At 39.8% G+C, this 144,179-nt stretch overlaps 4 protein-coding genes across 4 annotated transcripts; 1 reads left to right on the top strand and 3 right to left on the bottom strand.

Annotated features, from left to right (window-relative positions):
• The first annotated feature begins 11,682 nt into the window (after nucleotides 1–11,682).
• On the top strand, nucleotides 11,683–15,334 carry gja4 (gap junction protein alpha 4). Its single transcript, XM_028819478.2, has 2 exons — nucleotides 11,683–11,851; nucleotides 13,099–15,334. The coding sequence occupies exon 2, from the start codon at nucleotides 13,108–13,110 to the stop codon at nucleotides 14,131–14,133; it is 1,026 nt and encodes a 341-aa protein (XP_028675311.1). The 5' UTR covers nucleotides 11,683–11,851; nucleotides 13,099–13,107; the 3' UTR covers nucleotides 14,134–15,334.
• Nucleotides 15,335–66,862: 51,528 nt separating this feature from the next.
• On the bottom strand, nucleotides 66,863–77,701 carry smim12 (small integral membrane protein 12). Its single transcript, XM_028819347.2, has 2 exons — nucleotides 77,616–77,701; nucleotides 66,863–67,897 (listed from the first exon to the last, which is right to left on the bottom strand). The coding sequence occupies exon 2, from the start codon at nucleotides 67,831–67,833 to the stop codon at nucleotides 67,558–67,560; it is 276 nt and encodes a 91-aa protein (XP_028675180.1). The 5' UTR covers nucleotides 67,834–67,897; nucleotides 77,616–77,701; the 3' UTR covers nucleotides 66,863–67,557.
• A 12,656-nt stretch (nucleotides 77,702–90,357) lies between these two features.
• Nucleotides 90,358–106,405, bottom strand: pef1 (penta-EF-hand domain containing 1). The gene is made up of 5 exons (XM_028818665.2): nucleotides 106,334–106,405; nucleotides 97,687–98,023; nucleotides 97,155–97,310; nucleotides 96,907–97,050; nucleotides 90,358–93,413 (listed from the first exon to the last, which is right to left on the bottom strand). The coding sequence occupies exons 1-5, from the start codon at nucleotides 106,355–106,357 to the stop codon at nucleotides 93,184–93,186; spliced, it is 891 nt and encodes a 296-aa protein (XP_028674498.1). The 5' UTR covers nucleotides 106,358–106,405; the 3' UTR covers nucleotides 90,358–93,183.
• A 12,503-nt stretch (nucleotides 106,406–118,908) lies between these two features.
• Nucleotides 118,909–122,582, bottom strand: gjb9b (gap junction protein beta 9b). The gene is made up of 2 exons (XM_028819741.2): nucleotides 122,449–122,582; nucleotides 118,909–119,882 (listed from the first exon to the last, which is right to left on the bottom strand). The coding sequence occupies exon 2, from the start codon at nucleotides 119,847–119,849 to the stop codon at nucleotides 119,046–119,048; it is 804 nt and encodes a 267-aa protein (XP_028675574.1). The 5' UTR covers nucleotides 119,850–119,882; nucleotides 122,449–122,582; the 3' UTR covers nucleotides 118,909–119,045.
• Between the last annotated feature and the right edge of the window lie 21,597 nt (nucleotides 122,583–144,179).

Raw genomic sequence — 144,179 nt, 5'->3', positions numbered from 1 at the left:
ATTGAATATGCATGTGCATAGTCCTAAGCATTGAAAGTTAAACACAGTATGTGTTAACAGAAATGGAAAATGTGTGAGCACATCCAAAGTGCCTGGAACAATAGGTTGGATGTGCAAAGCGTTAACTCATTTATTGTTTAATACTGCCAATGATAAGCATCTCCTCTGAAGAGATCCCTCGAGGAATCTTCCCTGTTAGACTGGAATTCGGTCCATGAATATTGTAATTCAGTAAGATACAATCTGCTATTAGCATTGAAGCTACCAGCAACTCTCAGCCTGGGAGGAAAAGCACTGACTTGCTGGGCTCTACCTGAACGATATGAATTTTACAAAGTGAAAAAGTAGTATAAAATGCAAAAGTCGCTTTTTTTTTTCTCTCTCTTTTTAAATTAACCAATCCATTAATCAAGAGCAGCCAGTCACAGCAGTGTATTGCACTTAAATGTGATTAATCTCAAAGCTAAAATCCGAATTTAGAGCCTTTCACCAATTTCACCATCTCGTCCACTTTCATGTTAAAAATAGAAATGTATTCTTTATCTTTGTCAGTGTAATAGACTTCAATAGCACTACATTTATTATAAACATGCGGGAAATGCTTTGGTTCTATTAAAGGAATACCTGCTGTTCGCCGAGTCTGATGGAAAGGAAAAAGAAATCTGCTGAGAGCTGCCTACCATTGAGGTATTAATAACGGGTGGCTGTCTGAATATTTGCAAGCATTTTGCTCACATCTCCAACCATTATAGCGCTAGGAAAAAAAAAAGAAAACAACGTGTTTGTCAACAGAATAGCACAGGCCTCTATTAGTATATGTGGCAGAGTCTCCTCAGATAGTCTGCATTTTTAAAAGCAAAGCGATGTATGATAAATTCATGCTGTTAAGGCATTCATTAACCTGAATATTTCATATGCTCCTAGGAAATATCTTAAGAGAAAAGCAAAGGCCTCCCATCCCCCAGCTGACTGCTTGTGCACACACAGCACAACTCCAATTGACTCCATTACAGAGCACACGGTAGCACAAATTAAGACCTGCAGTGAGTCTTTTCTGTTCATGTCATTACCCCATAAATATTACAGCTCAGTAAGTTGTTTTATGCCCTTCCCAACATTCCCTTCTAAATCTGTATTACTCCTAGGCGACGCTTTTCTGCAAATTGCAGTTTTGTGGGCTTATAGTGTAACCACTGTAGGCAGCACATCTTTAATAATGAGCGGCATTCTCTCAAGTCTCGTGGTTACTGTTTACTGTGCATTTCAGCCAGTAAGCACCACGATTAAAGGCAAAAAGAGTAAATTAGCTTTACTGTATGTAGCGTATGTAGAAATGTAGTAACATTTCTCGATCATGGAGAGACAGGTTCTATTGTCTGCAGCGATACTCATATTGAGATAATTTAAAAAACATAAATATTCAATTTTTAATTTTGCCATTTTTGCCCATTAATCTGCACTCTCCCTTAATGACAAAGCGAAAACTTGTTTTCAGAAAGAAATGAATGAATTAAAAGTCAAAAAATGAAATCTTTTGTTAAAATAAGTATTCAGACCCTTAATTCAGTACTTTGTAGAAGCCCCTCTGGTAGCAATTGCAGGTTTGAATTTCTTGGGAAAGACTCTACATCAGGGGTGGCAAACTCCAGTCCTGGAGTGCCGTAGTGGCTACAGGTTTTCATTCTAACTATCTTCTTCATTAGTTTTTGCTGCTAATGAACTTCTTTCGCCTTAGTTTTAATTAACTTGATTCAGGCCCCTTAGTTGTTTCGTTTTCTTTAATTATCTGCCAAACAATAATGAGACACAAAACAAGGTGCCACATGACCAGCCCACCCGTGCCCATCACACAATATCTGGAAATTAAGAAAGGTGAAGGTCTCAGTAAGGTTGATCTCTCAGGTCCCCAAAACATTTTAACAGTGTTCTTAGAAAAAACCAGAAAATCAACAGCTATGGAAATGTCTGCTGTGTCAGAATGAGAGCAGCAACAAGCCATACAATTAAATAACGAGTTTAATTAACAGCAAGAATTGGCTTCTCATTAAGAAACTGGTTGGAGTGAAATAAGTTGGAGTTTGAAGCCCCAGTTTAGCTGGTCAACTGTTGACTTGTTTCACATTTGATTTCTGTTTGGCTGTCATTTAATGAAGAAAATAATTAATTCAGAGCACTGAATCCTTCAAAACAGGGCTATTAAAATGAAGAGAAAAAGAAGTTAATTAGCAGTGAAAACTGGTCACTGATTAGGAAAAGGGTTAGAATGAAAACCTGCAGCCACTGCAGCACTCCAGGACTGGAGTTTGCCATCCCTCCTGTACACGCTTTCCAGACTTTGGTCAGTTTATCCCATTCTTTCTGGCAGATCCTCTCAAGCTCCATTAGATTGTATGGGAAGCATCTGTAAACCGCCATCCTTATGTCCTTCCGCAGATGTTCTTTAGAGGAAGTTTAAGTCTGAGCTTTGACAGGCCCACTCAGAGACTTGTCCCAAAGTCACTCCATGTTTGTCTTAACTGTTTGCTTCGGGTCATTATCATGATGAAGACTGAAGTTGTGTGCACTCTAAAGCAGTTTTTCTTAAAGGACCCCTCTGTATTTGGTTTCATTCATCCTTCCCTCAGTTCTGACCAATACCCTTGTCCCTACCACTGAGAATACCCCCATTGCATTATGCTGTCACCATCATGCTTAACTGTAAGGATGGTATTAAACTGTGCCTGGTCTTCAACAGACATAGTGTTTGGAGTTCTGCTCAAAGAGTTCAATTTTTATTTCTTCAGACACAAAATCATTTTTCTCATGCTCTCAAAGTCCTATAAATTGCATTATACAGTATTCCTTTTACTGAAGAGTTGCATTTGTCCAGCCACTCTACCATAAATGCCTGATTGATGGAGTGTTGCTGAGGTTGTCATCTTCCTGACAGGCACTCCCATCTCAGATGAGGACTTCTGAACTTCTGTAAGAGTGACCATTCAGTTCATGGTCACGTCCTTGACCAAGGCCCTTCTTGCCCAGTTACTCGGTTTGGCTGCATGGCCAACTCTAGGAAGAGTCCTGGTTGTTTCTTAACATTCACATTTATTAAGGCCACTGTGATTCCACAAGTGGCCCAAGTGTTAGAAATAGTTTTATACCGTTTCCCGGATCTGTGCCTCTCACCAATTTTATTACAGAGGTTTGCAGAGAGTTCCTTGAATATCATGTCCTGGCTTTTGTTCTGACATGCAGTGTGAATTGTGGGACCTCACATACACAGTTGTGTGCCTTTCTAAACATCATCCAATCTATTCAGTTTTCCACAGGTGGACTCCAATCAATTTCTAGATATGCCTCAAGGATAATTAAAGCAAACAGGACACATCTGTCCACAATTTGGAGTGCTACAGCAAAGAGTCCACACTCTTATAAAAAAGAGATTTCAGTTTTTGATTTATAATAAATTTATAAACCTTTTTGAAAAAATATTTCCACTTTGTCATTATGGGCAATTTAATGTACCGTATATACTTGCGTTTAAGTTCTCCAGTGTATACGTCATGGTTTGATTTTACCGTATAATTTCCGGTATTTTATAATGTTGGTCGTATAAGTCGAATGCGGAAAACTCACGCTATTGGTCCAGGAGATTATGATATGCTAACGCCCACCTGAGAGAGAAACCACCAAGCACACTGCCTTTTTTTTCTATGTATTGTGCCTACATGACTACACAGTAATACCGAACTATTCCAAAGTGACGTTTGCACTGTTTTATGTTTTTTTATATCTCACACCCTCATACACCTTTATCGTAAGAGCATCCCTTATCTACGATGGAGCATTCGATCAGATGGAAATATGAAGCTGTTTTTAATTTAAAAGTTATTTAAGTGGCAAAAGAAATTGTTAACTGTGCTGCTGCAACAAAGTTCGATGTGTCTGAGAAACTGATGCGAGATTGGAGGAAGTGAGAAGATGTAAAAAAAAAACTGACGTGTCATATTTTTGAACAGGCATACAAATCGGGGTCTGATTTTATGATCGATTTTTAGGGTTTCAAGACCCGACGTGTACACAAGTATACACAGTAAACTGATAGGCAAAAATACCAAATATATCAATTTAAAATGAAGTCTTCAACACAATTATGTGTGCAGAAAGTGTGGGGGTCTGAATACTTTCTGAATCCACTGTATTAACTTAATTGGCAAATTTTTGGGATAAGAAGAAGAAGCTAAAAGGAAAAGAAGCACATGTACACAGTGGAAAGGCAAAACTCCCCAGTTTCCAGCAATTAAACCAATGACCCTTGAGCTCTGGGGCAGTTGTGCTGCCCTCTGTGCCTCAGTGCTGCCCTAATCTCAACTTTGATTAGCAAAGGGTGACTTTATAATAAGGAAAACATCAGTAGATAGATAGATAGATAGATAGATAGATAGATAGATAGATAGATAGATAGATAGATAGATAGATAGATAGATAGATAGATAGATAGATAGATAGATAGATAGATAGATAGATAGATAGATAGATAGATAGATTGTAGACTGTACATTACAGGCTTTTGTCAAGAAGATACGTTACTTTGTGTAGCTAGTCCATGAAGGGATGAAATATTAAATTTATTGATTAATGAATTTAGGTTATGACAAGAGGGAGCACTCTTTTAGAGTTATGCCTACATTCTTCAATGATTCAAAGGATGCATTAATAATATTACAAAATAACAGACAAGAGAGGGACTAACTCTTAGGGGAAAAAAATGCAAATGCTGTAGCCTCCTGAAGCATACCTCCATGGTTATTGATCTCCAGTTAGGGTGGCTGGTGTTATTGCCTGTACAAGGGCAATCAAGAAAAGTTTGTGCAACCGAAAGATGAAATGTTATCAAAAGGCAAACTCTATAACAAAACTGCACAAAATGGCATAGTATACGTTTTTAGATGCTTAAAATAAAAGAAACACAAATAAACTAACAGCAGAAATAAACAAAAAGTCTTAGCAGAAAAAAGAAAGGTAAAAAAAGTGAAAATTAAGCCAGAAACCAGATTGTGACAGCTTGTTTGCTTAACCGCCATGTAAAACACACAATGCTCTCCCTTTCCTCCCCATGTACTGTAACTCTCTTGGTGTCTCTCTAGCTCTCTCACACTCTGTCTCACACTCTCACACAAACCCTGTCTCTCATTCTCTCTTTCTGTTTTTGTCTTGTTGTCTTTTAAGGTTCTTATATTGTAGATTTTTTTCCTTTCCAAGGATGTCATTCAAATGATTTGAAGCCTAAAACGTATCATTTTCAGTCTGTCACATTTTTCTATTAAGTTTTTTATTAAATTAAAACAGTGCATGATGAACACACACATATGTAAATGGAAACAAGCAAGATGGAGAACTGCTGGTTGCTTTGTCATTTACATCTTATTGCTAATAAGAAGCCATTTAAACAGTGAAAGCAGCTGTTTAAGATTGAAATAAGCAATTAAGGATGGGGAACCTTAACAAGCGAGACAACTAAAATGAAGGATCAAAATGTCATTTAAGCAATATGTGCTTCATCAGCAATAACTGACTTCTCATTAAGAAACTGGGTTGGAACAAAAACCTGCAGCCACAGCGGCTCTCCAGGACCGACATTGCCCACCCCTGATCTAGACTGTCTGAAAGATTGCCTAACAGCATTATGCAATGAGAAAGTTTATTTTTTTCTTAAATTAAATAAGGGGAAAACTGAAATACTTGTTGTTGGCCACAACTAAAAGGTGTAGTAATTAAAAAAAAAAGAAAAACTAGAAATAAGTAGAACATTTAGGTAAAAAAAAAATCTTGGAGTATTTTAAAGTCAGATCTTAATTTTAAATCTCATATTAAATATATGACCAGAACTTCATTTTTTTTATTTAGAAATATAGCATGTGTTCAGGCCTTTATGTCCTTAGAGGATGCAAAAAAGCTGAAGCAAGCTTTTGTGTTTAACATTTTAGATTACCGCAAAGAACTCCTGACAGGTCTACCAAAAAAGATTAAAATCGATTACAGTTGGTTCAGAATGCCCCTGCATGAATCCTAACTCCAAAGAAGAAATCTGACCACATTACTCCAGTATTAGCGTCTTTACATTGGCTACCTGTGTCTTTCAGAAACAATTTTAAAGTACTGCTAATTGTTTATACGTAAAGCTTTGAATAATCTTGCATCTTCATATATCTTGGAGTGTTAATCCTCTTACATTCCAAGTTGTATCCTTAGAACCTCAAATTCTGCTTTGTTTGCTGTTCTGAGAGTAAAACATAAAAGAAGTGGTGAGACAGCTTTTAGTTTCCATGCCCCAAAAATGCTCCAAAAACATGGAATAACCTAACTATAGAGATACATCAGGCCACATGGTATAGTTGTTTATTAAAACTTACATTTTTAATCTGACGTTTTGTTCGATTTGTGACTAACATTGTCTTTTTTTCTCTTCTCGGCATCCAATGGAGGCTGTGGGCCAGAACCTTTGTGGACAAATTATTCTGAGGGTGATGTAAGGTAGAACAACACTGAGATTCCGTCCCTGATGACGTCTGCACAGGCTGCCTCTTTTTTATTCTTTTTTTTTTTGTATCTTAGATATATACGAAGGAATACCCAGAGAGACCCAGGCACGCTTTTGGTCATGGAACCCCAGACATTTGTCTCCATTGGAGTTTTTTCCTCTCACCACTAACTGTCCTAGTCACTCAGTCAGTCATTATTCAACCCGCTGTATACTAACACAGGGCCACGGGGGTCTGCTGGAGCCATTCCCAGCCAGCAAAGGGCACAAGGCAGGAACAAATCCCGGGCAGGGTGCCAGCCCACTGCAGGGCACACACACCCACACACCAAGCACACACTAGGGACAATTTAGGATCACCAATGCACCTAACCTAACTGTCCCTTAGTATAATTAGTTTGATTATTGTTTTTCTTTGTTTCTACTTACTACCATTTGTAAAGCATCTTGAATTGTAATTTGTGATCAAAGTTGCTATTTAAATAAATATTGCTGCTGTTATTTCCATCAGACTAGTTTTATTATTTATTATTTGTAGTATGTCTTTTAAATGAATTTATATGAAGTTATCCCATTTGCACTACCTGTCAAACCCCAAATTGCAGGTCCACCATGACATCACCACACCTGAGACCTCCCTTTGGCTACTTAACACCCAGAATAGAGGGTCTCAGGTTGTGGTAAGGACTTGTGGCATATATTGTCTCTCAAACCAGAGTTTTCACAGTTTCTCTCCTTTGAGAGGCATCCTAAAGCCTACGACACATCATTCAACTTTTCCAGCAATTTTCAGTCATAGCCCTCATTTAACCCTTAAACTGCCAAATACTTTTTTGATGCACCTTTTAAGGAAACATCACAATTCACCAAGAAAAAGTGAAATTTTAATGGAACACATATTTTTTCATGCAAAGAGCATCACAATTACTGTAACGCTGATCATTTTACACACTGCTAATGAACTGTAAAAACTATAAAAAAAAACTACTGCAACAGTCTATTATTATACAGTATGTATAAGGTGCAACTGAAGTCATTGATGAAATTCACTAAATCACCGAGCCAACTGCACTTGAACTGGCTCTGGCTGCACCCAAGCACATAGAGGCCAACGCTGATGCTTGCAGGCTAGTCTAGTGCAGCGGCTGAATCCCAGGGACAGTGATGCTGATTCGCTGGGGAGCGGCAGTGTCATGAGCTGGCTACTCAATGAATGTATGGCAGTGACTGATCAGCTCCGGCTTGCTTGCAAATTGCTCTGGGAGCCGACTATAGCCAGTTGTGGCATTCAATGAATGTACGTCGGCGAATATACTCGGCTCTGTCGTGCTGGAAAATTGCACTGGGTACCGACTATAACTGGTTGCAGCATTCAATGAATGTACGTTGCCGAATATACTCGGTTCCTGCGTGCTGGCAAATTACACTAGCCAGTTGTGGTGCTCAATATATTTGCGTTGCTGAATATACTTGGCTCCGGTGTGCTGGCAAATTGCATTGGGAACCGATTATAGCTGGTTCAGGCAGCTTAAGGGTTAAGTAATCTTAGTGAGTTGGTGGTATTTTCCCATAACATCAGTCACCTAATCTGACATGCCCAACAACTGAAACATACTAGTTCACAACTTCCTATGATAAAATCAAATGTGGTAGTTTGTCTTTAGTCAGAAGGGTCAGGCTCATGGGAACAGACTACTAATGAATACTCATTGGAAAGTAAAATGCACAGAATGTAGCAACAAGAAATAAGGAATATGGGTGTTTTAAACCTTACAAGCAGAAGGGAGACCTGTCTTTCTGATGTCTCATGTTTTAATTTTCATAGCAAAATGGAATAAAGAAAAAGAAGAGAGCAGAGATTGCTGCTAATCTCGCTGCAGCTGTTATCCTTTCGTACAGCTCTGGCTCTATCAGTTAGCATGTTATCTGTGTCAGAAAAAGGGACGAGCAGGGCTGTGTCGGATGGTCAGCAAGCGATCACGAAATTTGACATAGCCAGTGATTTTCAGTTGTTTAAACTGACATGTTCTGACAACAAGATCAGAATTTGTGATCGGCAAATCTGACACACCGCACGACTAAAAGTCACCTAATGGGACATCGGCTTAAGATAATTTGAAGCTTTAAGGGCATTTTAAAAGCCTGTTCCACCATGTTTTGGGGCCTACTTAGGCCTAAAAGTCTGCTGCTTGAGTTTGAAGTCAGGCTGTCTGAATTGAAACCTGTTTTTTGATTCCAGACTAAGGGGAGAACTGGTCTGGATTTTGGATATTTTGAGACCTGAATCACATTTTTTGCAATTTGGTGTGCAGTAAATCATTAACATTCCTCTATAGATAAGCGTTTGCCCCAACTCACCTTGTAACTCTAAAATTAGGACTTTTGACTTGAGGGAGACTAAAACACAGACTCTGCTCTGCCTAAATGTCATTATGCAACAAGCTATGCATAATAGCCATCCGCCATTCAGTCCTTCCAGATTTGATTGTTTGAAGACCAACCTGATCCTACTTCTGGATTGGGACCACGTGTTTCCTCATCTCTGACAGGAGGCATTCGACCTTCTGTGATCATCTCCTACCACTACAGGGTCAGGCTTTTGTGTCACCACTTGGGTAGTCTTCTCTTTAGAGATCTGTAAGGAAATATTATGATCATCAGGGGTCCTTGCTCATTTCCCCTCCAGGATATCTAGCACACTCATTTGCTTCCTGACAGAGTTAACCATGTGCCAAATCTTAGCTATATGCCCCTAAACTGCAATTCAATCATGTTATTACAAGCTCTTATTGAAAGCTCATGGATGACATGAAGGCAAGTCTTGCTAACTCTGTTCTATGAAATTCACCTCTGAAAGGAACTAAAACAGGGTCCTTTGACCTCTAAGCAAGCAACAAAGATATTGCTGTGGTCCTTATCGACACTTTCCTTTGGTACAATGAGACCTCTGCATAGGGTTTTAATTAGAAGTACTGTTTATGCCTCAGGAGTACCAGCTCCTTTTCTCAGACCCTGACAGACTCTTTTCCTGCGGTGATCTAATCACAGAAATATCTTGCACTGCAGGTGGATTCAAGAAGTGGTATGACTGCCGTCTCACATGTACAGAATAGGCCAATATGCCCACTTTATTCTGCAGTACTACAATATTTCAATTTTAAACTCACAACATATGTGTTTTACTGGGAAGCAGTACAAAGAAATCAGAGGTATGAACAAGTGCCAATATTTAATAATTTGAGCAAGAATTGAAAGCATACACCTCAGTGTAAATACAAATCAGTACGTCCACATGCTGATCTCAGTTCAGTCCTGGTTGACCCCTGGGGCACTGCAACTATCATACTCCTTTCAGTGGTGGTCCTAATCCTACAAAAGAAAAGCATGCTGACTTCACAACAGGCAGTTAATCGATAACACATGAGAATAATAAAATTAAAACCTTCTGAGTGATTTCAAAAAAGTGGAACTAAAAAGCTCCTGACTGTTCAATGGAGACCCTGGGGTCTTTTTCCATAATCCTGATTCAACATGCTGTTTAGAACGTTGGCCAAGAGCAACAGCCCAATTTTCCAGTGTTTTTTCATATGGTGCAGTCGAATGCCAAGATGTCCAACCAGACTCTGCCCAGTTAGAAAACAACTGGACTGTGCAACCGGCTTCAGAATCATTACATGCACCTAGTGAAGGAAGGAGGAACATTCGCTTGACATGAAATTCTTACTTTGGCCATATTAATGATGCTTTTTTGTGTATATGTGAATATATTGTGTATTTTGTAGCTGTGAATGCTGAACAACCTTGCAAGAAATTAACCAGCCTGACAGTCTGCTTACGAATTGCTGGGTGTCCTGCTGCCAAATAAAAATGTGTGGTGATTTCCCTTTTTACATCAAATATAAAAGCAACATCAATGACTGTCATATCCTCTTAGAGGCAAATTTTGTTTCTGTTTATTGTGAGTCTTTCATTCACCTCCCGTGTCACAGTTACCATATTGTCACAATCATGCTTGTGACCTTCAATGACTCTTGGCTTCTAAAGCGGTGGAAAAAGAAAGCTGCTTGGTATTAGACCCTTAGCAGTGGGCTGATTAAAAAGTGGGAAAAGGCATATAGAGGGTGGCAGCAGTTCTGCTATGCCACTACTGCTGTTAACACTTTACTACCCATAAAGCCTTATTGCTGCTCGAAAGGGATTACTGAGGTAATTTTTGCTTAATTACTCCAAGTTAAATTTGGATTGAATGACTGGGGTAGTTAAACTAATATGAAGAAAATAACAAAATATAAGATGGTCAACATGAAGTTGCCTCCCAGTAAATATGTGTGTCGGCAGTGAACAATTTTTTTAATCAGCATTAGAAATGCTTGTCTATGAAAACTGCACTTACCGCATGAAGAATATTATGATTTTCCATTTTGTCAGCTTTTTAAGTTGAGGGCCTTCCTTATTTAATGATTCCTCAACTGATTGTTTAATCCCTGGGTGACAGCACACTGCTGGCATCTGCTGGAGGCTGTTAGACACTGCAGTGAATTTCTGAGAACTGGCTGGGGTTACCATTTGTCGAAACTGATGGCAGAGCTCTTACTGTAATGATAATAACTAGAAAATTATATTAGCCTTTTCCTTTGATTTTATTTTTATTGCCTGCTAAACAGTATGTGTAATCTGAATATTTTTCATCCAAGTTATTCAAATAGTATTTTGCAAAAATGAATATATTTTTAAGAAAGCCAAAAATCTTTGTTATTTTTGAGGGTGTTCATTTTAACAGGCTTTTCTGATTCAGTTCCCGGCCATCAGTTACAAGTTACAAGGCTCTGGATACACAGTTTTACAGAGCTGACAATTTTCTTAGTTTCCACAAAATCATTAAAGGGGTCAAGGAAAATCCAATGCACTCTATCATAAGTGCTCTCTCTCCCTGTGAATCTCAAAATACAGCACTAAATGCCAACCACTGTTTCACTTTTAAATTTTGCTTTCAGTACACTTGAAATATTTACATAATATAGCTGGTTTTAATATGCCTGAGCTAAAAAAGCCTTCTGCACTGCAAAGTTATTTTTGACTTTAATCGTCCTTTTTCCTGAACTTCATTCAGCTGGGACCTCCCCTTTTAAAAGAGCCTGGGAAAACAGATCCCTGGAATTATTTGTTGTTTTTACTGAGGTCTGCTTCACAATTCCCACCACGCTGCCAGTCAGTGGATAGTGCAAATTTTCGGCCAGCCACATACACAGAAAAAAGGAAGAATCCTAGGCAAATGTTACGCTGGGTATAGAGTTTTAAGAGACCAGACCCAACTGATACTCCTGTACATAGGTAAGAACTTCTACATTACATTTTTGGTGGGCTTACTGTATTGGTAGTAAAATGTATAATTGATAAAAATCAAAATTTGCACGTTTGTTCTTCATTAAAAATTGTGATGTTTATTCAGACACATATTCTTAATTTCTACATCAGTTAACACAATTTTATAATATGATAAAATGTTAATGTTATAATTAGATGCCATTGCTGGGAAATCCACTGACCCCTTTTTAAGGTGTAATGCTATATATAAAATGTTCCAGCACTATGACTTTAAACAGTGAACCACCAAAAGAAGAGGTCTGAAACATTCTGGATGGTTTAATGCAATGTGTAAAGCATCACATTAAAAGAAAAAGAACATATTTTCAGCAGATAATAAGTTTACTGTTTAATTGTGTTTACTTGGAGAAAGGACACTATACAAGATAGATAGATAGATAGATAGATAGATAGATAGATAGATAGATAGATAGATAGATAGATAGATAGATAGATAGATAGATAGATAGATAGATTTAGATTAGATTTTAAATGCATCTTTGTTAACAATCATATTACAATAACAGTCATATTAACAGACAACAGTCCATATTATATATAAAATATTTACAGCTTACAGGATTTTCAAGTCTTATTTTAACACTGGACATTTATTTTAGATAGATAGATAGATAGATAGATAGATAGATAGATAGATAGATAGATAGATAGATAGATAGATAGATAGATAGATAGATAGATAGGAAAGGCACTATAAGATAGATAGATAGATAGATAGATAGATAGATAGATAGATAGATAGATAGATAGATAGATAGATAGATAGATAGATAGATAGATAGATAGATTTAGATTAGATTTTAAATGCACCTTTGTTAACAATCATATTACAATAACAGTCATATTAACAGACAACAGTCCATATTATATATAAAATATTTACAGCTTACAGGATTTTCTAGTCTTATTTTAGATAGATAGATAGATAGATAGATAGATAGATAGATAGATAGATAGATAGATAGATAGATAGATAGATAGATAGATAGATAGATAGATAGATAGAGTGAGTTTGGGTTTAGTCAGTTAATTAATAATTTCACTAGTAACAGCCCACCAGTTTCTGCCATACCTTTTGCTTGATGAGCTGATTTGCCGGTAATGGAGCCATTACTCAAGCCTGCTAGTACAAAAGGTGTTTCATGGAAGATACCATCTAGTATTTCACAGTCTAAATTCTTCTCTTGCTGCAGGTCTCAGGGATGACAGATTGGTCTTTCTTGGAGCGTGTGCTCGGGCAGGTCAATGAGCACTCGACTGGTGTTGGGAAAGTCTGGTTGACAGTGCTCTTCATATTCCGGGTGATGGTACTGTGCTCAGCTGCAGAGACAGCCTGGGATGATGAGCAGTCTGAATTTCTCTGCAACACGCTACAACCTGGTTGCCAACTTGTGTGCTATGATCTTAGCTTCCCCATCTCCCATTACCGGTACTTTGTGCTGCAGATCATTTTTGTCTCCACACCCACACTCATCTATCTTGGGCACCTTGCAGTACGGGCAAGCCGAAAGAAGAAAGAGCAGCAAGAGAATGGCGTGGAAGGAAATGAGGAGGCAGTGGGATATGGAGAGTCAAAAAGGGATATGCAGGAACATGAATTTCAGAATGTTCCCAAACTGAAAGGAGCTTTAATGATCACCTACACTATAAGTATTGTCTGCAAAGTAATCTTGGAAGCTGGCTTCATGCTGGGGATGTGGTTCCTGTATGGTTTCTTTATTCAGCCTCGCTATGAGTGCCAAGGATTTCCGTGCCCTTACAAAGTGGACTGCTTTGTTTCTCGACCAACTGAGAAAACCATTTTCACCATCTACATGCAAGTACTTGCACTGATCTCTCTTGTGCTTAATGTCATAGAGCTCTTTCATTTACTTGGCAAGACAATGGTAAGGAGAGCGATTAAATACTATGAAAATCAGAGTGCCCTTCAGGTTTACAAGAGACCAGTAGTTTATGAGCCCACTCTGAATTATATGGAGAATGCCCAGCTCTGCTTACCAATGGCTAGTGCCAGTAACCATAGCCATTTTAGTGATCCAAATATTAATTTCAAACCACAAGAAAGTGGTACGGATTCAGAAAGAAACGACAGACAACAGAGGAATATTGAGTCCAAATCTGACCAGCTCCCAGGATATCCAGGGTATCTAGAAGAGCACAATGAAAAAGAAATGGCATCGGGGAGACTAACAGATAGCTCTGAAGGACAGAGAAGGCACTATGTATGAAAGTCCAGTGACAGTGAAAAATCAAATAAGTCTAAAATAGGGAAACATAAAGAGTATTTCCTTCAGAAGTAAGGAAATCATCAGGCAAGGGCTTGAAATGAGACAAGGAACGTGGATTACAAGTGACATCTACCTGGTGATCGCAGTCTGTATGCCCTCCACTGCCACAGAGGCACAGGGATGAGACCAGTCAAGGCAAGTGGGAAACTCTTCAATACAGTAAAGCACCAAGAGTCATGGCAGTGGACACCGCAATCTGCTTTCATGTCGAAGCAAAATTTTAAACATTTCTAAAGGACTGTGAAATACTACTGTGATATTTATTGTTAAAATAAATCTAAACTATTCTACAAGGTAGGGCCAACACATGGAACAAATAAAAACAGTGAAAGGAGGATCTAGTAATTTCAAAACAAGATATGGAACTGTATCAGGAACCTGGAAATGTTTACCACAAACTAAGTATTTTTTATTAAACTGATTTTTTAAACATGGCACTGTATATCAATGCAGTTGAACAGACAGTGTTGGTACTAAGGAAAATCCAAATATGCTGCACTAAGGTTTTATAATGTAGCTGCCTTATTGTTTTTATTGATTTGATCAGTTTAACATTAAGGTTTTACAGATCATCAATAAACAAAGCACAGTTAATTAAATGGTAAAGGGGTGGAGTTATTTAAGGTGAATTACAAATATGTCAATAAATCGGTTGTAAATTTTCCAGGAGACAAATAATATAATGAGGAAAGATACATTTCTTTTTTTACTATTTAAATCTGTGGTTTAAATGAGGATGGGATGGAGATATGGTAATAACTGCTTCTTAAGAGACGTTTGTTGGTCTGGTCATTGCCTGTATGGAGACTAAACATCCAGCCTCCCTGTGTCTTTTTGGCTTTTCTCCAGTTTTTCAGTTAACTTCCATGTTTTAGAAACTTGCGTCTTAGATTAATTGGTGTGATTCTGAGCAAGAGTGATCTGTGATGAACTGGCTTCCTTTTAGGGTGGGATCCTTGCCAAACCTGCTATGACCCTGTAATGGGATTATCTGGTTCAGATGGATTAGTGGATGGATGATTTAAACAAATTTAGAACAATATCTAGAGAGTTACTGTTATGTTGTTATACAGTAGTAGGTTTATACATAGTAAAGCCGGAAAAGTTTGAAGTTCATTTATAGAGACTAGAGGGATTTGCATTTAGAATAAATCAATTAGAAGTAACATATATTATAGTACTATTATCATTCTTTATTTAGCAGACACTTTGTTCAAGACCACTAACAAAAATATCTCTAAACATACAATATAAAAGTGATTAGAAAATAGAAAGATTCCAAGCAATAGAGAACAAAGGCTAAAGCAGAGAACAAGATGTGCTGAAGTACAGTTAGTTAGTCACGAGGTTAGATGAAAACTAGCATGACAGTTGATTCACTTAGCAAGGTGGGAGATATCCACAGCCTGAGACATGTCTACAGTGTTCCATGTATACATCATATTTACACATATATACATATATGCATATGTATATACTGTATACTTATAGCCATACCCTCTTGAAGATAGAAAGTTGTAATTTCATCTGCTATAACTTAGGGCGGAGTGGTGGCTCTAAGGCTAGGGATTTGCACTGGGTATCGGAAGGTTCCTGGTTCAAATCCCATAAATGCCAAAAGTGACTCTACTCTATTGGGCCCTTGAGCAAGGCCCTTAACCTGCAATTGCGCCATCCTGGGTATGATGTTAATCTGCATCCAGCCCTGCTTGTAGGCCCTCCAACCTGCAGGGAAAACTTGGGGGTTGGTGGCAGAATTGGCACTCCGGCCACCTTGAAAAACCTCATGCTGTTCCATTCCATCTAAACTAGTGTGGTGCTGAGGTGTCACCTGCCACATGCACTTGGGCCCTAATTTGGGTTCCTGAGTTGATTTGTCATGTTGTGGGTACAGCAATGTACTGTATTAGTGCATGCTCCTAACCTCTAACTGGGGCATTAAATAAATGAGCAAGGCTCTTTACGGGCACCCATGCAACACATCCACCACATTTTCCTCTATCTATACACTGTATATATATATATATTCACGGCATTCGAAGTCTGTGTCACAATCTGATTGTATGGGTGGTTACCTACCAGGTAACTCTTGTGGTTGGCCAGCAAACTGCTAACATCCACCACGGTGCCCTCAGTTTGTGAGGAGCAGATCATAGAATGGTTGAGATAGTTTACTGTCAAATAAATGCAAAGAGTACACGACACATGTTTCGCCCTCATTCTGGGCTCATCAGGTTACCTGGTAGGTAACCACCCATACAATCAGATTGTGACACAGACTTCGAATGCCGTGAATATAATTACCCCGATCTACATGCTGTCAAATAAACGAACCACACGCCGTGGCGCAACGTTAGGGGCATCGCCTCTGGCGCTGACGTCCGAGGTTCGATTCCCGAGAGGGAGTGCAGTGGAGTGTGTACACCTGATGAGCCCAGAATGATTATTTGACAGTAAACTATTTCAACCATTCTATATACAGTACTGTGTAAAAGTTTTAGGCAGGTGTGAAAAAATGCTGTAAACAAAGAATGCTTTCAAAAATGGAAGTGTTAATCATATATTTTCATCAATCAACACAATGCAGTGAATGAACAAAAGAGAAATCTAAATCAAATCAATATTTGGTGTGACCACCCTTTGCCTTCAAAACAGCATCAATTCTTCTAGGTACACTTGCACACAGTTTTTGAAGGAACTCGGCTGGTAGGTTGTTCCAAACATCTTGTAGAACTAACCACAGATCTTCTGCGGATGTAGGCTTCCTCACATCCTTCTGTCTCTTCATGTAATCCCAGACACACTTGATGATGTTGAGATCAGGGCTCTGTGGGGATCATACCATCACTTCCAGGACTTCTTGTTGTTCTTTACGCTGAAGATAGTTCTTAATGACTTTGGCTGTATGTTTGGGGTCGTTGTCCTGCTACAGAATAAATTTGGGGCCAATAATACGCCTTCCTGATTGTATTGCATGATGGATAAGTATCTGCCTGTATTTCTCAGCATTGAGAACACCATTAATCCTGACCAAATCTCCAACTCCATTTGCAGAAATGCAGCCCCAAATGTTCAAGTAACCTCCACCATGCCTCACTGTTCCCTGCAGACACTCATTATTGTACCGCTCTCCAGCCCTTCGACGAACAAACTGCTTTCTGCTACAGCCAAATATTTTAAATTTTGACTCATCAGTCCAGAACACCTGCTGCCATTTTCCTGCACCCCAATTCCTATGTTTTCATGCATACTTGAGTCGCTTGGCCTTGTTTCCATGTCGGAGGTATGGCTTTTTGGCTGAAACTCTTCCATGAAGACCACTTCTGGCCAGACTTCTCCGGAAAAGTAGATGGGTGTACCTGGGTCCCACTGGTTTCTGCCAGATCCGAGCTGATGGCACTGCTGGACATCTTCTGATTTCGAAGGGTAATAAGCTTGATGTGTCTTTCATCTGCTGCACTAAGTTTCCTTGGCCGACCACTGCGTCTACGATCCTCAACTTTGCCTGTTTCTTTGTGCTTCTTCAAAAGAGCTTGAACAGCACATCTTGAAACTCCAGTCTGCTTTCAAATCTTTGTCTGGGAGAGACCTTGCTGATGCAGTATAACTACCTTGTGTCTTGTTGCTGTGCTCAATCTTGCCATGACATGAAACTGTCTTCCACAACCTCACCTTGGTAGCAGAGTTTGGCTGTTCCTCACCCAGTTTTAAGCCTCCTACACCACTGTTTCTGTTTCAGTTAATGACTGTGTTTCAACCTACGTGTGACATTGATGATCATTAGCACCAGTATGGTATAATTAGTTGATCATACACCTGACTATAATCCTACAAAATCCCTGACTTTGTGCAAGTGTACCTATAAGAATTGATGCTGGTTTGAAGGCAAAAGGTAGTAACACCAAATATTGATTTGATTTAGATTTTTCTTTTGTTCGCTCACTTTGCATTTTGTAAATTGATAACAATAAACAATCATTATTTATATTTCTGAAAGCATTCTTTGTTTACAGCATTTTTTCACACCTGCCTAAAACTTTTGCACAGTACTGTATATGTATATTCAATGCATTTGTAGTCTGAGTCTCGACGACCTGAATTGTGTGGGTGGTTACCTACCAGGTAACGCTTGTGGTTGGTTGCCATTCAGCAAACATCCACCACGGAGCCCTCTTTTCAGTTGCAAGAAGCAGATCATGGAATGTTGCATAGTGTACTGTCAAATAAAGCAAAAAACATGTGTCGCGTACTCTGTGCTTTATTTGACAGCATATGCAACATAACTATGCAATATATATATATATATATATATATATATATATGAAAATATTATATATATAAATAATATGATAAGGAAGAGAGAAAAAATGGGTGGGACACCAGCAGGGTACCCCGTTTACAAACAATAAACAAAAAATGATGCATGTCAGTATGCTAAGGCTCTTTAGCTCTTCGTAGAGATGTGCTCTCATTAAAGGCTGGGTCCAAACTGATACTTCCAGGTCCACGTGGAATATGTAGCAGGGTGGAAGGGAAAGGGGTGGAGTGGCCATCGTCCTGTGCAGATGTAATGTTATTCGTCCTCTGGATGGATCTCCCTCAGTGTAAGGTTAACGTGAAATGGGTTAGTTGTGGTGTCACATCCAACTCTTTCCCCATAATAAATATTTATATATATAAAACAACAATAGTGTGAGAAGACAAAGGAATGGATTTAGCACTTTGAGGAAAACTGCTAATAGTTAGCCCAGAGAAAGACTTTTGGTTTCTTGAGCGGCTGGACCTGCTACCATCTTTGAGGTAACCCATATGGCACACTTTCCTCCAGCTCCATGAGCCGAGCGAAAGCCAGAGTCCACATCAGAGGTTCACTGTCAACCAGGTACCCAGGCTGGTGGGCTTTAGTGGCTGGGACATGGGTCAAAGTGCTTCTCTTTAAATACTTTGTTTGTGCTCCCCCTTCCATACTCTCAGGAGCTGGATTTATGGCTGCCTTCACCAGATATCCCCGTCCCCTCTGACAGTCCTCTGCTACCTGAGGACCATGTACCTTTCAGGACCAGACCCAGGGTGCTACACTTCCTTCTTCTCAAAACCCTCATCCTCAAAGGTAAGATGATGTCCATATTCAGGAATATTTGTGGGGTGCAAGGTGATGTGGTCTGCCCGGCCTGAAGTGAACCCTCTTGAGGGTGGTCCAAGTGGAATACAGCATTAATGTTAAACCAGTTCTCTGTCTCAGTTTGTTAGTGGATTCTTTGGTTCTTATCCTACTTCTGCTACCAATGTTATGACCCAGGGGTGCAATGGATTTAGCACTTTGAGGAAAACTGGTAATAGTTAATCCTGAGAAAGACCGTTGGTTTCTGGAGTGGTTGGACCTGCTATCATCTTTAAGGTAACCCATATGCCACACATTCTTCCATCTCCATAATGACCCAGGGGTGCAAGAGACAGAGGAATGAATTTAGCACTTTGCGGAGAGTTGGTGGTAGTCAGCGTCATCTGCTCTTGTCTGCCACACAGGTCTTCTGCAACTTCTGGTTGCTACGTTTCAGCGCATGTGTATGCATGTTACCAGTCTCACATTATTCCACTCACTTGGGGTCAATGGCAACCCATTTGCCACACTATCCCCCAGCTCTGTGAATTAACCCAAGGCCAGGGTTAATGTCCAAGACTCGCTTGCTGCCTCATACCCAAGCCAGTGGTCTACAGGGACATGTGTTCAAATTGTTTTTTTTTTTATATACTCTGTCTATAGCCCCCTCTCACATACTTTTCGGGTATCCCCAACCCTTCTGATAGTCCTCTGCTACCGAGGGAACGTGTCTCACTTTTGTTATTTAGAAGTTAAACGATTAATTGACATTATCGATAATCTCGACAATTACAAATCTGTCAGTTATTCATGCACATTTTTAAATGATGGACAGATCTTTATAAGCAGGCTTCTCCCTGCTTTTTATGGGGTCTCAACCCTCTCTCCCACACAGACGGAACCTCAAACAAATCTAAACTAAAAAATATTACTATAAACTAATGAGCAGAGCAGATGACGCGCTTAGTTTAATAAATTAAATTAATTGACGTAATTACATTTTAATAAATAGCAATCAGGACGGGCATGTTGAAAAGAAATATACCCCTGCTTGGCTGCATTCAAGTTGTTAATCGTGAACACGCGGGGATCCGTACATCTTTGGTAGCAGTTTTGTTCAATTCGGCTGCAGGAGCCTATGCCGGGTGTAGTTTAAAAAATTGCAACACCGAGCGCGAAACGGGAAACGGCGCAGCACTGGTCTCGTCAGATCATTTCGGTTACAGCGGTTGGACGTGCGTTTCCACGCGCATTCAAATGGACACTGAGACTGGTTTACAATATGACAAGATGCACAGCCTTGACACAGAGAGAAAGTGAATTCAATAAATCACACAACGATAATACATTATCTGGCAAGGCTCTTTTAAGGAAAAAATCCATCCACCCCTCTTCCTAACCCGCTAATCGGGGCAAGTTCGAGGGGCAGCTGGAGCCTGTCCTAGCAATCATAGGACACAAAGCAGGAACAATATATGGACGGGTGCAAAAAAATATTATATCTAGTAATCCCCAAAGCGTTCCCCCCATGAGCACCTAATCTGCCGATATAGGCTACGAGATAATCCATTACCGAGACAGTCTCCTAAATTGCCTTGCAGTTGCAGACGTACTGTGTGTGTCGTCTTCAGACAGGCATCGGAAAATATAAATAAATAAATAAACTTTACAGTTAAAAATAAGTATGAGCGTGCATTTCTTTTAATTATGAGGAGCAACTGCTCTGAATGAATGAAACGCTTTGGGTTATGGACAGATGAATATAACAACATTCTTAAACACCCCTTCGGCCAGTAGGATCTGCTTTAATGACTCATAATTCACAGTTACTCGCGCATATTCATTGAACGGGATAACGCACTGCCTCTCATCATCCACTTTTAAACACTACCATGTGACAACAGCTTTAAACTTCAATTAAAATATTTAGAATACTCTTCACAGCCTTACCAGTCAAAACCTTGGGGTGCTGCGCCCAGCGCCTAGCTAGGGGTGCCTTTCGTACACCCCTCTATGCACTTTTGTGCTTTTTGTAAATGCCAGTTTAATTTGTCCTTTAACAACCATGCACTAATCATAATGCAAGATTTCGTTTTGCTTATTTTAATGATTTTGTAATTGCCATTTTTTCATCGAAAAGCAGAACATTGCAATGGCACGCTGCTCAATCAAATAATAATAAAATGACAGATCCAACCCCCACCTAAGAGAAAGAGAAAAAAAGAGAAATGCCAGCAAACAACGTCTAATTTTTGAAATATAATAGAATCATTAGTAGCACATGTGGTGGGTTGGCACCCTGCCCAGGATTGGTTCCTGCCTTGTGCCCTGTGTTGGCTGGGATTGGCTCCAGCAGACCCCCGTGACCCTGTAGTTAGGATTCAGCGGGTTGGACAATGGATGGATGGATTAGTAGCATAAGAAAGTCAATCACATGCCCATCAGGCATATTTTAAAATTATATTAGGACTAATAAATTGTGGCCATGTTTTAAAAAAGTTTTGGACATATCCTTTAAGACAGAATTTGATTTTTTCTAATATGAAATTATATAGAACATTGCTTAGCCACTGAGGAGGTGGCTTGGGATTCTTCCACTTGGGCAAAATAATTCTGTGTGCTAGTAATGTGGTGCAGGCTGTAATAATCAGTTTCTCCTTATGACTTTTGATGTCATCTGGTAGAACATGTAGTAATTAAGTGAATTCCATATTGGGAGTGCAAAATATTTTTTGTAATGTGCTATCTGTTGGAATGACAAATACAATGCATATGTCTCTTTTATATGCGGTTAGGTATGGGATTCGTAAAAGCAGTGTTAATGTTGGAATGACAGAGACATAACAACTGGACAAACACAAAGTTCCACAGACACACACTTATCCTTATATTAATGTGTATATATCCATCCATCCATTATCCAACCCGCTATATCCTAACTACAGGGTCACGGGGGTCTGCTGGAGCCAATCCCAGCCAACACAGGGCACAAGGCAGGAAACAAACCCTGGGCAGGGCGCCAGCCCACCGCAGGGCGCTCACACATACACACTCACCAAGCACACACTAGGGACAATTTTTCTAATGCACCTAACCTGCATGTCTTTGGACTGTGGGAGGAAACCAGAGCACCCGGAGGTAACCCACACAGACACGGGGAGAACATGCAAACTCTGCGCAGGGAAGACCTGGGAAGCGAACCCAGGTCTCCTTACTGCTAGGCAGCAGCGCTATCACTGCGCCACCGTGCCACCCCACATGTATATATTATTTATAATATTTTAATATATAATTTATATATAATAAATATTTATATGTGTTTGTATATATTTATAGTGTGACACTACTACACTCACAATTGTCCCACTTTCAAAAAGGCATGTTTTTATTTTTCAGTTGTACCTTACAAAAGCAGATTTCTTCTTTTACAAATCCTTTTACTTCTTATCTTTCTCAACTTCAACCACAGCTCCTCCCAGATGAACTTTGTCCTCCTCCTTTTCTCCTAAATCCGACTCCCTGGGTGAGGTAATAGCCACCTTTGTCTTGTCACCCCTGAGAATACTACCGGTACATCAACATGGCCTCCTTGAGGCACTTTGGTATCTTCACTTAGAAAGGAGAACCTCCTCCTTTGGCTCCCACAAACCCCATCACAGTTGCCGATGGGGACTACAAATTCCACAGTGCCCTGCAGGTGTCTAAATGAGACTTTAGGACTGCTGCCATACAGACTACTGGGGGTCGACCTGGTCCCAGACTGGGAACTCCTACTGCCCTCCTCCTATTTTTACCTCCCGATCAGGAAAGGATGAATCAATTATCCTGGTTAGTGTAAACGGTATATTTTCAAAAATGTGTTCTTAGGGGGTTCTTTCAGGGCTCCTCTAAGACTATTGTGTGTACCCCTGTCCAAGGGAGGCTGCACTTGCTAATTTCTTGTACTTTTCTGCATGTAGACTTGCTGAAAAGCAACCAGAAGACAACTAATGTGACTTCCTGCCAAAACTTGGAAGTCCTGCCACTTCCATCTCCTCCAATATGTGCTAACCCAGAAGTAGGAGTTCAGTAAAGAACCCGCAGCTAAGAGAGATCCACCTCCGGTATAGGAGTGCTTATATTCATGACAGACTCTGACGGTGCATCCTTATTTGTTTCATTATCCAAAGTTCATTTTTCCTTCAGTTGGTTAAATGGGGTTTTCTCGAGGAGACACACCAAATCTTTATCTTGTTTTCTCACTGTATACTAGAATATATACAATTCTAAGATGTTTTAATATGTAGGAACCAATGCCTTTAGGTGGATTAACAGGTTTTATAATGGATTTAAGTATTTCATATTATTAAGTTTAAGTTTTCATTTTTTCTGTAGTTTTTTTTTTTTTTTGAGATTACTATTTTTTTCTTTTTGTATTGATTTTGGTATCCAGGGTGAACTTCTCCAGGCTGGTGGTAAGGCTGTCCTTCTGGTATTGCAGGCAATCTTTGCTTCCATTTGGGAGATGGGCCTCTTCCCAACTGACTGAAAAACGGGACTTGTCGTCCCTATCTGGGAAGGGAAGGGTCATTACCTGGATTGTGGCAGCTACAGGGGGATAATGCTGCTCTCTGTGCTGGGTAAGGTCCTTGCTAGGGTCATCCTCAATAGGATCTGCAATCACTTGCTCACCTACCAGCAATTGGAGCAGTCTGGTTTTACACCTAAGAAGTCTACCATTGGCCACATCCTGGCACTGAGGGTTCTCATGGAGCTCAAATGCGAATATCAGCAGAGTTTCTTTGCAGCCTTTGTCGATTTGCGTAAAGCGTTCGACTCAGTTGAACAAGCTGCCCTGTGGGACATCCTGAGACTTTGCGGGATCCTCTCAAAGTTGCTGGATATCATGGCCAGCCTCTACACTTGTACTGTGATTGCTGTGCAGAGCGGAGGTAGAACCTCTGCGTTTTTCCCAGTTGATTCTGGGGTTTGTCAGGGGTGTGTTCTTGCTCCTACTCTATTCAATGCTTGCATGAACTGAGTGTTGGGCAGAGTCGTGGGGTCCAGCAGCTGTGGGCCATCTGATGGTGAAGAAAGATTCACTGATCTTGACTTTGCCGATGATGCTGTGATCTTTGTGGAGTCAATGGAGGCTCTGATTGGGACTCTCGAGAGACTGAGTGTCTGGGTTTGCGAGTATCCTGGATAAAAACCAAGATCCAAGCTTTTATTGATCTCTTAGGCACAGCCATAAGCAGCATGTCTATCTGTGGAGAGAATGTTGACCTCATCAAGTGGTTTACTTACCTTGGCAGTGACATTCTGACTCTTCCTATGAAGTCAGTAGATAGATTGGGTGAGCATCATGAGGTCATTGGAAAGAGGTGTGTGACACTCCCAGTCCAAGTCTTTAGAGTCCTGGTGCTTCCTGCGAGACATGGAAGCTCTCCAGTGACCTGAGACGAAGACTGAACTACGTTGGTACTGTGTCTCTTCAGAGAATCCTTAGATACTGCTGGTTTCACTTTGTGTCAAACAAGCAGTTGCTCACGGAGTCCTGAATGAGACACATTACTTGCATTGAGAGGGAGTGTCAGTTACAGCACTATGGACGTGTGGCGTGATTCCCTGAGGGTGATCTGGTTCGCACCCAAGCAGCTGGACCAGGCCAAGGGGATGCCCACGTAACCCTTGGCTATGGCAGATAGATGGTCATTTCTGGATGGTGGGACAGGATGCGTGTCTGGGGTTACTAACCAAGCTGTTTTGTTGTGTAGTGGGTGTGTCAATGTGCTGCCCCAGTGCATGCTCCCCAACCTGACCTGACCTGAGTTTACAAATTGCATACTTTAGTCTACTGGCAGTGACATTATAGTATCCATCGAGAGAAAGACACCAGAAAAGCATTGCTGGGTTATTCCTAAGATGATTTTATTCCAGTTATTTCTTGAGGTTTCTCCTTTTATTTGAAATTCTTACCTCTGTGTTCAGTTCTTCACTGCTGCCTTTGCTTAGCCAAGGAGTTCAATTAATATCCTGAATTTGGCTTTGATTAAAAAGCAAAGAAAAAAAACCTGGTTATTAGGAAGATCAAGCACCACAGGAGTCCATCAGAACTGAGGTCCTAGACTTTCAAGAATGACATCCTGCCTTTGAAGACAAAGTGATAGAACAGATTACAGCATTTGTGTTGCAGTAAATGCTTGATCCAATAAGTGATACAAAGAAAGGCAGCAGTAACAGTACAGCTAACATAAACGTGTGAACAATGCATTATACAACTCATGTAGTTTTTCAGAAAGACCCAGGGGGTCCTTTTACTGCTTAATGATCACTTTTTAAATTGGGTGTTGGCTTTACTGGGGTAAAGCAGATGTTTAATCATCATGCGTTTTGAATCAGAGGTAGGTCTTGGCCTATTTTTGTATTTGTTTCCAATTTTACACCCTTGAATGCATTTTTCTTTTTTCTTTCATTTGTTTCTTTTTATTTATTTTCTACTGTTGCATTTTTGCACACACAGAATCACTCAACACTAAAGATTAGCCTTGCAGTGCTGGATATAAGGCAGGAGCCAGCTTTACAGGGAATGCCCATTGATTACTGGGCGCGCAGACACACACACACTCAGAGTGACCCGTCTGGCATTTCCTTATATTTTTAAGTATATGTATATACGTATACTGTAAGGACAAGAGGACACAATAAGAGGGGTTGGGGCACTTGTAGGCAAACCCCTTATAACTGAACTTCAAAAATAAACAAAACGTGATTCAAAAGTATTAAGGCGACATTATTTCAGACAGGAGTCTACTAGTGAACTGACTCAAAGATGGCAGAGCTTCCGGTTATAATGGTTTCCAGCAAGAACAGCCTGGTCCATGTGGACAGACTTCAGAATTGATGTTAATGGTGGAAAAGCAATTAATCTTATATCTTGTGTATATATATTGTGGAACCTGGCCCGGACACAGATAGGCAGACATCGTTTTAAGCTCCACAACACATGTTTATTTACAATATTCTATATACAAGTGCACACACAACCCCAAAACTCCCCCAAAGTCCAGGCCTCAACAATGCCTTTTCCTCTCTTCAGGCCGCCTCCACTCCTCTCCTCCCGAGCTCCGTCTCTCTTCCTCCCGACTCAAGCCACTGAACGGAGGGAGGCAGCCCCTTTTATAATCACCCGGATGTGTTCCAGGTGCATCCCGATAATCTTCCACCGGCACTCCTCAGTATGGCGAAAGTACTGGCTGCACACCCGGATGTCCCTGGTCATCTTCCCCCCAGCACTTCCAGGTGTGGCGGAAGTGCTGAGGACCAGGGCTTTCCAGGCATGTGCGGTGGCGGTGACCACGGGCCCCTATAGGGTTGAGCTTCCAAGCTCAGTCCCCGTGGTCCCCAAAGTCACCAGGGTGGTCACCCCCTCGCAGTGTGGAGGAGGCGTAATCCCTCCTCCAGTCCTTCTGGGCATCCCAGCTGGGTGCCACCCCCCCAATATATATATCTTAATACATAATTTGCCTGCCTCCTCACTCACTCACTCACGTCCGTCTGAAGCCGAATGCGCAGTCGCCTTCTGCGCAGCTGCCCGAAAAACCTTACGAGACCGACATCCAACCCCAACATCGCGGCAGGATTTATGGCCGCAAAAATTCAAAGAGAAATTCAACTTTGATTAAAGCTCTAGAGGCCTGAAAGGCGATTTCGACTACAGCTCGAGGCCTAATTACGCATTCTGATTCAATTACGCATTCATTCAATACACCTATATCAGGTTTGTGGTGCTTATACTTATTACTATTGCATATTGTACTGGAACATTCATCATTCAATATTATACTATAGGCCTGGAAAATTCATCATCTAACAGTACAATCCTGTACAGTAATGAGTAAAGTGGACTACAATCATTACAAAACAACCTCTTCGTTACTTATCATTTGTTCTTTATACACCGCTGACACAAACTCATGCCTGTTTCATCTTACGTTGTCGAAACGGGCTCTTTGTCTTGTCTAGTATATATATATATATATATATATATATATATATATATATATATATATATATATATATATATATATATATATATATATAATATATATATATATATATATATATTGTGACATGTGAGTCACTGTCTTGCACCCCAACACGCGAGGCTGAGTCTCAGTACTTTATCAAAACCAGCTTTATTGAGCTTGAAACAGGAACAGCACGGTTATTTATTGCAGCGGGACCTATCACTCTCATATACACAGACACAGCAAACAGGCATAGTCAGGGCCAGGTCAGTGGCCAAGTTATACTGTTCACTGCATTTATAATGTTCCTTGCCTCACCAATTGGCAACAGATGTGTATATCACGATCTCGATCGGCTCGTAGTTGTTTCTGTGGCGCTCTGCTGCTTCGCTGCAAACCTGTGGTTGCCTCTGCAATAGACAAACAGTCCGCCACAGACTCGCTTTGGCGTGTTGTCCCATTGAGGGGATATCCTACAAGAGTTCAGAAACCTCACAATATATACATATATATTGAATGAAAAGACATAAAAAAATAAAGATTTCAGGCACACTCAGGCAAACCAAGCATAACTGTAAATTATATCCAATGTAATATTAAATTAACAAACATGATGTTCACTTGTAACTTGATGAAAATCTTCTTAGACATGAGTCTACAACTAGACTGAAAGCAAAATGGCGGTGAAGCCGCTTAAAAGCACATTCACGGGACCAAAACCCGGAAGTGATGTCATTAGTCTTTCCATCACTGGTCGTCACCCTCCACTCAGTCAGCACCTTAACGTGACAGAGCGGTTTGCGTGATCAATCTCCTGAGTGATGCCATCACTCCTGGTACTCCTGGAATGGCAGAAGTGAGGTTCTTATTAAGACTGACTCAATTACCACCCTCCCAGTCCCACTAAGGGTCCATCCAAAGTGGTGCAACTTCCTGCTGTACCTCGCCGTCTTGCACTTGGCTAGCCATGTGGATTTCTGACAAGAAGTGAAGCAGTGTGATTGGGGATTGTGCACCCTCACTACTACTTATATCAACAAATCCTTTTCTCAGGCTCTTCCTTCCATCTATCTTCCCCATCTTTTTTCATGCATCAATGTCCTATAGCAATGGGCAACAGATGGAGAGAACTACCATTTGGTGATGGTATATGTTCTTAGCATGGAACCTGCACAAATGGTGGTGCTGGTGTGATGGTCGTTTAGAGGCACACATGAGAGAAGTATCATGTTCATGTCCTCCTGGCATGACTAGGCAGCATTTTTCAAGGAAAGCACTGCTTATCTTTGATGAGGACAGGGTGGTAAAAAGTGTTCCAAGCAAAGTTTGTCCGATCCGTACTTGGCAAAGCAATAGAACCTGGTGAGTCAGCACTTTACATGCGGCTGAAAAACTTCAAAATCACTCATTCTAGCTTCTTGGAAGGGCCATACACTCGTGGATTTGACCACTACTGACCGACCATCTTGGAGAACAGCCCCCGTAGCCTCAGAGCTCCAACGCTACAAGGCTGACAACGTTGTTCCTTCAGAGAGACTCATCTCCCTGATGAAGGATCCATCACTGAAACCACAGTTGAATATACATTCTTCTGGAAAGGCTGACCACAGTCAGAGATGTGGGTCCATGGAATTGGCCTTGCTGTCAAGAATGAACTCCTCCTGAAAATCCCAGAGTTCCCCGTTGGCATCCATGCACGTTTCACTGGAGAAATGTTCCCATATGACAATTATCAGATTAACATTTATTGATATAGCACATTTTCATACAAATGATGTCACTCAAAGTGCTTTACAAAATTAAGAAAGTTTATAAAAACAAAAATAAGATTAGGCAATAAATACTAAACAACAAAGAATAAAGTGAGGTCCGATGGCTGGGAGTACAGAAAAAAAAAAAAAAATTCCAGAGTGCTGGAGAAAAAAAAAACAAAATCTGCAGGGGTTGTGAGGCCACAAGACCATTCAGCCCCCACTGGGCATTCTACCTAACATAAATGATCTCAATCAGTACTGTAGTTGAATCCCAGGCATCATATATTATTTTCAGAACCTACGTATTCCACTAAAGGTTTACAGAGAGTGACAGCCAAACCCAGCATCACTGGTAAAACAGGACCAGCTCTGAATGTGGTATGAGTTAATTTCAGGGAGCAATCTGGAGCAGAATTTTAATCTAGACAAATGGAGCTGGTATCCAACAACTGTTTTGGAAATGATATCTTCGTCCGTTTTTCACTCATTTTCATAAAAGAGTCATAGCACTGGACACCATTCAGGAGTGATCACACTCTTTCACCAAACCACACTCACATTATACTTACACAAAACTTGACAAAACTAGGATTTGAACTCAAGTCCCTATAGCTATGTGAGTTGGGCAGGCAATGTGTTGTTCTGCTTAAGACTTTGGACCTCAGACTCTGAGGTTACAGGTTGAAATCCCACTATTGACACTGTATGATCATGAGCAAGTCACTTCACATGCCTGTTCTCCATTTAGAAAACAAGAAATGTAACTAATTGTATCTGAAATATTGTAAGTCGCCTTGGATAGTTACTGTAAAGCTATGCAGCAGTATTGCGTCCACAATTAAATACATAAAAGTAAACAAGTTTATGGAATATCACCACACTAAATGTAGAATGCTTGTATTGTTTTCTGACCAACATTAATACAGTTTATCAATATTCTTGATGTTCCAAGGTGCCTGACCTTCACCTCCATTTTGTATGGATTGCCAACCTTACATTTATAATTTCGTTGCTTTCATCAGTTTCTGCATTTTTGGAGTGGGTTCTATAAAAAATACACTCATCAAGTCCTTTTTATCTTAGAAATGTTTCAAGATGCACATGTTTTTTAATCACAATTTCAGCAGAAACTGTTATTAATGTCAGCTGCAGCTGGTGAAATAGTGAACCTTAAAACCAGAAGCTGTCCAAACAGCTGCAGCAGTCGTCACTCGATATATTTAAGAGCTAAAACAAAATTCCAGGATTTCCTGTAAGTTTGGGGTCGGCAATAACATTAGCTTGTGTCAGAGAGCAGGTGCGCTGCTTTCGTTAAGCTGCTAAATTCATCATATGAACTGTGTGGATTCATTAACGGGACACTGGGAGCACATTGAAGACACCTGGCGAGACAGAGCGCTATTTAAATAACGGTCAAAGCAAGCAGATTTAAATGCAATCAGCACTATGGCAGAAGACCAGCTAACATGCCACACTTGTCTCAGCTTTTTTCTGCCAAGGTCAACAAACTTCCTTAAATGTGAAGGATGAGTTGACCTGTGATTTTCAATTTATAGTTTCATTCATTCATTTGTGAATTCAGGCAATCTAGTTCAGAGCTGAAGAACTTGGGTGCAAGGCAGGAGCCAGCTTTGTTCAACCCTTGTTTTGTTTAAACCCCAAGCCACATCCGCTCCACTTCTCTTTATTTTCAGTCATTTTGTGACAACCATGGTGGCAACATGTGGACCTGTACATGATTCCTCCAGCCTATCCTATGGCTTCACCAAGTAGGCAAAGTCTGATACATTCTTCATGTATGAGCCCAGAAAATCACTTGTTTTACTTTGTGGTCCTCCTATGTCACCATGCTGCTCAGCCAGCTATGCAGTGTGAACTCAGTAACCAAATGCAAAAATTTTATTTCAGTCACAAGGACTTACCATCTTATTCTCATTTTTGGGTTACTAGTTACAATGCTTGCTAGGTAAATCAAAAGCTTTATCCAAGCACAAAACTTGGACTTCACCACAGCCTCACAGTCACTGCTACCCTCAGTAGTAAGCAAGGCTTTAACATCCTTGGAACCCTCTTCTGGGGCCGCCTGCTTTCCTCTAACCTCTCCTCTCTCTCTATCTCTCTCTCTCTCTCTCTGTATATATATTGATCAAAACAATGAAAAAGAAGAAGGTTTGCTGTGTCTCCCAGCACAGTCTCAAGGGCATGGAGGAGATTCCAGGAGACTGGCAGTCACTCTAGGAGAGCTGGACAGGGCCATAGAAGGTCCTTAACCCATGAATGTCTGTGGTGAATGGTGTGAATGTCTCTGACCAACCAATCAGAAACAGACTTCATAATGGTGACCTGAGGGCTTGACATCCTCTAGTGGGCCCTGTGCTCACTGCCCACCCGGCACCGTGGAGCTCGATTGCCATTTGCCATAGAATACCAGAATTGGCAAGTCCACCACTGGCACCCTATGCTGTTCACAGATGAGAGCAGGTTCACCCTGAGCACATGTGACAGACATGAAAGGGTCTGGAGAAGCCATGGAGAATGTTATGCTCCCTGTAACATTATTCAGCATGACCAGTTTGGTGGTGGGTCAGTGATGGTCTAGGGAGGCATATCTATGGAGGGACGCACAGACCTCTACAGGCTATACGACGACACCTTGACTGCCATTAGGTATTGAGATGAAGTCCTTTGACCCATTGTCAGACTCTGTTCTGGTGCAGTGGGCCTTGGGTTCCTCCTGGTGCACGACAATGCCTGGCCTCATGTAGCGAGAGTATGCAGGCTGTTCCTGGAGGATGAAGAAATTGATGCCATTGACTGGCCCCCATGCTCACCTGACCTAAATCCAATAGAACACCTCTGGGACATTATATTTCGGTCCATCCAACGCCTCCAGGTTGCACCTCAGACTGTCCAGGAACTCAGTGATACCCTGGTTCAGATCTGGGAGGAGATCCCCCAGGACACCATCCATCATCTCATTAGGAGCATGCCCCAAAAAACATTGTCAGGCATTCATACAAGCATCATGAGTACAATTTTGAGTTGCTGCAATGAAATTTCAGCAAAATGGACTAGCCTGCTGCATCATTTTTTCACTTTGATTTTCGTGGTGTCTTTGGATTCAGCCCTCTGTAGGTTCATAATTTTCATTTCCATCAAACGATGTGGCATCCTTTAATTCCTAACACATTACCCAGTCCATATCAGTATAGATATCCAGCAGGATTTTTTTTCTCATTGAGATCTGATGTGTTTTCAAAGTGTTCCTTTAATTTTTTGAGCAGTTTAATATATTGTGAGGAGAGGGGCTGAACGCACCCCTAGAAGACACGGCCGCTGCTAAACAAAAACCCTCATGAAAACGCTGATTACTACCTTCACATTGCTCCCTTACTTGCTGGGGTTATTTGCGGCTGCTCTGTTGTGTGATATGTTTCTTGCGCGGTGGTACGCATACTTAAAAGCCTGAACAGCACTTGTCCTTTTTGGCTGATTGCTTTGTTTTTCTCCCCTGAGTCTGTAGGACATTCCCGTAAGCACTCAGTTCTAATTACCACGTACCCAGACTTGCATGTGTTAAGTTATTTGACAATTCCAAATTGGTCCTGTGTGACAGTGAATACAGGTCAATACATGAGTGGGCCTTACGCAAAACTGGATTAAGCAGGATGTTGAGAATATTGAGAATATTATATTATGTAGTGTAGCAGCCAGCAAACAAAAGCACTTACTGATCGGGTGGAGCCAGCTTCCTGAGGTGGTCTGTGCAGCAGGCTATCAGACTAAGTACTGATAGGGAGAGCGAAGCCAGCAAACCATGAGTGACAATTTCATTTTTAAAGGACCCACATCTCATCCACAGCATCAGAAAGAATCTTTTTTTTTTAGATAAATTTCACATAAGGGATTTAAGGAGTAGCTCAGTGATTAACAAGTGGTCCAATATTCTGGACATAGGAGTTAGTTAGCAATGAGAACCTGTGTGAGGAATCTAACATGCAAGGCAGGGGACATTGGTTACAGGGAACTGGTAATGTCTGTAAGTTGTGGGATGTAGAGTGGGTGTCAGGAGTTAGAAGCACCCAGAATGCGAGTTAGGATTGTGAGGTGTCCGCCAAAGGTCTAAGAGTAAGCAATAGACTATGAGCAAAATTGTTAGAAGTGGGGAGAAGATGAGCTGCGACTTGTACTGGTGACTAGGTGCATACTTGTTGGCTAGTATTACCCATGGCCCCTCACAGTGGAAAAGTTTGGTTATGTGTCCTGTGGATCAGCGATTGCCTATATTCATTAAAACAGTAAACACACATACATTCGTCAAAGGGCTCATCTTGTGTGCCTCCTCTGTCTCTCCTGTTTTGGTGCTCGATTCAGTTTATTTAGATGAATAACTGCTTAGGCAGATGACATTAATTTTAATTTTTTTTAGCTTGTACTGTCATTATGGTGATTCCAGCCTCCTCCGCACTGCATGTAGATTACCGGAGGAGAGTGCTGTTTTTAATAAGCTGGCCACCATCTTACATCTTTCCTCCATTTTGTCCTTGCCCCCATGATTTTATGCTATTGCTATTTCATAGTAAATCAGCAGCTAAATGACAGAACTGTTATACTCCCAGAATAACTTGAAATTGCACAGATCGAGGACATCTTTTATTGAGGGTAATGTAAAAGATGAATTACAGAAAGTGCTTTTAGGAATACAGAAGTAAAGGGACTCATATTCACAATGCTAATTTACTATATAAAGGATCCAGTTGAGTGCAGGAGCCCTTTCATATTTTTTGAGGCAAAAAAGGTTCTTCCAATGGAGTCTCTTTATGAGGCAGCTGCCGCTGAAGGAGTACTATCATCTAGTTTAATTACTTTTTGGAAGAACTTCATCCAAATGTGAACCTAAACAACACAACAGAGGCATTGCTTTTTGCAGGAAATGTAAGGACAAATGAGGGAGGAATTATAAAGCAGACGCTGCAGGGGGCGGCTCTTTTGATCATTTCATAGCTACAGCTTCTTTGTGTTGCCACAGTCAGCCTTTCATTTATATAGCATCTTTTAGAGTAAGCTCTTCTTTAGCAATGGGGTAAAGAGCACTTCGGTGTCACATGTCAAGTGAAGGACACGAAAAAGTTTACTTTCACCAGGTAACTTAACCATCCTTTATTCTGATTTATCGCATCCCATCGAGGCTAAACTCTTTGCTTCCTATTCAAATCATTGATTGAAAATAAGTGGATACAGGTTGAAAAAAATTCAAGGGTAGGTGAGATTTTACTAATTAGAAATGGTGTCTGTCATTTGTAGAAATTTTCGGGGAAAAGGAAAAGAGTACTGCATAGAAAAAAATTTTAGTTCACACTTTCAAATGTATTAGCATGGTTTTAAAGAAGAATGTTCCACCTCCAAGACTGAAGAACCTCAGTTCTTGTTAGGAAATAAGTTCGGAAGGTGTTTTAAATGTTTAATTTGTTATTGGGTTTTGATGGTTTTTATGTGCAACGCATCGGTGTAGCTTGTGCTGGCATGGAATATGTACGTGAATGTGTCCACTAGTTAATAAATTGATTACTGTACAGTAATTAGCGAGGCACCAGCTGGGAAGTGATTGGGTGGATTAAAGGAGACAGGTTAGTGCAGAGAGAAGTTTCCATTGAAAGAAAGTTGGAATGAGAAGTCAATAGCAATCTCTTGATGGAGAGGCATCCCAGTATAAGGATGGGATGTGCAGCATCGGCCATGCTGACAGGTTAAAAAGGAGCAGGACTAAGAGCTGTGAGAACCTGTGTGAGAACCCGTGTTGTGGCCATGAGAGAACGATATAAATGTGGCAGCATCCAAGAAATGGCAAGGTACTCTGCTAACTGCGGATGACAGATAATGGTGGTAGTTTGGGTCTTTGTGGTGGACCAGGAATGTGACGAGTTACGGTTTTGAGAGTCCAATATCCTGAGATATTGGAAAGGACAAAGTGTGTTCTGCCTATCCACCTTTCAGATTTTAACTCATTTACTGGATTATTTATTTGCAATTGATTTTTAAGGCACAATTTTATGAAATTGTTTATTGACTTGTTTATGCACTACTTACACATTTTCAGTTCTCATTGTTTTAATAAACTGCTATTCTTTTAAACACACAAGATCTCACTGTTCAGCTTACTTGCCCTGGTCCATCCTTGGTCCATGACTATCGATGTCCTGTGACTGAGGGCTGTGTCCAACACAGTGAGCATGGGACATCAAAATTCTTCAATCCAAACCTCAAGTCTGCGGATTCAGTCGCTGTGTTGCCACTCAGCTGCAGTCGCAAGAATTCCTGCAAATGGTGGTACTGTATCTCTGGAAATACTGTATAACACACCTTGGCATGGTGTTCTCCTTAGGAAGGCACTGTAGAAATGAAGAATGTTGTGATTGTTTCCAGTTTATTACATTTTAGTTCTACAGTGCAAGATAACATGAACTTTAACTAGCTGAGTGTGCACTTAATAGGCCAGCAGGTCATTTGCTAGGTGCTGGCTGTTAAGGAGGCACAAATTCATATATAAGACTTTAATAAGTACATCCATTCATGTGATCCTGACTTTTCCTTTATTCATACCCAGACTCAAGGTGGTTACTCTTTTGAATTATTTATTGTGATGTTACAACTACTTAGATACTGTATATACTGTACACAGTATATATATACATATATTGTGAACATTTTGCCCGACTACAGACAGACACCAGGATACATGGAAGTCCAAAAACACGCTTTTATTTGTCTTTCTGCCTTCTTTACCGCCATATTGTCATACACATGAGCTTCAAGAGTGCCTTATGGGGATTTAAAGGGACACACAGGGAACTGGAGAGGGGGTTTTCCCTTCTATAATTCTAACGTTCATTCCTGTTCCCAGGGGAAGTTCTGTCGAGGAATGGAGTCATATCCGAGGTTTCATTTCTCCTCAGTTTCTGGCAAGATACAGCTAGAGAGACACAGGAAGTAGGCATTATTTTACCATCACTATGCAGACAGAAAATACTTACTGTTTGGCTGAATTTCAAGACCCTTGGAAGCAGTTCAATACTAATCTCAAGTCATTCTCACATTAAACCAGTCATTTTTTGACTTTATTACAATATATATTTTGTGGAATAAAAGGAAACAGGGCAAAATAAAGTGTTGCGATCACCACTAAGTTCCCTGTTTAATAGCAACAATGCTAATAAACCACAGTGTCTTGTATTGGACTGAAGTCATGTGTATTTTATGTTTCATTGCTGTATTTGTTCATTCTGAACAATTATTTCTCATGTCTTTATGTTACTTCTGTTAGTGTTATATGTGATATTATAAATACATTCTGTCTCTTTAAATGTGCTGATGTTCCATGTTCCGAGCTGGCTATAGCAACAAATCAGGAAGACCTAGAGAGTGGGAACTAATGTCATTTAAAAGTGTTTTTTTGTGAAAATTGCTTTCAGATTTTTTGATTCTTTATGCTCTGTTCTTGGATTATGATTACTGAACTTTAATTTGAACTAATTTGCTTTAGAACTGCCTTTTAAGCAACTCCTTTGTTACTATTTTTGGAAGCTTCCTTTGCGTTTTTGAGATCTTTTGTTAATAAATCTTATTTTTATAAAGATTCTTTGCTTCCCTTATTTATACAATCCGAAGGCTGACGATTTACCCTTCTTTCTGTGGGACATTTGTTATATAGAGTACTTTAAAATGGTTACAGTTGATTTGCCAGCTACTCCTTTTTGTGCCTGCCCCAACTGAAGCCAGCAGGTTGCCTTGGGGCCTGGCTGAGGTCAGGTGAGCCTCCACTAGACAGCCCATGAAGAATGCTGGCTTGCTCCCTAGCTTCTTTTAAAGATGTCACTTATGTTCACCTAAGAGGAAAATCAAAATAATAACACAAAGGAAAAAATGAGAAAAGGAGCAAAAAATTGAGATTATTTCAGGGTTCCAGTTTCAAATGCTTCTGTGTGCAGTTGAGGTCCAGCAGATGCAGTCCAATAAATGAATGCCTCCTTCCTGTCGTGTCGCTTCTTATATAGCAGGGTGACCAGAAGGGGCGTAGCTTCCAGAGCGAACTGAAGGCATAGTCATGGCTTTTTGGAGGGCTGCTCTTCCACTCTAGGGCTAGATTGGGAAAATGTTTAAAACACTGTCGTACCAAAGCTGTCCCCCATTTTACGTTATGAGCAGAGCTTCCAACACACTCCTGTAGCGCATGTGTGTAACAATATATACATATCAAACAAAGTCACTTTTTACACAGTTACAATCATTCAGATTATCATGCAGGGGTTGATTATTTCACACCTTGATGTGACTTTGAAGTTTGAGTGGAGTGATCTCATCAGCCACGTCAGGCAAAGAGCATTTTGGCAAAAATGGTGTTGTTGTTACAGGTAAGTTAAGACCCTTCTGCAGCTGAGGTAGACTATCTTTATTTTGTTTGTCTTCTGGCTCTGTTGCAGGTACTGATTGATAGTTATGCCGATTCTGGTGTAGATCTGAGCTATTTTGAACAAAACTTGACTCATCTGTTGAACTTGCTGAAGTATTGGCCATTTGCAATTCCTTTATTCCATCCAATTTGAGAAGTACTGTCATCCAGGTTGCAAAAACCTGCATGCAGAACGTCTTTTGCCAAAAATTACTTATAAGTTTCTTTCACTTTTCTATCCTCTACAGCTACCTCTTCCAAAGATAAGATTCCCAGTTGCAGTTTATCCTCTATAAACTGAACTCTTGTGTGTATTTGTTGACCTAATATTAAGAGTTCAGGACTAGACTCTGGGCTTTTGTCATGAAGTTTAAATAAGCTAAATGCTCAATTTGTCTGTGAAAAATGTTTACTACACAGGGTGTGTTGAATACCCCAATCTGACAAAACTTTGCAAATTCAGTTGAAATGAACTGAGTACCATTATCAGGGAACATTTTAAGACGAATGCTCCATATTTCTAGTGATGACATGCTGATTTGCATTTGATTTTATTTGCACTATTTTTATGTATCTGGAATAATAATTCAGAAGCATGGGGTATTTGGGAGTGATGATCCACAAACTTATTCTAGGTGGTGCATGGGCTTTTATCTTTCTTAAAGGAACTTTCTTTCTGATAAAGTCACATAAAATATGACTCTAATACACTGACCACAGAGTAACTTGTCTGACTTTGTTAAAGAACATAACATCTTTATCATAAAAGAACATAAAAGAACATAACATCTTTTACATTACATAACATCTTTTTTATATATATATATATGCTAGCTGTGTAAACCCGTGCTGTAAAAAGCCCGGGGTCCTAGAAACTATTGAAATCGTCAGAAAAAAAACTGGAATGTAGAGATGTCAGGTAATTGAAAGGAAATACTCTGGGCAGCTCTCTACTCGGAGGATTCGTTTTTGCTGATGTGCTTGCAAAACTTGTGCATTAGTGGTGGGAGGAAAAGTATGTGACAGTAGGGGGTGCTGTCACACCTCCAAACCTGCAGACAATATGCCAAGACACCAGGTAAAAGTCCAATAATGAATTTATTATTACAAAAGTGTGCACCAAGCACCTCCACCTCCACTATACTCAATAATTAACCAATAACAATAAACCAATCCTCCACTCCACCCAGCAGCTCTGTCACACTCACTCCCAACTCTGGCTCCGTCTGCTGGGGTTTCCCACAGTCATTTTATATGCCTTGACCCGGAAGTGCTTCTGTCCCTCAGTCCATGTGATTTCATAGTTTCGTTTTGCTGACGTGCTGACCTTGCTTGTGTTATTAGTGGCTAAGCGAATTTTCTGTTTCCTCTTACCCCAACTCAACTCCTGACTTCCAGGCCGGACAGAGAGACACACACACTTCCACAAGTAGATGTTTATATATAAGATATACTGTATATATATATATATATATATATATATATATATATATATATATATATATATATATATATATATATATATCAGTGGCGGGCTGTCAGGGCCTGCAAGGCCTTCTCTGCTGGCCTAAAAAAATATCTGAATCACAAACTGATGTTAATTATATTTTGTCCATGAATACTTATTAAATAATTCCAAATAGTCTGTCTGCTTCCTTTCATAGCTTTTCCAATGGTTGTGCTGCGCCTGCTTCCAGACATGTATTTTCGTATTAAAGCATTTAACCAATCACATTTCAGCCATCATTTGTTGCCAGGCAGGGTCAAAGTCAAAGAAGTCTGCCCAGAGGCCTTCACAATCCATTCTGCAGGCCCTCTAACACAAAATAAATGTCAATTAAACTGTTGCTTCAACCAATCAGATTTTGAGTTGGTTTCACTAGGGCCCTCTAGCAGGCGTACGGCAACGTCACCGTATTCAGACCCATTGATTGGATAGGATGGTGCGGATGGTGTAATAGAATAATCTGAATGAGAGCATCATGGGGCAGCTGTACACATTGGTATGTTTGGCGGTGACCATTCCCGTGTCTACTGCTTCTGTTGAGCGGACATTTTTAGCCCTAAAGTGAATTAAAACTTATGCCAGAAATACGACAGGGTAGGTTCGACATTCAGCATTAGCTTCGATGGCGATAGAAAGGGACTTCATGATGGAACTGAAGCGCACGGATAATCTGTATGACAGAGTAATTGAACTATTTTTGAGGAAAGAGAGGAGGATGGATTTTGTTTACAAATAATCCGAATTTTTGGTGAGTAAAATGTTGTGATTTTCCTAAATAATTTTGCAAGTTTATGAGTTATTATTGATGTTTTTTATGTGTGTCATGGCTGTAGTTGCAGTAGAAAGGAACTTGTTCACCCCTGGTTTGTCTATTCAATAAAGGCATTTATTGTGGCTACAGGAGTTATCTATTTGCGATGCAACGGCTCTTTATACTGTATTTCTGCATATTAAGATGGTTTTTATAACCATAAATTAGTTTTTGAGGGGCGGGTTGATTCAGACAGAGCACTACTGAAGCCCTAGGAGTGAAATGCACGGTCCGCCACTGATAGATATATATATACAGTGGTGTGAAAAACTATTTGCCCCCTTCCTGATTTCTTATTCTTTTGCATGTTTGTCACACAAAATGTTTCTGATCATCAAACACATTTAACCATTAGTCAAATATAACACAAGTAAACACAAAATGCAGTTTGTAAATGGTGGTTTTTATTATTTAGGGAGAAAAAAAAATCCAAACCTACAAGGCCCTGTGTGAAAAATAATTGCCCCCTGAACCTAATAACTGGTTGGGCCACCCTTAGCAGCAATAACTGCAATCAAGCGTTTGCGATAACGTGCAATGAGTCTTTCACAGCGCTCTGGAGGAATTTTGGCCCACTCATCTTTGCAAAATTGTTGTAATTCAGCTTTATTTGAGGGTTTTCTAGCATGAACCGCCTTTTTAAGGTCATGCCATAGCATCTCAATTGGATTCAGGTCAGGACTTTGACTAGGCCACTCCAAAGTCTTCATTTTGTTTTTCTTCAGCCATTCAGAGGTGGATTTGCTGGTGTGTTTTGGGTCATTGTCCTGTTGCAGCACCCAAGATCGCTTCAGGTTGAGTTGACGAACAGATGGCCGGACATTCTCCTTCAGGATTTTTTGGTAGACAGTAGAATTCATGGTTCCATCTATCACAGCAAGCCTGCCAGGTCCTGAAGCAGCAAAACAACCCCAGACCATCACACTACCACCACCATATTTTACTGTTGGTATGATGTTCTTTTTCTGAAATGCTGTGTTCCTTTTACGCCAGATGTAACGGGACATTTGCCTTCCAAAAAGTTCAACTTTTGACTCATCAGTCCACAAGGTATTTTCCCAAAAGTCTTGGCAATCATTGAGATGTTTCTTAGCAAAATTGCGACGAGCCCTAATGTTCTTTTTGCTTAACAGTGGTTTGTGTCTTGGAAATCTGCCATGCAGGCCGTTTTTGCCCAGTCTCTTTCTTATGGTGGAGTCGTGAACACTGACCTTAATTGAGGCAAGTGAGGCCTGCAGTTCTTTAGACGTTGTCCTGGGGTCTTTTGTGACCTCTCGGATGAGTCGTCTCTGCGCTCTTGGGGTAATTTTGGTCGGCCGGCCACTCCTGGGAAGGTTCACCACTGTTCCATATTTTTGCCATTTGTGGATAATGGCTCTCACTGTGGTTCGCTGGAGTCCCAAAGCTTTAGAAATGGCTTTATAACCTTTACCAGACTGATAGATCTCAATTACTTCTGTTCTCATTTGTTCCTGAATTTCTTTGGATCTTGGCATGATGTCTAGCTTTTGAGGTGCTTTTGGTCTACTGCTCTGTGTCAGGCAGCTCCTATTTAAGTGATTTCTTGATTGAAACAGGTGTGGCAGTAATCAGGCCTGGGGGTGGCTACGGAAATTGAACTCAGGTGTGATACACCACAGTTAGGTTATTTTTTAACAAGGGGGCAATTACTTTTTCACACAGGGCCATGTAGGTTTGGATTTTCTTTCTCCCTAAATAATAAAAACCATCATTTAAAAACTGCATTTTGTGTTTACTTGTGTTATATTTGACTAATGGTTAAATGTGTTTGATGATCAGAAACATTTTGTGTGACAAACATGCAAAAGAATAAGAAATCAGGAAGGGGGCAAATAGTTTTTCACACCACTGTATATTATATATATATTGTACAGAACCAGCCCGGACACAAACAGGCAGACACCGTAAGTCTAAAAACACCCATATTTATTTACAATAAAAACTGTCCTGCACACAGCACAGTGCCCCTGCACCAATCACCCTTCTCAAGTCCGGGCCTCTCAATGGTCCGTCTTTCCTTCACCGCCTCCACTCCTCTCCTCCGAGCTTCATCCTTTTCCACCCGACCCTGGCTCACGACTGGAGGGAGGCAGCCCCTTTTAGTTCCACCTTGACGTGCTCCAGGTGCCTCTTGATGAGGTACCTACGACACTTCCTGGTGTGACGGAAGTGCCGCATAAGCACCTGGAAGCACTCCGGGCATCCCTGGTATTTCTTCCACCAGCACCTCCAAGTGTGGTGGAAGTGCTGACGTCCAGGGCTCCTTATTCGTCCGGGCTCTCCCTGGCAGTGGCCATGGGCCCCTATAGGGTTGAGCTTCCACGCTCAATTCCCGTGGCCCCCATACAAACCAGGGTGGCTGCCCTCTCGTGGTCAGAGGGAGGCATAGTCCCTCTCTTGGCCCTTCTAAGCGTCCTGGCTGGGCACAGTCCTCAGCCGCCCACCACTATATATATATATATATATATATTGTTATAAATTATTAATAAATAAATAAATACACATGTCTGTGTGGGCGGTGGACTGGCGCCCTGCCTGGGATTTGTTCCTGGCTGGGATTGGCTTCAGCAGACCCCCGTGACCCTGTGTTAGGATATAGCGGGTTGGAAAATGACTGACTGACATGTCTGTGTGTATTTGAGAACCAACAGCAGTAAAAGTTCCTGCGTTCAATGATATAGTATGAAATAGCAAATGTAAGTAAAGGACATATCTTGGACATGTACACTTTTAGTGGCCAGGATTACTTAGGAACAAATTAAAAATCAGCTCTGAATCATAAACCATGTCATTGTGTGAGTCAATGCAATGACTGGCTTTTAGGATGAAATCCATAGCATTTCAACATGGGGGCATGATGTCACTGCAAGCATAATGTGTTTAAACATCAATCTCCATTTTATTATTCTTCCCCTCTTATCCCGATGTAGAGATAACTTCATACCACTTACTGCAAGTCATTCTCACTCCCATGTTAATCTCAGCTTGTCAGGGCAGCCAGACCAGGCCCGTGAAAGTTTTCGGAGGAAATGGTGTGCTGTCCCTCATATTGCTTCCTGTATCCTGACATTGTTTAGTGACCTTCGCACTAGCTTCCGTTCTTATGGTACACAGGCAGTCCACTTTTTTGTTAGCGATTAGAGCCTTGGGGGCAAAATTTTGCAGTGGATGGAGGGTCACTATATATGATTGCTCATTTTGAATTCCCAGTCTGGCCAAAATAGTCACCCTGTTTACACGTCTGAACATTTGATGGTCATACTAGGTGCAGATTGTTTTAATGTGTCCTCATTTTGTAGTTTTCTATTGGAGTCAAGGATTAGGTTTGTCTAATAGGATGGATGACCTTCTTCTTTAACAGGCTGTAGATATGACATTACCACTGTACAGACAAGATTCTAATGCTGACCAGTCTACCAAACAGAAGCTTTTCAAACAGCCTCACAAGGAAACTGCACAACTACTAAGAGAGCTGTAGATTAGGACACGGAAAGTCTATGCTGGGCATACAGCTTTAAAGCTTAAATTTAATTCCACAAATGTAGCCTTTCATTCGTTTGTACATTCATTCATTTCTTCACTCATTTTCATATCCAAATGTAACAAGTACATTTGAATGAGCTGAGGTGTTGTTGCTCCTAGACGCTTCTGCTTCACAACAATAGTGCTCACATTGACAGATCTAGCAGAGCAGAATTTTTACATACTGACTTGTGACAAAGATGGCATCCCATTACATTGGCACGTTTAAAGTCACTGAGCTCTTCAACACAACCCATTCTACTGCTAATGTTTGTCAATGGAGATGGTGTGGCCTTGTGCTTGATTTTATGCACCCATTAACAATGAAACACTGGAACTCAGTAATTTGGAGAGGCATCCACAGTGTTAGAAAAGTCAGTACCATTTGCTTCCTTAAAGATAGCCACAGTAGTTTGAAAACATAAACAAGGAGATCAATATCAGGAAAGCATCTCGATTTTCACCCACCACTGAGGAGGCCAGCAGTACATTTGAAAAGCCCCAAGAAAGCCTACGCGTGCCCCATCCTCTTTGTTTTAAAAAACATCACCAGTATGAAACTCATGTTTCAATGAGCTGCAGCTACATGCAGAAAACTGCTTCTTCAATTGTGTATTGGCATTGCAATGATAAAGACCTGGCCACATAGTAGTTAGCACAGCTACCAAACATGTAGTGTGCAGTCCAAGTCATACATAGTGTGTAGTCTACATATTCCCGAAGTGCTATCAGAGCTTGTTATTTCTCACCTCAAAGCCATTTGATTCGAAACCCAAGATGCTGCCATTTCAATTTAAGCGATACATAGCCAGTAGACTTTCCTGAACGGCGAGTGGGTGGTTGTGAGGCTCTCAGTTTATTTAGTGCTTAAATCTATATTGCTGTATTTTGTTAGATTATGACAGCATTGGAGGATATCACAGTGAATGATGAAGATTAAGACAGATCAGGAACCTGCATCCTATTGTTTAATTTTTTTGTGACATAACAGTGTGTGAACTTGCATATTTCACTACTCATTGCCAAATGATTGACAGACCTTATTAGCTAGGTAAGTTAATGTTTATGTCATAGAAGTTTGCACACATATCAGGTCAGGTTAGGTTGGGGGGTATGTACTGGTACAGCGTGTTGCTGCACACACATTACAAAATAGTTTGGGATCCCAATTGGTAACACCCCAAGGCAGACTTGCGGTTTGGTCCCACTCTTCGGAAATGACCATCTATCTGCCGCAGCCAGGTGTTATGTGGGCATTATCTTGGCCTGGTCCAGCCACTCGGGTCCTTAACAATTAATATCTTGAGAGCCGGATCACGCTTGGGGAATCGTGCCACATGGTCGGAGTGTCGTAACTGATGCTACCTTACAATGCAGGTAATGTGCCTCATTCAGGAAAGTTCGCAATATGAAGAGGATGGCTGAAAGCCCTCAGGAGCCTCATTCCTGGAAGAGTCAGTGGGGTCAGGCCTATTGGGGAACAGAACTGGTATGGTGCTGAGGTATTGCCAGCTGCTCAGCAGCACTTGGGTCCTAATTTGGGGAAGCCCATCCGGGTAGGTGAGTGGAACATCTTGTCTCTCTGGCATGGCGACCATCTGGCACACATATAGAATTTAAATATTCTACAGTTAAGCTTTGCTTTTGTTATACAGTCATATTTTGCTTCCATTCCTGTCTATAAACACATATTATTTTTGCTTTCTTTCTCCTTTTATCTTCATCACTGTAGGACGTTTCTTTTAACTCAAAAAAATGAATAATTAAATCAGAACAGTATTTTTGTAAATTTTATGAAAATTATAAAACAAATAACTTGTGAAAAACTATGCACGATCACTATATTTGGAAATTTGTGGGCATTGCTTCATTTCTAACTGGCAAACTCCACTGTACCTGGGGCTGACTTAACGCATGGGCACAATGGGCACTGGCCGGGGGCCCCATGAGCATAGGGGCCCACGATGTTTCTAATGCCTATGTATGTTTCTGCTTTGCTATGAAAACAGGGGAACAAGCACATTACTTTGCCCAGGGGCCTATGATGCTGTTAAGACAGCCCTGCGTACCACCAGGCGGGAGTGTGGTGGTGGGAAGGGGAGTGGTGTCAAGGTCAAGGGGCTAATCTCCTCCCTCATTGGCTCCCTCCTCACTCATCCTTATTTGTAAGCTTCTTTCAGTGGGACAGTTGTGTTATGTGATAAATTGGGACATATGGCGTCCCGTCTAGGGTTCTTTTGGAATGCCTCTATAAAGAGACGAAAATCTGGATGTCTTGCAAAACTTGAGACACTCATTTATACAAGGCCAATTTACATTCACCAATCAGCATAACACATGTTTTGTGGACACACCAGTAAAATTAGAGCACCTAGAGAAAACTCACACGGACACAGGAAGAATATATAAACAGTAACTGGTGTGGCAATTGAACTCAGATCCCTGAAGCTGTGAGGCAACAGCTGTAACTATGTTATTATTCATTACAGATTTTAAATGAGGGTTGGAACAGCGCATTTTTAGCTGCTTATTTTATGTTACATTCCTTTTACTTGTCTCATTGTTTACAGTTTCATCACACTCGGCCCCTGTGTTTGAATCTTTCCTTCATTTTCATTCCTTGGACACCTGAAGTTATGAAAAACTACAAAGTGACAGCCATTCTGCTCTAACGATAATATGTCTCTGTCAAAGCTTAATGATTCCATCAGGGATCTAGCCTGACATTGGTAGGCCCTCTGTGTGCTTGCTACAATACCTGGATGCCCCAGCAGCATATTTGTGTTTGTTCATAGTTCCGAGAACAGCGGCGCTACCTGCTTCCCAAGCTCCCATTGTAATTCTCAGCGGCATCCAAAAGAAAAATCATTACACAGCGACAATGGTGTGTGGCTGCAAGCATTGTGTGGCTGGGCATTGTATTGTCTTGGCAGCTCTTATCAGAGTTTAGGGACTGTGTCCTTCCCAAAAAGAGAACAGGTCACTGTGACTACTGAATTCATCATCTGCTGTATGACTAAGCGACACCTCGTGAATCAATTTCAGGCCAGTACTCTGGGACCTCAGCAGAACATTTCACACTGCGGATCAGACTTTGCCATTAATGATCTCCTGTAATTGAGTAGCAAGGCAGTATCATGTGTCACAACACTTTGATCTCCCAAGAGACAACTTCAAACTAAATCATGAATCAGAAAAAATGGACAGGAGATTTCACAAAACAAGAAAAATTAAAGACTTACTTTTCAGAGTCCATTTCCCTGTATCACAGATAAGAAAAGTTTTACATTTTCAGTTGCCACTGAATTGATTGCGCTGGAAAGAATGCATCAGTCTGGTACAATTTACTATTCATTCATTGACTAAATGCTAATGAATAGAGCAAGGTCAGATGTCAGTATTAAACAATACATCAAGCAAAGATTTCCTGGAACAATTCTTTAAAGGGTGTGCTTTGTTTGACGCTGGCTCCAGCTGTTGTCATAATTCATAAAGCACTTAAATCAGCCCACTTGGAAAATTAAGTCGATTAGGACTGGTCAGCTTTCAGTGTAAGCGGCACACAGGACTGGATATCCAGGTGCTGTTTACTTCTATAAAACCCAGAGAGATGAAACCAATTACATGAGGGAACTTACACCTGGGGCTTCTAGGATGGATGCCAGCACCCTACCTGCAAGGTCGCAGTCAGATATTAATTAAAGTGCTCTTTGGATGACAGATCTGCATTCACAGGATCCGTAGCCTGTCATGGCAGCTATGGGCAACCTGATTTACATCATGGAGACCAGTATTTACACAGAAATACATTAGCATCAGCTGATTTAATGACTTGACTTTGATTCAGTAACTTCAGAGACCTCTGACTATTGTGAAATTCTGATTTTATAAAATTTTTCTGGCCTCAGAGAATTTTTCTCATCGGTATTCCAGACTGTTTTTTTTATATCTCTGAATAGGAGATCTTCATTTATTTATTTTTATTGTATCATCTTTCCGTGTAGAAGAAGAAAGGAGGACACTGTGGATTGTTGAAATAATAAAAATATAAAATATAGAATGTTTATCCTTCTCAGCTGTTTCATACAAAATCAAAAGGCAATTGTCTTGAACTTACATGATGGTATGAAAATGAAGTTAGCAATAACCATTTGCATTCCTGATTACTACTTATCCATTGCTGCAGCCATAGAGAGTGTCCTGACTACTAGTTCTGTTGTTTTATTCATTCTAAATGTATGCAGTCCAATTCCACACCCTTCACCTCTTCAGTCTCATCAGTGTATCTCTCACTCTTTGACCGACTCTGCCTGCTCCATTTCCCTTTTTAAACATTTTGTCTCCTTTTGTAGAAAGCTACACAGTGCCTTCTCCTATAAATCTCACTGGCTGTATGGAGCTCAGTGAACTCCGCCCATAGGTTATCTCAGTGGTTTAAATTTGCATAGTGCCAAAACCAAATGCTGCCTTTGTCACTTACACAACCCATAAATACACACCACCGCACAGCCAAGATACTACAATGTTTATTATGGGGTAATGTTTTGGGAAAATAAAAATTCATTATTGTTTATTTTTTATCTATCTCATTACTGTTATTGGTGTTACCAGTGGAGTGTGTGTGTGGAATCTTGGTTTAATTTTCCAGTAAGGATGCCAGAACTATGAAGAGATCTATAAGCTTGTAAATATTCTCTATTGCTCACTAATGCCATTTAAACTTTAATAAATATTTGATCATGACAAAAGGGATCTATACATTTTATGACCAAAGTTCATAAATTGGTGAAGGTCCTCATTAAATAATTTCATTTTCTCTGTTTGTGGTTCAGATGTGGTGATAGACTAGTTTTCAACAGATGATCCAAACCAAGTAATACAATTTATTCATAACACAAGGATAACAGAAGATTGATACATGGAAGTATAAATAGATGAAGAACAATAATATATAAAACATAAATTCAGTCATATGAAAAAGTTTTGGAACCCCTCTCAGCCTGCATAATAATTTACTCTACTTTCAACAAAAAAGATAACAGTGTTATGTCTTTCGTGTCCTAGGAACATCTGAGTACTGGGGTGTTTTCCGAACAAAGATTTTTAGTGAAGCAGTATTTAGTTGTTTGAAATTAATTCAAATGTGAAAAACTGGCTTGTAATTTTGCTGATTTGAATGCATGTAACTGCTCAATACTGATTACTGGCAGCACCAAATTGGTTGGATTAGCTCATTAAGCCTTGAACTTCATAGACAGGTGTGTCCAATCATGAGAAATGGTATTTAAGGTGGTCAATTGCAAGTTGTGCTTCCCTTTGACTCTCCTCTGAAGAGTGACAGCATGGGATCCTCAAAGCAACTCTCAAAAGATCTGAAAACAAAGATTGTTCAGTGTCATGGTTTAGGGGAAGGCTACAAAAAGCTACCTCGGAGGTTTAAACTGTCAGTTTCAACTGTAAGGAATGTAATCAGGAAATGGAAGGCCACAGGCACAGTTGCAGTTAAACCCAGCAGGTCTGGCAGGCCAAGAAAAATACTGGAGCGGAATATACGCAGGATTGTGAGAATGGTTACAGACAACCCACAGATCACCTCCAAAGACCTGCAAGAACATCTTGCTGAAGATGGTGTATCTATACATCGTTCTACAATTCAGCACAATTTGCACAAAGAACATCTGTTTGGCAGGATGATGAGAAAGAAGCCCTTTCTGCACTCACGCCACAAACAGAGTCACTTGTATGTAAATGCTTATTTAGACAAGCCAGATTCATTTTGGAACAAAGTGCTGAGTTATTTGCTCATAACAAAAAGCGCTTTGCATGGTGGAAGAAGAACACCACATTCCAAGGAAAACACCTGCTACCTACTGTCAAATTTGGTGGAACCTGGGCCCTTGTTAAAGTCGAGGGTCGGATGAATTCAACCCAATGTCAACATATTCTTCCGGATAATGTTCAAGCATCAGTCACAAAGATGAAGTTACACAGGGGTTGGATATTCCAAAAGACAATGACCCAAAACACTGTTCGAAACCTACAAAGGCATTCATGCAGAGGGAGAAGTACAATGTTCTGGAATGGCCGTCACAGTCTCCTGACTTGAATATCATTGAAAATCTATGGGATGATTTGAAGCAGGCTGTCCATGCTCAGCAGCCATCAAATTTAACTGAACTGGAGAGATTTTGTATGGAAGAATGGTCAAAGGCCATCAAAGGCTATAGGAGGCGTCTAGAGGCTGTTATATTTGCAAAAGGAGGCTCAACTAAGTATTAATGTAATATCTCTGTTGGGGTGCCCAAATTTATGCACCTGTCTAATTTTGTTATGATGCATATTGCATATTTTCTGTTAATCCAATAAATTTAATGTCACTGCTGAAATACTACTGTTTCCATAAGGCATGTCATATATTAAAAGGAAGTTGCTACTTTGAAAGCTCAACCAATGATAAACAAAAATCCAAAGAATTAAGAGGGGTTCCCAAACGTTTTCATATGACTGTAGATGCTAGCTTAGTTTGATCTTTTTCTCTCCTATAGAAAAAGGCACATGACTTCTGAATTATGATCTTTCAATCAACGTGGTCAAGATGGATAAGCTCTTTAGCTAGTTACTGTGCTTCTAGTGTCTGCACAGTGATGGTGTTATTTGGTCACAACTAGCATACACTGCTTTACCCCCCCAATAGCTTCTGTGCATGTGTGTGTGAGAGAGAAGTGGCTCTGACCCTTCCTACTGAATTGACGAAAAGAAACCTAATCCAGCTAAAAGCCTGTCCCTCACAAAGGTTATTACTTTTCAATTACAGTGATGTCAATAATCAAAATACATTGGATAGCTTTGTCCTAACTACTAAGATACAGTCAATAGTTTGCAGAATCAAAGTAGGTGTACTTCAGCTTTGGTTCCTTTTGAGTCTGGGTATAAACGGTGTTTTGCGCCAATCTTTCTGCATCTACTTTCCCTGGCACATGTGGAAGAATGGTCAGCATGCTTTTTCTTTGTTTGTTAAGAAGCTCTTGTAATTCTTCACTTTGGTCGCGCCTTGCGATTGTTTGAGATGCTGCAGCTTGTGAGTTTTCACACACAGTGGTTTCATTAGTCATTACCTTTGGTGACTTTTAGCAGGTTTCATTCTCTCCACCCAAAAAATAAAACTACTGTGCATTGTTCACTGATTGCTCCAATCCTATAGTGGAGTGTCCATGTTTATTTGACCTTAGCCTCAATTAGACTAATGGGAGAGCATGTTCTGCGCTGTACATGTTCAAACTACCAATAAGCCATTACAAACATGTTGTATTGTGTCAGCTTCGATCCGTTGCAGTCCTTGCATAATTTTAAAATTGCCTTTACTTTTGATTTACCCTCATATTTATACTGTCATATTTGAAGTGACGATAAAAGTCAAGAGACACATCTTATCACATTATGTAAAAAAAACAAGATAGGATAAAAAAAGACATAAACTGTGACAAAAGAAACAAAACCATTAGAAACCCTCACAAGCAGATTCAACAAAAAAAAAAAAACAAACATAAAATTACTTAAAATGCTCTGCAAAATATATTAATTACTACAATGTGGGGCACTGCAATGCATCCGGACATTGTACATGTAAAGATTGCATGTTCTCCCCATGTCTGCATTAGTTTTTCTCCCACATTCCCACATATTGGGTGAACTGGTGGCTCTAAACTGGGTGTGAGGGTTCATGAATTGGCAATGCAATGGACTAATGACCTTCCAGAATTGGTTCCAGGATAGAGTTGGCCCCTCATGACCTTAATTGGATTGAGTGGGATTGTAAAGCTATGCTAGAATAGTAATAACAGATAAAATATAATTGGGATGGATATCATATATAAAAACATATGTAATTTACAAGCCTGATGAAATAACAGTAGATGTCATGTGAAATGCGTATCTACCCAGAGAATGTCAATCTTCTACAATATAATTCTGTTATTCTTACCTGATTATTCTATACAATTATATTTCTGTTGCCTCTGGGAAAAAGAGGTTATTTTAAAGTTTATCAGAATGTTAACTGGCGTTCACATTAATCCAGTGTGTCATGCTGACGATATTACCTTCTGGAATACAACCTTACCGCTGGTTAATTGTAAACCCAGACAATATGCAAAGACCCTATGGCTTTAAAGGAAATATCCAGCATTCTACTATTATAAGAAAACTCGGCCTCTATCTTTCTTTCTCACACACACACACATAAACACATGCACATACACACTCATACTCACATATTTTTTGGTATCTAGATTGTTTAATCTGGACCTCATTCTCCTTTTCTAACACGGATTTTGCACAGTTACTGCTTTGTGACATACTGCTGAGGAATGGTTTCTTTTGGAAAAGTGCGCAGCAAAACATTCCATGGCCCATCCTTCCTCCCGTGCATTTTTAAACCCACTTTCTGTGGCATAATACAGGAACCAAACTCTATCACTGGGCACTCTCACCCCCAGAGGAGCCAACTGAGAATCGTCAATCAACCCAACACCCACATCTATCGGATGAAATATCCACAGTCCAGCTAACGCTTATTGATCAGGTTTTTTTTTGTGTGTGCTTTTTTTAACGTTAAAAAAATAGATTGCTTCCCTCTCATTAAGCCTTTTTCATCAGATGCTGGTGGATACAATTGATTTTGACTTTATTTGCATTCAGGGAGTGAAGAATACCATACAAGGATTTATCATTTTCTTCAAATATAATGACAATGCATTCTGTAATCGGGACCGAAACAAGAATGGCACTTCAAGTATAACATCATGAATAATTAAAACCTTGCAAGTTTCAATGAGAGCTATGTACTTTTAAATTACATATTTTAATAAACAGAATGGCAAAAATAAATGAAAATACTTTAAAATGAAGTGATGTTGTTGGCACCGTGGTTAATGGTATTTTCTCTCATCTTCTGTGTCTGATCATTGTCTTTGAGGAGTGTGCATGTTTTCCCTGTGTCTATGTCGATTTTTATCTAGGTGCTCTAGTTTTTTTTTCCACATCTTAAAAATGTGTAGATTAGGTTAAAATTAATTCTAAATTGGAGTATGAGTGAGGAGACCTTGGCATCCTGTGACTGTCCAGGTCAACTCTACCATCCCCGGTTGCTTACAGGAGCTTCTTGAACCCGGAACTGCTGATAACGCACCAGAGGATGAGCCGGGCAAATGAGGACACACTCAATCAGCAAGGGGTTGGTGAAAAGTATTGAAGTGCTTTCATTAAAATCAAACAAAACTGTGTAAAGTGCAGTGCTTCAAATTTAGTCAGTAAATAAATAATCCAATAAAATCAATAAGAGTGAGTTAGTTAAAATTAATAAATAATCCAAAAATAAAGCACAGTCATTGGGTCCTTACTTTTTTTTCTCTTTACACTGAACACAGTGCAACTTCCTCTTTCCTGTTTCCCCAGCTCATCCAATGCATTGCTCAGCTGACAGCAACACCAGCAACTACGGTTCTCCCTTCCAACCCCCGTCTTGGCTGTCTCCATCACCATCTGCCAGACCATTCAGAGCCAGCCGTCTTCCCATCATCCCCCACACTCTCATCGCATCCTTTGGATCCCTAAGGAGGACTCCAGCATCATTGTACCCACTCTTCCAGTAAATCAGCAGGTAATGATCCACCCCTAGAGCATCGACCTTCACTTTCTGGAACTGGGCAACCCCTTGGCCTGGTCCAGCCACTTGGGTCCCTAACAATGAGGGACCTTGTATCTTACGAGCTGGATCACCCTCAGGGAAACGCGCCACATGGCCGTAGTGCCGTAACTGATGCTCCCTCACAATGCAGGTAATGTGCCTCATTTGGGACTCCATGAGCAACCACTCATTCGATACAAAGTCAAACCAACGGTACCCAAGGATTTTCTGGAGAGACACAGAACCAACGGAGTCCAGTCTTCATCTCAGGTCACTGGTTAGCGTCCATGTCTCACAACCATATAGCAAGACAGGAAGCACCAGGACTCTAAACACTTGGACCTTCATCCTTTTGCATAGATATTAGAAGCACCACACACCCCTTTCCAGTGACCCCATGACCCCCCACACTCTTCCAATCCATCTAATGACTTCATAGGAAGAGTCACCAGAGACATGACTGTCACTGCCAAGGTAAGTAAACCCCTTAGCAAGGTCAACACTCTCTCCGCAAACAGACACATTGCTGATGGCTGTGCCCAAGAGGTCATTAAAGGCCTGGATCTTGGTTTTTATCTAGGACACTCGCAAGCCGAGACACTCAGACTCCTCTCTCAGTCTCTCAAGTACCCTGATCAGAGCCTCCGTGAAGATCACAGCATCATCAGCAAAGTCAAGATCCATGAACCTTTCTTGACCAACAGATGCCCCACAGCCGCTGGACCCCCCGACCTTGCCCAGCACCCAGTCCATACAAGCATTGAACAGAGTAGGAGCAAGAACACACCCCTGACAAACCCTAGAATCAACTGGGAAAAAAACACAGAGGTCCTGCCTCCACTCTGCACAGCACTCATAGTACCAGTGTACAGGCCGGCCATGATATCCAGCAACCTTGAGGGGATCCCGCAAACCCTCAGGATGTCCCACAGGGCAGCTCAATCAACCGAGTTGAACGCTTTGCAAAAATCGACAAAGGCTGCAAAGAAACTCTGCTGGTATTCACGTTTGTGCTGCATGAGAACCCTCAGTGCCAGGATGTGGACGATGGTAGACTTCTTAGGCGTAAAACCAGACTGTTCTGGTCACTGGTAAGTGAGTAAGTGAACACGGATCCTATTGAGGACGACCCTAGCAAGGACCTTACCCGGCACCTAGAGCAGTGTTATCCCCTGTAGTTGCTGCAATCCAGGTGATCACCCTTCCCTTTCCAGGTAGGGATGACAAGTACCTCGTACCTCGGTTCTTTTAAAATCCCTGTGGAATGCAAGTGGCTTCAGTGCTAATGAGGAATCCGGTCAATCCCACACGTGCACACATACATGTGGGATTGCCCGCTCCCATATCTGCCTCCAGAGCCACTTTGATACACAATCTACACCCCAACTGAAAATATGAGTGCATTAAGTATTTGTTTAATATGCACACTTCACAGACCTGCTATCTTACACATCTGACTAGAATTGTTCCTACCTTGTGTTTAATGCTGCCGAGAAAGACTCAAGCAGAGGTTCCCAGAGAAGCCTGAATTAGATTATGGTGTGTTGAAAATGGTTATAAAAATTTTGGTCACATAACTGAAAAACTCTTTATTGGAAAAGTGAAAAAGATCTCTACCAAGTGATCTAAATTAATAATGAAAATAAAACACAAAATATTGAATTAACAAGACTTCAAGAGATATTCTGTGACTTGTGCTTTTCAATCATGGAGTTGCTTGGAGAATTTGTTTGTCTTCATTATGTAGGTTTAGGCCACAATACTGACTCACCACAGATACACAGACATCCCAGACAGGTGAGCTAATCATCATCACTTCTAAAACAAAGTGGCTGCTCCAGTGATCATGTACAGTAAATGGTCATATTAAATGGGGAGAATACATTACTTATGTGATCAATTATTTTGTGTTTTATATTTGTGGTTAATTTGCTGATAACATTGTGATCTGTAGTGAGAGTAGGGGGCAGATTGAGGAGACCCTAGAGAGGTGAAAATATGCTTTGGAGAGGAGAGAAACGAAGGTCAGTAAGAAGAAGACAGAATACATGTGTGTAAATGAGAGGGAGGTCAGTGGAATGGTGAGGATGCAGGGAGTAGAGCTGGTGAAGGTGGATGAGTATAAATACTTGGGATCAACAGTACAAAGTAACAGGGATTGTGGAAGAGAGGTGAAAAAGAGAGTGCAGGCAGAGTGGAATGGGTGGAGAAGAGTGTCAGGAGTAATTTGTGACAGATGGGCATCAGCCAGAGTGAAAAGGAAGGTCTACAGGATAATAGTGAGACCAGCTATGTTATATGGGTTGGAGACGGTGGCACTGACCAGAAAGCAGAAGACAGAGCTGGAGGTGGCAGAGTTAAAGATGCTAAGATTTGCACTGGGTGTGACGAGGTTGGACAGGATTAGAAATGAGTTCATTAGAGGGTCTGCTCAGGTTGGACGGTTGGGAGACAAAGTCAAAGAGGCGAGATTGCGCTGGTTTGGACATGTGCAGAGGAGAGATGCTGGATATATTGGGAGAAGGATGTTAAGGATAGAGCTGCCAGGGAAGAGGAAAAGAGGAAGGCCTTAAGAGAAGGTTTATGGATGTGGTGAGAGAGGACAAGCAGGTGGTGGGTGTGACAGAGCAAGATGTAGAGGACAGAAAGATATGGAAAAAGATGATCCGCTGTGGCAACCCCTAATGGGAGCAGCTGAAAGAAGAAGAAGCTATTTGTAGTTAATTTAGACCACTTTGGGTAGATCTGTTTGCACTTTAACTTTAAAGAGTCTTTTTCTGCTGATTAATGTCAAAAAAGCCAAATTTAATCCACTGTGATTCAATGTTGTATATCAATAAAATGTGAAAATTTCCAAGACAGTATATACATTTTATAAGCACTACTATCTATCTATCTATCTATCTATCTATCTATCTATCTATCTATCTATCTATCTATCTATCTATCTATCTATCTATCTACTTCAAGTTGAAGTTTACTGCCACATTCACAGAGTGTAGTGAAATTCTTACTTGTACATCTGGACAATATGGAGCATGTCGCTATTTCCTGGTGTCATGGTAAGAGTTAAATGTGGGCCTTACCTTGAAATCTCTACAGCCTTTCTTTTTCAGAGGGGACTTGCTCTAAAGATTAGCCCAAAGCCTCAAAGATATGTGTGTACACAAAAAAAAGAGTTTTTTTTTCATTTGATTTTCCACCGCTTATCTGAGATTAGGTTGTGGGGGCAACAGTCTTAGCTGTGAGACCCATATGTCCCTTTCCCCAGCCACACTTTCCAGCTCATACTGTGTGATCCCAAAGTGTTCACAGGCCATCTGGGAGATATCATTCTCCCAGCAAGTGCTGAGTCTTCAACTGGGTCTCCTCCCAGCTGGTCATACCTGTAAAACCTCCAAAAGAAGGTGTCCAGGAGGAATCTGCATCAGATGCCTGAACCACCACAATTAGCTCCTCTAGATGCGGAGAGTCAGCAGCTCTACTCCAAATCTTTCCTGGCTGTCTGTGTTTCTCACCCTATCTCTAAGGGAGAGCCCAGCTAATCAGCAGAGAAAACTCATTTCGGCTGCTTGTACCCACAATCTGATTCTTTTGGTCATTACCCAAGGCTCATGACCATAGGTGAGGATGTAGATCATCTGGTAAATTGAGAGCTTTGCCTTCTGGCTCAGCTCCTTCTTCTCCACTATGGATCAGTATAGTGCCCACATAACTATGCTCACCACCTCTATTCATCTTTTGATCTCACCATCCCTTTTCCCTGAGGTAACTTGACCTCCCATTCAGACAGGGGGAGACAGTTCCCCTTTTTCCTACTGAGGACCATGGCCTCAGATCTGGAGGTGTTGATCCTCATCCTTGCTGGATTGCAAACCATCCCAATATGTGGCCTGAGGAAGCCAACAGGACACAAAAAATGACATTTCCAAATGGATTCAGATTATTAAACCACTTATGCCAATACAGGGTCATTTGAGGCAAGATGCAGAGGACAAGAAGATGATCTGCTGTGGCAACCCCTAATTGGAACAGAAGAAAGAAGAAAAAGAAGGTAAAAATAAAAATTATTTCAAAAATAATACCACAGAGCACATTCCTGGAACTGAGTCGGCATACAAACTCAACTCAGGACCAGGTTTTGTGCCCAAATCATGTTGAAGCAACAGCAGTATCCACTACACCACCATGCTGGTCTTTGACTTTACATTTAAGGTATAAATCCCATTATTTAACAAATACTGCTGAAACCTCTTGTAGGTGACAGTGTGCAAATAAAAAACTAATAAAAAATGAAAACAATATCTTTGTTCTGATCGCCACACATGTTATCGGTGTAGAGGATGGCACTGTATTCCCTAGTGTATCACATCAAGAAGGAGTAGGACTATACTATATACAGCATGTCTAGGCTCTTGATCTTAACAACCCATAAAACGTTTAATGTATTTTATCTAAAACACTAGAACACTATCCTCAGTTTCTGATGCCACTAAACTTTCGCCAGCGTTTATCATATGCTGACAGTCTCTGTTTTTTCAATTTTAATCTAAACATATGGACAACTGTCTCAATTGTAGTCATAAAAACAAATCCAAAAGAGCCAGATATAAATATTATAATCTAAAAACTATAACAATAATGCTTATTTAAACTGTCCATATAAACTGTGTATGATTCATTTCAGAAACTCCCCACTGCATTTTTTCACTGCTCACAAAAAAGCTAGAGAAACGAAAGAAGAGTGTACCTCATGGGCTTTTACACTGTATGATGTAGAGTAGACATTAAAATCTTCATTGACAGCCACACAATATTTCACAGCATTTTCTCCAGGAACAAACAATAAGGAAATACATTAGGACAATACATTTGTAAAATATATTACAACAAAGAAATAATCACAGTATACTGTATATAACATACACAAATATTTTTAGATATTACATTGTAACATCATCTTACAGAAAGCTGACTGTCCACAAGAGAGGTGGGACTGGATGTCTGATTGACAGGGACCCATCACACAGGTACACAGAGCACTGTATAAGACAAGTCTTGGGAAGCTTGGTGGTGTTCAAAAAGCCTGGAGAATTTCGGGAATGCTGGCAAAAGACTTTCAGAGGAGAAAGTAAATAGCAGTCCCATGCAAAGGATGATGGTTTTTGGTAGATCACAGAAGATTGTTGGAGATCCTAGCCATGCTGAACGACTGTGAACAGTGTGGAAGTAACTGTATCTAGTGTCAAGTGTGCATGTTAGCTTATGTGGTGATTCCAACAAATAACAGCATGACTAGTGACATTTGGCTTCCCTGGGTGCAGATGGACAATTTGTTATTATTACTGTAAATAGACACACCCATTGTTTGGTTTAACTGCTGTCGATCAGTGTCTCTGTCTTTTTAACTTGGTATTCGTCACAGTATATTTACAGTGGATATAAAAAGTCTACACTTCCTTGCCAAAATGAAGGTTTTGTGTGATAAAAAAATGAAACCAAGTGATATCCTGTCAGAATGTATTCCACCTTTATTGCAAAATAGCAAACTATATAAAGAAAGTGGAAAAAACAAACTTCAGTAAAAGAAGTAAAAAAAATCATGCAAAAACCAGGTTGTATTAGTGTGCAGCCACCCTAAACTAAGCACCTTTTGATTTTATTACAGCACGCAGTGTTTTGGGGTAAGATTCTACCAGTTTGGCACATCTGGACTTGGCGATTTTTGCTCACACCTCCTGGCAAAAAATGTCCAGATCTGTCAAATTACGAGGGCCTCTGCTGTGTACAGCTCTCTTTAGTTTACTGCGCTGATTTTCAATTGAATTAAGGTCTGGGCTCTGGCTGGGCCATTCCAGGACATTGATCCTCCTTTGATGAAGCCATTGCTTTGTTGACTTTGATGTATGCTTTGGGTCGTTGTCATGCTGAAAGGTGAAGTATTTCTTCATCTTCAGCTTCCTAGCAGATGCTTGAAGGTTTTGTGCCAAAATAGACTGATTGGAGCTATTCATGATAGCATCCACCTTGACTAAAGCCCCAGTTCCAGCTGAAGAAAAGCAGACCCGAAGGAGGATGCTGCCTCCACCATGCCTCACTACAGGAATGGTGTTCTTTTGACGATGTGCTGTATTACTTTGGCGCCAAACATATACCCTTTGGAATCATGGCCAAATACTTCAACCTTGGTATCATCAGACCATGATACATTTTTCCAAATGGTTGTGGGAGCCTGGGTATACTGAACCTTTTTTGCAAAGTTTAGACGGGTTTGGGTGTTTTTCTTTGTGAGGAAAGGCTTTCATCTTGCTACCCTACACCATAACCCAGACATATGACTGATTGTTGTCACATGTAGGGAACAGCAAGTACTTGCCAGGAAATCCTGCAGCTCCTTTAATATTGCTGTGGGTCTCTTGGTGGCCTCCCTGACCAGTGTTCTCCTTGTCTTCTCATCAATATTGGAGGGACATCCTGATATTGGTAGTGTCACTCTTGAGCCATATTTTCTCCACTTGCTGATGACTGTCTTCACCATGCTCCATGGGATGTTTAATGCTTTGGATGCTTTTTGTACCCCTGTACCGACTGATAACTTTCAACGATGAGATCCCATTCATGTTTTAAAACTCTTTGCTGACCATGGCTTTTGGAGTATGTTGCAGCCAAGAGGATGTCAGAATAATCCTACAGGAACAGCCAAACTTTATCTGAGGTCAATCACGGCCACCTGAATTGATGTCAGTTGTATACGAAGTACTATTTGAGATGAGACTTACTGTGATTGGTTGATTCCGAACACAGCTACAACTTTGATTACACTGGTCTACAAAAAAATATTTTTTATTTGCTACTGGGAACTTTAGACAAGCTTTTATTTAATTTTTTTACACTGATTTCATATATGAAATCAGAATTAAGATAGCACGTCAGGTTATTGAAATATACATCACTGACGTTTTGACACTATTGAATATTAATATATCAACACGATAACTGGACTTTGGACTATGTCCCACCAAAATTGTTTTGATGTGTTTATTCTGAAAACAAACCAGAAGACGATACCAGAGACACATTAAAGCATATTTATGTCAATTTACCTCAATATAAAAGTGAGGTTAGCATGCCCAAAAATGTTGGAGGTCCTCGCTTTTGCTCTTGTACTGCACATCTGTCTCTGTTTGCAAGAACCAACAGTAGTCACCCATCATGCTCGGAGTGAATTTTCCCTGATATCAGTTTTTCATCACCTTTATATCTTGATGAAATCTTTCCCTATACTCATCGCTGACATCGCCCAGATTTGGTGAAAAAAAGTCGAGATGAGAATGTAAAAAATGCATCTTCAGTGACATTCTGGCTCCCATAAGCTGATACGCTTTCAGCAGGTTCTCCACAAGCTCAGCATTATTCTCTGCTCTGTGACTGCCAAGAAAATTCCGGACAACCCGCACGAATGCTTCCCAATGCTGATGATTTAGTGGGCTTCAGTTTCCTTTTGAACTCATCGTCAAGCATCAGTTCACGGATTTCAGGAACAACAAAAACACCTTCCTTAATTTTGGCTTCACTTTTCTCGAGACCAGACTTACAGTATTTCTTAAATGCTGAAAAGCATCGCCGTTTCTTTTCATCGCCTTGACAAAATTTTCAAAGTAATGGTGAATCTAACGAATAAAATGTCCTGAAATGCAATGTTATGTTTAACAGTAAAACTTCTACCTACTGCACCGTCATGTCTCAGTTGTGTCATTATGCTTTAGAGTCATATAAGACCTGGTAATCAGTAACAAATATTTTTTCTGCTAATTAAAAATTAATAATTTTTAAATAAAATTAATAATGACAAGGTAAACAACTCACAGCTGTTAGTAACGTGTGGCAAATTCTTTTATCTCAATGGCATCCCTAATGGAATTACCGGCACTTATCAAAATGGTTATCGCCTTTACTGTCCAGTCACCCTAGTTGTCCAAGACCCAGAACATCATAACTAACAAATGGGACATGCTGGACGAAAACAGTTTTCAGATTTGGATTCAGCAAGTGAAACTTGTCAAAGTAAAGGTGAAAGACTCCCAGTAGCAAAATGCTTGTTGACCAGTGTTATTAAAGGGTGTGCACACTAATGCAGCCTGGTCTTTGTACAAGTTTTTTTTTTTTCCTTTGGGCAATAAACAGTTTCTGATTTGTTTTCACCTTCTTTGTATAGACTGCAATTTTGCAATAAAGGTGGAATAAGTTCTGACAGGATTTATCTTGCAGTTTTCGCTGGGGGTAGACTCTTTATATCCACTGTAACATGGACAGCACTTGTAGATATTAGCTGGTTAACCGCACATGCAATGTAGCTACTTTTAAGGAGGTTTCCACAATGATACAAGTATAAAAATAGTAAATGATCGTTGACATTAAAGTCTAACACTCATTAATTTATGATATTAGATTTCATTAGCAAAATTCATCATTTATTTGTTTACATATGCATACTTATATGAATATCATAATGTAGACATATACATTAATTCACTTTTAGTCCTGGCCACCAACTACATAGCACATTTTCAAGACTGCCCTGTGCTAAGACACTCCACTTCACACCTCCAGCCACGGGCCCCCAAGCGCTGGCACTGGGCTCTGTGACCAGAGCAATCACAGAAGGATCTGTCATTGGAGGTCTGCAGCCAAAACCTTCACCAATAAATAAATATAATGTGAGATATGAAAAAAAACTACAAATGTTACCTTTCCTGAATATTGCAGACATTTACATCGTTACATTTTAATGGTGTTTAAACCCAGCATAAAAACAACAGACAAAGCACCATAAAAGCAAAACACACCAGCACTTTTGGAAAGTGACAACTTAAAAAAAGAAGGTCTGAAGCTAAAATGTGACATACAGATTATTCTAGTCTGGGTCCCAGCCATACAGGCTAGGGCTTAAAACCTTCATTTGATTCACCAAATCTGATTCAGTTATAACTGCTTAGAACAAGCAATTTCCTTCTTCACCATTTTCTCCCTTATTGGGCAGTGCCAGCATCCCCTGGGTGCCTGTTTCCTTAACAAAGTTTATCTGATTCAAACATCCTGTTTATGTTCCAGAGAACTCAAGTGATCAAGGGAGTTTCACCCATTTCAGCAGAAGTCGGAAGATGTTGAGTTTTTCTAACAAAAAAATAATGGGTTTAGGCTATTCAATCTGTGTATTTAACAGAAACACCTAACAACTTGCCCCCGTTAACGTTGGGAGTCCAAGGCAGAAAACAATACACCACATCCTGCAAGTGATGTGCAAACTCTTGTATACACAGTTTTGAGCCCAAATTAGAAGAACACTTCACAAAACAATGCTATAATACAAGAATATTAAGCTGTGCACAGACCCTCCATGTTTATTTAAAGCAGTTCGGACCAGTTTCTAGTGATCTCATATGGCTACTATGGACGTGACCATTAGATGAGGTTTTAGTGTACGGGTGTGGGGCACTCATAGCATGGAACATTCATTCAACCTTATCTCTAAACTTGAAGAAAACTGTTGAAGGAAAATGCAGACATATACAGAAAAGAATGAGAACATTAGATTACATGATACAATTTCTATCTATGTACTTAAAAAAATTGACATTGAGGCATAAATACACTGTGTGGCTACTTTATTAGGTACACCAGCTCATTAGTGGAAAGAGTCTGCTCTTCTAAATGGCCAGTCATGTCACTGTAACTCAGTATGCACATCAGGCAGACGTGGCGTATGACCTAAGTGACTTTAACCATTACAATACTACTTCTGCTAGATACAGATACAGCATCTTGGTATCAGTTGGGATATTCACACACAACACTCTGTACAGCTTACTGAGATTGGTGCGATAAATACAAAAAAAACAGACAAGAACGTTGTTGTAAAAAATAAGGATGAAAAAGGAATGACCAGGCTCATGTAAACTAACAGAAAAGTCACAGCCACATACATGACAGGTCTTTACAAGAGTGTAGTGCAGAAGGGCACCTCGTTAACACACGGCACAGCCAACCTTGAATAACTGGATAGGCTGCAGTATCAGAGGACCACACCAAGATACGCTCTGGTTAGTTAAGAAGAGGAAGATGAAGTTACAATGAGCTTGTAATAGTTATAACTAGATGACTGAAGAGTATGATCAATTATGATTTCTATTGTGATATACAGACTGTGTCAGAATATGATTTAAATATCATGATAAAATATTTAGCTTTGCTCTTGCTTCTGTTGCAGACCTGTATGCATCTAGTGTCACTAAACATGCCAAAAGGATCACTCAGATTCACCTCACCTAGGTCATCACTTATTCCAAGAACCCTCCTCTGATGAGCACTTTAGGAAAATTAAAACTAAAACTAATTGACATCTAAACAGTTTCTTTCCCAGAGCTTTATCTCTCGCAAACCAGTAATTCAGCCTGTGTTCCACACTTACTAATTAATATCATTTAAGAATCTTTTGAATGCCACAGTATACCTATCCATTGCTGCCGACTACGTGAATCCCTTTATGGCCCAAACCTACAATTTTTTTAAATGGATCTACTACCAGGATAATATGCTATGTCACAATTCTCTCAATATTTCAAGCTGGTTCCATGAATATAACAGTGACTTTGGTTTACTCCAATGGCGTGTAAAGTCCCCAGTTAACCCAAAACAGCATCTTCTGAATAAGGTAGAATTAGAGGATCACAGCATGAATGTGTGGCTGAAAAATCTGTACGAAATGTATAATGCAAAAGGGTCAGCATGTATCTCAAGCCTAAAGGAATGTTTTCAGCTCCAAGTTGAATCCATGACTCTAAAAATTCAAACCATTCTGGAGGAAACAAAGGATTTATACCCGGTACTGGGTAGTAAATCTAACAAAGCAGCTACTGAGCTTAGTGCAATTATTAACTAAAATTGTACAATTATGGTGAATTAAGGCACACCCATAGGGGCAGCACATAGTGTGCTTATACACTCCCTCTAACACAGACTTACTTACCACTTTCCTGATCACATGGCAAAGCACATCAAACTGCATATTTTAAACACAATATTTCAACTGATTTTTTTTTTTGCTGGTTTATTATTATTACCTAAAGCTTGATACAAATGGTTTCTTCTGAACACATGGACTTTTACATGTGCATGTACTATGCAGCCTGAGAAACAGCAGGAAAAGCTATTAGAACCCTACAATGACCAATTTCTACCAGACTACTGAATATAAGTGAACACCAGCACACCAAAACATCTACAATAGCTGGCCATAAAACAACCAATGTGAATGAAAAATAGACTGCCAAAATCTAATGAAGTGAAAAATGATTGCCAACAAAGGACTATCCAAAGACACCTATCAGCTAAGGAGAATATGAAACAGTAGATTACCTAGAAATCCAACTGTAGACTTGTACAAATACATTCTTTCTGTTCCTTTCAAAATGCAGCAGAAAAGAAATCTAGATCAAATGTTTAAGGAAAGAACAGAAATAAACTTTAATTAAAGAAAGCAGAGCTATATGTTACATCCTTGCTGGTCCACCAGGAAACATCAACAAATAGTGCAGTGTTTCCTTAAATAATTAAAAAAGGAATACCCTAAAAAGACAAGTTAAATGAAAACACACTGAATATAAGCTTATATTTATTACTGCATAATTTAAAATGTGTGAAAAGTTAGTGAATTTCAAGCTTACACAGAGGGGTACCTGAAAGCAATATTTTTTCATTGAAGAATCTTCAATGATTCCCATTTATTGAAGTTACAGTACACAACTAACTCCCTAAAGGTGTGGGAACAGTGACTTGAAACTATGTTTTTGCATCAATAAAATAAAATAATCTAAATATACAAGTAAAAGTTAACATGAAGCATTCAGGAAAGGCCAAGTCCACACATAAACCTCATAAATAAGCAGGTCACTTAGTTAAAATTCCTCCAACACAGTGGGACTCTGAGATCAATACATACAGGAAATGCCTGGTTGCAGTTACTGCTACAAAAGGTGACATAACCAGCTATTGAGTCCAAGGGGACAATTACTTTTTCACACAGATTTTTTTTTTTTTTTTTTTTTTTTCAAATAAACTGAAAGCTTCTTTAATCTAAAAGTGTTAGGGTTGATGATTTTTTTTTAACATTCTCTGTTATAAATATGCAGTAAAGCAGAAAATGGGATGGGGCAAAGTCTTTTTTTTTGTCACATTTCTGTACAATTTATTAATAAGATATATTCTGGGACTTGAGATATCAAGTTTTGAATAACATGTTATGCTTAGCATTTTTATAACAAAAAATTTACATTTTGCTCTGGCAGGAGGACACTGTACATCAAACTAGACAAACTGTTTTAAGAGAACGCTGGAAGTATTTTTCTAATGTATACATTAGCCTCTCATTTAGCACAAGTTATACAAAGACAAAACAAGAGAAGGAAACTCAAAAGCAGAGCTGATAAAGGTTCTGAAACACAAAAGTCAGTTCCTGATGATGTCTATAAAAAGAACACAGTCATAATTAAGCAAACATGTTGTTTAATTACAGGAAAACAAATTCTGTTCAACAATTATTTTGACAACAGGATATTGCCTACTGTAACTGCCCAAAATTATTTAATTGTCATCTATTTAAAGTTCATTGTAATTAAAAATGTTTTAAAAACTTATAGCCTTCGTATTTTTAACTATTTTATACCCACATAAAGAAAATTTTAACAACTGACCTTTGCGTTAAGACTTAGAAACTGGATGCACTCATCATTAGCCTTTTTTCCCCCAAAGGTCTCTTTAATCTGATTCACTATCAAGGACCAGTTTATCCAGTAATAAATGAGAACAAGCCTCAACTATATCCCGAGTTTCATTGAAGAGGCTAGTTTTACAACTCTTAACTTGAAAGTGAGAGTGGGGGATTTGGTAGGGACTCTATCATTTTTATATTAAGAGAAGGCCCTATTGCCAAATATGGGCTTACTATATGGATACACATTAATGGATAAGCACTTTAGAATCTGCTTTAAACAAAAAGCAACCTTTGAAAAGAAATACTGTTATACTGGTATTAAAATGATATGAGGCTTAAAGGGATATTCACAGACACCACACTGGCAAAAGCCTCAACAAACAATACTCCAGCAAAACTGCAAAAAAGGTTTGGGTCTAGGATGCTCTAGTCATTACAAGCACTATCACCCGTTAAATAACTCTCTTTGTTGATGTACTCTTCATACATACTTGTAAATACAAAAGGACCTGGCAGTGGGAGTAACTGAATTACCAAGCATTCCCATGGCTCTTCTAAGTCTCCACATTCTGAGGGCAATCACTTTGGTGCAGTGTGTTAGCATGCAGTTAAATTTAAGTGACTAGCCACTGGTGAAACAGATCTCTTAAACATCACAAATGCAATCTAAGAGATGGGGCTGAATCCACAAGCATACAGTGCCAATACAAATCCATACATGCAAAGTGTGTGTACAACAGACTCACACACTCCCAGGCATTTTGAAGGAAGAAAACATACAGACATTGTATAGAGTACAGTAGATTAAACTAGCTATAATGGACCCTGGCTGCAAGTGCACCAGAAAATGAACTACAAAAACTTTTGTGGAAGACAAATTCAGAAAATGCCGTCTCTAGTCAGAACCCCATATACAAATAGCAGACTTGCTTAATTTTTTTGTTTCAACAAACAATTCCAGAAGTAGTACATTTTAAGATGCTATATATAAATCTCACATCCATAAAAAACATTAAGAAATGCATTCCAACTCCTAACAAGGTGCTGAATATTTCAGTAGTCTTTATTTAGCTAGTGGTCAACACAACACTGATTTCAGAAAAATGCATGAACTTATTTAAGCCTTCTGTGCTATTCATCAAGTCAGACTATTTTAGATCATGTAGGAAACAGTTTAAGTCATGCTTACAACACACTTTCAACTAACCCAAAAAAGAAAAGGGCAAATAGTCAAGAGAATTCTGAAAAAAGACCAATCAGGCAACAAGTTCATTATGAAACACTAACATCAATCACCCTAATCATCTTTATTTTCAATAGGAAATAATTTAAGGAACCAAAAAACGTATAATAAAATGTTAACATTTAGTTTGAATCAGGATAGGATAAACTGAAAAACACAAGTGTGGCTTGAGAAATTGTATTTTTTTTCAAAATGATTGCCTGAATTAAATTGTAATAAGATTTGCAGAAAGAAAATCTTAATGTGGACATGGTTCTCACCACAGGAATGACACAGTACTCTCTCATTTTCTTCATTCCATCTTTGGTAAATGAAATCATCCTGATTAACAGTATGTAACAGTTTATTTTTTTAAAAAAAGCACTATACCATGGTGTCTGAATAATATCTATTTGCATTGTATAAATGCATAAGGTTTTGTAAAATAAGTCATTTATCACTTTCCATCATCATCAATTAATATACAAATATACATTAATGATATTTTCCTATTGTTTTAACTTTTCTCTGGTCTGTTGCGGTTCAGCACAGCTCTGGGGGCAAATTCCAGTTTGTCTTTCAGGCTCCTGACCTGTGTGACATCACTTCCATTTAGTTCCTCCAGTCTGCGATCCTCTCTCAACTCTGAAATGCTCTTTTCCTCTTTAGGTAAGGATGGACTGCCTCGGATAAACCACTCAAGGTGATAGCCCACTGTGCCTACAACTAAGGCAACCGGGAATGTAACATAAGGGGCATAAGTGCGAACAGCTGTCCAGATCACTGGCCACATGGCATCAGGAGATCAGACTGGATAAAGTGCTGGCTTTATGATGGGATTTTAAATTGGGTGATTCCTGTAAAATGAAAAGAAACCAAAAGTAAGCCATTAGAGTTTTCATATTTAATTGCACATGGAGAATACTATGTATTAAAAATACCTAGAAAGACACACCAGCAATACTTTAAATAATCTTTTGTAACCTCTTTTGGTAATCACTTTCACAAAACAGAAGACCTTACATTTTGCTTAAAGGACAATTTTCCTCATTTTAGAAATTACCTTGCTGATATTGTAACTCATGCAATGTCCACACAATTAATCTCTGTTTACTTATATTCAATGTTTGTCAGAATTACTTATATACTAAAAAAGTCAAATAATCATTATTTTGTAATTTTTACTTAAAATCAAACCAGATTATTTCTGGTCAACTGTTGTAACCTTTAACAAGTAATCATTTGTTAAGAATGACGCAGCATAAATGCTGATAATAGTGTTTCCTCTGCACTTGTTTTCCTTGACCTCAGCCCTGACAACAATGCAGTGCTGAAATAACAGAAAAAATTATGCTGGCTCAACAGGAATTGACTTTTACTGTACAGGTCTTTTTGGTGCAGCTATTTGGATGCCCAATTTTCTTAGATAACCTTATGTTTCATGCAGATGCTGCAATTAATTTGCTCTAAACCACAACTGCTCTTGGATTCATATCTGCCATGGATAGGCTAACATTTTTCAATGACATCAGTGCTTGAAAACTGTTAACCCCACAAAGTAAATAAATGAAGAACAGAACTACATATTGTAATATTTCCAGCACTATTCAAGAGGAATCGAAGGCACTGAAAGTCTTCCTCCTGATCCTAAGTAATTCCATTATCCTCTGAAAGAAAACTTATATTCACTCTTGACTGAGGCTTAAAGTTTGATTCTTCCATTATACTGCATATCCAAGTAGAGTGTGAATGGTTTTTGCATATCCGTAAGGGGTTTCGTCACACATTCAAAGCATATGTTTATTAACTGACATTTCTAAACTGGTCCAGTTTGAATGTTGATGTGTGTATAAGTGGGGTTTGTGAAGGCCTGACACCTTCTAACCCACACAGACTCCAGACCCCTTATTTTAAAACACTGAAAGAATATGAAACCACCATCCCATTTCATATGCTGAGTTTTAATCATACTTTAATTAGGTGTTTGTTGAATGAAAACCTATCAAGCTTTTAACACATAATTACCTTGTTCTGAACACTACTGCCACTGTTTTGCTTACAGAAAACTACAATGACCACATAACCTTTTCTTTTCTTTCAGGATCAGTTTTATTCTTACTACTCCTGGAAATATAAACTGTTTAACCAAGGAGGCATCTAGTTATCAATTTTGTAATTATTAACTAGAGAACTGCAGGGAAATTCACATCAGTTAGGGGTAGACAATGAGATTCTGTACTTTCACACAATTAACATTCATCTTTTGCAAATTTAAATCAAAAACTGATATAAAAACATCTGACCCTTCACTGTACAGTACTTGCAGAGTTTGAAAAGAACGAGCATAAACTCTTGCAAATCTAGTTATGACACTTATCCAACTGCTATTTAGCAAGTCAGTTCTAAAAAATTTGGACATTAAGCGTTAGTAGGCTTTGTGTCCTAGGAACTGAGTTACACAAACTATTCAATAAGATTTCAGTAATTATTTACTACTCTGATGCCAATCTTTCTGATCATAAAATAGGCCATTATGATGAGAAGAATTCATAATTAACTGCAGGCTTATGGTATTTGAAGGTTCCTCTAGAGTGCCTCTTTCTCTTACACGATTTGGCTCGAAAATTAATCAGCACATCGTCATCTCATAACAGGCTTAATTTTCAAGTTCGCTAGTTTTCCATTCAGCCGTTTTAGTTGTAGACCGTCCTCAAGAAACTGTGACACACACCCATCATCAAGATATCGATGTTTTTGGTGGTATCAGGGGACCCTAAAACGTAGAAAACTGGAGATCGAAATTTTTGATGAATCTAAAGCTTCTGCTCCTCCCCATAGATGACAGGTTATGGTGGGGGAGGGTGCAAAGCAAAAATATAAACATGAATAAATAAACTAAACACTTCTGTGAGTAACTCCAAATAGGGAGCAAAGCATTCATATTTGTATTTTCTTCTACCAATGAGCAACGTTTTACAAATCCTCATACTATGTTATACTTTCCCTCTGCTTCAATCTTTCTGGTATCTATGATGATGGTTTATGCAGAAAATCATATTTATGCCATTTTCTTTGTGCATGTCTTTAATGAAATGTTCAAATTCCACAAAAATATTTTGTTTGCTGATGTTATCTTTTTGCACTGAGACCAGACTGAAGCTCCCATTTTTTCCTGAAAGGTTTCCAAAACTGCTAGAAAATAGTGCCCTGTCTAGGACTGCTGACAAAGTATATGATTTCTTGCCATCATGAAATGGATTAAGAGGCATTGAGAATAGAACAAACCACTTGAATGTTAACATTCGCTTAGTTCCTTTGCATACAGAATGGTGATAATGGTAATGTTGCAGTCACTGACTGGGTTAGGTCCATTCAGTTATATAGTAGCATTATTGCTCAATGTTTTAATCGCCCTCTCTGGCAAGACTGACGTTAATTTCAACACCACCTGGAAACTTAGATTTACACTGAATAAGTATTAAAGAAGCTGGATGAAACCAGCACCATGTGTGGCATAAAATTCTTGAGAGGGTGGAATCCAAAAACAAAAAAACAAAAAAAAAAAAAAAAACAATCAGCACAGTAAAATTTCCTTCATATCTTTTCTTTCATGTAAGAAAGAATGCAATCAACCCCTCAATGATATTTGCTGAAAACAAGTTATGCCTTGTGCGGTATTCCTGCTTGAAACTGGAAAACAAATGTAATGAGGCTGTTACTCAGGTTCTGGATCTTGAAATGCATGCAAAAGTCATTTACTGTAAGTCATTTTGTGCCCAAATAGACCAAGACAGGTACTGATATGATTCTATAGGTAAAGTGTTCTCAGTTTCAGTGCTGGACGGCCTCAGTGTCTACAGTTATTCATTCAAACCAATCTCTTAATCAGAAGCCAAACCTTGCTCTTAATGAAAAATTATTATTTAATTAGATTCTTAGTGCTTTCATTCTGTCACATCGTATCTTTCTAATATTGTAGATTCTAGTATTTGGACCAGAACATGTTGGTAATGCCTGGCCCTTTAATTTCTACAGATTCTTTAAAAGACATATGAAAATAGATACTTCATAATAATAATAATAAAAAAAAAGTACATTAGACCATATTAGTAGGTGAGATGTTTGTTCCTGTGATATTTAAGTCTTATTACAAATTGCAATTATTTAAAAAAGCAACAAACACTTCTAAAAAGGCCAAAAAGTAGTTTGGAATCTGATTAATTTGCCTGGAAAGAAATTCTACAGTCACAGTCCTTGTCTCAGACTGAGATGGAGATCTCATAGTTTTTTTTTATAATCTAGTATCTCTCCAATTTGATATTTTCTACAAGTATCAAACATGTCAAAAAACATTAAAAAGAAATGAATGAGTGATCAAATGTTGGAACCTGAAAGGCTGATTTTGTAAAATGCCAAAGATTAACTTAGTGTACTACAATATACGGTTTATGGCAGGGGTTCCCAACCTGGGGTGTCCCCATCCCAAGGAAGTGCAAAATGGCATTTCAAGGGGTGCGACAAAGAGGAAGGCTGTGCTCTGATTTGCCAAAAATGAGTGAGGTATGTTGTCAGATTTTATCGTGCTGCAATCGGTGTGTTACAGTGTGCTGTCATTTATTAGTTAGTTCTCCTGTTCTATGAATTGAACACTCGGTTTCTAAGAATTGAGCACTGAGCATGCAATTGTCACCTGTGAATGAAGTGTAAAAATCTGCATTCTTGCGGGTTCTTTGCTGCCCGTGGAGCATTCATAAAGGCAAATAGCTTTTTTTTTATATTAAAAAACAGAATGGAATTTGAACTTGCAATGATCAGTAGAAAGGCAAGGTGTGCTAAATTAGAGGCAACATCTCTCCTGCTGGTGGTCCTGGCAGTACAGCTCTAACTTTAACCATGTGGTGCATCTGTTTTGGAACTGCAGTGCAGGTGTTTTTGTTGGACAAAGCTCGTTGACTGTGTTGCACTGCTAAGCTCCCATGATTATTGATAGTGTGTCATTTGCTCGGCATGGCTGATGCTTCGCTGGATACCACAACCCCCAGATCGTTAACTGAGTGTCTAAGCTTCATGGAGTACATATTTACAAGATTACTGAAATTTATAAAGGTAAATTGCAAAATGTAATTGTTAAATTTATATTTAAAATTTAGGCACCAAGTTAAAAGCACTTTTAGTTCAATTTGTTCACCTGCAGTACTGTATGTGGTGCAAAAATCAGAAATTTAACTTCATCTTCAAAGGTGACAATACATTTGTAGGGGAAGCAAACATAAATCAAGCATTTTCTACATCCGTATAACACGGAAAAGGTTTTGGAACAACTGGTTTATAGTGTTTCTTGTTTCACAAGTCTGCATGAATACAAATAACTATAAAAGCAAGTACTGGAATTTCACTGAATTTCTAGAGAATAAGTGAGATTCATTTTTGCCTAATCAATGCGTACCAGGACCAGTCCCATTAAGATACCACAGTTAAGATGGCTGCAGAATTTTATTGTGGCAAAACACCTTTCCAATCAGCTGTGACTTGCAATTATTTTAACTTGTAGTGTTACACATCTGAAAAAAGGAGTTAGAAACAAGGGCAATTAAAGTTTTTAATAAAGAACCACACAAAGCACTGGAACCTTTGCAATTTATCCAATGATCCATCCAGGTGTGCTAGGAGTGAGGTTGGAACCAACATTGTACAAATCCACACTTACTCATAAGTGGCCATATAGAGTCATCAAATAATCTAACCTGTATGTTTTTATGACATGAGAGAGAGAGAAAAAAAAAATCTCGAAACTCCACATAGGAGTGCTACAGTGGTAAAAAAAATCAAGGCAAGTTCAAATCTAAGTTGCTAATCTACAACCATGATTAATTTAGCTGCTCCAGGTGTTCACTCCCAAAAAAAAAAAAAACATGTTTCAAATCTTCCACGTTTTGACCAGACAGAGTGGTTCAGATAATACTAGATGGAAGCAAAAGGCATATCTCTATTTTTATTTCTAATGAAGTGGCAAATAAAGGATTAACTGAAGCAAATAACCAAAGAGGCATACAGTTAGTTAAAACAGAATACAGTGGAACCTCGGTTCACGAACGTCTCGGTACACGTACAAATCGGTTTACAACCAAAAAGTTCGGCAAGCTTTTGCCTCGGTTCACGACCACACACTCAGTATACGAACAAGCCCGGTTCCCTTTCGGTTTGTACATGTTCAGTCTCTCCTGTGCATTTCCTGTGCAGCGAGCAAGACAGCGCCACACACACACACAGGCAGTGCGAGAGAGAGAGAGGCACGCACACACAAAAAAAAGAGGCCGCTAAAGAGACACATACACAGGCGCTCCAGGCTCGCAAAAGAGAGACACACACACACAGGCGCGCGCGAGAGAGAGAGAGTGAGCGAGCAAGAGAGGGAGGGACGCATAAGGTAGAGAAGGCTTGCTTTTGTTTTCAGTTCTGTTTACAGTGATGGGTTCGTAGCCTGCATTGTTGCAAAGTTACTTTTCTTGGTGGTTTATTAAATTATGGATTTTTCAAATGTTCATTTTTTCCCCTGTGCTTAAAACTCATTTAAAAAAAAAAGTGTTTTTAGCGAGCGGTTCCTAGCACTATAGCGCAAACTATTGCAGTGTTAGTTTTCTCTGTTGTTCAAGGTTTTCTCAGTGTTATTCAATGTTTTTACATTTAGTTTATGCATTCTATGGTATAATTAACTATATTTGTGCTTAAAAATATATATATTTACATACAGTTCGTACGGTCTGGAACGGATTAATTGTATTTACATACAATCCTATGGGGGAAATTGCTTCGGTTCATGACCAAATCGGTTTACGACCAGAGTTTTGGAACGAATTATGGTCGTGAACCGAAGTTCCACTGTACTGTACTTCTTTGCTGAAAATAAATCCATCCATGCATTTTCTAATCCTGCTATATCCAAAGTAAGGTCACATGGAAGCTGGAGATAATTTCAGCAAACACAAGGCAAAAAGCAAGAATAGGGTGGCAGTCCATCACAGGACCAATTTAGCATTGTCTATTCACTTAACCCAAGTTTGGACTACAGGATGAAAACGGAGCACCCACAAATACTTAATTTGTACTGTCTGTAGGGCTTCTGGAGCCTAGACAATATAAGAATATATTAAAAGCATATACAGGTGACCCCTTCACATTTGCGTGGTGAGTGCACTTGTCAGCTGGTCTTGGCCTCATGGAAAAAAGGAAAAGGGCAGGTAAAAAAAGGATAAAAAGAAATTGGGAGAAAGGATATCAAGAAGTGAGCATGTGCTTGAGAGGGGTGAGAAGGATGGCTAGAAATCTCTGCAGGTTTCTGGTAGAAATGAGAGAAACAGAGAGCGTGGAGTGCAGACCAGCTAGGAAGAAATATTAGGATCTGCTGAACAACTAAGGGAGCAGTGAAGGAAGAAGGTAGCTGGTGTAGATTCCACAGTTCTTTTTTTATCAAAAATAACTTTTAACATTAAACATATAGTAAGCACTTACATTAACAAATCTTATATAACACATTTACTATATGATTATCACATGTGAAAGAAATCACTTTCAGTTTTGTGTGGCAGCTGCAAGGTTCTGCAATGTTTCAACAAGTTCCAAAAATATTAGGGCTGCAACAACTAATTGTCATAATTGATAATAATCGATTACTAAAAATGTTGACAATGATCGCTTTCATTGATTAGTTAATTACATCATTAGGCTGACCACTTTGTGCTGCACAATTATGTCACTACTTCATTCAGCTGTGAACGCATTTCTAAAAGGGTAGACAGTAAGCAAGTGACAGAAAAGACAGTGCGACCTAAGATTTCTAGAGTATGGGAGCATTTACTTTCAAAGCAAAAAAACGTTTGTAAGTTGCACAACAGAGATGCACAAATATTTCACTAGGAAACATACAGTTCCAGGGTCTATGGAGGAGGAAGACTTGCCTTCATCCCCGTAAGCTGAAAGTTACTTCAGTGTTATGTGATAAAAATACATGAGGCATTGTGTGCTAGGCTAAGCATAATAACATGACCTTCAGTTTGAAGTGAAGAATAATTCTAATCATTGTCCACACTCCTACAATGCAAATAAAATACCAGCATAGATGACAGAATTTCATGATAGGTAATTTAAAAAATGTGTCATTAGCCACTAGCTAGTAAACAGAGAGATTTTCACTTGCCATATTTGGGTATTTGTTTTGTGTTTTGACACTGTCACTTAGCTAAATTATAGTGCTGCATTACACGCTTGTAATGTTACAGTGTGTTTCCAAAAAATGGAAGAGAAGAAACGCAAGTCCCTTTACACACAGAAATCTTTTTTTTTTTTTTTTGTCTTGTAAGGAAATCAAAAACTCAGTAAGAGTGCAGCAGAATATCGCTCAATCCAAGTGAAAAGTGCAAGTTCCAGACTATTTAGCTATCGGACTTCAACTGGCTTTTATACAGTCTGGAGGAAGACGTGATAATGTGCAAGTACTACTGAAGCGAGCCTAGTTTAGCCAGTAAAGCAGATGTTGTGTCAGGATCTCACAATTTCAAACGTGAAAATCTAACAGCACACTCCCAACAATAAATGACAAGTAGCAAGCTACGAAAGTGTCTTGGCTGTAAGCAGATGCGCTAAAGAATCTGCAGTGGTAAAAGGTTTCCAGATTGAAAAAATGATGAATGAAAAATAAACTGGGCATATTACATAGCAAAGGAAGAACGGAATTTCACACAAATGAAACAACTTGCTTTGCTACAAAAAGAAAATAGTGTGGACATTTCCCCAACATATGACAACAATGTTTAATGTGCTGAACTAATTTCAAACATTACTTTTGAAATACAATAAATAAATAAATATAGTCATGATGGTGGAACAGATTCTTCAGTGGTGGAATACTGTAATGGTAAGATATTTACAAGATGCATTGGCAGTAAACCATCTCTTTTACAGAAACTGGAAAAAAAAAACAAACTTATTAACTTAATGTTTAATTTTGAAGTGTGTATTTAGTGTAATTCTGACTAGATAAGCCATATTGCAAGTTTAGGTAATTTATTGAAAAATATTTTGTTTCTAAGGAAATTGTGTGTGTGTGTGTGTGTATTCATTGCACAACTGGAGCCAGAAGTGCTACAATTTATTTCTATTTATTTTCAATGTATTATTACATAAATGTATAAAATCCTATATTCTGTTTAAAATACCTGCAAGAAGTTCATTTTTTAAAGAATACATTTCTGATAATTTCATGCAAACCTGTTCATTTGGTGAAAAGTTCCATTTCATGTACTTTACGTGTTTAATTTCATCGATCAATCGACAAAATAATTGCCAGATTAATCGATTATCAAAATCATTAGTAGCCCAAAACAATATTCTCATTTTATTCATCATGGAAAACTGACAAACAAGCAAAACCACAAAGGTCAAATACGCAAATCTGAAGGAGCAAATGTATATTTGAATGGAATACAGTCTTCAATTAGGTGTAACTAGATTAGTTCAATTCAAAGGATAATCCTGGATTAGTAGACAGGAAAATGCAATGAAATAAATCCCAATTGTAAAGAACCGTAAAAACAACGCAACACATGCTCTTTTATAGAAGTTCTGAAATAAATTAACCTCCAAATGACAAGTTTGATTTACAAATGCAAACTTAAAAGATGGGATAAATGTAAACAGAGAGGGAGAAACCTAGCGGATTAAAGCATCAGGAGCTGTTACTTTTGAAATTTGATTTGTCAGTTAAATTACTCTTCAGTAAGTGCTCAAGCTAATTTTTTCTCCATAAACTGACGCAGTCATAAATTTCATCTAAGCAAATGTCACAAACCTGACGAAGTGATTTTCAGATAAACCGTGTATGAAATGTGTGCTGTTACAAAATCAGCATTAAAGTGTTTGTGATCAATTAAATCTTGAAAAAACTTGTTATTCACTAAATCATATGGCACTGATATGTTTATTTTTAGTGTTACTTTTCTAAAAAGTATTTTTCTGTTACTTAGCATAAAACGCCAGTGAATACATCTAGTACGTGCAAATTAAGATAAATTGGCGATAAACTAACTTAAAAACTAATACATTTACACGTATGTAAAATAAAAATAAGAATAAAATCTGTACTTAAAAAAAAAATTCCAACGCATTTCAAACGTGAGTCGCTGCCCGGGAGAGCTATGATATTAATTAAGAATAATGAGGCCTCATTTAAAACCTGAGGGCAATAAACTGAGCAATGCTGGGTTTAAGCATTTAAATTAGAAACGTCAATGGTAAAATGCGGTTATGATATATACAAATGTTCATTGTTTAGATTAAGTGGAACAAACTAATCGAAATCACAAGGGGAAAAAGGGTAGCATACTGGGAATCGTTCCATGAATTTAAAGTCCACTTGTATCTGTCTGGTGACACAACTTCACTCGTATTCAATCACAAGGAAACAAAACATTATCTGATAATAAGTAACCAAACATTATGAAATATACGAAATAAACCAATTTACACATGTGAATTTAATACTGCGAAATACAGTATCTACACAACCAACTTCCCTCTCACCTTGTCTCATTTCCACACGAGCCACAGAGACATGCCGACCGTCGACTTCCTGTTTCCCACTGCATGTCCCGCCTCACGATTCGTCGGATTGGTCCACTGCGACAAAGTTCCGACATTTCATTGGTCATCTTCCGCTGCCAATATCAACTAGCGAACATTGTTAAAGATCTGCAGATCAACAGCGACTCGATGTGCTGAAAAATAGTTAGGGATTCTCAAGGTTTACTTGCTGGCAGTTATCTGGATGTGTTTTATCATACGTTTTCAACTGTAATGGTTTCACGAAGTATTCTGACCCCTTCACTTTCTGTACACTTTATTGTATTGTATATTTCATTATAATGGAAACATTAGCCATTTTTGCCCATCAATCTACACTCAGTATCCCATATTAAGAAAGAAAAAACATGTTTTCAAAAAAGTTTCAAAACTTATTAAAAACGGACAAAACAGAATTCTTTGTGGCACAGTAAGTTACCTAGGAGGAGATTAACAAATCAAGAAAAGCTGAACAAGAGTTCCTTTGAAAGCCATGAACCCTTCATTTGACAAATCTTTTATCATCTATTCACGGTAATTTGTTTTCTGAAACTTTCATGCAGAGGGTTGTGCCATCACTCTGAAAATCTACTTTTGCACCTTTATTTTTAAGGATGTATGGAACCCTCCACAGGACATCTGTTAATTTGAACTGAACCGATAATAAGGACAGACATAGCATGATTGTAACTTTGGGCATGCATGTCAGTCTGGGTATGAAGTGAATTGTGGATGTGAAAGCAGGAGCAAACAGATTGCCAGCCGCTCCCAAAAACAACAATATCACTGCCCATGAGCGAAGTAATAGACTCAGCGTCTCAGATGTTGATATTTTATGTTATTTTCAATATTTTATACTGTGGATAATTCTCAAAAATCCAAGTTGACATTCTTTCAAAAAATGTTATGTTATGTTTATGGAACTGCCAATCTTGCATCAAGAAGGCTGATTTCATCTCTGGACTGGCATCCCTCCAGTCATTCCACTTCTTGGCCCTCACAGAAACCTGGATCACACCTGAGGACACAACTACTCCGGCTGCTCTCGCCTCTACCTTTTCCTTCTCTCACTCTCCTCGTACTTCAGGCAGAGGTGGGGGTACAGGTTTGCTTTTATCTCGTCAGTGGCGTTTTTCACCTAATCTTCGCCATCTCAACTTCTCCTCCTTTGAATTCCACTCTGTCACTGTCACACATCCAACAAAACTCCACATTGTTGTTCTTTATCGTCCTCCAGGCCCTCCAGGAAACTTCATCGATGAGCTTGATTTCCTTCTGAGCTCCTTCCCAGATGATGAGTCTCCTCTCTTGCTCCTCGGTGATTTCAACCTTCCAAGAGACGGAATACACACCAGTGGACTTGTGATGCTTCTGTCGTCCTTTGGTCTATCTCTTGGTGACTCTCCTCCAACCCATAAAGCTGGCAACACTCTTGACCTGGTATCATTCAGATCACTTCCTATGTTCAATATATTGTCTACTCCTCTACATGTCTCTGACCACCATCTTCTGTCCTTCAGACTTCCTCTTCTGACTTACTCTTCTCAACCACCTTCTACCCCCATGACTACCCGCAGAAATCTCAATTCTCTTTCTCCCTCTTCTCTCTCCTCAGCTGTCCTATCATCCTTATCTCCCCCTAACTGTGCTGAACCAAGCACAGCAACTGTTGAGTCTGCTACCAACAGTCTTCTTTCCTCTCTCCACAACTCTTTTAATCAACTCTGCGCTTTGTCTTCCAGGCCAAAACGTACTTCTCCTCCGACCCCGTGGCTGTCGGAGACACTACGAAACAACCGCAGACAACTAAGAGCAGCAGAAAGAAGATGGAGGAAAACGCATCATAACAGTGACCTCCTTTCTTTTCAATCTCTCTTATCAAAGTTTGCTACTGACCTAACTTCTGCCAAATCTTCCTTCTACAGAACCAAGTTTGATGAATCCATATCCAACCCTCGCAAACTTTTTGCCACTTTTTCTTCACTGCTTAAACCACCATCTCCTTCTGTCTCCCCAGCTCTCTCACCAGAGGACTTTGCTACATTCTTTGAGGATAAGGTTGCTACTATCCGTAGTTCCTTCCCTCAGACTGACAAGTTGCCCACCCACTCTCAACCGACCTGTGCTACCCAGCTTCATCACTTCACTCCACTTTCTCACGAGGAAGTGTCTCAGATCCTGATGGCCAGCAAGCCCACAACATGTTCACTCGACCCAATCCCCTCATGCACGTTTCAGCTCATCTCTCAGGATCTTCTCCCACACATCACACACATGCATTTGTCGTGCAAAACTGTGTTCTTGTGTTAACTTCTTTCTACAAATTGAAAAAAAAAAATATAATTCCTGCACTGCCACTTTACAATGAAGGCTATGGGGCATGGTGGGGCGCCACTGGAAATTAAAAGCTTAAAAATATACCTAATATTCCCAAGACAGTTTTTGATCCACACCCTGCAATCACACACATATTTATATAGTTTAATAGTTTAATAATGTCAGTTTCCTTTTGCTGTCACAAACATGTATTGGAAACATGGAAGGCATTTTTTCTTATTTCATAACTTTTGCTGCTTAATCTGTAAATCTTTTGGGGTTTAATTTTCCAGTGGTTCCCCATGCCCCATTGTAAAGATCCAGTGCAGGCAAGATATTTTTTTATAGAAAGGCTTAACCTTAGAACACAATTTCACATAGCACATGCATATATACAATGAAAAATACCAAAATGTATCCTTTAATAATAATAATAATAATAATAATAAATTATGTTTATATAGCCCTGTTCTCGAAGGGTTGCCCACCCTCAAACCAAACTAAAGTCACCAAACTCCTCATACAATTAGAATAAAAAGATTAATTCAATGCATGCAATTTCTGCACCTTCTTGGTCCATTATGGAGTGCCAGCTTAGCATGCTAATATTAAAAACAAGGACTGAAGCTAAACCCATCACTCCCACTCAATACATTCAACATCTTACTGCTGAAGTCTTAAATCAAATGAAATGCTGTTATCACATTGTTCCTCAGCTGCCTAGTTTACACTGGTTTTCTGTATAATTTGAGGGTCATCTTCAAAACTATTAACTTATAATGCTGTTTGTTCCAACATTCCAAAATGCTTATTCACACTGCTCATAACCTGTAGAATAGTTGTGCTCTTCCATTGTTATTCTTTTACTATTCCAAAGCAAATATTGGCAACATTTCACTTCAGTTTTGTGGGTTTCACACTCTGGAACCTCCTTGCTAGGTTAGTTCATGAAGCTCCAGTTATCTTGACGAATTAATGCCATTTAAAGAACCACTGCCCCCTTTGGCTTTTTCATTATGATCTTTTCAGTTATAGTTTTCAAGCTGTGCTAATAATGATTTGCCATATGTTATGTAATCTTGTGAAAATACTAAACAGTATGTTTCAGATTTCATAGAGTTCCATCAAAATTGTTTACCTGTGCTAAAGTGTACTGCAGAATGCTATTAGTTAATGACAGGATAGCTGGGATTTGAGGTTAGAATTTTTATTTGTCTCTTTTTCATTGATACTCTGTTTGATGCATTAAGAGATTTATGGGCAAAAATGTTAAAGAAATTCCATTTGGAATTTGTGTTTTAATTTCAGCATACTGTACTTTATGATTGCGAATAACATGAACAAATTACATTTGTAAAAGGTACCTTTATTTATAATTTTATATTCTTACTGTGTTTGACTTCTAAGGTTCATTTTACTTATTTACTTTTACCATTTCTCATACAGTGCATCCAGAAAGTATTCACAGCGCATCACTTTTTCCACATTTTGTTATGTTACAGCCTTATTCCAAGATGGATTAAATTCATTTTTTTCCTCAGAATTTTACACACAACACCCCATAATGACAACGTGAAAAAAGTTTACTTGAGGTTTTTGCAAATTTATTAAAAATAAAAAAACTGAGAAATCACATGTACATAAGTATTCACAGCTTTTGCTCAATACTTTGTCGATGCACCTTTGGCAGCAATTCTAGCCTCAAGTCTTTTTGAATATGATGCCACAAGCTTGGCACACCTATCCTTGGCCAGTTTCGCCCATTCCTCTTTGCAGCACCTCTCAAGCTCCATCAGGTTGGATGGGAAGCGTCGGTGCACAGCCATTTTAAGATCTCTCCAGAGATGTTCAATCAGATTCAAGTCTTCTCAAGTCGTTGTTCCGCTGAAAGATGAACCGTCGCCCCAGTCTGAGGTCAAGAGCGCTCTGGAGCAGGTTTTCATCCAGGATGTCTCTGTACATTGCTGCAGTCATCTTTCCTTTATCCTGACTAGTCTCCCAGTTCCTGCCGCTGAAAAACATCCCCACTGCATGATGCTGCCACCACCATGCTTCACTGTAGGGATGGTGCCAGGTTTCCTCCAAACGTGACGCCTGGCATTCACACCAAAGAGTTCAATTTTTGTCTCATCAGACCAGAGAATTTTCTTTCTCATGGTCTGAGAGTCCTTCAGGTGCCTTTTGGCAAACTCCAGGCGGGCTGCCATGTGCCTTTTACTAAGGAGTGGCTTCTGTCTGGCCACTCTACCATATAGGCCTGATTGGTGGATTGTTGCAGAGATGGTTGTCCTTCTGGAAGGTTCTCCTCTCTCCACAGAGGACCTCTGGAGCTCTGACAGAGTGACCATCGGGTTCTTGGTCACCTCCCTGACTAAGGCCCTTCTCCCCCGATTGCTCAGTTTAGATGGCCGGCCAGCTCTAGGAAGAGTCCTGGTGGTTTCGAACTTCTTCCACTTACAGATGATGGAGGCCACTGTGCTCATTGGGACCTTCAAAGCAGCAGAAATTTTCTGTAACCTTCCCCAGATTTGTGCCTCAAGACAATTCTGTCTTGGAGGTCTACAGACAATTCCTTTGACTTCATGCTTGGTTTGTGCTCCGACGTGAACTGTCAACTATGGGACCTTATATAGACAGGTGTGTGCCTTTCCAAATCATGTCCAATCAACTGAATTTACCACAGGTGGACTCCAATTAAGCTGCAGAAACATCTCAAGGATGATCAGAGGAAACAGGATGCACCTGAGCTCAATTTTGAGCTTCATGGCAAAGGCTGTGAATATTTATGGACATTTGCTTTCTCGATTTTTTTATTTTTAATAACTTTGCAAAAATCTCAAGTAAACTTTTTTCATGTTGTCATTATGGGGTGTTGTGTGTAGAATTCTGAGGAAAAAAATCAATTTAATCCATTTGGGAATAAGGCTGTAAAATAACAAAATGTGGAAAACATGATGCGCTGTGAATACTTTCTGGATGCACTGGTATTTATTTTCTAGCTCTCCTTGGTATTTGACAACAATGTGCTTTTTTAAACCATCATTTAGTGCTCTGCCCCCCATGATGATGAAGTGCATTAAAGGGATCTGTGAATGTCAATTGCTGCTCCTCATTTTTATTGTATCAATTAACTGAAGGATGTGTAACCACTAGTGGGTGCCTCAGAGTCCCAAATACCAGACAACAGTTGCTAAAGACACAGTCCCAGGTTAAAAAAAAAAAATTAAAATAAAGTGATTTTATTTTATAACAGTACCATAACAATCTCTTTAACTCAGTCCAGCACAGTGCAATATAACAAAATGCTTATCTGTCTTCCACACCTCCTTAGCAAGCATTGTTCTCTTCACTCTCCAAGTAAGGTGAGATGCCTCCTTTTATGCTGGATCTGGGGGTACTTCCAGTGGCACAAAACAGAGATCCTCTCCCAGCAGCGCACTCTGGCAGTGCTCAAGGATCCCTACAGGGTGTGGGTATCCAAAACTGAGACCAATATGAGCAGTACTGCTACCTCTCGTACTTGGGGATGAATTGTTCTTGACACAGTGTCTCTGCCAGTCCATTTATTATCCTTTCACCTCAACTGGGATAAGAATTGAAAACCATCCCAACCAGGTTACGCCTCCACCCAAAGAATCACCCTCCATCCCGGTTGGGATGCCAATCCATCCTCTATGGCATTCACAGGTTATACAATGTGCCAGAGGTTTGCACTGCTGCCTCACAGTACTGGGTTCAAATCATGGCTGACTCACTGTATGGAATTTGTATGTTATATTTTCCTTCATATTTGTCACCTACGTGCAAAAAACAAAAAACATGCATTTTAGGTTAACTGTCAAATCTAACCTGGACCAAAGTTAGCAACTGTGGGTGTATTTGTGTGTGAGAAGGATCTGTGATGGACCAGCAATCCCTCCTGGGATGATTCTTGCCTTGTGTCTGATGTTCTTAGTATTGTCTCTGTTACACTGTGGCTTGAATTGAACTAAACATGCTTGATAATGGATGACTGGAAGATTATTTTGCAGAACCTTTGAATGTTTAATATTATATTGTTTGCTCTTGGTTTGTACAGTGGCACAGTAATTAATGTTGCTGACTCACAGATCCAGCATGCATGATTTAAATCCAATGGTTGATTGCAGTCTGTGTGGAGTTTGTTCCCTGTATTTGTATGGGTTTTCCTTTCACATTGTAAAGACATTCATGGTAGCTTAAGGCCATGTCACATTATGAGGCTTTTCCAGCGATTTTCAGTTGTAGCCTTCATTTACATAATCTTAGTGAGACGGTGGCAACTGAAAGCGTGCTTCCGTGAAGTAAATTGACATGCCCTGAGACTCACTCTGATAAAATCAAACATGTCTGATTTTGTCTTTAGTCATGGGGTGGGCTCTGTGTGAATGAGAGCTGACAACCAATGAATGCTCATAAGGATACTGTATATCTTCTGAACTTTACAAATAGAAGTGCGTCTGTCTGATGTTTTGTATTTTATGTAATAAAACAGAATGGAAAGAAGTAAAAAGAATGCAGAGACGGCAGCTGAATACACCACAGCTACAAACACTACACCTGTACATCACTGGTTCCATTAGGCAGCACGCTATCTGGCTGTCGGGAGAAGGAGCCAAATGTAACATAGGCTGAGATTTTTGATTTTGTAATTTGATATGGCGCAGCGGTGACATCAGTAAATCTGACATACTTCATAACAAAAAGTCACAGAATGTTACACTGGTTTTAACATTCACACACACTTTCAGTAGTCACAGGAAGAAGCGTCCACAAGATAATTTCCTGAGAGAAATGTTCAGGTGGTCACATCATTCCTCCTCCTGGTTGAAATAAACTGTCTCAATATTTCATAAATCGCTGATTTAATATTGACGAGTTGAAGGTACAGTTCTGATTCAGCGACATGATCTTGGTAACAGTGTTTCAGGTAACATGTTAAAATTAACATGCGTAAAGTTGTCTGATTAATTTTATAGTAACGACTAGCCTAACATAATACATATTTTATTAAAAGTAAAAATACTTGTGTATTATTATTCTGTTAGCATTAGCAAGGAGTACACGTACAAGTAAGATGGTCCTTTGTAGGATTCAATTGCAAAGCCAAGCAGAAAAGAATCTGCCGAGTGGAGTTCAGTCCAGTAACAGGTCAGGTCAGGTTGGGAAGAATGCATTGGCACAGTGCATTGCTGCACCCCCCACATGACAAACAACTCCACACATTGACACACCCACTACACAACAAAACAGCTTGGTTAGTATCCCCAGACACGCATCCAGTCCCACCTTCCGTAAATGATCCAATATCTGCCACAGCCAGGTTTTACGTGGGTGTCCCCTTGGCCTGCTCCAGCCACTCGGGTCCTCAACAATGAGGATCCTACGAGCCAGATCACCCTCAGGTATCGGGCCACATGGATGTAGTGCCATAACTGACGCTCCCTCACAATGCAGGTAATGTGCCTCATTCGGGACTCCATGAGCAACCGGTCATTCGACACAAAGTCAAACCAGCGGTACCCAAGGATTCTTCAAAGAGACACAGTACCAAAGGAGTCCAGTCTTCATCACTGGATAGCATCCATGTCTCACAACCATATAGCAAGACAGGAAGCACCAGGACTCTAAAGACTTGGACCTTTGACCTTTAGCATAGATTTCAGGAGCACCACTCACCCCTTTCCAGTGGCCTCATGACCACCCCATGCTCTCCCAATTCGTCTACTGACTTCATAGGAAGAGTCACCAGCAACATGAATGTCACTGCCGAGGTAAGTAAACCTCTCAACAAGGTTGACACTCTCTCCGCAAACAGACACACTGCTGATGGCTGTGCCTAATAGGTCATTAAAGGTTTGGATCTTGGTTTTTATCCAGGACACTCACAAGCCCAGATACTCAGACTCCTTGTTCAGTCTCTCGAGAACCCCAGTCAGAGCCTCCATTGACTCTGTGAAGATCAGAGCGTTGTCGGCAAAGTCTAGATCAGTGAATCTTTTTTCGCCAACAGATGCCCCACAGCACAACCTTGCCCAGTCAATGCAAACACTGAACAGAGTAGGAGCAAGAACACACTCCTGACTAACCCCAGAATCAGTTGGGAAAAGCGCAGAGGTTCTGCCTCCACTCTGCATAGCACTCCCAGTACAGGACAGGCCAGCCATGATATCCAGCAACCTTGAGGGGATCCCACAAAGTCTCAGGATGTCCCACAGGGCAGCTCAATCAACTGAGTCGAACACTTTAAGAAAATCGACAAAGGCTGCAAAAAAACTCTGCTGATATCCACGTTTGTGCTCCATGAGAACCCTCAGTGCCACAATCTGTAACCATATAAAGGTGCACAAAACGGCCAAACTATTCCAACTACTATGGCTGCTTTAGCATTGTTAGAAGACATCGCAAATGGAAGAATTAGAAGAGAGTCTGTATTTACAGATGATGATGACTGGGTTCTAAGTCGAGTTAGATTTTCAAGAGCTATGCTTTAGGAGCTGTGTGCTGTTAGAATATTAGGATGTATAATTGATATCATTTTTATGATGAAATGCATTCAAGTATGTATGTTATATTTTACAGATGAACTGCTAACTTCATTTAAATAATACATGCTGTTAATAATTAAACTTGTGTGCAAGTGTTGCTGCCTCGTAGTAAGGGAGGTCATGACCCAGGTGTTCCCTGCCTGGAGTTTGAATGTTTTCCTGGTGGATTTCCTGGGTGTGCTTTGGTTCCCTTCTAAAGGCATGCAGGATGGGGGATTTGGTGATGCTAAATAGACGCTGCTAGTGTATGTGTGTGGTAGTATTCACCCTGCAATGAGTTGGCGCCCCCTCCTGGGATTGTTCCTGCCTCGCACTTGATGCTTGTTGGGACTGGCACAGCATCGCTATCGTGTTGCCACATGTTTAATACATGCTTTATTGCATTTCATCATGAAAATGATATCAAGTATACATCTTATTCTAAAATGTTCAGAGAGTTATAATATCAGCAATATAATGTATTCTGTGTGGCGATCACTGCCTGCGTGCTCCTGTCAGCATAATAGAAAGCCTATTTAAGAAACACTTAGCAATTAACAACTGGGTTGGGGAACACTTAGAATATGAAGAGTTTAACGTGCTACTTTAGTTACAATGGGATTTGAGGAATTCTAGTAAATTAAACATCGATTTTAAAATGAAGTTTACAATGTTCTACTTTAATGACACAAATAAACGATGAGATTAAAGTCAACATTTTGAGATTAAATTCAACATTTCAACTTTAATCTTGACATAGACCTTTTTTCCTTCACTGTGTCCAAATTTTTTCTCCTCTGTGGCCCCAATATGCTTCCGTATGACACGCTGACAATGGGTTGTGACTTGCCTTTTCACGTTGATTTTGATATCTGATCTCTTCTTTTTTATTTCAGGCAATGTGAGACTTTCTGAACTTGAACTGTTGAGTACATTTGCCACACTGTGCGCTTTTTGTATGTTTTTCCTTGCCTCCAATTCACTGAGCAGGATTTTCATTTCATATTTGCTAACATTCTTTTTCTTCATACATGCTTTTGCCATCGTCTTTTAACAAAACACTGAATGGATGGGGCTATTTATACTTATTTACAAATTCAAATAAGCGAAATTCTGGGAGGAGTCAGTTGGGGCTGTATAGGCACGTGTAAGTGCATTAAAATTCAGGTTGATTGGGATTTATAAAGGAAAAGTGTGTAGAACTTTGCTTACACACAATTTTATGCATCTGAATTTCTTGTGCTTAGCACATTTCTAGTTTTGTCTGTACACCATGTTTTAATGTGAATTCTATACATGAGGCCCCAGAAACGTGCTTGTGCATGTATACGGACGTTTAGAAGAAACCAGGTTTGTGCCTTAACCGGGTTACTCGCCTTATTCTAGTTTTGTGCATGCATGTAATCGCACTAAGCTTTGGGAATACCAGGTCAGGCTGGATCAATTTTGGTGACTGAAGTCAAAGTGGTAGCTGAAAAGTTCCCCAAGAGTGGATGAGATCCATCCAGAAAAGTTTAAGGCACTAAAAATTTGGTTAACTTTCCTATTTAGCATTGCATGAAAGATATTGATGCTGGCTTTTAGATGAGAAGATAAGAGTGTTTGTTTCCATTTGCAAATGCAGAAAGGTGTTTTCTGATTATCAAGAATGACTCATCCCTGCTTCATTAGAAAAGCTGCTTCTCCAGACTGACTGGAGCTAATTGAAATAATTTGGGCATGTAGTTGGGGTGTTCCCTTGATTCCACAGGATGTTAACTGGATGCAGATCACTGGGAGATGACCTAAGGTGTAATATTGGGAAAGTCAATGGGATTATATCTCTTGATTGGCCTATGAAATCAATATAAGTTCCTAAAGATGTTTTCTAGTGATATTGTGGTCTAGGGAATTTAGAATGTTGTAACCTTGAATATCACTACACTACATATGTGCAGATTAAGTAATAATCATAATAATAATACATTTTATTTTTATAGTGCATTTCCCATGCTCAACGTGCTTTACAGAGTCTTAGAAAAAAAATAATGTGAGAGGAGAAGAAAAATTCACAGTGTAATAGGTTATGGAAAACAGACACCCACTTGTTAGTTGCAGATTTGCTTCCATGAATTAATTAAACTACCTAATTTAATTCTGGGGCATGAGAGGCCAGGTCCTATTCAGGCAACATCAGGCATAAAGCAGCAACAATCATGAATGGGATATCAGCCCATTACAATGCACAATTAAGCTACGTCTTTGGGATCAGGGAGGAACACCAGAGCAGAGCACCATGAAGAAGATCTCTCACAAACACAAATAGATCATGCAAACTCCACAAAAACTGATATCACATTACAATGTAATCCTAGTTTTGTGGAGCTATCATATAGCTGCACTTTTCATTGTGCCACAGTGCAGTTGAAATGGGCATCATGCCATTAACTGAATGCTTAGAGGAACACTGATCACTTGCAAAAATGACAATGATAAGTGATGTTCCATTTGTATTGTCAACTAGATTTAGGGTATTACCCTCAGTTTTCCTCCATTTACCATGTGAATCCACTAGCAGCAAAACACTTTTACCACAATTGTTGGTTTATCAACTGTATTTCTACTACAAATTGTTCCCTTTTTGCATATTAATAATGCTGAACAAAACACACTCTTATCTAGATATAAAATGGTTTTAAAGCAGTTATTAGGATAGATATTAGGATTCAACACTAATAGCCTAATTTGTTAACAGCACCAAAATACCTTTTCCTAGATTCTGATGCTAAAAAAGGGAAAAGTTGAGCTATTTCGAGTATCTAGCTGAACTGCACCTGGACACCTCACTCACTAAGCGAATCAGGGAAACTTCACATGGAGGAGGCTGTGTTGCAGAACTAAGATATGGTGGAAGGATTACATCTCTTTGCTAGACCAAGTATTCTCTAGAAGGTGCCTAGAAATTGGAAAGTTTGTTACTACTACTACTACTACAAAGCAAGGTAAAACTTTACATAAGATCATATGGAGTCATATGGAGTACCAATATTCTAATAAAATTGAATGATTTACTTCTTTACATTGAAGATATATAGTTACAATAACTGCTTATTCATAACATATGGTTATTTCTGCTACTCTTACAGTTGGTACTTCAGTCAAGCTTTAGGAAGCAGCCAAAATCAAAGGAGTATGTGGCAATTCACTTGCCAAAAAATGTTTTATTTGAATTATGGTCAGTGGCTGGAGCACATTCAAGCTCTAGAGTTCCCGGTCCATAGCAGGATGACAAGTTATATACTGCAAAGTATTTATATAAATCTTGTAAATACAGTATTAAGTGGCTTTGGACTTTGCACATTTTGTATATAACTTATAGAAAAACTAAACAAAGCAATACCCTTAGGCTTAGCTCTGTTCAATGTAATTCAGACCACAACAGATAGAAATGTTGCTACCCGATGGGTATGAATTTCAGCCCAGTCTACCTCTGTGAAACTTGCATATATTTTCCTTTCTACATCCTAAAGACATTGCTTTCGGTTGTTTGATCATTCCTGTTTGTCCCCTTCTGTGTGAGTGAGCCCTTCTTTGTATTGGTGTCTTGTCTGCAGTTTACTGAACTCCACTTCTCTGCAAATTGGATCATTTGATTCAGTATATGAATGGATATTTTCTTCAATTGTAAAATATCATTCAAAGTCATGCCAAAAATATTTTACATTGAGCTTGAAAACAATTTTACACTCTCACATTTCACTACAGAAGAAATAATATGGCATTTATTGCATTTTTCAGGTGGTGAAAGTCCAAGAACATCAAACATACAACTTCTCTAGAACAAATAACAAATGTCAAGTCTATTTTTTATATAAAGTTATGTTTTATTGTTATAAAAAATTATACATGTTTATGAATAAATGCAGAAATCGGTATAATATAAGGATGCATCAATTTAACAAACTATTTCCAATGGATTAGGTTTCAATAGTTTCCACACTAAATGCAAGTGTCACACCAGAGATAATTGCTTTTATTAGAGTATTTTTTTTTTGCAAAGTTAAAATATATTCTTGGCACGTGGCATGACATAACCAAACCTTACTTTTGAAAAATAACACAGAAATGCTCTAAGAATCAGAGTCAATTATTATATTTGCCACAGCTCTTTCTTATTTAATTCACAAGTATCTGCTTAATTTGACATTTACATTTTCACATTAAATTGGTTTTGAAACTGCATTCCTAGTTTGCAGTGTCTCAGTTTCAAATAGCGTATTTTAAGGTGAAAATGAACTGCAAAGGTCTTTGGTTTTATGTTTTTTTTTTTTCTTTAATCATGTCTTTGCAGAAGCAAAGGTTACTTTAGTGATCTCCGTGTCCTGTTGGAAGCGAGTAATAATAACATTGCGTCAACATAGTGATTAGACTGCCGCAGTATATAACAACTGGTACCATTTTTCAAGAACCTAGCCGATAGGAATTATAAACAGAAGCCATTTCAATATTCCTTTCAAAAGATACCTAACTGCATTGCTAAACAATACAACCCATTGCTCCCTAAGATAATTACACAGACTAGGTTAAACAATCCAGACATTACTTTTATTGTATTAAAAACACACCGAATTATTATTCATATTGATAATGAATTGTTTTGCAATGTTACATTTCCATGTAAAACTGCAATATGATTAGACAATACACTACTGTTGATTGTTTAATCTAATATTATACCACGAAACAGGACTGTGAATACTTAAATGTTATGCAACTATATATTTAGCCACATTATGTGAACATGAGCCATGATGATTTGAAAGATCATGGACATCTGTAAGACTGCACAGGAATGTGGCCCATTCAAAGAATAGTCATTATGGGAACTGCCAAGAAGGGATACAAGTACCAAAACCAAAAGCCACACAAGGAATTCTGTTGAAAATGAATTAGAAATTAACAACAAGAAGCCTTTGGACAGGTCATGAGAACATCTCTGGAACAAGAAGTCCCAACAGAAAGAAGAAAACAGAAAAACAGGAAGAAAACACTGAGCATATCTGAACAGTGTGGGCAATTGTTGGCAGAGTAAAATGACTCCATTGAATCAGACACAGGCAGCTGCACAGGGTTAGTTTGTGCACTTATAACAACAAAAAAAAAATCCTGTTTTGTCTCAAAATGATCTGGACGGTTGTGGTCTATACATAGTTATTGTCTGTTTTTTCACCTGTATTATTATCATTCTTTAATTTAATATTAGTTATTGTATCAGTATGCTGCTGCTGAAGACTGTGAATTTCCCATTGGGATTAATAAAGTATCTATCTATCTATCTATCTATCTACTTCTGTCAACCGTATGTCACCCAGAAGAGGGCTTCCATGTAGGGTTGCTTTATTTTTTCCTTTTCTGTCACTAAATGTACAGTCATAGAAAGGTTAGGAACATTGTCAGTTCACTCACCCTCTTTATTGCTGTATTGTTAAAACACACTCACACTCATCCCTGTGGTGTTGTCGCAATGCAACTTTCTGTCTCTGAATAATTAAAAAAGCTAAATGTACTAGAGTCCTTCCATTGACATTTATATGTAACAGTGCCTGGCCAGTTTAGAGCAGAACCTGAAAGCAAGAAGAACTGTTTTGGTCTGGGCCCTACTTTATTCTCTATTTTAGTGTCCTTGTCTTTCTAGGTTGCATGTAAGCAACAAGTAGTTACAGAAGTAAAATAACTTTGTTCCAGCATGTTCATGTTGCATATAAACTCACATGTCCTCTGGCTGTTAGCAACTAATAGGCGGTGCAACAGCCAGACTTGGGCCTTTATAATCTGTGAGGCTGCCAGACCTGATATGCTGTACTTTCTCTCACCACAAACATCTATTTTGCTAACAAAGGTATCATTGTTAATTTTTTTATATTTTAAATTTCTAACAATTTTATTTTGATCCAATCATTTATTTAGGTAGGAAATATGGCAGTTAATAGTGTTGAACAAATACATAAAGTCAAACCTGCTAGCTTGCACAACCTACTTATAATTAATACAGCCTGATTTGGAAGCTCATCAAAACATCTAAAAAATTCAGTATTATTAATATTTTAAGTCTGACACTATGCTTGGAGTACAGTTTAAAAAAAAAAAAAAAAAAGCTAAATGCAAAAAAAACATTACTTCAATGGATATACAGCAGAAAGCAGCCTGTACTATACCAGAAGCACATCATGCTGTTCCGTATTTGACGTCTTCAAAAGCTTGCTTGAGATCCAAGTCTCATCATCACACTAAAAGGGAGAATCCGTTGCTATAGTGATTCAAACTCGGGAGATGACAGCACATGGCAATAACAAAGGCAATTCCTTTCTCTCAGATCAAATAATAAAACTAGGCTGTGGATTCCCTTTTTAAGGTAAGCAATAACATGTTTTATAGCAAGAAGTCTAAAATTCATTAAACCTGTTTGGCACCAAAGTTCAAGAAAAAAAACACTTTCTAAATAATATATTATACTGGAAAACATTTATGAACATAACAGTACTTTCTTTAAGTGGCTCTTTGCTGTAAGAATCTAGATATAACAAAAATGATTTAAGATAGTGATGTCATAAAAAAAAAAATTATACATATTATACTATAGTACAGTCAGTTTAAATTTTAAAACAAATACAGCATCCTTAAAGCCATGTTCAAATAAGCCGGGAAATGCTACTGGAAAGGAAATCCTCATAGCTCATGCGCACTGTCCCGGTCATCCTCTGGTCCTTCTCTCGGAATGCATCAGTCATGCTGTGTATCTGGGTACAAACTTGAATGAAGCGATCTAATTGAATGGTATTTGAACTTCCTCTCTGGCTGTACCGAGACACTAAAGCCTGGGTAAACTGTGGGCTGAGATTATAGCCCATTTGTGAAAGTGCTGAAAAGACACAAATACAGAGATGACATGATGTTTTTTCTTAAACATTATATACTGTTGCTTTGACATACTTGGTTGGTAGCAGAGGATCACAATACATCTGTAATTGTAACTTGAGCTAATAAAAAAATATCATTTTTAAACATTTTTGTTCATTCACAAAACTAATTTAATTCTGAAATAATGTTTTCATGTCACACTTTCCCACTGTGAATAACACAAGATGTTTATGGGCATTGATCCAGAAGCACACCAAAATATAAGTACTTTATATCAAAATATAGGCACTTATGACTAAAGAGAGGAAATGTACACTTCTGTTTCTGCATCAGTATGAACTTTTTTGAATTACTCTTCTCTCAAGTGTTCTCTGAAATGTGTGTTAGAATGGTTTCATTTTTTTTAACATTATTTTAAAGTAATAACCCTAATAACAATAACAATACTTCTCTAGACTTTATGTAATGCAATGACATTTTTATTTTGGAGTGCAAAGACAAAAAGTATAGTGAATATACACTGCTGGCCATTAAAACTGCAATACTAAGAAAGACATGAGTGATTTTTACATGTCAGGTTAATTATGATACATGGCATACATCATTAGAAATACAGCTGAGTCATGCATGAGGAAAACACAATAGTCATTATTTGGTGTCTAGCTTTGAAGTGATGCAGCTTGCTATCTCAAGCCTTACAAAAGACAACTAGCCCACGATAGGGAATCCATTCGGGAGCCCGGGATTCCTGGACATTTTTCATTCCCAGGAATGAAACTGCTGTAATTCCCGGGAAAACAGGAACGGCCAAGCTCGCTTATACAGCGTGTAAAAGTGTAAAAAAATCGATCAAGAAATGACAGTTATAGTTGAAAATAATTAAGGTGGCACCATTGCTGCAGCTTGTACTTCATCAAACAACAGCTTTGAACAGCAACTTGAAATTGCAATGCTTCAGTCTGTTGCATCCGCATTATCTGTGCCAAGAAACTTGCCATCACAGAATGATGACAAGAAACTGGATGCATCAGTAAAAGCTGAAATGGCAGTGTTTCAGAGCAACGGTAAGCGCGGGCGTTGTTTAGAACAAGTGTATCAGTACCTGATGATTGTGCCGCCTACTTCAGTGGAGGCAGAGCGTGCTTTCTCAGCGGCTTACGTACTTCTGCACGACCGCATGCTCAAAGCGCTATCCACACAGGGAGAAACCGGGAAGCGAAACCACAATCTTCCACAGTCTCCCTTACTGCAAAGCAGCAGCACTACCACTGCACCACCTGTGAGAACATTGTGTTTTCTACGCTTTTATTACCACAACTAAAGATATATGTACTTATATGACAGCATGAACTGCTTGTAGATAAAGTTAGTCTTTTATTTGTGTCAACATATTGCAGTAGTTTTATTAAAAATAAGTGTTGGTCGTTCTAAAACCGTTCACAGGTGAGATGCCCGTGCACTGTGTCATCCCCGGGAGCTGGAGATTCCCGAATTCCCAGGAAAGGATAAACCCATCCAGGAATGGATTCCCTAGCCCATAATAACTTTCCCAAGTTTCCAAAAAGGTATCATTTGCACTTCTCTTATTTACCTCTAGTTTCTCAGCTTTGCTAACAATAAAAATGAATAACACAGCATGAACAACATACAGGTAAAATTCTGTTACAACGAATATCTTTACAACGAAATTTTCATTACAACAAAGTATTTTTATGGTCCCAACAGTTTCCCCATATGACACAAGTCTATAGAAATCTTGTTACTAAGAAATACATTCAGCAGATACTTTCATTACAACGAAGTGCCCAAAAGACCATGAAATGCCTGAATGGACATCCACAGAGTAGTTAGTTCTGTGGTCGCAACTCAGTTGTGCACAACGATCCCCAAACAAAAACATTGTACATTTTTTTTTTTTACTTTCCTCGTACTGTTTTTTTGCGGTTTGCTTTCAGTGGTTTTCAGCGATACCTTTTGCTTATTGTTCGTCAACATTAGAAAAACATCCATAGGAATTTAACTCATTGTCACCCTCCTATAGAGATGACAGGCACAAAAAAACGATAACATTTCATATTAAGGAAAAAAAAAACTTTACATTTTTGTGGCTCTCAATTCCGCAAAATAAGAAGAAAAATCTCGGGTTTTACTTTAAAAAAGCAGTTTTTATGTGGTTCAGTGATTCTTGTTCAAGAAACATTTCTATTAATACGGCACTCATTCAAGGTTTCTAAACTCTCTTGGGACCTTCCCCAACTGGACAACACACCGAAGAGCGTCCCCAAGTGCGATCACCGCGTCTGTGGAAGACACTTTATACATTGCCGGGGCAACAGCAGGCTCACAGCTCTACTGTGGCTTGCCACCGAAACAAACAGAAAAGATCTCGATGGGTGATGCAAGGAACATTGTAAATGCAGGGAACAGTATTACTTGGCCACAACCCTGCCTGACTGCTGTGTCTGTGTATAGGAGAGTGGCAGATCACACTACAATAAATAACTGTGCTGCTCCCGTTTCAAGCTGAATAAAAGCTGGTTTTGCTGAAGTACTGAGACTCAGCCTCGTGTTTTGGGGTGTAAGACAGGGACTTATAGCGCAACCACAATCTCTTATGAATTGCTTCTGTTGCGCCTCACTACACCGCTGTGAGCCTGCTGTTGCCCTGCCCTGGACAAACAATCTTCCACAGACTCGGCAATCACACTTTGGGATGCACTTTGGCGTGTCGCCCCATTGGGTAGGGGGTGGTGGGATCCCAAGAGAGTTCATAAACCTCACAATATGAAGAAGAAAAGGATGATTCAGCTTCTGATTGATAACTGTGCACAAGATGCTTCCACATTTAGATAATGTTTGTGTTGAATTCCTCCTTCAACTGCACAGCAGTGCTTCAGCCACTGAATTTGGGAATCATTCACACCCTGAAAGTGTATTTTCGCAAGGAAATGCCGAGAAAAATTCTCATCAGCATAACTTGTACACAGAAGGAGATTAAAATTAACATGAAAGAAGCTATTGAAATGACTGCAAACGCCTGGACGCAAGTTAAAGAAAGCACTACAGCAACAAATACAGAATCTCATTACTACGAAATTTTCATTACAACTAAATATTTTTGAGGTCCCTGGCAGTTTGTTGTAATGGAATTTTACCTGTATTGTATTAAACAGCACATGCTTTATGACAGAAAGAAGAAAATGTTTTAACAGGATAGTCTTCAAAAAGGCAAAAATAAAGGTTAAAAAACAGAACATTAAGTGTAAATGTTTTATTATACAAGATGGCAAGAATGCTTATTCCAACTCAATGTCAACCTTATGGTACATAGACAGACAGATTTGGAAAGTTTGCCGGAAACAGATCAAACATTTCTTTGCAAACCTTTCAAATAGCAGGAAGAGCACAATCAAAAGATCAACTGTTTTATTACTTTTTAGGTCAATAAATTCTAACAATTTTTCTGTAATGTTTCAACTACTAGTCACACTCACCTTGGTGAAGTTCACTACCACTTATGTTCCCTGATCTATCGCGATCAAACTGCTGGAACATGGCTTTCCACTGCTGTAAAGATCTCCACAATTCAGAAAAGCCAAACAAATCAATTCTTCCTGAGTGGCTTCTGTCAAATATATCTATAAAAAATAATATGTGGGTATAATCAGGGAATTGAAAAAATATGTAAGTATTTGAAGTAATACCATTCCTTCATACATATCAAATGTAAACTAGGACTCACTCATCATCATTAAGCATGTCTCATCATTGAAAGTAGACCAATTTGAGTTAACCAGTGCCTGTCTGAGCTCTTTCTGAGTAATGTATCCACTGTGGTCTGTGTCCACTGTCTGAAACCACTGCATTGCTTCTGGACTCACACCTGGAGGTATGTTACCTAAAAGAACAATTTATTCAATCATTATAAATCAGTCAAATTCTCTTTACTGTCATCGTAGCCATATAAAAGTACACCAAAGCTGTGGCGTGTTACAACAAAAGAAAGCATACACTGTGACATATTTTACAACAAAGTCCAGAAGACAGCACAGTACAAAACAGGGTGCCATACAGTAACACAAATAAATTAAGTTGTTACGTTATTAAACAAAGTTAATATACTAACCTACTTTCAAAAACTAGAATACAAGCAAAGTTAATGATTCAAAGGAAGATGAATTACTTAAAGAATTATTTTAAAAAAAAAAAAAAAAAAAAAAAAAAAAAAGGTTTATTACCAAGGACAATTCCAAAGTAACAACCACATGCACTACCTGCAGGCACTTGCTGACCATAAGGTCCTCCTTGTCCGTAACCACCATATGGACCACCAGGTACCTGCCCTCCAAATTGTGGTCCTCCAGTAGCTGCTCCACTATATGGTCCTCCAGGAGCTGCTCCACCTGTACCCGAAGAAACATATGTACCAAAAGACCCACCAGAGGCGGGACCTCCTCCATAACCACCACCACTCTGGAAACTTGGTCCACCATATTGGCCACCAGGAGGTGCGGAGCCACCAAATGGACTACTGCCATAAGGGCCGCCAGGTGGGGCCTGCCCTTGATAGTAACTACCTCCAGGGGGTTGTCTAGCCATTCCTGGATACCCCTATAAGAAAAATAAAATAAACAGGAAGGGTAAATCATTAAAAGTCAAATGTCTAGAGTAGTCTTAGGACTTTATAACCAAAAAATGACACTGCTGATGAGATAACCGTCTTTACAGTTTCAAGTTGGCACACAAACTTTTGAATTAAGATGTGAAACAAACTATTTTAATAGTTTTAGAACAAGTAAATTCATATTATACTTAGCACCTTTACAGCTTGAGAATTCCCCAATGATTCTGAAACAAATATAAAGTAACTGAGTAACTCATTTATAAGTTCAACAATTACAAATATTATTTTCAACAGGAACAACAGCAAGGAGGGGCTATTAGGTTGAGACATTTTTCCTCTACAAACAAGAACTTAAGGAGATGTTACTTGTATATTGACCTACTCAAAACCAAGTGATGTATATTCACATGCAAATACCATAACATAACATAACATAAGGAATAAATAACTATGATGCTAATTGTTCTTTTGCTACTTATATCCTTTAATTTGAATCATAATTTGTCCTTAGCGCTGCTTTACACCTCATAAGAAGTCAACCTCCACTAGGTTGCTTACCTCCTTTACACCATGCATTAATATACACTTCCTGTTATCTACTCAAAATTGGAAAACACTTGACCATGTCAGAAAAACATGTATTTATCAAGCATCTCAGGAGAAGGAAAACAGTTTTAACTGCTTAAAAATTCTCAGAGTGACACAAATTTGGTCCTACTGTTAGAAGTAAGAGTAACAGCATTTGATCAATTTTCCAAATTTTAGGAAACTACTCCTAACTTTAGCAGGTTTTATTAGAGCTCATGGGCTGTTCTGACACGCTATGAGCTGCCAAAAGTTGGCATTCAGGCAAGAATCGGCACACAAATCCCAGGGAAGGCAAAATGTTTAGGAAATACTGGACAACAATGAACTCGTGAAAAAAATATTAATTTAACAAAGATAGAAAATTATTCGTAATAAACCTTGTATGTCACATGATTGCTCCATCCACAAGGAGAAGCCATGTGCTGTCAGCTAAAATGAAAGTGTTAGTAACATTATATGAAAAAACCCAGCCGCAGGGAATGCACAAACCAGTGTGTTTCTTCGTGCCGGTCCCAAGCCCGGATAAATGGGGAGGGTTACGTCAGGAAGGGCATCTGGTGTAAAATTTTGCCAAATCAATATGCGGACAACTAGTGCTGGGCGGTATGACAAATTCTATATCACGGTATTTTTCAAAATTATACCGGTTTCATGGTATTTGACGGTATTTCTTCCCATGCATGAGTGGATGTTAACCACATTTTCTACTGCAATTACTGCAGTAGACTGGCTAAGAATAACCTATTCCATTGTCAAGATAATTATACATTGTACAAAAAAACATTTTAATGTGCACACAAGTATTAATACAGGTTTGCATGGCCCCATAAAGTGATAGTTTTCAAGGGGGTGGCACGAATGAAGAGAAGGAATCACATTACATGACAGACAAAATATAGAACCTTTTTATTGAACAAATTTTGCAAACAACTTAAACTAGAATTTTGACAACATATTTTCAACCATCCAAAGATGCTTTTAGACTTAGTAAAATATCCAGAGGTGCTTGTCAAAAGTTGTATTGCACTGAACATGTCTTAGAAAAGTAATAAATAGTAAATATTTTTTTGCAAACCAATTACACTTTCTGTTAATGTTAACAATATCTGTTCACGGACACGTTACGTTAGCTATATGGATTGTAATGGCGTTGGTTATCTCAATCCACCGCTTGCTTTTTTTGTCATAGGCAGTACCTCTAGCAAACGTGTCTACAAATGACGTCTGACTCGAGTGTCCTCTAGCTTTTTCAGTTTTACCCGAGGACGTGGAGGGTGCCAATCTTAGTTCCATACATTCATGGTACTCCAAAGCATGTTTGCGACTAAGGTGTTGCAGCAAATTGCTTGTGTTGCCGCCTCCGGCGACAACTTTAGCTCCACAACATTTGCAGCAAATAATTGTTTGGTCCACATCCAACCTTTTAAAACCAAAGTATCTCCAGACAACAGACACGGCTCCTTTTTTCAGCAAAAGTTCATCTGTGTCATCATGTTCAACTTTATCGTCTGTACAGCTTCAGTTTCGGAATGTTCCCTGTCCATTTTCACCGCTCAATACCTCCTCTAACACATGTAGTTCAAGGGCAACAGACAACTCAGCAAAAAGACAACTCGGCGACAGACAACTCGGCGAAAACAGAAGTGGGCGACAGACAGCTCGGCAAAAGGACAACTCGGCGACATCCTTTACCAGTTAGGTTCAAAGAGATTTTTTAATGATATTTAAATAACAACGTAGGGCACCGGAAAATCCACAGAATCGCCTGCTTTATGAGAGTCCCAATACGTTGAGAGTAAAGATATTCCTTAAGCCGTACTCACAGGTCACCTTTTCTATTCTAAATATCGTTATCATACGATTACAATCAATACAATTTATATAAAGGATTATAAATTTTGGTTGCAGAAGATAATGTAAGATAGAGTTTGTTCCATCTGCAGAATAAAGTTCGTTCACCAATTATATAAATTTATTTTCAACATTTTAACACTAGAATTACCAGAGTCTACGAAAAAACTCGTAGATCCAGCCCACTTTAAAACCGTTCTCACCTCTCTTTTGTCTTCTAAATGTGCCGATTAAGACGAGCAGCAAAAAGCTGGCTATTCCATCCCCCACCATCGCCAAATGTTCACTAAGTTTTCCCAGCTCATGCCTTGTTTGATTATCTGGGAGTGACTGAACTGACGTTTTAGAGTGGAATAACAGATCGTTATTTGGAACACACACGCATTTCATGTGTGTTCTGTTTCTACAGTAATCTGTGTAAACACATTGTTAAAACAGAAAATTTTTCATATTTTAGTAATAAATGTTACAAAATGTAGGCATAAACTATAGAATGTATGAAGCCTGACGGCCAAACATCAAATAAACACTTTCACAAAAGGTTCAAGGATGTAACAACACCTTCCGTGGCATAGTGCTAAGATTTGCTGACTCAGAGCATGGCAGCTCTGCCGCGCTGTAGAGACTCAAGTTCGATTCCCTGCCGGGGAGGAAGTGTTTTTTTTTTTCTTTGTAGCCTCAAACGGACATAAAATGTATAAATTGGTATGCACTGTAAATCATTAAGTTTAAAATGTCGATCACGGTTATTTCTGTTGATTAATTCATGCTTTTTTACTCAGAGTCAGAACAGGAACTTATTCAACTTCTGATCTGACTCTAAGTAACAGCGCCAGTATAAATCACACCCAATCTGACGCTGTTCGTTTTCAAATAATATTGCATTAATTCGACGATGTTTTTTGATTGGTACTATTTGCATCATAAAATGATTTCTTCAAAACGTCACATGTATTTGTTTTGAGATAGTGAATAGAGCTACAAATTACAGGTGCTTGTTCAGTGTAATAGGAACCATAGCACAGAGAGCTGTGTACACTGCAACAAGTACACATGTCGTAAATGTAAGAAGGGCGCTCCTTGGGTGAGCTATAGCACGTCTTTATGTGAAAACTGCAGTGTCAGATGGGGAGTGTCTGGTGATTGCATATAGCGCTGAACTTACTGATCTTTACTATGCTTTCCTCTGCATGTCCTGGAGTACAAAAGAAACGGCATACAGCAACATGTGGGGACTGGCAAAATTGGGGGAAAAAAAACACTCGGTCGTATATATCGTGATACACTGCAGAGCTACAGCATGTCTTTATGTGAAAACAGTAGTGTCAGATGGGGTAGGGAAGGTTCCTGAATACAAAGCTAACCTTTACAAATATAAATTACACCGGCTCTTACAGACTGAAATCAAATGTATCTTTTTATTATAAAATAGTAAAAATAAGAGCAGTTCACTTCTCAAAAGACAATTGTGCAGGATCGAACTCATGACCTTTTGATTCCCAGTCAGCAACTGATACTGTTGCGCTACGGGGCCGTCATAGTAGCCGAGTGTCAATGTCGCACACAAAGGCGGCTTTTTTTTTTTCTGCAGTTATATTTTTCAATAAAAGCGCACTTGTTCTGTTATATTTGTACCTTTCGTGAAAGTGTTTCTTTGATAATTGGACTTCAGGCTTCATATATTATATAGTTTATGCCTACATTTTGTCATTTACTACTAGAATATGAAAAACGTTTCTGTTTCAAAAATGTGTTTACACAGATTACTGTAGAAACGGAACACACATGTGTTCCAAATAATGATCTATTATTTCCACTCTAAAACTCCACTTCACTCCCAAATAATCAATCAAGGCATGAGCTGGGAGAAGTTCGTGCACGTTCTAAGTTGGTGGGGGGATGGAATAGTCGGCTGTTTGCAGCTTGTCTTTATCTGCACACTTAGAGGACAAAGGACGCTGGCGGAGAGGTGCAAACGGATTTAAGAAGCGATTTAAGGTGGGACGGATCTACAAGTTTTTTCGTAGGCTCTGGTAATTCTAGTGTTAAATCACATTGTCATTTAAATATAATTTAAAAATCTCTTTGAACCTAACTATTACCTAACTGGCAAAGGATGTAGCCGAGTTGTATTTCGCCAAGTTGTTTCGTTGGCGAATTCGTCTTTTTGCCGACTTGCCACCGAACCAACGCATGTACTCCGTTGCATGCGTGTTTAGCGGTGTAGCAGTGAAAAAGGTCCACCCATAAACAGTTTCCCGTTGTACCACGTTCCGAAAATTGTTTAGGCTATTTAAACCGGAAATTGGGCTACAGCTGGCCGAAGAAAATGAAGGAGAAGAAGAGGGGGGAGACATGTCCGGAGGTAGGAGGAGAGGAGGAAAGTAAAGAGAGTGGAACTGAAGGCCTAAGAGAAGGTTTATGGATGTGGTGAGAGAGGACATGCAGGTGATGGGTGTAACAGAACAAGATGCAGTGGACAGAAAGATATGGAAGAAGATGATCCGCTGTGGCAACACCTAACGGGAGCAGCCGAAAGAAGAAGTAACATTATATGCAAAAATGCAGCTTTGCAATACCAATACTTTGGATATGTCACAATCAAGAATCAACCGTTTTGAATTTTGCACCAGTCTTTAAACACCCTTACAACGTGTAAGATAATACATAGATTTACAAATTTTCCTACCATGTAAGGTAATGTTAAAGAAGGCTGCATTCAAGCAAATTGGCACACAATAAAGATCACTGCTCAAAGTGTGCATATGCATGCATATGTGAATTGCAAGCAATATCACAGTATCAACTGTAGTGTGTCATGAATGCAACCTGCGTTGTAGTAGCCAGTATATTACCCTGAAGGGAAGAAGGGCTAGGTGGGTGATAGCAAAATGTTATGCAGGTACGCTGAGCTCTGCATTCCAAAAACCCCTTGAACATTCCTATTATATATTACAAGCCTGGGAGGGTTCAAGAAGGCTGACAGCATTGGATAAGTACAGTCTCACAGAAAAAAAAAAGAGTGGGATCACAGAGACAGGCATGGCATGGCACAGTGAAAGATGACAGGGACACTGGAAGAGTGAATTAGACTTCATAAAGCAAACAGCAGCCATGTAACTATTACTTTCCAAGGTGTTTCAGGTGGCCATAAAAGCAAAAAGGTGATTCATCTTAAAGTACAGCTATGGATCACCCAACCATTTGTTTGTTGACCTGGCTTTATCCAGAGCCAGGCTGTGGGGAAGCTGAAGCCTGTCCAAGCAAGCACAAGGCACAAAGTAGGAACAATCCCTGGAGTATTCATTGAATAAATGTGCCCAATTTCCAGCTTTACATTAGAACAATCTAGATGAGAACAGGCCATTCAGCCCAACAAATCTCGCCAGTCCTATCCACTTATTTCTTCCAAAAAAACATCAAGTCGAGCTCTGAAAGTCCCTAAAGTCTTACTGTCTACCACACTACTCGGTGTGTCTATTGTTCTTTGTGTAAAGAAAAACGTCCCACTGTTTGTGCGAAATTTACCCTTAACAAGTTTCCAACTGTGTCCACGTGTTCCTGATGAACTCATTTTAAAATAACAGTCTCGATCCACTGTACCAATTCCCTTCATAATTTTAAACACTTCAATCATGTCACTTCTTTTCCTTCAACTGTACAGACTCAGCTCTTTATATAAGCTTTTAATATTTCCTCACAATTCAATCCCTGCAGCCCTGGAATCAGCCTAGTCGCTCTTATCTGGACCTTCTCTAATGCTGCTATGTCCTTTTTGTAGCCTGGAGACCAAAACTGCACACAGTATTCCAGATGAGTCCTCATTAGTGCATTATAAAGCTTGATCATAACCTCCTTGGACTTGTACTCCACACATCATGCTATATAAACTAGCATTCTGTTTGCCTTCTTAATGGCTTCTGAACACTGTCGGGAAGTCAATAGGTGAAGAGTCCATTACAACTCCTAAATCTTTCTCATAAGATGAACGCTTGATTTTCGGACCGCCCATTGTGTATTAAAATCTAACATAACATAGTAACATTTACTCTCATTTGGTGTAACTTGGGGCAATTTCTTCTTCTTTAACTTATTACTAATTTGAATATAATTATTATTATTGTCATGTGGTGAGAGAGGACATGCAGGTGATGGGTGTAACAGAACAAGATGCAGTGGACAGAAAGATATGGAAGAAAACTACAAAAAGTCATCATGAGTTACAGTTTGCAGCTTGGGGTGTCGTAAGATTGTGACATCATTCATTCTCAAACGTGAATGCTGAATACTAGCTGGGAGTAAGAATAGGAAGTTTCATGAATACTTTTATATCTCACTCTGAGGTAGGAGAATTCTTATCCTAGTAAGACTTAAAGAAATTCCTTGGACTGATTCTGATAACACTCGATAAATATGATACCTGATCATAAGACTGTGATCAGATGACTCACACCACATTCAGATGTGGTCAGAAATGTCTTATCAAATTTTCCAAGCACCCTGGAAACTGTCAATATGTGCTTTCACTCTATCTATATACTATTTTGTGAAACACATCCCAGTTATTAAATGTTTAAAAAATGGCTCACAGGCTGGTCATCTGCATGAAAGCACATACAGAAACCAATTAGTGAGTGGGACAACACCACAGTATCATTGCAGAATAACCAGGTAGGCTGAGTTTCCACATTCAGGGCAAAAATATATAGATTCTGAGAAATCCAGTGATTAGTTCTGGGAAACTTCATAAACATGCATCTGAAATAAAACAAGAATCGGGATCAGGTTGTTTACTGTTGCTAGTGGAAAAGCAAAATTTCTCCCCATCCATTAAACCTGTTTTTTCCCTGGGTAGTAGTTTTGCAGCACATGATTAAGTTCACTAGAGTGAGGCATGAATTTAGCCGCCTGAAAAAAAGTAAAATCTTAAAGATGTCAATAAAACACAAAAAGCGAAGTTCTCGGTTGCATAAAAAACTCCTTTGACCGCACCATTTAAACAAAAACAGACAACCGTCAATGACTTCTTTTAAGAGTTTATCGATGCTTGAAGGAAAGTAACAATAACTAGGGCATTTTCCAAGACACTTCAAATCGCAGGAGACAGTTCTCAACAGGTCTTCGGATAAAATTAATTAAAATCGCGTTTATACAGTACGCAAAATTATCTTCTATAAATGCGCATGCCGTTTTCGTTTAATGTTGTGTTAGAAACCTGCATGCATCCATCCATCCACCTCCGTACCCGGCAATATCTACTTGGGCTTTGCACGGGGAATGTGGCGTAGGTCGGGCACATTCAGGCACACACCCACACTCACGGCAAAGTCAAATCAAATTAACACCTATGACTTTCGGACCCAGTTGGAATACCGGCAGTGTCTCTTTATGTAATTCTGATGCATCAGCAAAGCAGTTAAAGTAACAAATATCTGTCCCTTTCAGCCCTTCGCTGAACTACAACTCTACAATTACTTCTAAATTATTAACGCCAATTTTACTTTAAGTCAGTAGTTACCGTTCAGATTTCAGGTGACTTTAAGCGTATTAGAGACCACCTCTGCATGGATCGCTTAGATGCTATAACTAAAATAATGTATATAACTTGTAGCAAACAATTTTCAAAGCCAAGTAATATAGGAAAAAACTGTCGTGCTTTATTTACTTGTACCATGTTTTAAAACCCTTATTCTCGAGGACAAAAAAAACACCCCTAACAATACCACGATTTACGAGAAACAAACACACTGCACTGACTAAAACTTATAATATGACAGTCATTGCAATGCGTAGTATTAAACTCAAATACGTGTTTTAATAAAGAGTTTGCTTTGAAACCCGGAAGATCTACGGCTTACCTGCCCAAACGGAAAACTAGCCATTTCTGAAATGACGTCCCTATGACTCGACTAAGACTTGCTCGATAGTTCCGCCCATCCAAAGTAGCAATTGGTTGGTTGTGACGTCTGTTTCATTGTAACGTTCTGTACTACGATTAGTATGCAGAGATTGGTGGGTAGTTAAGCCCAAATATGTAAAGCCAAGGCTGTTGTTTAGTGGGCGTTGCCACCGAGGAGTTTCTCAATTTTTATGCGATTAAAAAGTAATTAAATAAACCCGATCGACGCCGAACGTGTTACTTTTTATTTTTTTATTTAATACCCGCAACCAAAATATTGCAGTGAACTACAATCGATCAGGGCGATGCTGACTCATAGTTCCGGAGACCTGGGCCAGGTCATTTTCATTACGAGCACAGTAAAAGTATAGGTTAGTTTGTTTGGTGACCTTATACTGGCTCAGTAAGATTGGTTTCTGCCTTGCGTCAGGTGGCACACCCAATAATGGAAAATGCGGATTCATAAAAAAGAAAAGTATAAACATAAAAATGAACAATACACAGACCTCCAAAGATTAGCATTTTGTTGCTTGTCTCCGTATTGCAATACAATGAGGCAGTAATTCCGAACCTTTTCACATCCAGGACTACTTTTCCAGCTACATATAAGTTGTGGGCCACCAGCTTAAATGTAATGTAGCAATACCATAAATCTTTAATTGATTTTATTCAATAGACGGAGATACTTTTTAATCTGAGGACCCAAAATAAGAAGTCATTATCAACAATGGCACACACGAAGAGGATTATTTCCATAAATAAACAAATAATAATAATAATCATAATAAAACGGTGATTTTGTGTTCCATTGAAGTATATTTCTTACATATTACTTAAAGACAAAAGTGGAAAGCAAATATATTGTTAAAAAAACAGTAAGTACCTTTCAAAATATGGAAGAGATTCCTGAGGAATATCACTGCGAGTATAAATGCTCAGTGTTAAGTAAATCTGAGAAAAAGAAATTCTTTGTAATGAGAGCTTCTCGAGGATAGAAAGGACAATATAAATGACCTCTTAGTCTCTTGTCTTATGGCGATGCAGGATAAGAAATGAAGTATTAAAAATAAATAATAAATGCTGTTTATTTACTTTGTCCTAATTAATGTTTTTAGTAAAGTTTTTCAGATGAGCGCCACCGTTAACAATACGTTTTTGTAAATAAATTCACAAATAGTTAACCATTTCAGTTTTAATCTGACAATTCACTAAACTACTTTAAAAGTTGTATCACGCAGCTAAATTATTACTAACAAATTTTTGCTCATTGGATGTATTTTATTTGGGAAACAGGATCAATCTTGATAAAAAAAAAACCTGACGAACAATGTGGTTTGAAATGTTTAATCTTACCGGTTTACAGAGTGCTGAACTGTCAAAGGCTCAGCTCTATAGCCTGTGTCACCCTTTTTATATTTTTTGGTGTTCCTACAGTTCTCAGTGATCCAACAAATACGCCCTTCACACTGCCAGTAGGCTGAGATTTATTGGACCACTATAAAATATTGTGGCAAGAAGCACGCTAAATGTATGGCAAAACTTCTTATCACTGCTGTTAAGTGATTTTTGCTGTAACGGTGAACACACAATAGTTTTCATTTGCCACTGAAAAAAATGTGTTTAACATACAAAAGTGCCACCAAAACTGGAGTTCTTCACAGGTTAACATTGGTTTCAGGGCTCCCGAAATTAATGAAGATGTATGAAAACTTTGTACTTTGATTTTTTTCAAAAAATATTCTTAGATTGGTAGATCCAGTCTTCATTATTGTCCGTTATGCCTGAAATAACTTGTCCAATCTAGTCTTACGTACCCCCGTCACTCCTGAGTTTACATGTCTCCAGTGATGCTAGACAGCATTTGCTGCATCAGGACATAATGTATACAAGCTATCAAAAGAGAAAGCATTACTGCACAATCGTGTGACGACGACCCATTACAAACATCTTCGAGTAAATCTAGTCCTTGACTCATAGTTCAGAAAACACTGCTATAAACCATAAGAGGACTGGCAGCCCATCCAGCCTTGGTCCACGCTTTGGGTGGAGTGTTGTCTGGATAACCCACAGGATAAGCAGGTAAGAAAATAAATGAATGAATGGATTATTCTATTTAACACAATAAGTATTGTTTTTCTTTTTTGTTTCCCAATGTATTGCATTACACTCTGTCATTTTAAAAGCAGATGAAAGCGTCAGCTTCCAAAAATTCACACATACAAAAAGTGATGATACTTATTTTGACATATGCTGTTAAATAATACATAACTTATATATTCCAGTGCCTATTTACTATTCATTTATTTATTCATGCAGGAGTTGCTGGGGAGTCTTAGACAATCCTTGCTGTAGTGGACGCACGACAGAGAAGCACCTATAGGATAGACAAAGTGCCTAATTACATATTATATTGCAGTTCTACTTTGTTATTATTGTTTTTTATTTTTTAGATTTAGATAAAAATTCTAAAAAGTATAAGTGTGTGAATGCATTGGTGATAATTCATTCAGAGAAGTGTATGCATTTAGAATGTTGAAATTAATATTAACACTGCATTGTAAATGTGCATCAGATCAAAATTAAATTGGAGACATGCTAAATATAATTTTAAAAATCTCACAGCTGAACCAGAAGCAGCAGAGTAGTATTTTCAATAAGTTAGAACTTCCCTTTAGACATATGTTTTAGTTTGGGAAAATGGTTCAAAGGTTTTAACAGAAAATAAGCAGGCAAGAATCAGAGAGGAAAGGTCCAATACTTCAATTGTTTACTTGTTCAAATATAATATCAGTTACATACAATATAATAGCAATATACATGCAGATATAGGAATTGTACTATTGACTTACAGTAATATATATATATGACTTATACTATACTTACAGTAATATCAAAAGACCCAGAGCCATCATCCTAGACCAGTAGACTGAGGGAGCCCGCGTGTCAGTCTCGTCAGAGGATCAACTCGTGAGCCTGGTCCAATACCGGGCGGTGTGCACGTTCCCCACGGTTGAGCTTCCGAAGAAACTGAGGGCGGAACCTTCCCTTATATACTAATTGAGTGTCCTTACCCAAAATGGCTTACGTGTAAGCAGTGTATACAGAAGTGATCAGTTTCTGCACACCTTCTTCCCACGGGACATCTTATTGTTTTTCTTCTACTTGGCCCTCACTGAGATGGTGCCTAGTATCAGAAGACACACAATAACAAGCGTTGCTTGCAATGAAGCCCCTCGAAGTGAAAAACAAGTACATGGCCTTGACTGTATTCCCATAACATTCTGAAACTCTTTATGAGAAGCAAGTTTTTGCACATTCTTTCGCTATCATCCCAAACATTCCAATCTTTGTAGCTGGTTTTGCACTGAAGCGACCAACCCCCCCTCTTACTCCTTTATTTCATCCCTTCTCCTGTTACAGAGAAAACCTTTTTTATTACAATCGGTCCCTCGCTCAGCGCAAAATCAGCAACCTTGTCTGTTGTGCTCTATTATTAATTCGTTTTAAAACACAAAACACATAGCAATTGAATATAGTCATTAAAGCAATAATAATAATAAGCAGCACCAAAGGGTATCCGTGTGCAACAACAGGTAAAATGTGATATCTACACAAGGTTATCATAGTGGTAACATTATATTGAAACCAATACCCATTACATATTGTATCATTACACCTAATATATTCAGGTTTAACCGTTAACCATAAGCTACTGCTAATGTTCCATATATCTTGCCATATTTGCATATTATTAGTCCTGTATCTGTGCTTGTAATATGTTAAAAGTGCATACAGTCCAGTTCATGAAAGTTGAGACATTTAGCCATCGAGTGTCATTGCTAGCCATGATTATCCAATCTGAAGCGCGTTGTTCCCAGTTTACTGTTTGCTGATGAGAGACCATGGACTGAGGTAACCACCTAGCCATTTGGTCTGCCACTTTGTGAGTATGTCGTCCCACATTCTCAAGCTTGTTTGCAGTTATTTCATTATCTATGGTGTTTAAAGTTCCTAGGGTGGTGCCAACCCCTCCTAAGAAAGTGTCATACCATGCCCGTTTAGCACGCTTACACTGTGGCAACAGTGGAAACGTCACTTGCCATGTAACCTTAGTCCTTTTTGCTGTCATAGAAACAAGTTTACATGTGTCAATTATTGGTTCTACATGTGACTGTCTCGTTATGGGGGTTCTGGCCCACACGGCTATGGCAAGCATTGGTATAGTCCTGTTAATAATTTCAGTTGCATTGATCCAGCCAATGGGCCCAGTCTTATTAGAGGTGTATTCGCCTGATGTTGCATTAACCTCGCACTGTACCTTGGAACCATTCCAGGGCCCCATACACCAAGTTACTTTCGACGTCCAGGTAATATTTAAGTTTTCAGAGCACTCAATCAGATACTTCTGTGGTTTTACCCACGGCACCTTCAAGTTCGAGGAGTAGATGGTGCACCCGTCACCAGTCGTAATGGTGAGGACATTGCAAGACTGATTCTCCGGACACGTCGTGTTCTCCTGCCGTCTAGATTTAGTGGAATTGTTCCACCACCATCGGACCTGAGTCGTCTCCGTTGCCTCGCCTCCTAATGTGGTGCCTCCTACTTCATTCAGAACACCCCCAATTCTGTAAAACAAGAGCACAGCATGTTGCACCCACTCCTCACTCCCGTCTATAGCAGTGTTTTACAGGAACATTTACCCATGCTTCTTCTCCATTGTATAGAACAGTTACAATCAAATCCTGTCCCATTGCGATGATTTCTGCCGGGCGGGGTGGTTCATGGGGTTGTTTAACCCACACCTTCACCCCATTAACCAATTTAGGAGCATCTGTTGATCCAAATCCCCCCACATTCCGGCCAGTCTTAACTACTGGTGCAGTACTTTCCTGCACTTTTCCCATGTGAACTGGTATTATTAACAAGTGCGCTATTCGATCTCCCTTAGTCAATTTGATTGGATGCCCCATTGAGGATTGTAACAGAACTTTGACGGTCCCTTGGTAATCTGCGTCGATTACGCCTGCTAGCACAGTGACTCCCTTTAGCGCCAGACTTGATCTTGGGCATACATGCCCGTAGTGTCCCTTCGGGATTTTCACCCCTTTGTTTTACATGCTGAGCTCCAAAAACTGGATGGTAAGCCACTGCCTTTCATTTACTTATTCCCCAATATGAATGTGCTGCTTGAAACACCAATAAGTTTTTTCATTCCAACTAACTGCTAAAATGGCCATTCCATTAATTCAAATGCAGTACTTTCAAAAGCTTTCATATACAAACACGTGCTTTGCTTTCATCTCCTCGATTTCTTTCTTTAATTCACTTAGTTTTCAGTCACATTATTCAACTCATGCCCTGCAGTCTACAATGGCTATACAAATCCACCAGTTTCTCCACATTCAATGTCTAAATCAAATCTTATCTTAGCACTGGTTACTTTTACAAAAAGTTATGAATTAACTATTGGTATAACATTTTTAAACCTCAGAATTATACAGAGAATGCAGTGCAGTAGAGAATAAATGGAAGAAAACATTCTTACTCTTTTCCTTTTCTTTCAGTCCTCTGTTTTAACTTGCAATTTGGCATTGGCTGTTTTTATACTGCCACATGCCATTTTTCATACCAATTATTGCATTTAAACAAATGCACACCATATTGTCACTTACACTTTCCTTCATTACTACATACAAGTAACCCTCACATTATAGCAGCTTTACTTGTAAACTGACGTCTCCAATATACATATTGTTTTCTCTGCAGCAACAATCAACACAGGGGCTTTGAAAGGAGTGCTCCCAATAACCAGCTTAAGTTCTACTGCTGTTCCTCAGGGTCAAAAGACCCCGAAATCAAAGCACACACTTTAACACTGAGCGGTCGTTGTTTAATCCGTATGGCATTCTCCTTATGCATCGCTACGTGTACTGCTAGCTGCTCGTGACTTTTTAGCCAGGTATTACTCCTCTCTCTTGCTTTCCCATCTATTTGCTTTATAATTATTAACCATACACAATCTGTCTGACCAGCAGAAAAGTTTAGGTTTTCTGTTTCAGCCGCCTTTGCCTCCACTTGATGCAGAGACGGCTTATCTGCGTCTTTGACTAGCGCAGCTGCTGCAGCTGACTCCGCCCTCCTCGAGGAAAGCACAACGGCCTCCGATTCGACTCTCTTTATTGCTACTGCTACAGTTAACGTTGCCGTTAAAGTTTCTGTTGCAACTACTGCTGTCTCCATTTTTAGCGAAGAAAACACAGCTGTAAAAGTTGATTCTACCGTACACCTAAAAAACTTCAGAAATGCTGTTGATGCACGCTGACATTTGCAGGCTGTATGCCAGCATGCGATTACAGCATATTTGCCACCTGTGGACGATCCATCCCTATTATATACTCTTTCACTGGGGTGATTAGTACGGGGTAGGGTCTCACGGGCAACTGACCAATTTGTAACATCACCGTCACCTGAGTGGCAGGGATGTCCGTTCCCCCAATCCCCTGCACTGTCAATCGTTTCCCCTTGAATTTAGATGGATTCTCATATATCAAAGTGGCCTCCGCACCCGTATCGATGAGAGCCTTTACTATTTGTTTGTTTTTATTTTCCCAATGTATCGTTACCGGTACAAAAGGTCGAATGTCCGCATCATGCCAATTTAGGGCTCTCACCTGTGCTTGGCCCCATCCCTAACAATCTCGTGCTGCGCGTTCTAATTCTTCAACGGGATATAAAGTCCTTCCTTTATTTTTCCCTTTTCCTTTACCCTTGGCTTTCTTTCCTCCTTTCTAGTGTTTACTCTTGCGCCGGTTTTTCTCCTTATCTTAACATTACCCTGTGCATCAGTATAAAGTCTGCGACGCATCACGGGTTTAGCCTGTAAAGGCAGAGGATCAATTACCGACCCTGCATCGGGTCCGTCATCATCCTCATAATCATCATCCCAAATGTTACCGTCCCATTTTTCAGGATCCCACTCATGGACGTTAACTACAAACGCTACAAACGCTTTGATCTTCGCAACATCCGGTCTGCGCTTCTTTTTCACAATCACCTTGGCTATGCAAAAGGCTGCCTTTTCCGACATCCCCTCGGCTCTCTGTACCCGCGGCAATAATACAGCTACCTGGGATTCGGCCATTGAGGCCCACCCTAACGCATCCGCCAAGTCCATTTGCATTTTCTTAATCTCCCTTTCTTTTTCGTCTATCAGACTGTCCAGATTTTTAACCACAGTTAGCAAAACCCACCCCCGCGTCTGCAAGCCCGTTATGGGTTCCTTTACAGACACCTGACATTTCTTAAACATCTCTGATTTCCTTTGCCTCACTTAGTAATTGAATATTTTACCAAATTCCCCAAAATCCTGCCGACTACGCCAAAATGTTTTAGTTTGGGAAAATGGTTCAAAGGTTTTAACAGAAAATAAGCAGGCAAGAATCAGAGAGGAAAGGTCCAATACTTCAATTGTTTACTTGTTCAAATATAATATCAGTTACATACAATATAATAGCAATATACATGCAGATATAGGAATTGTACTATTGACTTACAGTAATATATATATATGACTTATACTATACTTACAGTAATATCAAAAGACCCAGAGCCATCATCCTAGACCAGTAGACTGAGGGAGCCCGCGTGTCAGTCTCGTCAGAGGATCAACTCGTGAGCCTGGTCCAATACCGGGCGGTGTGCACGTTCCCCACGGTTGAGCTTCCGAAGAAACTGAGGGCGGAACCTTCCCTTATATACTAATTGAGTGTCCTTACCCAAAATGGCTTACGTGTAAGCAGTGTATACAGAAGTGATCAGTTTCTGCACACCTTCTTCCCACGGGACATCTTATTGTTTTTCTTCTACTTGGCCCTCACTGAGATGGTGCCTAGTATCAGAAGACACACAATAACAAGCGTTGCTTGCAATGAAGCCCCTCGAAGTGAAAAACAAGTACATGGCCTTGACTGTATTCCCATAACATTCTGAAACTCTTTATGAGAAGCAAGTTTTTGCACATTCTTTCGCTATCATCCCAAACATTCCAATCTTTGTAGCTGGTTTTGCACTGAAGCGACCAACCCCCCCTCTTACTCCTTTATTTCATCCCTTCTCCTGTTACAGAGAAAACCTTTTTTATTACAACATAAGACATAACAAAAACAGTTTAATGCAGTTAATGAAGTACAGTTAATCACAAGGAAACAAGCTTGACTTAAATTTGTAAATTCTACATGTTTAAAATATTTTTCACTGCATACAAATGTGAGTATAGCTTGTTGTCCACTAAAACAAAAAAAAAAATAATCACCACAATAGAAAGACAGAATAGTGCATAGAACAGTATTATATTAGTTTAGAAATGGTGGAATTTTATCATTACATCTTTGTTATTTTAGACAGTGCAAGAGTGGTGCTGTGGTTAGTTAGCATTGCTGCCTCATTGCTGCTGGAGACTGTGTTTAAACACACTAATATAGTTACAATCTATGTGGTATCTGCATGATCGTCACATATCTTTTCCAGGTATTCCAATTTCCTTAGACACAATAAAGAAGAATGTGTCCTTTGATGGACCTTCTTGCAATCCAGGGTTCATTTTTGTATTGTGCAATCCTACAAAACCTGAAACAATATTAAGCATGATAAGGAAATGGATGGATGAACTAATGGGTGGACACACTGTTGACTGATAAAATGATAAGAGAGTCTTATTTTTACAAGTGTACTCACAGTTGAATGGTATAAATTAGTATTATTGTTATTAATGAGTCACTAAATTGTGAATTTCCCCTTGGGATTAATAAAGTATCTATCTATCTATCTATCTATCTATCTATCTATCTATCTATCTATCTATCTATCTATCTATCTATCTATCTATCTATCTATCTATCGATAAAATGGCTCAGTTGAATTCAACTCAGCAATGTATGTGGAAAAAGATTCTTATTTGGGAACAAAATGGACTTTTCTCTGCATAGGCCAATAGGTTTGGGGTGATAGCATTTAAAGTCCATCCATCCATCCATTTTCCAACCCACTATATTCCTAACTACAGGGTCACGGGGGTCTGCTGGAGCCAATCCCAGCCAACACAGGGCACAAGGCAGGAACCAATCCCGGGCAGGGTGCCAACCCACCGCAGGACACACACAAACACACCCACACACCAAGCACACACTAGGGCCAATTTAGAATCGCCAATCCACCTAACCTGCATGTCTTTGGACTGTGGGAGGAAACCGGAGCGCCCGGAGGAAACCCACGCAGACACGGGGAGAACATGCAAACTCCACGCAGGGAGGACCCGGGAAGCGAACCCAGGTCCCCAGATCTCCCAACTGCGAGGCAGCAGCGCTACCCACTGTGCCACCGTGCCGCCCAGCATTTAAAGTAATTTATTTTATTTAATATTTAAAGTTATTTATTTAATTTAATTCAGTTTATGACTTCTGAAATATTTAATGAATGATAAAAGAAACTGGAGGAAACGGGTGTAGTATAAATGGCTGGTGGGAAAAGCAGGGAAAGTATAATTGGCATCTCAGTATCCTCCATATTGGTAATTACAAAAGTTGTTTATATTTGATGTTTCAGTGTGCAGGTGACCTCTCCCTAGGCATTCCTGCTTATAATGGAAAATCACTTCTAACCACTAAATCAACCTGATTCTTGTTTGTGGTGCTAGTCAAAAAAACAGTAACAGATGAGTATCACACAGTGGGTATAAATATCTGCTTATGCTGTCTTGTGTCTCCTCTGCATGCACATGTATCACATTCTATTGTATTGTTTAAGTTAATTTCACCAATGCAACTTCTGTTGAATAATTCATTTAAGGAAACACACATTTTCAGGGCTTAGTATTGGAATGAGGCTGTGAAAAGTGGAAGCAAGAGGAGTCACAGATTTCATTTAATGCCATTCTCTGCCCCAAAATAATTTTAATGGAAAACTCCTTTCGAATCTGAGCTTCTCACTTCTGAAAAGCTTGATTCCATAACTGAATTCGTAAATCTTCTACTGTGAACACTGGGTTGTTTAATGCAATAGGGTTATTACAACCTAGTCATTCTGACTGTCGGATACATGACCATTTGGTCGTGATTTGGGTATTATTGGTGAAAAGGCATCTTGCCGTCACAGGCCTCTGTCTGCACACCCAGAACGGCCTGATGGTAGATCCACCATCGTTATTAATGGTATCGTATTTTACTACTTCAGATTTAAATTCCTGCATGTTCTGTATGGAGTTTTGCACATTATTTCTGTGTCTGCATGCATTTTCCTGTTATATTCTCAATATGTATGTATGCTAGTTTAATTATGGATAGTCACATAAGTATGCCCTGTGATGGATTGGTGCCCAGCCGGTACCTACTGCTGCCAGGGTAAGCCCTCAACTGTATAAACAAGATAAAGAACAGAAGGCTAATGGATGGACAGAAGTGTTAACTGACCTGTGTCATAAACATTGAGTTGGATACTATGTGTTTGGTCAAGAAAAAAAAACTTCGGAATTTTCTAAAATTACTATAGCCTTCTGTCGTAAGTGATAAGGCAAGCAAATTAGCTTTTTAAGGTATTTTTTTCAGAAAAAGAAACAAACTATTGATGATTTGCTGTTTGTTACCTAAAATAGTTTTAAACCAGCTAATCTTTATCCTGTTTTTATTAAAGTCACCTAACTTATTATTTGTCCTATGAGAATCCTACAGGAAAAACCAACAGGCCTGTATTAAGCAGATTTTTTTGTTTTTCTCTTACATTTCAGATTTTCCTTAAAACAACAGCAAAAATGCTCTAAAATAAAACACTCGGCAAAAGTAAATCATTTCTGTGACGTTTAGTGTACCTGAGGGCCGGATAACCTCAACTGTGTGCCAAGGCTTACCCCTCACGTGTATCTCAACCCATGTACCCACATCCTTGGTTAGACTGGAAACATAACTGAACCTGATGGCTTTGCTAATGGAGATGTCCTGTATCCCCAGCCACAGTTATGGTCATCTGCTAGTGTGGCACATTCATTTTGTTTCGACAGGACTGCTGTTTGAACTATGCTATTATACAATTTCCTAGATCTCACTGTAATGAACCCAAACCACAAAAGACTAAGTACAAAAATTTCTCAATAGCTATAAATGGCCCTTCCAGAATCCATTTCCTTACCTTTTTTCCCTTTACAGAGTGTATCTGAGGATTGAGTCAGAGGGAATTGCAGGCAGTAAAATGTGACAATAGAAAAGGACACAAAATGTCAAAAGCCTTAACACTAAGAGGAAAAGGCACCAGCAGTTTGCCAAGATGAACACCAACAGGGGCGTATGCCCCCTGTATATTCTGGGTGCCTTCTAATTGCATTAAGCAGTGGCACTAGCACCAAAGAGAGAGAAGTGCAACTTAGATTAAAAAATGTTTAGTGGATAATTGATCAAGAAATTACCAGGATTTATTGCCCTCTGTTGCAACAGACAGAGTGAGATCAGGGATTAAACAGCAGTGGACAGACAATACCTTGTAGGGGGCATAATGGATCATGCTATCTCTTAACAGAACTTGGAAACTTGGCCTGTAGTATAATTGAAGGCACAGGAACATCTGGAGCCACTAGGGGAAGTTCTAGCCTGATGTACCTGGACCAAATGTAGAACTAATTCAGACGTTAAAATTGAACCCAGTGTGAGGTTTAAAGCTTTTTAACCAAGTTTAGTTCGTGGGGTCTGAGAAGTTGGTTATGTGCTCAGCTAGAGTGAGAAAGAGACGCCATTTCATGAATAGAGAGAAAGCGAGTGTTTTGGAGCAAACCATCCAAATGGACAGAGAAAGCTGAATACCTATTAAAGTAGGCCCATAGAGACAATGGTGTTTTCTTTCTTTTCTGATTATTTGTGCTCTTTGTTTTCTCCCATTTGTACATTCTTTCCCATTATTTATTTAATAAAAGTGCTTTTGTGGAACATTGGCCTCCATGGCATTATGTAATACATGCCAAACATAAAGTGAAAACTCTGAAATAAATATCAGCCTGCATGAACGTGTAGAGTTAACTCTGTTAACTTTCTCACCATATACTTGACTTGGAGATGTTTTTAAAATATAGTGCTGCTAGTTTTCTAAAAGTGTACACCACACTTATAATAAGAATGCACAATTTTGGTTCCAGCATAAATATGTGAACATGTACTCTTTATTAATAAGCAAAGAGAAAGGGTCTATAAAATCAATAATAAAGTGTATTTAGCATTATGGTACATACAGTGAAGATGTTCCCAACATACACAACTAAGTAATTATTTTACTTTGACTGCACCCAAAACTGACTAATGTGCATTAGTGTTTAATGATGACTTGCATTCAAACAAGTAATGCCAAATTCTTTGATCTCATCGTTTCTCTTTATCAAGCCGGTGATTTGGAAGGCCGGTACTTTGTAGGTCCTGTAGACTTCTCCCATAAGCCATAAGAATTTGTCTTTACACATTTTATTCTATGAATTGATCACTTGGTCTCCATGTTGTATATCAAATGTTAGCTTGTTTGTTTTTCTGTCTGTTTAATAATTTTAGCTGGTAATTTCCAAATGCAAAAAATGATCATATGATAAGGTAAAAAATTACATTTTGCTTCCAAACAGGTACAATAATTGAAAACTTTTGAAATCTCATTTATATAGTTGTATTAGGATCTGAGGTTTTCTTGTGTCTTGACACAGGAGTATCACTTAGGCACTCTGAGTTAGTATTTTCTGAGCTATTCTCCAGCTTGTAGCTTTGAAGACTGGTTTTGCACTCTATGGTCTTGCTGTACATCATCTGCCGCCGATTGTAAAGCTTCACACAGCGTCTGCTGACCAAGTAGAAAATCTCTACAAGGCACATAGCAATACAAATTGCCGATGTGACCACCATGAACATAGTGAAAATCCTTTTCTCTGTGGGGCGAGAAATGAAGCAGTCTACAGTGTTGGGACATGGTGGAAGAGAACACTTGGTGAGCCGAGGTAGATCATAGCCTTCATAGATGTAGTATAAGATGTACAAGAATATAGCATCCAAGCAAGCCTTAAAAACAAGACTCAGGAGATATGTCCACCACAGTCCACCATGCTTTTTTCCAGGGTTGTTGTAAAGATGGGAGCCTTTGTGCCCAGCTGCATACTTTTTGTCCTTCTCTTCCCGAAATTTCACATGGGCTACAACAAGCAGAGAAGGGCAGGTCACAAATATCAGTTGCAAAGCCCAAATACGTATATGAGAGATCGGAAAAACACTATCATAGCAGACATTCTCACAGCCTGGCTGCCTGGTGTTGCAAATAAAATCACTTGTTTCATCACCCCATACTTTTTGAGCTGCTACCACAAACACCAAGACTCTAAAAATGAAGACCATTGTAAGCCACACCCGGCCAAAGCCAGTTGAGTACTTATTAACACCACTTATTAGTCCTTCCAGAAATGCCCAATTCATTCTGATATATGGGTAACCTAGTCAATGTCAAACCTTGGGGAAAGAAAAGAAAAGACATGTCAGGTATGTTCTTCATGTGATTGATGTTCAATACAGACTTGGAATGTCATATTTGTTTATTAAAATGGTTCACCCATCTGTAAAAAGACATAGCAGTCTAAGAATACATATAGAGTAAGAAGCTATAAGTTATGAGGTGGACAGCCATTGTGATGGTTTCCTAAAGGACCAGCAGGAACATAACACCTGAAACACCCGGATACAAATCTGGACCTCATAGCATCCTAGCAGATGGGAATCAGCCTTGAGCCCTGTCAGGGGTCAGTGAAGCTCCAGGCAAATGCCATCAAACTAAAATATTGTATTAATGAATTTGAATGAAATTTTTGCTAATGAAAGAAGGAGGAAATTAACAAAGGTTCAAGTTGAATGTCTGGGGCAATAAAACCTGTTGTGTTACCATTTAATGTAGTGTCACGCACGAGCATTTAGGGAACAGCTTAAGGACCTGAAGAGCAGTGCGAAATCGCAAGTCAGGGGACGACGGCAGTGTACTAACCACTCTCTCTTTGTTTCAACAGGAAAGATGAGAAAACGCCACCATGAATACGGCCCGAAAACCCTAGCCAGCAGGCCGAGCCACTTCCGGGTTCCTTCCTTCCCTCTGGTCCCCCAATGATGATGTCACTACATTCCATGTTCCTCAGCGACTCCTTTCCCAGCATTCCCCTTCCATTTCTGTCCCCACTCCATAAAATGTTCGCCTGTCAGTGTATCATTGTCTGTACTTGAACTTTCATGTCTGCCCAGTATTTACAAACACCATTTCTACAGTAAGCGAGGACGGATTCCCCAACTCTTCAACTTGGTTGTTTGTGCTTTCTTTATAGTAGGCAGAATAATTAATACTGTGTTCTATAATATAAGTGAAAGGCATGATGCCAGGTTTAAAAATAAATTAATAACCCATGCAGTTTTATCTTCACATTCTTCTCCTGTAAGATTCTATATCAATATATATACAACACTTACAGACGCAAGTTAGGATGCTGGACACTAGTCTTTCTTCCTAAAGCAATGCCCCATATTTTCATTTGAAAATGAATGACTTCAATGTAACACTTATGTGATGATTGTGAATGAATTAACGCATCAGCAGTTTGGGAGCAGTTTTGCTAACATTGAATAACAACATGATGGTGAAGAAAAGCTAAGTCCTTGGATGAACATTTCGACTTACTGGTCAGACTATCCGATCAATGGTCAGGAGCTCTCAGAAGGTGTCCATACAAATAAGATCACAAATGCAAACAGCTAAAACGAGCTTCTTACATCAGGTTGTTGAGCTCACTCTGTTCGATAGAGTAAGATGCTTAGTAATATAGGAGAGCCTCTGCATCTCCAGTCACAAGTAGCCGCCTCAAGAAGTTTGTTAACGTGTTGTGAGGTTTACCAGGCACCACTCACTGGGAGAATGGCCAGGGGAAAACCCATAACATTCTGGAGGTATTATATCTCTCAAGTGATCTCATAGCATATGGGAATTCTCCAGAAGGACTTGTAAGAAGTAACTGAGAGTAGGATAACCTTGTCAGTCCTATTTAATAATGATAATAACATAATAAGTTTCATTTATATAGCTCCTTTAACAATCCCAAGGTCTCTTTAAAAAAATGACTAGGCAATGGAAAAAAAAGGAATATTTATTGAATGTAAAGAGGGACGAAACCCCACAGAGAGATCAGGTCAAGAGAATTCCAGAGTTAAAGGGCCATGGCACTGAAGGACCTGCCATTCTGGTTTAGCACATTACCACTGTTAACTCTCGCCAGTATCAGCAGAGTGAAAGTGAAATGAACTGTGAAGTGACGCAGTATTTATGATATTAATTACTGTATTTAAACAGGGCAAAAGTTCACAAAAATATAAAGTAAAAGTACAAAATATATTTAATCTGAAATGAGCACATTAAATATTACCAAATAATGCCTAATTAATGACAATTTTTTCATTTTTACCTTATGAGTACTAATTTATTTTGATTAATACTTCGATCTCTTTGATGTGTCAATTACAGTAAAGTGACATCTTTGCTTTATGTGTCTGAAATGTGATGCAGGATCAAATCGTGTAAGAGTGAGCTCTACTACTTACTTCACTATTTTTATATGACTTTTTGTTATGTATATACCTACTGTTTTATATTATATCCATTTACATTTCTCATACTAAGACTAACACATTAAACTATTGTGTATTTGTATCATTATTATGTGTAAAACACCCAAGTTTGTAAGTGGAAGTGCACAAAACATTAAACTCATTTGGACTGACCTATTCCAAGATGGTAATAATGTACACTCACGTCATTCTGCAGTAATACTAAAACTTACTTGTAAATTAATAATTGACTACAAAGAAAGACAACACAAATTTTGAAATTTGACTGTCACAATTACATTGATATATACAGTTTTGAGAAGCAAAACAAACTGAATATTCTTTATTGTTAAGTAAATGAGTAATCTTCATTATTAAAATAATAGATGAACAAGTAATTGTAGAAGAAAATTCTTGCATCCAAACATAATTTTCTTACCTGGTGCAAATCCAGTTTAGAAAGACTGGTGAAAAATAGCCATCCAGTTCAGAAGCCGTGCGGTAGTTAGTTGAACATGGCGAGCTTTTGAGAAAACACACACCTCTAAGTTTCTTTAGCAAACTTACACTGTGATCAGATTCCGGCTAAGTAAGCATGGCTACCCTCCCTGACAAAAATACGCAGGTGGAAACACCTATGTTTGTTAATGCAATCTTGTACACTGATAATGTTTATCAGAGCTAATATCGTTAACTTAAATACTACATCCAGATAACATCCTGCTGGACATTTAGGTGTGACACTACCCTCCCGTGACATTACAAGCCGCCTTCAGATTCCTGTATTATGACTAAGCTTCCTTTTGAAAAGTGTCATTTTCTTTTAAAAATGTAAAGTAAATAACCAATTACAATTCTTTTTGTGATCATCTGATTTTGTTGCACATTGTGATTGTGAACAGGCTCTTCCAAAGTGAAAAAACAGTTGTTTGCAAGTTAAATATATTTACAAAGTTAGCATTTCCACCTATTTGTAAATCCTTTGTCACATTACAGGTTCAAGAAGAGTCACAACCTACGCCAACAGCAATGGAAGTCAAGCAGGATCAGACTCTGTATATAATAAATGTCCATCATTGTGTGTATATACACCCCAATAATGTAAGTCTACTTACCTGAATGAAGATGTGCCAACATTGTGTCAAACATGTGAGTATTGCACCAGTCTTACAGGGACAAGTTAAAGGATACATTGGGTAGAGATTTTTATGTGACCTTTAACAGTTAACAATCTTTAACAACATAGTGGCCATAGTTTAACAATTGATTAAAGGAATGATATTGTTAGTTTCTATGTATCTTATTCAATTTTCTACTTTGTTTTCTGTGTGTCTTACCAAATCGGTATCTTTGTGTTTACTAATTCTGTGTGTAGTAATCACAGGTGGCGCAGTGGTAGTGCTGCTGTTTTGCAGTAAGGAGATTGTGGGTTCGCTTCCCAGGTCCTCACTTTGTGGAGAGCGCTTTGAGTAGTGAGAAAATGTAGCAATATAAATGTAAAAAATTATTATTATTATTAAAATTCACACTTGCATTTTACCTGAGAACTTGTCACAGTGTTCTGCACCTGCACTCAGTGAAGAGCACGATACAAAAATAAACTGAAACTGAAATCGTGTTTGAGTATTACGCCTCCAGCCTAAAACAAGAGCTGTGAACCTGCCCTTGTTTCAACCTTTTCTTGCTGCCATCTCTTATAAATTCCATTCTCCATAACAATGGAGTCAGTCTATGACTAGGCTAGTGAAGACACACTGAGTCAGGCCTTTGCTTTCCTTTCACCTAATAGCAATATACAAGGACTAGCTGTGCTACCCAACTAAAACAAGTTGCAATCTAAGCAATTAACATAGACCTCAGCATTAACGTTTGCAGTGCACCATGCAGTGCATATGTCTCTGTTATATGCTATTTGATATGGGATTCATAAAAGCAGTGTTGATGTTTGTGATGTGCCATCTATTGAAATAACAAATGCAATGCCTATTTATTACTAAACATTTCTTGTGGTGCACCATCTTTTGGAATTACAGAGGCAAAGCAACCAGATGGACACACAGACAGGCACACAGACACTAATCCTCTGATTAAGATACAATAGATACCAGCTGGTACCATGACTCTTTATCACATCTCTCTTGTAGTTTCTTTGCAGTTGGTAAAAGACGCATACTCATTACAAAACACTAGCAAGCATTGATTCAAAGGCATTGTTTACTCAATGATCTTATTTTTAAATTTGAGAGTATATTAAATGAGAAATCTCTGTACGTGGTGAATCAAATTGCATGACAGATGTTGAATTTGTGGGAAAGCAGTGGTAAAACAGAACATTAGAGCATTAGAACACCTTTGACAAGAGCAGACCATTCAGATTATCAAAGCTCGCCATTCCTATGCACCTACTTACTTCAAAATAATATTAAAGTGAGTTTGGACGGTGCCTTAAGTACTATTCACTACCACACTACTTGGTAATATTTCTGTGGTTCTCTGAGTAAGAAAAACATTTCAAAATTTGTTCATTATTTACCTTTAACAAGTTTCTGTCTGTGTCCCTGTGTTCTTTTGAAGTACAGTACTAATTTTAAAGTAACAGCCTAGATCCACTGTACTACATCCTTTCATACTTTTAAAAACCTAAATCATCCATCCATCCATTTTCCAACCCGCTGAATCCAAACACAGGGTCACGGGGGTCTGCTGGAGCCAATCCCAGCCAACACAGGGCACAAGGCAGGGAACCAATCCCGGGCAGGGTGCCAACCCACCGCAGAACCTAAATCATGCCACTTCTTAATCTTGGTTTACTTAAACTGAAAAAGTCCAACTCCTTCAATATTTCCTCATAACTTGCATTCCTAGTTGCTCTCCTCTGGACCTCTCCCAGTGCTGCTATATTTTTATTACAGTCCAGAGACCAACGCAGCACACAGTACTCCAGGTGTGGCCTCACTAGTGCGTTAAACAACTTTAGCATGACCATTCTTGACTTGTACTCTAGCCATTATGATAGATAAGCTAACATCCTGTTAGTTTTCTTCACCATTTCTGTACACTATCTTGATGTATCTGTAGATAATGACAAGGCCACTGCAGCTCCTAGATCCTTCTTATTAGGTAGTGTTACAGGAAAATAAAATGTTACACGTTTTATTTTTTCCTGTGGGAAACGGTTTCCCCCGTTTCCCAACTGCACAGCACAGTTCATAGCACTAAACGCAGTACAAAACACTTTTCTTTCCTTCTTCTTTCTCCCTTTTGTTTCCTCTCAATCCACCTTCACTCCTCCTGGCAAGCTTCGTCTCCCTTCCTCCCAATTCTGGCCCCAAGAGCAGTTGTAGATGGCTCCTTTTTTGGGGCACCTGGAAGTACTCCAGGTGCTCAATAACCTTCTCCCGGCAGCACTTCTAAATATGGCAGAAGTGCTGCCACACAGAGTTCAATAGTACCTTCAGCATCCTCTGGTGATGCCCACAGAACCCAATGGGCTGACCAAACTCCAACTCCCATGGAGCCCTGTGGGAGTCAGAGGCACTGCTGCAACCCAAAGGGGCCACCATCTGTCACTCAGGGGGTGGTAATGCTCTGAATATGTTCTCTCCCCGATCCAGTATAGAGGCGTCCTGGCCAGGTAAGGGCCTGGCTGTCCACCACAATATATATAAAAAAATAGCTGCCTCAATTTATGTTCAGACAGACTGCGATAAACTATATTTTATTCTTTTTACATATCTTTGCAAAACTGAATCTACAAACATAAGCTGTCCATATCTCAACAATATTATTAGTGGTTACATGGATTCTTTGGAACTAATGTTAGAGGATGGAGCAGAACCTTTCTTGCAACAATTAAAAAATGCACTTTTACCAATCTATATATATAATTCACTAAGCTGCCGACAAGTAGCCACCCAAGGAAAGCACGCCGGAAGGGGCGTGGATTCACTAAGCCGCCGACAAGTAAGACGCCCATGGAAGGAGCCACGCCCACCAACTCTAAGACCATTGGATACAACGACAACTCACAGTGCCACATCCACCAACTTGGACGCGACGACTCGGAAAAAATCATCATTTATGCTCGTCTGTGCTACAGTACACATGCACCTCTGAGCCACGTTGACTTTTCGGTTACGACGCACGACCGCGTGCACCATAGCAAACTGTTTTACACGCTACATACAGCAATTCACATCCGCGACAAACATGCGTCTTCTTAGATGGTCCTGCAGGAACACGGAAAACGTTTCCCCGCCCACCAACACTCCTTATTCCCCGACCGGCATCCACCGCATCCGCGACAAACATGCGTCTTCTTAGATGGTCCTGCAGGAACACGAAAGACGTTTCCCCGCCCACCAACACTCCTTTTTCCCCGGCCCATGTCCACCCTCGTTCTCTAGGCATTCACACTGCCTGCTCATGTGCCCGGTCGCAAAAACTCACCGACCACCCAGTTAGTCCCTTTCATCTGTGCTAGGAGTCCACATGCACCTCTGAGCCACATTGACTTTTCATTATTCTTTTCGGTTACGACACCCGACCGCGTCCACCATCGAAAACCATGGGAAAAGAACAACGAAGCCCCGCCCAGAAACTCTACTCCTCCTCCTACGTGATCGGGAACGCACCTCAGAGCACTGCCTGCCAACTCGAACAGCTCATCAAACACATACTCACTCGCTTTTCTCTGTGCTGCGGTCCAAATCCAGCTGTGAGCCACGTTGACTGTTCTTTTGCCCTCCATGGCTACCGCTTCAAATGTATTTCATGGAAACAGCACTTCTTTCAATGTTATAGAAATTCCTGCATCAGGTAACTGTTTGTTTCTATCAGTCGGGTTTTTTTGGAAAAATGTCATTGACGAAACTGTTGCTCTCAAACTTCGCAACATAGCTGTTGGCTTTGTTTGCCAACATTGGGATAACTTCGGCGACGTGGTGTCCGTTGTTGTTAGTCACACAGGCATTGTTATACAGTCTGCTCAACAATACGCTGACTACATGAATACGTCCGGAGTCTATGGTGGCAAGGCAGAAATTGTGGCAATGTCCCAAATCCTTCCAACTACTATCAGCATTTACTTCCAAGAACGTCCTCATGCCTCTCCTCGAGTTTACAATCCGGCCCAGCGTCTCTCCATATCCCTGCTCTTTAGCGGTCCTTTGGATCATGGGCATTACGAGGCATTCTCATGCCTCTCAAATACACACGTGATAACCTTCTGGTGACATCTTTTGACGCTGTCGGTATGTGCACACAGGGTGCACACCCATTTGCTCGCCACACTAATGTGACGTCACCTGCCCACTCTCCTCTTCCTGAAAAACATTTAAAGACACACTCCCCTGAACACACACATTCCACACAGGGCTTTCAATGCACCTTTTGTTCCAAAAGCTTCCGAGTGCAGAGATATCTGAATGCACATTTAAAAAAACACAACACTAAACGAATTATGCAATGTGAACATTGCCAACAATGCTTCAAAACAACTCGCGCTCTCAAGAAACACTTACAAACTCATTCCACTCTCACCTTCAATTGCACATTTTGTAACGAGGACTTCACAGGTGAGATGGATCTCCACAACCATATGCAGATCCATTCAACACAAAGATTTGTATGCAAAATTTGCGACAAACACTTTCACGCACGCAAATACCTTACTAACCATCTCAAAACACATTCCCTGATGAATTCTTTTCAGTGTCAACACTACTCCAAAACCTTCACGCGCCAGAAATCTCTCAAAGCACATTTAAACACCCACTCCACTGAACAAACGCATTCCAAACAGATCATTCAATGCACGATTTGTTCAAAAACATTCCGAGTGCAGAGATATCTCAACATGCATTTAAAAACACACTCCACTTAACGAATTATGCAATGTGAACATTGCCAGCAATGCTTCGACACAACTCATTCCAATTCCCTTCAGTGTCAACACAGCACTAAATCGTTCATGCACAAACATCGCATTCAGTTTTCTGTTTCTTTCCGGAAGTGTTTAGCATTCAATAAATAATTATGCATGAGATTGAGCATTAACAGGTCTGTGATGCCCTTGGATGTCCCGTACTGCACGCGCGCTACACTGAATGGATCAACCGGGGCTTGCATTTGTTCCCCACGAACAAGGAATTCCCAGGAAGTGCGGTTCATACGCTCACACTGATTACGTCCTTACCCTTTGTACACACCCCCCCCCTCGCTACTACCATGGTCGGGTGACACAAAACACGGCGTCAATCCAGCTGTAAGCCGCGTTGACTGTTCATTTGCCTTCCATGAACACCGCTTCAAATGTATTTCATGGAAACAACACTTCTTTCAATGTTATACAGATTCCTGCATCAAGTAACTGCACGCGCGCTACACTGAATGGATCAACGTGTGTCTACCCGGCGCAGAGAGGTGTGGGTAAGCCGTTGAACCCCATTCGTGCTGCAAACCGGGGAATTCCCAGTAAGTGCGAGTTATACGCTCGCACTGATTACGTCCATGCCCTTTGTACACAACCCCCCCGCTACTACCGTGGTCGGGTGACTTGGTGGATTATATATAGAAAAGCAGCCAAAACCGCAAAGAACAATGAAAAGTCTATGTGACTCACAGGTGCATGTGGACTGTGCAAAGAGGAAAACGACTCAGGTGACGAGTTGGGGGTGGGCACATGAGCAGGCAGTGCATACTGCAGACTAGCATGACGGAGGGGGCGGAATAGGCATCCTTCCCCTCTCCTCCCGTTCCACCCTCAGCGCCCAAGCACTGTCCACCCCCATCCCTCGCTCTGGGAGTAGAAGCCGTGATGGCGGTCCGCCAGTTTTCAGTCACGGACAATTGTATGTTGGTTCATTCCGTGCATTGTTACGATGTTACTTTTCTTGGTGATTTATTACATTACTGATTTTTCAAATGTTAATTTTCTCCCTGTGCTTAAAAATCATTAAAAAAGCGGCCTGATTATGCGGCGTATGGTACGCCGCGGGTTGGCTAGTACATTATATAACTTATCTGTGCTGAAACATGACGTTTTGTTAAAACAGTTGTCATTTTACTTGGCTATTGAACATTGTACCTTGTCTGCTAATTGCTTTTGTATTTCACTTAGAGTTACTGTAACATTTTGATAATTAGTTTAAAGTGCAAAAGCTGTGCAGTATTGTAAATCTAAGGTATTGCTTGGCTAGGTGTGTTTTTGCTGCCATCTTTATTGCAGAATTGATACTTCAATGCATTTATGGGTGCATAAGTTGTATCTCAGTTATTAAGAAAGCTGCGCTAAGGCAGCTGAATTTAGTCTTATAAACCTTGGATAATATCAAAGAGCTATATAAGCTTAGAGATGAGAGAGTGACATAAAGGGAGAGACAGTGTTGTCAGAGACAGTTACGTCAGACATTGGAGAATGCAACTCATGTATCCGTCCAAATGCTGAATCTAAATGCCTTTTGGAAACTGTTGCTAATCCTTCATATATAAAGATATTCTATATTTTTCTATTATATTTTTTTCTAGAGGTATTATTCTATTTTAATAAATACAACATTACTTTTACATTTTTATATTTTGTCTTTATATTTACAGTCAGTGAAGTAATAAAGTAAATAACAGGGTACCTGGTGTGAGAAGATTACCACTTTCTTTCTCACAGGGTTTAACAGGTTGAGGGAAAACATTCCACAAGAAGTGGACCTCACGATGAGAGTAAACACATCATTGATTAGTAAGTGCTTTTAACCAAAGTGTGCCAGTCTCTAAGTGTTCCAGGTACATCTGTGTGTTGTTAGTACCAAAGCTGGTAAATCCCTCTGTAGTGTGTAGTGACTGGCAGTGTAGGCATCACTCATATGTACTTGTATGGATAGGATCTGTGTGTGTACATAAGTGTCTCTCTATGTATATTAATTTTAGGAGTATACCAACCCGATAACAAATTTGGTGAGCTCCACTCTTCCCACAATAATATATACTGTATAGTGTATATAGTAGTTGAATAAGGCAATGCAGGTTCCCACTGATAAATGTTGGGACGCCAACCTGGTTCTCCCTGTTTAATGCAGTCACAAAAATGGTGGAGAGTGATCCATAGATGCACATGTGTGACAATGTATATATTATAAACCAAGGTGCCAACTGGGCCACCCTATTAACTGTGAGAGTTTAAAAAACAGAACAAAAGTGAGAGTACTGTGGCACAACAGAAATAAGATGTAACAACTGCCTTCTAAGCCTCTGTGGCATATGAAATAAATCAGCTCTCTCGAGCAGGTCTGGGAGCTCCGTCATGTGGGACTGTGTTCCTCAGACTGAAAAGCCATCTTCTGGGAGCTCTCAAATATATATTGCTCCAACTGGAAGAGGCGGGGCTTAGCTGAAGGTGGCCGTGGATTATGTGCCCTCACTGGGATGCTTCTCGGAACTACAGATGAGGAAAGAGATGATATAGTTAGCATTGGTGCCGCCTCTCGCCCCGGTGTATTGCATACCCTGTCTGAACCCATATATATATCTATATATATAAAGGAGAGTTGGGATCCGTGTGACTGTGTTTGTGTGTTTGTGGAGGGACGGAAAGTTAAGGCGGGTGTTGGAGTCACGTGATCATCTCCCCTCCCATTCACCTCATTTCATTCACTTCATTTCGCTCCGAGCTGAGCTCCGCAGCTGACGCGGTCTTGCCGTCCTTTCTCCTTTACTGATTTACTGTTTAGTAGACGCGGTACTTACTGAATAGTATTTTTTCCTTTAGTGTTTCTATATAGTGTTTCTTAGTGTTTAGTAGACGCGGTGTGCCGGTGTTCCCGGCGGTGTTGCGGTTTAGTGTTACTTTCTACTTCGTTTTTGTACTTTAGTGTTTAATAATAAATAATAATAATTCATTACATTTATATAGCGCTTTTCTCAGTACTCAAAGCGCTAAAATGGTGAGTGATACTTAGCTGATAGCAGTGTAGAAGCAGCACAGCACAACGCAACCGGTAGGACAGGCGGGTGTGGTAGCGAGGGTGAGCAGCAATAGCAAGCAGCAAGAGGAGGAAGCAGGATTTGGATGTTCCAATACACAGCCATAAACAGTAATGCTTGGAAATTTCAGGCGTGATCGCCCCGGAGCCATAAGCCATAAACCAGGTTAGTATGAACATCAGATCAGTTCCCGGTCGTAGGGTACTGTAAGATGAAACGGGAGCAGATCAGCATAGCGAATATAATCACGGAGATAGATCATCCCGAGGTGCTAGATCGCCAGGTACAAAGAAACGCTCGTACGTCCCGTCCCGTGATCCATAGACTCAGCTGTTCCCAGTAAAGTGGAGTCCATAAAATCTGTAAATATTAAGCCAAATCCATGCAATTCGAGTCAGCTGTATCCACGAACTATATGTACAATAAACGAAATAAAACAAGCGTAAGAAAGTGCAGAATTAAGGCGAGTTTTGCGAAAAGTGTTGTTAACAGGGAGGAGCGGCAACAACAAGCGTGCACCAGCGTCCCCTCACCTGCTATAATAAGGCAGTTATAATAAAGAAGTTTAATAGACTTTTACTTTATCTCATTTAGTGTTCTTCCCGGCGGTGTTGCCGTTTTTTAATGTTAGTGTCTACTTAGTGTTTGTGTTTAGTGTTATGGAAGGAGTGATCTTACCACTGTCAGATTTTGCAATGAATGAGTTGGTAAATAATGATTATTTATCAACAGATCACATGAGCAAATTCAACGAAATTTTAGCTGCGCATACAATTTTCCAACCTCAAGAAGTTTTGCTAATGTGGACTCCTGACATACCTATAATGCCCATTCCACAAAATGCAAAACATATTCAAATATTACCTTCTGCAGCTACTAAACGAGTGACTCACTGGGTGTGTACCTATTATAATGGTGCTGTAATTCATGTCTATGACAGTTTAAACGCTGATATAAAATTCAACCTCACCGAAGAGCAGCTTCGTTTTCTTTATGCTTTGTTTCCTTACAAACCTCCCAAAGTTTATGAAGACGCAAAGCAACAATTAAATCATACAGATTCTGGTGTATTCTCAATTGCATTTGCTGTGTGTATTTCTTTAGGTATTGACCCAAGTGATCAAGTTTTTACTATTTCTTCAATGCGAAATCACTTACAAATAATTTTTGTTACTCGACAATTGCTTCCATTCCCTGTTGAAAGTAGCCGACGGGCGACACCAGTTACAAGTATTCAGTGCATTCAAAGACCTGTACGAAGTACAGCCACTAACACAGTCACTCATAAAAGGGGAGATGACTCGGTGCAGGAAATGGGTATTGAAACTACCTTGGAAGACATGCAATCGACGAGGTGATTAAACGGATCTCTAGAGAGGTCTTCTAGGTTGGAAAAAAAGCGCTTGGCTGCCAAAACCATATATATACATACATATACATATATATATATATATATATATACATAATATATATATATATATATATATATATATATATATATATATATATATATATATATATATACATAATATATATATATATATATATATATATATATATATATATATATATATATATATACATATATATATATATATACATATACATATAAATATATATATACATACATATACATATATTTATATGTATATGTATGTATATATATATTTATATGTATATATATATATATATATATATATATATATATATATATATATACATATAGATAGATAGATAGATAGATAGATAGATAGATACTTTATTAATCCCAATGGGAAATTCACATATATATATATATATATATATATATATATATATATATATATATATATATATATATATATATATATATATATATATATATATGTACATATATATATATATATATATGTATATATATATATATATATCCATCCATCCATTTTCTAACCCGCTGAATCCGAACACAGGGTCACGGGGGTCTGCTGGAGCCAATCCCAGCCAACACAGGGCACAAGGCAGGAAACAATCCTGGGCAGGGTGCCAACCCACCGCAGGACACACACAAACACACCCATACACCAAGCACACACTAGGGCCAATTTAGAATCGCCAATCCACCTAACCTGCATGTCTTAGCGCACGGAGGAAATATATATATATATATACATATATATATATATATACACATATATATATATATATATATATATATATATATATATATATATAAATACACATATATATATATATATATACAGTGATCCCTCGCTATATCGCGCTTCGCCTTTCGCGGCTTCACTCCATCGCGGATTTTATATGTAAGCATATTTAAATATATATCGCGGATTTTTCGCTGCTTCGCGGGTTTCTGCGGACAATGGGTCTTTTAATTTCTGGTACATGCTTCCTCAGTTGGTTTGCCCAGTTGATTTCATACAAGGGACGCTATTGGCAGATGGCTGAGAAGCTACCCAGCTTACTTTTCTCTCTCTCTCTCTCTCTCTCTTGCGCTGACTTTTTCTGATCCTGACGTAGGGGGATTGAGCAGGGGGGCTGTTCGCACACCTAGACGATACGGACGCTCGTCTAAAAATGCTGAAAGATTATCTTCACGTTGGCTACCTTCTGTGCAGCTGCTTCGTGAAACGACATGCTGCCCGGTGCTTCGCATACTTAAAACCACGAAGGGCACGTATTGATTTTTTTTATCTGTCTCTCTCTCTCTCTCTCTCTGTCTGCTCCTGACGGAGGGGGTGTGAGCTGCCACCTTCAACAGCTTTGTGCCGCGGTGCTTCGCATACTTAAAAAGCCAAACAGCCCTATTGATTTGTTTGCTCCTTTGAAGAGGAAGATATGTTTGCATTCTTTTAACTGTGAGACAGAACTGTCATCTCTGTCTTGTCATGGAGCACAGTTTAAACTTTTGAAAAAGAGACAAATGTTTGTTTGCAGTGTTTGAATAACGTTCCTGTCTCTCTACAACCTCCTGTGTTTCTGCGCAAATCTGTGACCCAAGCATGACAATATAAAAATAACCATATAAACATATGGTTTCTACTTCGCGGATTGCTCTGGAACGCAACCCCCGCGATGGAGGAGGGATTACTGTATATATATATATATATATATATATATATATATATATATATATATATGGTTGAAATAGTTTACTGTCAAATAAATGCAAAGAGTATGCGACACGTGTTTCGCCCTCATTCTGGGCTCATCAGGCGTACACAATCCACTGCACTCCCTCTCGGGAATCGAACCTCGGACGTCAGCGCCAGAGGCGATGCCCCTAACGTTGCGCCACGGCGTGTGGTTCGTTTATTTGACAGCATGTAGATCGGGGTAATTACATTCACGGCATTCGTAGTCTGTGTCACAATCTGATTGTATGGGTGGTTGCCTACCAGGTAACGCTTGTGGTTGGCCAGCAATCTGCTAACATCCGCCACGGTGCCCTCAGTTTGTGAGGAGCAGATCATAGAATGGTTGAAATAGTTTACTGTCAAATAAATGCAACGTTAGGGGCATCGCCTCTGGCGCTGACGTCCGAGGTTCGATTCCCGAGAGGGAGTGCAGTGGAGTGTGTACGCCTGATGAGCCCAGAATGAGGGCGAAACACGTGTCGCGTACTCTTTGCATTTATTTGACAGTAAACTATTTCAACCATTCTATGATCTGCTCCTCACAAACTGAGGGCACCATGGCGGATGATAGCAGATTGCTGGCCAACCACAAGCGTTACCTGGTAGGTAACCACCCATACAATCAGATTGTGACACAGACTATGAATGCCGTGAATGTAATTACCCCGATCTACATGCTGTCAAATAAACGAACCACACGCCGTGGCGCAATGTTAGGGGCATCGCCGCTGATGTCCGAGGTTCGATTCCCGAGAGGGAGTGCAGTGGAGTGTGTACGCCTGATGAGCCCAGAATGAGGGCGAAACACGGGTCGCGTACTCTTTGCATTTATTTCACAGTAAAATATTTCAACCATTCTATGATCTGCTCCTCACAAACTGAGGGCACCGTGGCGGATGTTAGCAGATTGCTGGCCAACCACAAGTGTTACCTGGTAGGTAACCACCCATACAATCAGATTGTGACACAGACTACGAATGCCGTGAATATATATATATATATACACACAGTATACATATACATATACATATATATATATATATATATATATATATATATATATATATATATATATATATATATATATATATATACATTGTCGCAATAACCAGACATCACACAGATAAAGGTTTGGGGCAGCCACCCATATAATGAGGTATCCTGGCTGCAAAGTCGAAAATGCAAAATATAGAGCACTGATGTACTTAGAACAGAGTCCACAACAAGGCTGACACATAGGGGAAACGGTTAGACTTTTAAAGGGGAAGACAGGAAGTGAGGTCATATGGGTCTGGCTCAGGATCATCTGCCATAGGTTCAAGCCCGGAGGTGACATCACAGGGGCAGGAGCCGATAAGGTCTTCTTCCATTGGCTCGGTTCCAGAAGTGACGTCATGAGAGCCAGGTGAGATCTCCCAGGAATGGTCTACAGGCAAAGGAAAAAAAGAATCAGTGTACTCTGCCACATCCCGGCATGCCTCAGAACTGCCTTCCCTCGAGCCCTTTAGCTGCCTCCCATGCACACGTGTGTGACAACATATACATATGTATATACACACGCACATTTATACATACACATATACATCTATACTAATAAAAGGCAAAACCCTCACTGACTCACTCATCACTAACTCTACAACTTCTCGTGTAGGTAGAAGGCTGAAATTTGTCAGGCTCATTCCTTACAGCTTACTTACAAAAGTTACGCAGGTTTCATTTAAAAATTCTACACGTAACGGTAGACAACGTCCGCCATGTTAAACTTTCTTATTTATGGCCCCATCTTCACAAAATTTGGTAGGTGGCTTCCCTGCGCTAACCGAAACCGATGTACGTACTTATTTCCATGATATGACACCACTGTTGGCTACCATATTGAACTTTCCAACGGTCTTTGTTACTTAATGGGCCCATCTTCAAGAAATTTGGTACGCGGGTTCCCAACGCTAACTGAATCCTACTTATGTACATATATACGTCCATAGCCTGCAGCTCAGTCCACACTCTGAATCCTCCAGGCACTCCTGAGCATAATCTAATTTTGAAGGTTGGGGCACCAATAATGTTACTGAGAAACTTACAGCCACCGAAACTTTGTAATGGCAAGAGACTTCAGGTCACACGCTTGCAAAAGAACCTAATTGAGGCAACTATTTTTACTGGCGGTGGCTCAGGGGAGAGAGTTTTTATTCCTCGCATCCCCCTTATACCCTCTGATCTCCCATTTCAATTCAAACACCTCCAATTTCCAGTAAGGCTGTGCTTCACAATGACAATTAATAAGTCTCAGGGACAGACCCTACAAAAGGTTGGCATTGATTTGAGGCAAGATTGCTTTTCACATGGCCAACTATACGTTGCATGCTCAAGAGTAAGCTCAGCGCACAGCTTGGTCATATTACAACCGGAGGGGCGAACTGACAACGTGGTATACAAAGAGATCCTTAACAAATAATTATTGGTACATTTTCCCTCAGTTTATTATTTAAAATTTTAAAGCAGTACTTCGCCGCTATATATATATTGTGAAATAGACTCTTCACCAGCGCCGACCCAACCTAGACTGACACCGGAGGCACATGTATAAATAAAAGAAATGGTTTATTTTTCTTCACCTGTGGGCACACGTCTTCCCCGTGCCCCACAGGCAGTACACAGTCCCAAGCACAGCACATACCAAAACACTAATAAATTAAAGTATTATCCTCCACTCCTCCTAGGCAGCTTCGTCCTCCTCCTCCCGACTCTGGCTCCTGAGTGGTGGTCACTGGCTCCTTTTATTAGGCACCTGGAAGTGCTCCAGGTGCTTGATTGCGGACACCCAGCTGCACTTCCTGGTGGGGCGAAACTACTGCCCAGAAGGGCCCAGCTATCTGCCACAATATATATATATATATATATATATATATATATATATATATATATATATATATATATATATATATATATAACAAAAATATAAACCACAGAAATAACTTCTACGTTGTATGACAGTTTTTTTAATCATTTTTACTATTATTCACTCTGTAGCACTAATACAGAATAATGTTACCATCTATTAAACAGGCATAATATACATTAAATCAAATATACAGTTCAAGAAATGCCAAGGTTGTAAAGAGTGTGCTGACCAGTTTAGTAATAGGCAGAAATGCATCCTTCAGATATTTATGCTCCTTATCTGGTGTGGTCAGATATTTCCAAGTGAGCCTGCACTCAGTGAAGAGCACTACACAAAAAATAAATTAATAGAATTTAATTCATAATAGGTACATAAATGATCCTTCTAAAACTGCTTGTGATGGCAATGTGCTATGCTTGCAAACTGGAGAAGAAACAGAAAGAAAAAATAATGTATATATCTAAAAAACTGCATCAATCCAATGTCAAAATAAGGACAGAAAATAAAATTGAAAACACACCACACAGAAACAGTACTAAAACAAAAGTAAAACAATGAACTTGCAGAAAGAAACAAGGACATTCAGCATAAGAGAGCGTCTGTGAAGCTGAGTACAGGGCATCATGGGATATGTAAGACCACTTGTAAAGCCAAATCTTAAGATCAAATTTCACTAGCGAAAATAGCATAAAATAATGTAATCAGGTTAATGGGATTCAGACAATTGTATTGAGTCTGAGTGTTTATAAGTCAGGGTCTTTATTGTTTAAATAAATACCCCCACCACTATAGCAACTACTGTATCTAGTTTGCCTTAATCATAGAGCTACCCCCCTATATTCCTAGACAAACTTCCAAACAAGATGCTGCTCATAGTCAATTGTAGACTCTTTTATATAACCAAGAACTTCACTGTATTGTCAAATCAACACATTTTTATATTTATCATTTGAAAAAAATGGTAAAAAGTGCAGCTACCATACTCTACAACTTACTGGCCCTCAGTCTATCATAATGGTTTAACATTTGAGTGTTCTGTTTGGAATTCAATAGGCCATCCAGCCTTTGGATCTTTTCTCTGAACCATATTACCCAAATACAAATAAAACTCCAAGACCTCAACAACAAACAAGAAACTTAACCATAATCCTGATAAGAAGATTCTTGCTCTAATTATGGGCTGCCTTCCTATGTCTTAACAAATGTTTGTTTCAAGAGGTTAAACCAGCATTGAAAGTCCAGCTAAGTGCTACTTTGTCCTATGGTTTGAATGTCCTGTTCTTACCTGACTGTTTTTATGGTCTGTGAGTGTATTTTTAAGCTAACAATAGCTTGCAAGATAAACACATAAAAACAAGTAATGTGGAATTACCAATATGCATGATCTGTGGCCGGCAAGCTCATCATTGGTGAAATGTACTTTAACTGGGCAGGGTGACCACTGTAAGAAATTCCTTTACAGATTCGCAGTAAAGCCTGCTAAATCCTGGTGCCACATTCAGTCGTGTTTCTTCAGAATGTCAGCATAACAAAATATATTTTTTTTTTAATTAAAAAATCGATAGATATTTTTATTATCATTTAGAAAATGTGTTGAGCTGAGAAAAATAGATATAAGCTATATCATTATTTTGCAAATAAGTATATACAGTACTTTTAATTCACATTTTGATGAAAGATGGAGTTGTCTTTTCTAATTTCTTTTTTTTTTTAAATAAGTACCCAACATCACTTATAGAGCAAGCTGTAAATGTGTATTTTAGATAAGGCTGTAAATGGTTTAATTCAGGAATTGATAACAACTTGATTCTCACACCATTAATAAGGGCCTTTGTAAAAATCTTTGTACTTTTCAGCAGTATATCTGAAAGACAGACAGAAATAGCAGTGGCACATCTATAGGGGGGTTCCCATTCTATGGAAGACCTGAAAAGTGCATAGCACCCATAAATAATATTCACTCTCTTGGAAATTTTCACATTTTATTGTCATACAACATTGAATCACAATGGATTTAAATTGACTTTTTGACATCCATCCATCCATCCATCCATCCATCCTCTTCCGCTTATCCGAAGTTGGGTCGCGGGGGCAGCAGCTTGAGCAGAGATACTCAGACTTCCCTCTCTCCGACCACTTCTTCTAGCTCTTCCGGGAGAATCCTGAGGTGTTCCCAGGCCAGCCGGGAGACATAGTCCCTCCAGTGCGTCCTGGGTTTTCCCCGGGGCCTCCTCCCAGTTGGACATGCCCAGAACACCTCACCAGGGAGGCGTCCAGGAGGCATCCTGATCAGATGCCCGAGCCACCTCATCTGACTCCTCTCGATGCGGAGGAGCAGCGGCTCTACTCTGAGCCCCTCCTGGATGACTGAGCTTCTCACCCTATCTTTAAGGGAGAGCCCAGACACCCTGCGGAGGAAACTCATTTCAGCCGCTTGTATTCACGATCTCGTTCTTTCGGTCACTACCCATAGCTCATGACCATAGGTGAGGGTAGGAACATAGATCGACTGGTAAATTGAGAGCTTTGCCTTACGGCTCAGCTCCTTTTTCACCATGACAGACCGATGCAGAGCCCGCATCACTGCGGACGCCCACCGATCCGCCTGTCGATCTCATGCTCCATTCTTCCCCCACTCGTGAACAAGACCCCGAGATACTTGAACAAGAAATTAAGTCAAGTGATGTCAATTTATTTATAGAGCACATGTAAAACAACAGAAGTTGACCAAAGTGCAGTAAAGCTTCCATTAATACACTGTGGAATACCGGGGGCATACAGCTCACCAAACCCGAACACAGACAGGCACAGAGGCACAAGTCCAAGGCAACACACCTTTATTTCTCATGGGGCAGTGCTTTTCCTTCACTCACAAAGCACAGTACAGTACATCAAGCACACAAGCCGTAATGTTCAGTCCCTTCTTCCTTCTCTCTTCTTTCTTCTTCCTTCTGTCATTCTCTGCCGCCTTCACTCCTCTCCCAGCAGGCTTTGTCATCCACCTTCCGACTCTGGCTCCCCGAATAGAGTAAGGCGGCTCTTTTATTCAGCACCTGGGAGTACTCCAGGTGGTTCATCAAGATTACCTGGAATCTCTCCCAGGTTTGGTGGAAATCCATTTAAGGCTCTGCAGCTCCCCCTGGCAGCCTCCACGGAACCCAAAAGGTCTGTACCAAACTCCAAGTCCCGGCATGCCCTGCAAGAATCCATGGTGCCACAGCCATCCAGTAGGGCTGCCCTCCACTGTCCCAGGGGAGGTAGTGCCTCTCAGATGTTCTCTTTCTCGCTTCATCCAACCAGGTGACATCCCAGCAGGGTATTGGCCGAGGTCACCCGTCATAACACCAATACATGCATAAATATATATATATATATATTTGTGTATATATATATATATATATATATATATATATATATATATATATATATATATTGTGACAGACGACCGGCTATGGACTCCGGTCGTCACCCCCAGGCCGCTAGGAGGAGCCCTCCGGACAGCATATTTGTGCCCCGAGTTCCAGCAGGGCCTCATGGACTTTTTAGTGTTTTGACACAGCCCTGCTGGATACCTTGGGGGCCACCAGGAGTCGCTGTAGGGGGGCTAGTGGGCTCTGGCATGCCCTATAACCCAGGAGTGCATCCCAGTCACGTGACTGGAAGAAGCGATGTGCTCCCGGGATGAAGAAAAGGACTTTGCCCTGACCCGGAAGGAAAACGGACTTGTGGGTTTGGCTTGGAGCCACTTCCGGGTCAGGGGCTATAAAAGGACTCTGGGTAAGCCCAGACATTGAGCTGAGTTGGGAGGTAGGGTGGCGACGTGTCTGGGCGAGGAGGAGAGAGAGAATTGTTTATTGTATGAGTAGTGTGGTGAGGAGAGTGCTTTGTGCATGGTATTATAATAAAAACAGAATATTATTATACTTTCACCTGGTCTCAAGAGTGGTACCTGAGGGTTCGAGAGGTGGACACGAGCCTTATCTGCTACACTGGCGTAGTCGGCAGGATTCTCTGGCCGTCTGTTGGCAGAGGATCTGCATTAATAATTAAAATTGTTGTGGCAGAGAACCCTAAGAAGGTCCCTCTAGTATCCGCGGAGGTGAAAACTCCACCCGCGACCAAGAGCGCTGCAGCTGAGAGCCGTCCTCTGCAGCAGGCAAGCATGGGGAAGAAGACTGGGAAGAAGGCTGGAGTTGTCCAGAAGACTTCGGTCCCAGATCCTATGGAGAAGCTGTGGACTTACCTGACGGGCAGTGAGGAAGATCGGGAGCAGTTTAAGGCCACGCAAACCCGAGCAGGGCAGCAGTCGGAACGTTGCCGGATGGCGACTCCCGAAGATTACTACAGGGAGTTGGAGCGTGATCGCCAACATTCCGAGGTATGTGCTGGGGCAATGCCCGAAACGCCGGGAGTATTTGTTTCCTGTTTTGCAGGGGCCTGTCTGCATGAAGCGGACAAAGAGCGCGCCCGCCTCACACCTAGACAAGATGGCCGCGAAGAAAAGAAAGCAAGCCAGTCTAGGCGTCCGCAGACGGGGAGTCCATTGGCGGAGAATGTCCACGTGACCTCGCGCGCCGGCGACCAGGAAGAAGAGCAGCTGGGAGCCGTCGGCGAGGCGAATAATTCCCCAACGCGTCTGCGCTCCCTGATGGGGAAGGGGGCGGCGAGCAAAGCAGCGCCAACTTTAAATCAAGGTAAAGAGGGACGGGACGTGACTGTAGTTTCTCCTGGTAAAATTAAACAGGCAGACCGCAGCCAGCCGCAGGAGGCTACCCGTCCCTCTAAAGACTCCATATCCCAGGAGCCCTTGCGCTCATCAGCAGAGCACGTGCCAGGAGTGGACGTGCTCATTGGTTCCCGGTCGGCAGATGACCAAAATAAGGAAGTAGCCTTACTGCCGGCCGAGACAAATGACTTAACAAACTATATGATACGGGATCTCGAAGAGATACTCGAGCCCGTACTGGGTTTCTTTCAGGGAATCGAGGACCTGAGGAGACGGGTAGAGGAGCTGGGAGCCACGGTCGAAGCGCCGCTGAGGAAACTACAAGTATACCTGCGACGGTTAGGCCGTGAAGCCCCGGCCTCGATTGATTCGGCGGTGCAGGTGAGTGAAATCTGCGCCGTATATAATAAGGGGACGCAGTGTGAATCGGCACCGCGTTTAATAAGTTGCGGTTGTCAAAGCGCTGTGTGCCCGACAGTAGAGTGTGGTACGAATACGGAGTGGTTGGGCAGCGATCCGATAGAACCGGGGCGGCGATATCAGACGCCGCTCCGGGATAACGCGGACCGTAAAAGCCCGACCCGCGTGGAAAAGGGGTTGCCGTTGGTTAATGAAGGGGCGGGAGAAGCACCGATCGTCCCGGGGCAGCTGAATAGTGCTGTTACCCGGAGCGATACGGTGCTAATGACGCCGCCTCCGAGTTTACAGAGGACAACGGGCGTGCAAACAGCAAAGAGGCTCTCTCTCTCCCATAGAGAGCCTCACGTTGTGCACAAGCCCCAGAGAAAGCAGGAGATCCCCACACAGAAATGCGGGTCTCCTAACAGGGAAAAGAAACGGGCAAAGAGCAGCAAAGCGGCTGTTAACCCCTCCTTGGCGGAGGACAGGGTGGAGCTGACAGAATTCCCGAGGTGCTTCAGGTCTCGGGAAGAGAGGCCACCAGGAGGACGTCGGCGGTGCTATAACTGCCGGCAACCGGGCCATGTGTGGAGGAGTTGTCCCCGGAGGACAGGGGAGCGGTGGGATACCAGATACACCGTTCCCCCAAGGTTCGCTGGGGGGTCTCGACAACAGAGCCACGGTCCGGATAAAGCGTTCTCCTGGAGAAAGACGTCCCTCGCGGGAATCAACGCTCCACCCCACTAGTCGTCGCTAAGGGGGAGGGACTGTGACAGACGACCGGCTATGGACTCCGGTCGTCACCCCCAGGCCGCTAGGAGGAGCCCTCCGGACAGCATATTTGTGCCCCGAGTTCCAGCAGGGCCTCATGGACTTTTTAGTGTTTTGACACAGCCCTGCTGGATACCTTGGGGGCCGCCAGGAGTCGCTGTAGGGGGGCTAGTGGGCTCTGGCATGCCCTATAACCCGGGAGTGCATCCCAGTCACGTGACTGGAAGAAGCGATGTGCTCCCGGGATGAAGAAAAGGACTTTGCCCTGACCCGGAAGGAAAACGGACTTGTGGGTTTGGCTTGGAGCTACTTCCGGGTCAGGGGCTATAAAAGGACTCTGGGTAAGCCCAGACATTGAGCTGAGCTGGGAGGTAGGGTGGCGACGTGTCTGGGCGAGGAGGAGAGAGAGAATTGTTTATGTATGAGTAGTGTGGTGAGGAGAGTGCTTTGTGCACGGTATTATAATAAAAACAGAATATTATTATACTTTCACCTGGTCTCAAGAGTGGTACCTGAGGGTTCGAGAGGTGGACACGAGCCTTATCTGCTACAATATATATATATATATATATATATATATATATAGTGATAGAAACCGGGGCATCAGCAAACCCCAAACCCCTCAACATGATCACACCAAGAGTCCCAGGTTCAAATGATAGAAGCTTTTATTAAACACACCTCCGCAAAAACACACAAACATACAGGTTTGACTCTCCACAATACCTCTCTTCTTCTTACCACTGCACTGCCCTCCTCCAGTGATGTGTTGCTCTACGTCCTCCCAGCTCCAACTTTTGCCAGATGGAAGTACTTCCGGGTCACACGGAAGTCCCATAAATAGGGGAGCGCATCTCCCTACTGCGCCGCACTGTGGCACCCATGGTCCCCAGCAGGGCTGTATTGCCGGCCTACATCTCCCAGCATTCCCTGCTGGTTCCTGAATGGACGGCTGTTGCCATCTATCATCTGGGGGAAGAGAAAGTCCCCCGCAACCTCTACCAGTTCCGGTGAGCTGTCCATCCATTTGTTCTGGCCATCTCTTCTGGGTCTGGTTCCTCTATCATCCCTGGTCGGGATGCCTGTCTGCTTTCTAGGAGCCTTCTGTCTGGGTAAGGAACCACCCATATATAGATATATAAAATATAGTAAATAAATACATACAACAGAAAAAAGACTCTTTAATGTCAAAGTGAAAACAGATCTCTGAAAAGTAGTCTAAATTAATTACAAGCATAAAGCACATAATAATTGATCATATA

The sequence above is a fragment of the Erpetoichthys calabaricus genome, chromosome 14 (assembly GCF_900747795.2).
Source record: "Erpetoichthys calabaricus chromosome 14, fErpCal1.3, whole genome shotgun sequence".
Classification (NCBI taxonomy): Eukaryota; Metazoa; Chordata; class Cladistia; order Polypteriformes; family Polypteridae; genus Erpetoichthys; species Erpetoichthys calabaricus.
Note: the sequence above shows the minus strand (reverse complement) of the source record. Positions and strands in the feature narration are given on the sequence as shown.

What these genes read in the sequence shown, in the direction of transcription:
- gja4 (XM_028819478.2), top strand. Translation starts at nt 13,108, where the DNA reads ATGACAGATTGGTCTTTCTTGGAGCGTGTGCTCGGGCAGGTCAATGAG.
- smim12 (XM_028819347.2), bottom strand. Translation starts at nt 67,833, where the DNA reads ATGTGGCCAGTGATCTGGACAGCTGTTCGCACTTATGCCCCTTATGTT.
- pef1 (XM_028818665.2), bottom strand. Translation starts at nt 106,357, where the DNA reads ATGGCTAGTTTTCCGTTTGGGCAG. An exon ending in TGGTCAGCAAGTGCCTGCAG is followed by an intron (nt 97,311 to 97,686) that starts GTAGTGCATGTG and finishes TTGTTCTTTTAG; the next exon opens with GTAACATACCTCCAGGTGTG. An exon ending in GACATGCTTAATGATGATGA is followed by an intron (nt 97,051 to 97,154) that starts GTGAGTCCTAGT and finishes TATTTTTTATAG; the next exon opens with ATATATTTGACAGAAGCCAC.
- gjb9b (XM_028819741.2), bottom strand. Translation starts at nt 119,849, where the DNA reads ATGAATTGGGCATTTCTGGAAGGACTAATAAGTGGTGTTAATAAGTAC.